Source organism: Scyliorhinus canicula, chromosome 15 (genome assembly GCF_902713615.1).
Source record: "Scyliorhinus canicula chromosome 15, sScyCan1.1, whole genome shotgun sequence".
Taxonomy (NCBI): Eukaryota; Metazoa; Chordata; class Chondrichthyes; order Carcharhiniformes; family Scyliorhinidae; genus Scyliorhinus; species Scyliorhinus canicula.
This window is the reverse complement of record NC_052160.1, coordinates 38,146,325-38,274,376: the sequence shown is the minus strand read 5'-3', so window position 1 is coordinate 38,274,376 and position 128,052 is coordinate 38,146,325. Positions and strand designations below refer to the sequence as shown.

At 46.0% G+C, this 128,052-nt stretch overlaps 2 protein-coding genes and 1 pseudogene across 7 annotated transcripts in view; 2 read left to right on the top strand and 1 right to left on the bottom strand.

Annotated features, from left to right (window-relative positions):
- Positions 1 to 7,776: 7,776 nt before the first annotated feature.
- On the top strand, positions 7,777 to 100,307 carry kctd5a (potassium channel tetramerization domain containing 5a). 5 transcript variants are annotated; one of them, XM_038820942.1, is made up of 8 exons: positions 7,777 to 8,086; positions 67,094 to 67,202; positions 69,858 to 69,949; positions 73,687 to 73,782; positions 77,172 to 77,288; positions 91,672 to 91,797; positions 93,953 to 94,010; positions 96,777 to 100,307. In XM_038820942.1, exons 1-7 carry the CDS (start codon positions 7,865 to 7,867, stop codon positions 93,995 to 93,997), a joined length of 807 nt encoding a protein of 268 aa, XP_038676870.1. In that variant the 5' UTR covers positions 7,777 to 7,864; the 3' UTR covers positions 93,998 to 94,010; positions 96,777 to 100,307. The 5 variants fall into 5 exon arrangements, with proteins under 5 accessions (XP_038676870.1, XP_038676869.1, XP_038676872.1 ...); XM_038820941.1 differs by having other exon boundaries at positions 93,953 to 94,016; XM_038820944.1 differs by lacking the exon at positions 77,172 to 77,288 and having other exon boundaries at positions 7,779 to 8,086; positions 93,953 to 94,016.
- LOC119979213 lies at positions 40,205 to 40,411 on the bottom strand (annotated as a pseudogene).
- A 15,689-nt stretch (positions 100,308 to 115,996) lies between the features above and the next one.
- LOC119978486 (SUMO-conjugating enzyme UBC9-B-like) overlaps positions 115,997 to 128,052 on the top strand; it is a 17,971-nt gene continuing 5,915 nt past the window's right edge. Inside the window, exons 1-5 of one of the 2 annotated variants that reach the window (XM_038820156.1) lie at positions 115,997 to 116,015; positions 124,334 to 124,410; positions 125,061 to 125,144; positions 125,229 to 125,301; positions 126,400 to 126,509. In XM_038820156.1, the coding sequence (XP_038676084.1) occupies positions 124,345 to 124,410; positions 125,061 to 125,144; positions 125,229 to 125,301; positions 126,400 to 126,509 (333 nt within the window). In that variant the 5' untranslated portion in view covers positions 115,997 to 116,015; positions 124,334 to 124,344. The other variant, XM_038820155.1, reaches the window with a different exon arrangement.

Sequence of the window (128,052 nt, the reverse complement as noted above, 5' to 3'; positions counted from 1 at the left end):
TATCCGAGGTCAACACCTCCACCCTATCCCCATAACCCAGTAACCCCACCCAACAATTTTGGACACAAAGGGCAATTTATCATGTCCAATCCACCTAACTTGCACATCTTTGGACTGTGGGAGGAAACTGGAGCACCCGGAGTAAACCTACGTACACACGGGGAGGATGTGCAGACTCCGCACAGACAGTGACCCAAGCTGGAATCGAACCTGGGACCCTAGAGCTGTGAAGTGATTGTGCTATCCACAATGCTACCGTGCTGCCCTATGTACCTACGCTGATCTACGCTCAGAATCTCATTCATCAGCCTTACTGTCACCACCCTCTCCCTACGCGCCCGAATTAAAATAATTTCTACCCCCCCCCCCCCCCCCCCCCCCCCACTACCATCTTCGATGCTTCCCCTGTGTCATTCAACTCCACATAGATGGCGACCCTCTCGCTCGCACACAGCCTCATCCGCCAACAGCCTCACATCTAACCTCCACTGCGGCCATTGGGCCTCCCCTGAATCACCCACAAATCCACCCAATACGGCGCATGGTCAGAAACCACAATCACTGAGTACTCCCGGGTCGGCCACCCCTGCCAGCAGTGCCTTGTCCATCACCATCTTGGTGCACATTGGAGAAGAAAGGTGGATCTTTGGTGGCGATATTTGGGGTTTCATAAGAAGCCAGAGCTCATGGTGAGGCTTCCCAAACCTCCACAGGTCCTCCAACACCTGCCCACTCCCTCCCCATGCATCCCAAGAACGCCTTCTGAACTGTCACCATTGTGACCCTCAACGACTTAGGACTCGACTGATCCAGACTCGGGTCCAGGCCTGCATTGAAATCTCCCCCCATAATCAGTTGACGTGTGTCTAGGTCCAGGATCTTCCCTGACCCCACCTCATAAAGTCTACGTCATCCCAATTCGAAGCATATGTATTCACCAGAACCACCGGCATCTCCTCCAACTTCCCACTGACCATCACATGCCTTTTTTAAAAAATGCGACGAAAAGCTCCTCAAAAAGACAAACACTCCCCACCTTTTCTCAAACCCCTCTGCAGAACCCCTTAACTCATTTTATCTTCTCCAACTGGAAGAAGACGTACAGGTCACCCAACCAAGTCGCTACCCCTGGTGGCGACGCCGACCGCCACTCCAGTAAAATTAGCCGCTGTGCAATCGGAGAGGTGAAGGCTACGACATCGGCCTTCCTCCTCTAGATGAGCTCCGGCTTCTCTGAAACCCCAAATATCACCACCAAAGTTCCACCTCCTCCTCCACTATCCTGGCTAACACTCGCGCCCAGAATTTCCCCAATTTTTCGCAATCCCAAAACGTGTGTGTGATTCGCTGGCCCCCACCCACACCTCTCACACTCATCTGCTATCCCCTGAAAGAACCCACTCATTCTCACCCAAGTCATATGCACCCTGTGCACCACCTTAAACTGTATCAGGCTCATCCTTGCACAGGAGGAGGTCCCGTTTACCCTATGCAGTGCCTCACTCCATACTCCCCAATTGATCTCCCCTTCCCATTTCTCCTTCATCTTCACCACCTGCTCATCGCCCTGCATCCTCTCCCCCCACAGCCACTAGTATATATCCCTAATTCTTCCTCCAGACCTTTTGCGCAAAGTCCCTAACCTGCAGATACCTGAATTCACTCCCCCTCGGCAGCTCTACCCTCTCCCTTAACTCCTCCAGACTGCCAAACCTTTCCTCCAAATACAAATCCCTCACTTTGGTCAGCCCTCCACCTCCTGTATTTACTATTCATCCTCCCCCCGACTCAGACCCATGATTCTCGCACAGCAGTGTTCACACCAACATCCCTTTCACCCTAAAATGCCTCCTCAACTGATTCCATATCTTCACCATGGACTGCACCATTCGGCTCCCTGAATACCTACTCGGAGCCATTGACAACGCTGTCGTCACCATAGCCCTCAAACCAGACCCCTTACAAGATTCCTCCTCTATCCAAACCCTCTCTACCCCTTCTGACCATCACATACCTACCCCGGATCGACCACAATGCTCCCCACCTCAAAAGCCATCCCCCTCGTCTTTTTGTCCACACCCGACCCATCCCTTCTGATTCCCCAGTTTCAGGTGCATCTAAAACATAACGTCTGTCTTCAGACTCTTCAGATGCACGAAAACACAAGACCATTTAACTGGCCCATTCAGCCCTCTCACATTCCATGTGCCCAGCTTAGTTGGGGGACTCCCCTCCCCTGCCGATCAGCATACCCCTTTTTATTTTATTTTTAAAAATAAATTTAGAGTACCCTATTCATTTTTTCCAATTAAGCGGCAATTTAGCGTGTTCAATCCACCTATCCTGCATATCTTTGGGTTGTGGGGGCGAAACCCACGCAAACACGGGGAGAATGTGCAAACTCCCGAAATCTCGGCCAAGTGTTGACGCCGGCGTCAACGAGCCTACTGGCCCAGTGATTCAGCGCCAATACGCGGCCTTACAATGCTGGCGCAGGTCTGTGCATGAGCGTGGTGGCCGTCTCCGCACCGGCGCTGCACAACATGGCGGGGCCCTACAGCGGGCCCACGCGGAAGGAGGTAGGCCCCATCCAGACCGCGGGCGCCCGCCGATCGGTAGCCCCCAATCGTGGACCTGGACACCATGGAAGCCCCCCCTAGAGGCTAATACCTCTCTCTCTCTCCCCCCCCCCCCCCCACCATGATGGCCACTGCGGCTGCGGGTCCGAGCTCCCACCAGGTGTTACCAGGTTGGAACCACGCCGGTCGGCCACAGAGAATCGCCGTGGCGGCCTCTTTCAGCGGCTCCCAACCGGCGCCGTGTCGACCACGTGGACGTGATTGGCACCGATTCTCCAGTCGCCAGAGAATCGCGTCCCGGCATTGGAGTGGCGTGGCGGGAATTTCCCACGTAACCGCCAATTCACCGACTCGGTGCGGGCTTGGAAAATCACAGCCGTGCTTGTTAGGTGTATTGGACATTTCTGAATTCTCCCTCTGTGTACCCGAACAGGCGTCTGAGTGTTGTGACTAGGGGATTTTCACAGTAACTTCATTGCAGTGTTAATGTGAGCCAACGTGTGACACTAAAAAAGATTATTATAACCCTAGGTCTGGATGGACTGACCGTGAAGTTCTTCAGGGCGTTCTGGGATGCGAAGATGCAGTGGTCCTGGGGGAAAGTATCGCGACCGGGGTGATGCCCCTCTCGTGGTGCCACTATTACCCTGCTGCCCAAGAGGGGAGATCTCCGCAACCTTAAAAACTAGCGACCGGTCTCCCACCTCATGTTCACTGATCCTGCTGACCTGCAGAGGATGCGTGAGTACCAGGCAGGCTGTGTACTCTTCCGCGTCCTCTGCCAGGATCAACTGGGCCAAGTGTTCAAGACTCCTGGTCAGTCCATAGCAGATGGACCTCCACCCGGAGGAGCTCAAGCCTTTCGGCTGAGGAAGGATCTACCTCCTCTACTTGGGAGTCCATCTTTGCCTGGCTGAGGAGTCCTAGCCGGCTTAACTGGCAGGAGCTGGAGACCAAGGTCACCGCTCACTTGAGACGCTAGACAGGCTGCTACGAGTGCTGTCTTACAGGGGTCGAGCATACAGGGGCTGGTTTAGGAAGTGGGCTAAACAGCTGGCTAGTAATGCAGAACAAGGCCAGCAGCGTGGGTTCAATTCCCGTACCGGCCTCCCCGAACAGGCGCCTGAATGTGGCAACAAGGGGCTTTTCACAGCAACTTCATTGAAGCCGACTTGTGACAATAAGCGATTATTATTATTATCGTCATAAACCAGCTGATAGCCTCCATGTTGTGATACTGGCTGGTCACTTTGACCCCTCCTCCTGACCAGAGAATGCTTGTAGAGTTCTTCTGGAACAAGAGACTGCACTGGGTTGCTGCTAAGGTTCTGAGTCTCCTGCTTAGGGAGGGTGGCCAGGCGCTGGTGTGCCTTTTCACGCAGGTGGCGGCCTTCCGCCTTCAGATCCTGCAGCAATACCTTTATGTTGTGACCCCTCCATGATAATGTGCCCTGAAGACACATTTCTTCCGCCAGGTGTGCGGCCTGAATTATGACGTGCAGCTCATGCCCATACATCTGCAGGGTCTTCGTTACCCTCTGCATGCGCTGCCCATCTCAAACTCTGGAGCATGGTTGCCTTGCGCTTCAGTGCTCCCCCGTCAGGACTGGTGGCTGTTGTCAGGGATCTGCTATTCCACCAATACCATTTTGAGTGGCTGGCGGAGGAGCGAGCTGTGGCTGCTGGGGTGACCAAGATCGGGGATGTGCTGGGTGGCGGAGGAGTGTGCTGGATGACACTCCACGAGTTGGTACAATGTGTGGCGGTGCACGTCCTGCTCGCTGCCAATGCCATCCGGGACCTCAAAACAGTCATGCTCGGGCCCAATGGCACTCTGGGTCTGGAGGATGCGCAGGTGTGCGGTGGTATCCCGTCTGAGAGAATCCCTGCCCGGACGGAATTCCACATTTGCGCCAAGCCGGGAAACCTCCCGCGGGAGCTGGTGCCCCACAATCCTAGCCATCTCATGGAAATGCCCTCCATGCCCTTTTGCAATGTGCAGAAGGGTTTCCTGTAAGGGCTACTGCTCATCTCCTTACCCTCGCCCATCATCTGGTCACGCCATGGCATGCCTTGCTGCTGTCCAGTGGCAGAGGTCCCTCAATGGCGGAATCCTCCCCCTCAACCTTGGGGACTTGGGGTGGTGTGTGTTGCATGTAGCAGGGCATAAATCACTGACTGCACCAGTTCACGGACTCCCAGGATTACTGCCATTTTTGCGGCGTTGTGGAGTCCGTGGACCATGTCTATGTTACGTGTAATAGGCTGCATTCCCTTTTTAGTTTTCTGACAAACCTTTTGCTGGAGTTTTGTTTGCACTTCAGCCCCACACTCCTGATCTATGGGCATCCGGTGTGGAGAGGGACAGGGAAGGCGGAGGACCTCCTTGTGAACCTGCTCCTGGGCCTGGCAAAGCGCACCAATTATAGGTCCAGGCAGCGGGAGACCGAGGGGTGGTCTGACTAGACTGTCTACCCCTCTTCCACGGCTACATTTGTGGCCAGGTATCCCTAGAAAGGGAGCATGCGGTGTCCACAGGCATCATCGAGGCTTTCCGTGCCCGGTGGGTACAGCAGTGGTTGGAGTGCTTTATTGACCTCTTTTAATTGCACTCTCATTTGATGTTTTTAAGTTTCTGTTGATCTTTGTTACATTTGGGCAGTACCCCTATCAGGAGCAGTCCTTTTTACTTTGTTGCTAAGTTTGTTTCCTTCTATTTCGTTGACCTCAAAAGAGTGGCCAATCTACCTATCCTGCACATTTTGGGGTTGTGGGGGTGAGACCCACATAGACAGGGGGAGAATGTGCAAACTCCATACAGACAGTGACGCATGGCCGGGATCAGACCCAGTTCCTTGGCACCATGAGGCAGCAGTGCTAAGCACTGAAACACACCCACTTCTGACCTTAGGCTGGAAGGAAGCTCATTGATGAAGCAGTTGAAGGTGGTTGGACCTGGGATACTACCTTGAAAAAATCTTGCAGTAATGTCCTGGAGCTGAGATGACTGACTCCAACCACCACAACCAAGGGCAGTCACACTCACCTCACCTTAAGTATAAGATGAGCAGGAGAGTGGAATTAGACAAAGTGGGACATTAAAGGGTGCAGGGAGAGAAAGGAAGAATGAGATTGGGTGGAATATTGAAGGATTTGAATGGGATGATGGGATTAGTTGGGGCGGGGTGATGGTGAAAAGAGTGGGACTAGCCTTGGATCTAGTATTGGATGGGGAGGGAGGAAGTTGGTTCAGAGTGGGATTACATGTTATTTTGCGATTATGTTTAAAACAAATGGGGGGAGGTGGGGTTCTTAGATCATAAGATATAGGAGCAGCATTGGACCATTCAGCCTATCGAGTCTGTTCCACCATTCAATCATGGCTGATATCTTCCTCATCTGCATTCTCTTGCCTTCTCGCCATATCCCCTAATCTTATTAATCAAGAACACAAGATTTGTGCTTGAGGTGCTGTTACCTACAGGGCCTCAGACCAAGAGCTGGAAGGTGGAATTAGATAGCAGATTTTTTTTCTTAGAACATAAGAGCTAGGAGCAGGAATAGGCAATTTACCCTCCCATGCTTGCTCCACTGTTCAATGCAATCATGATGTGGAGATGCCGGCGTTGGACTGGGGTGGGCACAGTAAGAAGTCTTACAACACCAGGTTTAAGTCCAACAGGTTTTTTGGAGTGTCTACGCTCCAAATGCTGGTGATTCCAAATAAACCTGTTGGACTTAAACCTGGTGTTGTAAGACTTCTTACAATGCAAACATGGCTGATCTCAACCATCAACTGTTCTGCCTGTCCTCCATAACCCTTCAGCCCATTATTCATTAAAAATCAGTCTAACTCCTCAAATTTCCTCACTGTCTCAGCATCCACTGCACTGTGTAGCTGCTCGTTGAGCTGTCTTTACGTGCAAAATCTAGACTCCAAAGACGTTTTCTCACTTGCATGACTTTTAATCCACAAACACAAAGGCCAAGAGATCTGATTCAACCAGATAGAGATTTGCGCGAAATATAAAACAACAAAATTCTGTCAATATATAGCGAGGCGGTGGATAACAATACTCGTTAGCGAGTGTTCACCGAAGAAGGTGGTGATGTTTCCAGGTGTGGGAAGTTTGCTATTTGTCCGGCCATCAGTAACATTTCAGTTTGATCCTTCCTCAGAATTACACCCTGCTGCCATTAGATGGCGCTTTCGACCAAGAACTTTACAGAAACACATAACAAGTTGCAGAACTTGGGAACAATGTGAACAGAATAATCGTCCCATTTCTAATATTTAGATAGGGTTGGGGCTGAGCAACTATAATGCTTTCTCTTTGCAAGAGTTAAGGTTTCCCCGAATGAAGCTGCAGCCCAACACCGTCCCCACCCCCATATTTGAAAAAAGTGTGGGAGCAAAACCTGTTAACAGCGGAGGAAAACTATTCCAACAGCTAAACTGACCAAATGGCAATGTAACATACTGAGCAACTGCACTTGTTCTAACTGTAATCTGAATTCAGCTCAATTGTGTTGAAGCTAAAATTCACAAGTTCCATCCAAGATTTTGAAAGAAGCCAAAGCTATCAAATAAACTTTTTAATAGATGTGTAATTAATTAATTACTCGGACATTCATTAAATCATACTGTTGTCACAAATAAGTTATTTGATTGTATTCGAACAATGCGATTCACATTGCACGATAATATTCAGAATTTACAGTGAATGGCGTGATTCATTTTACTTTATGATATATTAAGTGTGTGGGATGAAGAGAGGTCATATAATTAATACATTAATTATATAAGCATTTGCATGATAAACATTTCCTTTGAATGATGACATTACTGTAATTTGCTTTAAAAAGTACCCCTGGTATTTTATCTATGAAGGTTCTTTGTTTATATCCGGAAAGAATAAATATGGCGGGCGGCGCGGTGTTTGCCGGGAGGTGTGGCGAACAGGCTGGGTGTCGCGGTGTTTGCCGGGAGGTGTGGCGAGCGGGCTGGGTGTCCCGGTGTTTGCCGGGACGTCGGACTTGTGTGGTTTGCTCGGCGGGCGGCACGGGGCACGGTGTTTGCCGGGAGGTGGGCCGAATGGCGGGACATGCGGTGCCTGCCGAGAGGTGAGTCGAGTGGGCGGAACGTGCGGTGCCTGCTGGGAGGCGTGTCGAGTGGGCGGGCCGAGCGGTGCCTGCCGGGAGGCGTGTCGAGTGGGCGGGCCGAGCGGTGCCTGCCGGGAGGTGGGGTGGCGGGTGACTGAGCAGCGGGGTGGCGGTTGGTGAGGATGGCGGCGGTAAGCGGGTCGTTGTCGGAGCTCTCCGAAAACTTTAACAGTTCCCTGTGTCGGAAATGTTCCGGCCTGGAGCGTGCCGCTGCCGCCGCCAAGTGGGTCCGCCTGAATGTTGGCGGCACCCGGTTTCTCAGCACCCGCCAGACCCTGTGCCGCGACCCCAAATCATTCCTTTACCGCCTGTGCCAAGCCGACCCCGACTTGGATTCCGACAAGGTAACTGGAGAGGGAGGATGGATGAGAGGGTGTGGGAGAAGAGAAATCGGGAGGGAGAGGAGAAATAGGGGAGGGTATGAGGGAGAATGGGGGATGTGAGGTGTGAGGGAGTTGGGGGTGTGTGAGGGAGTTGGGGGTGTGTGAGGGAGTGGGGTGTGTGAGGAGAGAGGGAGTGGGGGGGGTGTGAGGAGAGAGGGAGTGGGGGGGGTGTGAGGAGAGAGAGAGAGGGGGGGGTGTGAGGAGAGAGAGAGAGGGGGGGGGGGTGTGAGGAGAGAGAGAGAGGGGGGGGTGTGAGGAGAGAGAGAGGGGGGGGGTGTGAGGAGAGAGGGAGTGGGGGGGTGTGAGGAGAGAGGGAGTGGGGGGGGGTGTGAGGAGTGGGGGGGGGGTGTGAGGAGTGGGGGGGGGTGTGAGGAGTGGGGGGGGGGAGTGAGGAGTGGGGGGGGAGTGAGGAGTGGGGGGGGGGGGTGTGAGGAGTGGGGGGGGGGGTGTGAGGAGTGGGGGGGGGTGTGAGGAGTGGGGGGGGGTGTGAGGAGTGGGGGGGGGGTGTGAGGAGTGGGGGGGGGGGGGGTGTGAGGAGTGGGGGGGGGTGTGAGGAGTGTGGGGGGGGGGTGTGAGGAGTGGGGGGGGGGGGTGTGAGGAGTGGGGGGGGGTGTGAGGAGTGGGGGGGGGTGTGAGGAGTGGGGGGGTGTGAGGAGTGGGGGGGGGTGAGGAGTGGGGGGGTGGGAAGAGAGAGGGTGTGGGGGGGTGGGAAGAGAGAGGGTGTGGGGGTGGTGAGGAGGGGGTTAATTCTTTGCAGTGTGCCCAGGCATGACAATTTCTCATCCCAAGAATACAGGAATGCTAAATTCAGTACGATTGATGCAACATTACTTGAGGAAAGGAATAATAGTCGCCTGTATGGTAGCTATTGTGTGCCAACATTAAGAACATTGTTTTCTAAGAAACACCATGTTCATAACAACTGTACAGAGTTTTCTGTGATGATAGTAGACCCGTATAAGGCATCAAAAATATGTACAGGTGAAAGAGGCGAGACTAAAAATGCTTGGAATTTATCTAGTTTATGTGAAGCATAATCCACTGCTTTGCTATCTAGATGCTGATGGTGTGTATTATCTACTATAAGCCTGTACCGGATATAAATGCCATCATTTATGGTGAATTATTTTGCCTGATGTTGTAATATGGAAATATCATGACCATCTAGTGATTTGTTTTGCAAATTGAGCAGACAGTATGCTGGAGAAAGTACACAGTCTGTTCAGATCCCTGTACTATCTAAGGTAATAGACTGAAAGGCTAATTTTGATATCTGTAACACGCATTTTTGTGCCAGCAGTTTGTTGCATAGTGAAGTTCCCAGGAGATTAGAAATCCATGCAGCTGGGAAGTATCCACTTTCAGCCTTGTGCTTACTTACTGATTTTCAGGTGAGGTCTTGTGGTTGTCTTTGACACAACAGAGAGTATTCTGCAGGGTGTGTCAATGAATGTATATGTTCAGGGAGGTGCAGGCTGAGCAAAGGGACTGGACTTGCTTCTGATGTTCCATGACAATAGTCAGTTGTCACACTCGGTCTATGTGCAAGCTAAGGAACTTAATGGTCCTGTACTGTCAATAGCCAGCCATCTTTTGTTTTGGGGATCTGATTTTCGTATCTAATGATATCACTCATCCTTCCCATTAAGCACTATACCTCCAACAACTGATCTTTGTAACTCTCCTTTGGTCGGCTGTTTCCCAAGTCTTTCAGCATGGTTGATGCATTGCGTGTGTTGACACACTTCCCCTGAGCAGCCTTTTTAACTTCTGAAGAGCGAGATTCCCACAGGAAAAAAGGGTGCTTTCATCAAACAAACAGTGTGCTGGTACATGGCACGGAAATAACATAGTGAGACCTCTTATGAAGCTATTACTAAGGTCTCATCACAGCTGTTATCTGTTGTCCTGGAGCTTGTGTTTTAAACACAATGCCATATCTACAAACATATCTTTTTTTAAATAAATTTAGATTACCCAATTATTTTTTCCAATTAAGGGGCAATTTAGTGTGACCAATCCACCTACTCTGCACATTTTTGGGTTGTGGGGGCGAAACCCACGCAGACACGGGGAGAATGTGCAAACTCCACACGGACAGTGAACCAGAGCCGGGATCGAACCTGGGATCTCAGCGCTGTGAGGCAGCTGTGCTAACCACTAGGCCACCGTGCTGCCCTTCTACAAACATATCTGATAGCACTTTGCTTGATCATTAGAAGGAAATGGGAAACCCAAAGGGAGAGGGTTGGACCAAAACTACTGTTGGAAAGGTGAAGTGCAACGGTGGAATGGTTTTGGACAGGAGCTCTGGAGCATTGGGGTGTAGTGACCAGAAATGGAAAAACAGAGTTTGCCTTCTTAGGATTTGCAGTCCCGCTGTCCTGCCACTCTGCGTGTGCTTAATATAAAAATCTGTTAATCTCTAGAGGAGTATAATATCCTTTACAAAGAGTCTGTTGTATCGTTTGGAACAGACTGTTGCTTCATTCCTCAAAATAAACCATTTGTGATAAATATTTTCTTTATTTGAAATCTTTAGATTTTGTCTGAACTCATTGGATCATGCTGTTAAACTTAGTGCGAAGTTTCAGGCCTTGTGTTTGATTTGTTGAGATGCTTGAGACCACGATATAAAGGTCAACTGCCTTGGTTCGTAGCCAGACTGCATCAACACAGGAGACTGTTTAATGGAAAGCATGTATAAACTGGTCAGAATTCAGTGGGTGGTGTCGCAATATTTAGTGAATGTCAGTTACCAGAGGTTGGAGGATAGGTATAATTGCAATGTTTCGGAAGGTGACAAATGGAGAAAGGGGATTTTAGCATTTATCTCTCTAACCCCTTCAGGTGAGCTGGTATTTTGGGAATGTAGGAGACCAACTGTATCAATGCTGAACGATCTCTTAAGCATTCTTGTCTGAAATTGCAGGTGGAACTTGTGGGATCACAACCCTCAAATGTTTCTTGAGCAACCTTCCGTATGAGAGGAAGAATCAAGTTGTATATAAATTAAAGTTTGTCACATTTTGCCTCCGAGGACAAGTGTAAACATTTAACTGTCTGAAATCACTCTTGTTTTTTGTATCCACTGAGATATGTTTTATACGATTAAAAATAATCTTTGGTCCTGAGAGTTAGTGGGGAAGAAATCCATATACATGTAGTAGAATCATAAACGGGTATCTTTATTTTTTGGTACATGTGAAAGGCAGCAATTCCTGCCTCTCTGTGAGCTGTGGAGTTTGCTCATTTCGTCCGCAATCCCTTTTCCCTCTTCGTTGAAAATGTTGGTTTCTATCACAGCGTCAGACACTTATTCAATCAGCGAAGTATCAGGAGGCATGGTGGCGCAGTGGTTAGCAGTGTTGCCTACAGCGCTGAGGACCCGGGTTTGATTCCGCCCTGTTTTCAGAAACAGTTAATGCTTCAGGTTGCCTTCCAGGATCTGCGTTGAGTTCAATAATTTCAGATCATAAACGCTGTTGTCTTGGCGGACAGCTGCTTCTAGTCCCAGTCACCAGGTTTGTGAATGTAAGCACAATTACTGTTTAATTATAACAAGAATTGATACCTACTTTATCTTCCCACCCCCCACATGCACAAGACAGAGAACCACGGGTCGAAAGGAGTAAAAATCATAAGTGTAGGGAGAAAGAGTGTTTGTTTCAGATGATAGTTCATCAGCACATCTTCACAGCAAGATTGCAGATTAAAGCTTTTGGTTTGCAGCCTGCAATAATCTTTGCAGATTAATTCCTTCAGGTACTCTGTAGCTTAGAAATGCATTGCTTACAGCTTTTCCTAGAGAGGCACCTTATTTCTCATCAAACTGCTTTCAGTTTGTGGTTGGTCTTCAGGCCTGTTGTAGTCTCAGGAGAGCAGCACCCAGAAGCTTTCTGGAGAGGGACCTTCTTGAGAGAGTTATCTGGATCTTCCTGGAGAATTCGTAGAGTCTTGTCTCTTTTTTGCTGCCGGAATCAAAACTGTAACCAAACTCACACCATGGAACTCTGAAAAGCATCCCAGTGGAATAGGATCCAATCACCACCTGTTACCAGGCGGAGCACAGCATTTTGGGCCAACTCATTTGCCACCAGCCAAATCAATCAAACAAACAGAGTCCTAATCTAACTCTCACTCACTGCCGGCCAGTCTACAGCATATGTTTAAAACAGCAGAGCCGTCTCGATTCTTCCTGCTTGAATTAAAGTGAGATGTCCAATCATCCAAGAATCAAAAATAAAAGAAAGGGGATAAACATGCAAGGAGTAAACAGGAAGGACCCTTACTCCCCACGTTTGCATGAATTTGCCTCCACAACCCAAAGACATGCAGGGTAGGTGGATTGGCCATGCTAAATTGCCCCTTAGTTGGAAAAAATGAATTGGGTACTCAGAATTTTTTTTAAAAAAAGGAAGGACCCTTACACTGTCCACAGATGCTGTATGACCTGTTGAGCATTTTCAACGTTTTCTCTTTTTGGGATAAGGAGGCCTTATCCAGTAGTGAGTACAATAAGCATGCCATCTGGGCACCATGCTGGCCTGAATTAGTACGCAACCCCAGTAATCTGTTACTGCATTAAATTCCACACTAAGGCACTATTGCAAATCCATGTGAGATAGAAACACATGTCTGCAATCGATTGTTACCTAGTTTTGGGGTCTTTCAGCACATATAAAAGAGTAAACCAGTAGACCCGTCGTCTATTATGAAAAAGCTGCTCCAAATGTTGAGTGCTACATCAACTTGAACACTGGAGTGTGTGTTGTAGCATAACTACACCTAGTCATTGCTCTATCAAAGGTTTTTCATCCTGTAGTCAAATTGTATGCCTCTCCCAGAATATAAATCATGACTGCCAACATTTTTGTGAATAGGAGAGGGAAACAATGTCTGTAATGCTTATGGAAAAGCACTTGACAGATTGTTATAGAACTGGTACTAGTTTGATGCATTTCCATTTGCAAGCATCTAATTAATAGTCCATCTTGATTTATAGGAAGTTTTATACTGAAATATTATTAAATGCTTTGAACTTCACTAATTTCAAAATGGTGCAAATATTTTTTTAATTCTTTCTTGGGATGTAGATGTCGCTGGCTGGGCCAGCACTTATTGCCCATGAAGCATTTTAAGAGTCAGCCACATTGCTGTGTGTCTGGAGTCACATGGAGGCCAAGCAAGAGCACAGATTTTCTTCCCTAAAAGACTGATCGTTTTTTACGGCCATTAACAATGTTTTGATGGTCGTCATTAGACTTTAATTCAAGATTTTGCTAGAATGAAGTAATAGAAGCCACTAAGAACCATTTGTACAATAACAGTGCCTTGCTCTCTATCAGGCAAAGTGCAATTTCTTTGTAAGCTGATGGGAGTTGGACCGTTTCACTTTTTGGCATGGTTGGTATGTCTGAGCACACACAGCATCAGCCTGTGCTGAGTTTGGAACGCATCCCCTCTCAATGCTATTGAAGCAGAGTATGGGTACGGGCATTGTGTATGTACCAGCAACCAGTTGGGAATATTCTCCCAGGAAGAATGTGCTAAATAACACAGGCCGTGAACAGGGATAGTTTTAGTATCAATCCTGTGAACTTCTTCATGTAGCATATCGGTAGCTTGAATCTTTACTGTTCTCATTATTGGAAACAACATAGAGAGCTGAACATAGGAACAGAAGTGTCAGAGTCCTGAAGACGCGATAACGTTTTGTAAGAGAAACAGTAAAACTGTGGTAACCACCCGACTTCTACAATTTATAAATGTACAATGCCATGAAATGACATATCAGCATATATATTGTGTTTTTTGTACATGGGCTGGGGTTCACCCATCAGGTTAAGTCCAGCACCTTTTGGGCTTTTTTAAAGCAGTGGGCCTTTCCGAGTGTAGACAGTTATGTCAAAAAATATCAGGTGACTGGGACTGCATGACAGTGTTCTGACACACTGCTGGGGAAGGGTATTTCCAATGGCAGTTATCACAGTTTCCATTACTGTGATATTTCCATTGTTGTGCATTGGGTTAGAACAGGTAAGTATTTTCCAACCTTTTGAAATGTTGTCGCTGAGCTCTGTAATGATGGCTGCAGGTGTACAAGTAATACACAGCTGTGTGTCTGTGAAATGTTTGCACTTAACAGCTGTGAAAGACACCCAACAGTGTTAGGTCATAAGATTTTTAAAAAAGAAACACAGCCGGGCAGTCAGCATCTGAAGAGAGCAGCCAGGTTAAGGTTCAAGGCTGTAGCCCTTCATTAGAACTGAAGACCCCAAAAGTGTGGAAACATTTTAAATAAAAACAAAACTGAGTGTACAGGAGAGAAGTGAGCAATATTGGCAGAAAGCCATGGTACTGTGCTTCAGGCAATGGAACGAATCGTTGGAAGTCATTCCATACCCAAAGATTGTGTCAATAGCTCCAGCACTGGCAGGCAGGAAGTGACGGAAGCTCAAAGCCATGAAAACCTGGAGTTTGATTATGCAAATAAAATGTGAAATGCTGCTAAATAGAATGGGGTCCACTGTGTGCCAGTAAGTGAAAGCAGAACTGATACGAATGGAATTACTCTTCCCCCCCCCCCCCCCCCCCCCCCAAAACCAGCTGTGTTATTTGATGGAATTTCCACCACAAGCCTTAACCAGTCTCCCCTGGACAGACCTATCTTATATCCTCATCCCCTTTCTACTGTAAAGAAAGTAGCCTGTGGCTAAGGTCCTAAATCGATAAATTCAGTGTTCAGACCAGAGGACTACACAGTGCCTTCGATAAAGTTAAAATACCATAGCTGGAGCTCATGTTGAGCTTCTTTTAATCCCTATATGACTGGAAATGGAGAGGCCAGAATGGGTAAGCAAGCAACAGGGACACAGAGAATGGAGATGTTTGCAGAACAGCCTCTCCAACATGGCTGCAATTACACTATGAACAGTGGACTTGGTGTGTTAAACTGGCGGGAAATACTTGTGTATCTCGCATGTAAGCTGTGTTTACGACACAGGGCAGTGGAATGATGAAATAAATGCATCACCTCTGCTTGCATGGGTAGTCTAACAGGGGAGATAAAACTATGCGTCATGGAAGTTATTTGGCAAATGTGAAGGATGGTGAATGGAAGGTGAGAATAAAAGAACCCTGCAGAGGGATTCAGGAGTGTGGCTGAATAGCGAAGAGATTGAATATTAAATAATATTGGTTGAAGTGCTATTTTTGGTTCAAGGAGGTCTATTGATGCTTGACGATTGTGAAGTGGTGCTCAGCTTAATTCTGCATCTAAACATGCAGTGTGTCCATTTAACTTAATTCTCTAGGACATCCCAGGTTACGGAGCACCAAAACATATCTTTAGGCTTGTTCTAACAGCTTTGTGAGCGCGATACTTCTGCTCCGGGCTGAGGGTTGACCAAAGCTTTTTAAAGTTACTACTTGCTTGGGGAGCAGTATGATGGGAACTTTTAGCTGTTGAGTGGAACCTTGCAGCTCGACTGCAGTTGTCCAGAGAGGTTTTGAATTTTATATATTATGGGAATTTCTCTTTAAGAAATGTGTTTATCAAATAGCTTCAGTGATGTCATTGTGTGGGTCGAGCTGGGCTGTCGTTCTGTCTTTTACTTTTGTTTTAGACGGTTGGGAGCTGCATTCAGACAAAGAAGGTTTATTTTGGTGTCTCTCCCCATATGTTAAAAGGTGTCCAGATCACTTGATAATTTAAAAGTGATACCTGTTTTCTGTAAAGAATTCAAACCTCCTGTTTTGTGGGAAAAGGGATTGTCTGATTTATGGATGTTACTTGAGTGAATCAGTAAAAGGGAAGTTATTCAGGGTTAAATATAGAGTACCGTAGCTGTGTCGGGGTTGTATGGAGTTGACAATGCTTATTGTGGGTGTTTATAAAATGTTAACTGAATTTGTCGAATAAACTTTATTTTTTGATTTAAAGTGCTTAAGGCCTCTATTGCATAACACCTGAAGAGTAGGCCCTTGTGCTCATAACCACAATTTATAAACAGTTATAGGTCAGGTGAACCCCATGATATACTTTGGTGTTCTCTAAACCCTGGCCCATAACAATATAAAATAGTTCACGTGTTTGGTGGGTATGGACAACCAAGGTCTGCTATCCTGTGACTCTTTAAAATGTTTAGTATTGATAATTCCCCTTTGTGATCTTTTGCTCAGTTGATTTTGCTGCTTTGCTCGTCACATATCTTTTGGAAGTTTTTTAGATCTCCGGCCTCTCTCCATCAGTTTGGCATTCTCCAGCAACAGTCTGATTTCACTACTGTGTGCTCTTATCTTTCCTCACTCTTTAGTGTGCCCACTTTAATCAGTGATTTCAGTTGCATGCATGTGCATTCTGGATGAGACTACACTTAGGTTTACATCTGATACCTTGCACAATCAAATAGTCTGCGGCTGTCTAGGTTCCTTTGAAGAATATCACTTGAAGCACTGGAACAGATAGGCTCTTATTGCTACAGTATTTATGTTACTGATCCAGTTAAGTTTCTGGTCAATGTTGAGCCCTAGTATGTTAATAGTAGGGAATTCAATGATACAGTTGAATGTTATGGGGAGATGGAGAGAACTTATCTTGGGTTAGTCATTGCTTGGCAATTGTAAGATTAAAAACTCAAGCTTGCATGGTATGTAGGTATTGCTGCATGTGGACATGAGCTATTTTATTATCTGAGTTATGAATGGAACTGAAAACTTCTAAGCTTATAATGGAGTGAAGGCTGTTGGTGGAGCAACTGAAGATGGTTGGCCCGGGGGGGGGGGGGGGGGGGGGGGGGGGCAGCATGGTGGCGCAGTAGTTGGCACTGCTGCCTCGCGGCACCGAGGTCGCAGGTTCGATCCCAATTCAGGGGCAATTTAGCATGGCCAATCCACCTACCCTGCACATTGTTTTGGGTGTTGTGGGGGGCGAAACCCACGCAAACACGGGAGAATGTGCAAACTCCACACGGACAGTAACCCAGAGCTGGAATCGAACCTGAGACCTCGGCGCCGTGAGGCATCAGGGCCACCGTGCTGCCCCCCTCCATCAGTCTACTCTTGACCATCAGCAAAGTGATGGAAGGAGTCATCAACAGTGATATCAAGTGGCAGTTCTAAACAATAACCTGCTCACTGATGCTCAGTTTGGGTTCCCCTCGCCTCCCCAGGCATTCCATAAAATTACCACCCTCTTGTGTAAAAAAAAAACTTCCCTCGCACATCTGTTCTAAACTTTTCCCCTACGCACTTTAGACCTATGTCCCCTAGTACTTGATTCTCCAACCCTAGGAAAGAGCATCTGACTATCCACTCTGTCCATGTCACTCAATCTTGTAGACCTCTATCAGGTTGCCTCTCATCCTCCATCGTTCCAGTGAGAACAGACTGAGTTTATCTAACCTCTCATAGCTAATCCCTCCATACCAGGCAACATTCTAGTAAACCGCTTCTGTACCCTCTCCAAAGCATCCACATCCTTCCAGTAGTGTGGCGACCAGATTGTGCACAATATTCCAAATAATATATAATCACTGCAGGCATTTCTCTAGGCCCAACCATCTTCAGGTGCTTCATCAATGACCTTCCTTCCATCAAAAGGTCAGAACTGGGCATATTCGTTGATGACTGCACAATGTTCAGAACCACTCATGGCTCCTCATACTGAAGCAGTCCATCTCCAAATGCAGCAAGACTTGGACAATATCCAGGCTTAGGCTGGCAAGTTACATTTGCGCTACACAAGTGCCAGACACTCCCAAGAAGTGAGGATCTAACAATCGCCCCTTGACATTCAGTGGCATTACCTTCACTGAATCCCCCGCTATCTAACTTCCTGACCATTGACCAGAAACTGAACTGGACCAGTCCTATAAATACTGTGGTTACCAGAGAAGGTCAAAGATTGGGAATCCTGCGGCGAGTAATTCATCTGACTCCCCAAAGCCTGTCCACCATCTACAAGGCACAAGCCAAGAGTATCATGGAATACTCTCCACTTGCCAACAACACTCGAGAAGCAGAACACCATCCAGGACAAAGCAGCCTGCTTGATTGGCACGCCTTCCACAAACATTCAATACCTTTACCACCGACTGACAGTGGCAGCAGTGTGCACTATCTACAAGATGCACTGCAGGAACTCCAGACCTCTGCGCCTAACCTGCCTGCTGTTGGGACAGGCTTTACTCCGGGATGGTAATGGAGTCTGGCATATTTGTTGACTGAAAGGTATGATCCTGTGAGTATGACAAAGCCAGGCTGTTGTTTGTCTAACTGTCAGTGTTCTGATTTTGCCACAAGCCCCCAGATATTAGGGAGGGGGACTTTGCCGGGCCATTTGCCTCCATATGTGTTAGTCATATTTAATGCTGGAGACTTCCGGTGGCGACCATGGAGGAGTAGGTCGCACATTCGATAGCTCCCGCCTGAGACGGACTTTCGGACCTTTTTTCCCGACTTTTCTCGGACTTTATGGGATAGATCGGTGAAGTGGACAATATTAAGAAGGATTCCCCCTCCGATGTATGGCTAATTGGACTAGAAGTGGCCGTGTTAAAAGACTCAGCCCTGATAGTGAAGCAGTCGGAGCTGGTACCGCGGCGCATCATGGCGGAGGGTCAGGACCAGGAGGCGGTGGCTCAGTGGTTTAAGGAGCAGCAGATGAAGTTCTTTAAGGACTGTTTCGCTGAGCTGAAAAAGGAAACGCTGGATCCGATCAAGGCTGCGATCGATCAAGTGGTTTTGAACCAGGCGGCCCAAGGAAAGCGATACAAGAAATTGAGCTGAAGTTGTCCAGCCAGGAGGACTATCTAACCGTGCTGGAACATAAGGTGGAGGTGTTGGATGAGCGACACAAGAGAATGCAGGAGAAGTTGGGGGGTCTGGAGAACAGGTCCAGGAGGCAGAACTTAAGGATCATTGGCCTCCCCGAAGGAATTGAGGGGTTGAATGCGGGAGCATATGTGGCGAGTATGCTGGAGACGCTGATGGGGCCCGGAGCGTTTTCTCGCCCCTGGAAGTGGACGGAGCGCATCGAGCCCGCGCAAGGAAGCCTAAGGCGAATGACCCGCCAAGGGCCATGGTGGTGCGTTTCCATCGTTTTATGGACAAAGAACTTGTCTTGCGGTGGGCCAAGAAGGAGCAGAGCAGCAGATGGGAGAACAGCGAGGTACGCATCTACCAGGACCTGGGAGCGAAGCTGGCCAAGAGACGTGCTGAGTATAACCGGTGAAGGTGATCCACATCAAGAAGAGGTTGAAATTCGGGATGCTGTATCCAGCGCGGTTGTGGGTTACGCACGAAGACCAGCACTTTTACTTTGAGACACCGGGCGATGTATGGTCTTTTATCAAGGAAAAGAAGTTGGAAGCGTCTTAAAGGACACTTAAGTCTTGAAGGAGTTATGTGGTGGCGGTTTGTAATTTTTTAAATTCTTGTATCGGTTCAAATAAGACTGTATGGGGTTCTGGATTAAGTATTGGGCTGGGGTGGTGTTTTGAGGGTGCTTTGTTTTTGCAGAGATTGGATGGGGGGGGGGGGGCCCGATTCTGTGGGAGATTGGGTCTGGTTTCAAGCGATTGTTTCTGCATTGGTTTATGTTAATTTATTTTACTTGAGGTTGTTTACTTACTGGGAACTGCCATTTTTTTAAATGCATGTCGGGAGAGGGGTTGGAACAATAGGGAGCCAGACTGTTTGGCACCAAGGGTGGGGGCTGTTGGGGTCAGCATGGGTCAGCTGACTCTCGGAAGCGATGTGGGGGGTGCACATGTGCTAAGATGGTGCTTGACCTGGGGGATTAGGTTTCGGCGACTGTTGTGGGGGAAGGGGGAGGCTGCTTCGCTGACAGGAGAGGAACTATTATCGGGGAACAAAAGAGGTTGGGGGGGTTGCTGCTTGTGGGGGAAGCGGGGATGTGTTGGCTCTGGGCTGGTCAAAAAAGTTATGGCTAGTCCGGGGGGGGGGTTGGCGCGTCCAGGCTGATTACGTGGAATGTGAGGGGTTTGAATGGTCCGGTCAAAGGGGCTCACGTTTTCGCGCATTTAAAAGAGCAGAGGGCAGACGTAGCAATATTTAATGCTGGGTGGCCGGTCCAATTTTATCAGAGTTCTGCGTACAGGCGCCACATCAAGGTCCTGAAGAGATACCATTAATGCTGTCTGAGATGGATTCTCCGCATCAGTAGGGAGGACAGGAGTACTAACATGAGCATCCTTGAAGGAGCCAAGAGCCCCAGTATCAAGGGCATAATAATCAAAATCAACTCTGCTGGGCTGCCACTTGCTTAGGATGCCAGTCTCGACTGCCAAATCAAACATTCATCACCCAGCTTCAGGAAGGCACCCGAAAAAGAGGATGACAAAGGATGCACTTCAAAGACATCCTGATGGCTTACCTCTAGAAATGCAGCATAAGATAACTACTTGGAGGAATCTCCTGATTGAAGGGACACAATTCTTTGAGAACACCCGGTGGAAAGAGGGAGTCCAGTAAAGGAGCCTGAGAAAGGAATACCAGTGATCTCTAGTCCAAGGACCAAACCCATATCCCGGAAACACCGTCCAAGTGTGTGGTCGGAGATGCAGCTCCAAGATCGGGCTCATCAGCCATGCAAGGACCCACAGAAGCTATGACCAATGACAGTCTCTTAGGTGCTCAATCATACTCGTTAGTGAGTGATCGCCGAAGATTATAATAGTTTATCATAACAGCTTTGCAGCAACGGAGTGGCTTGCGTTGCCGAATTCAGAGTACAGTTGAGAACAAGCCACAGTGCTGAGGGTCTGGATTTGCACATAATCTGGACTGGGTATGGATGGCAGATTTCCACTACTGAAGTAAATCAACTGGGTTTTTACAACTATCCAGTAGTTTCATCGTTGTCGTTACTGAAGATTTATTTAGTTAATCTTTATTAGTGTCACAAGTAGGTTTGCATTAACACTGCAATGAAGTAATTGTGAAAATCCCTTAGTCGCCACACTAGCGCCCGTTCGGGTAGACAGAGAATTAAATGTCCAAATTACCAAACAAGCAAGTCTTTCGGGACTTGTGGGAGGAAACTCGCGTAGACACTGGGAGAACGTGCAAACTCCGCACAGACAGTGACCCAAGCCGGGTCCCTGGCTCTATGAAACAACAGTGATAGCCACTGTACTACTGAAACTGATCGAATTTAAATTCCCTAGTTGCTGTGGTAGAATGTGAACTCCTGCTTCTGGATCGTGAATCCAGACCTGGGCTTACTAGCCCAGTAACTTAACTATAATAAGCAAAATACTGCGGATGCTGGAACCTGAAACAAGAACAGAGGATGTGGAAAAACTCAGCAGGTCTGGCAGCATTTGTAAGGAGAGAAAGCAGAGTTAACGTTTCAAGTCCTTTTGGCTTTTCGTCACAACTATACCGCTCTACCATTTTTGTACTGTCACTGTACATTTTCTTAAAAGATGCCCTGCAAAATCTTTTAATTCAAAATAATTTTTTGTGGCGCTGGTTAAAATATTGCGCAGTACTTTCCCAGCTCTACAAAGGTGATACTCCATTTCTTTTAATTATTTACTGTCAGGTCTTTTTACTTACACTTTATTCCTCCGAAGTGTACCATCTTGTGTTTCTCTACATTACCCTTCATCTGCCTTATTTACTTACCTGTCTATATATATTGATGTTACTTAATGTCCTCTTTGTGCCTTTATATACAGGCGTTAACTTACCATGCCACAACAATGTCCACCTCCAGCTATGACTTTTGCACGTAAAATATATTAGTTTATTCTGTCTTTAATTATTTTATCTTTTTTTCAATAGCTCACATTAATAGTTAACCTCAATTGCCATGGTGTGTCTGATGTTGTGTGAATAATTTAGTGGGGAAAATGCCACAGCTTGTTCGGATTCCTGAGTCAAGCTAGTGGTTGGAGAGGGGAATAACTAGCTTTGTAAAGAGCTGTTTTCTATTTGCTGCAGGTACTGCACAAATCACAGAGGATGCATGGCTCAGTGATTTAACTGAACAATGACATAATTGTTTTTCTTAATGAGTAAATGTGAGTGCCATGCAGCATTTGTGGTTTGGTTACCTTAAGCACCATGTTTACTGAGCGGGAAGAGAATTCCAAATCTGAATAGTTTAAATCATGTCTCAAATTTGGGGTGGGGAGGAATATTAGCAAAATTATCAAAACGTTGTCACTCAGCAATGAGATAATTAACCGAACCATCTGTTTTCTTTACTGGTCCTGGTTGAGACAGGTGATTATAAAAGGGAATCCAGATTTTGTTAAAAGAGCAATGCGGAGAAAGTTTTTTTTGTTTATATCGTTAGAACATGGAATGCTTTGCTGTGATCAGATCAGCGAGTGGCTCTGTCCTGCCAAATCATATAGTCACGGTTTAGGTCTCAATCCAGAGACCAAAAAGTACCAAAATCGCCCAATTTTGAAAAACTTGATTATAATTGCAGCAAGACTTACTGTCTCTTATACCATAAACCCATTACAATAAAGGATAAAACATGTTGCTTTTCTAATTGCTTTCTGTACCTCTCTGCTAATTTTGTGATTCATATATGTACAAGGACTTCCAAAAGCCTCTGTACACTGATACTTATTAGTGTCTCACGTTTTGAGACAATTTCACAATTACCCACATTATACGCCATCTGACACATTCCTGTGCACTCACTTAACTTGTCTATATCTCTGCATATCCTCACACCGGCTCTCCTAATATTGTATCAAAGCATTGATGCAGATTGTAAATACCCTTTTGTTTTCACTGCATCGCAGAATCCGAGAAAATGGAAATCCATTCCATATCTCCATCTCATTATGAAGAATTTGATGTCAGTTCTAAATTTTCCCTTATAATTTGAACCTGTGCCTCCTTGGCGTATTTGAGAGTTTATTGTTACGCAGTTGGCTGGATTGACTGTTCCTATGTAAGTTTTCTATTTGATATGACTCCCAACAATTCAAGTATACAAACCCCAGGTTTATTTGTTCCTTTCTCAAAATTCAGCATTCTACACTGAAGATCAGACTCTGAAGCTAATCATAGAATTTACAGTGCAGAAGGAGGCCATTTGGCCCATTGAGTCTGCACTGGCCCTTGGAGAGAGCACTCTACTTAAGCCCACACATCCAGCAAACATGGTGCTTAAGGCAACCAAACCACACAGGCTGCATGGCACTCAGGTTTACTTATTAAGGAAAAATAATTGTCAGTGTTCAGTCATAACAGCAACAGTAACCCCGCCTACCTTTTGGACACTAAGGGGCAATTTAGCATGGCCAATCCACATAACCACATCTTTGTACTGTGGGAGGAAACCAGAGCATCTGGAGGAAACCCACACAGATACGGGGAGAAAGTACAAACTCCACCCAGACAGTGACCCAAGGCCCCAATTGAACCTGGGACCCTGGAGCTGTGAGGCATCACTGTGCCGCCCGAGCTTTAATGCTCTGTAAAATGCTTCACACATCATCACTTAAAATTACACTCACCACTATTGATGCCAGCTATACATTAAGTGTTACATCGTTGATCATCCAGATGCAGCCTGGGTTTAGTTGGACTGGATTTGTCTACCTGCTATTATGCAATTCTGTGCTATGCCTATTATTATGTTTCATGGCGTCCTGCTGAAAATACCTCCCAAGGCATTCAAGGTTATGAACCAAGTTCTGGGAAATGGGATTTGAATACTTAGGCGGTTGTTTTTGACCGGTGCATACACGATGGGCCGAAGGACCTTTTCTGCACTGTCCACCTCTCTGGCTCTAACTATTGTGTGGAACTGGGATATATGTAGCCTCATTTGATGCTAACTAGTACTTTTACGAATCTATCTTTACTTGAAGGTTTTATTTGTTACGTATATTTTTTAAAAATTTAAAGCACCCAATTATTTCTTCCAATTGAGGGGCAATTTAGTGTGGTCAATCCACCTACTCTGCACATCTTTGGGTTGTGGGGGTGAGACCCACACAGGCATGGAGAGACTGCAAACTCCACGTGGACTGTGACCAGTAGCCAGGATCGAACCCGGGTTCTCGGTGCTGAGGCAGCAATGCAAACCACTGCGCCAGCCTGCCGCCCAATGGCAATGATTTAAGTGGATGTTCAGCAATAGTTCAGATTTTTTTGATATCCCAGTTGTTAGTGATCATATCTCAAATACGTCATGTGCAATTAACCAACATGTAACCACTGAAAGAAGCTGCACCTGTATAGTTAATGCACATATTTTTGTCTTACTAACAGTAATTCCTGCCTCGTGGTTGTGAGAGGGTCGGTGTTATTAGATTGATAGTTGTATCTTAGCGGAATACCTGGAATTTGCTCTTGGCCTAAACTGAAGTTCGTGGTGGTATCATCTTCATCTTATAAGTGGAATCTTGGGCACCAATTAGGAAATTGATCCTGAAACAGTAAATTAGAATCAAAGAACAAAGAAAAGTACAGCACAGGAACAGGCCCTCCAAGCCCTTGCCGACCATGCTGCCCGTCTAAACTAAAATCTTCTGCACTGCCTGGGTCTGTATCCCTTTATTCCCATCCTATTCATTTATTTGTCGAGATGCCCCTTAAACGTCACTATCGTCCCTGCTTCCACCACCTCCGGCAGCGAGTTCCAGGCACCCACTGCCCTCTGTGTAAAAAAAAAAAAAAAAACTTGTCTCGTATATCTCCTCTAAACCTTGCCTCTCGCAGCTTAAACCTGTGCCACCTAGTAATTGACCCCTCTACCCTGGGAAAAAGTCTCACCCTGTGCTTGCACCTCATAATTTTGTAGACCTCTATCAGGTCGTCCGTCAACCTCCGTCATTCCAGTGAGAACAAACCGAGTTTATTCAACCTCTCCTCATAGCTAATGCCCTCCGTACCAGGCAACCTCCCGGTAAATCTCTTCTGCACCCTCTCTAAAGCCTCCACATCCTTCTGGTACTGTGGCGACCAGAATTGAACACTATACTCCAAATGTGGCCTAACTAAGGTTCTATACGGCTGCAACACGACTTGCCAATTTTCATACTCAGTGCCCCAGCCAATGAAGGCAAGCATGCCGCATGCCTTCTTGACTACCTTCTCGACCTGTGCACCTGTCCACCTAGATCTCTCTGACTGTCAATACTCTTGAGGGTTCTACCATTCACTGTATATTCACTACCTGCATTAGACCTTCCAGATGCATTCACTCGCATTTGTCCGGATTAAACTCCATCTGCCATCTCTCCACAAGTCTCCAAACGATCTATCTCCTGCTGTATCCGCCACAATTCCACCAACCTTTGTGTCGTCCACAAACTTACTAATCAGACGAGTTACATTTTCCTCCAAATCATTTAAATATACTATGAACAGCAAAGGTCCCAGCACTGTTTCTTGCGGAACACCACTAGTCACAGCCCTCCAATCAGAAAAGCACCCTTCCATTGCTACTCTCTGCCTTCTATGACCTAGCCAGTTCTGTATCCATCTTGCCAGCTCGCCTCTGATCCCGTGTGACTTCACCTTTCTACCAGTCTGCCATGAGGGACCTTGTCAAAGGCCTTACTGAAGTCCATATAGACACCATCCACTGCCCTACCTGCATCATTTATCTTTGTGACCTCCTCAAAACTCTTATCAAGTTAGTGAGACACGACCTCCCCTTCACAAAACCATGCTGCCTCTCGCTAATACATCCATTTGCTTCCAAATGGGAGTGGATCCTGTAGAAGAATTCTCTCCAGTAATTTCCCTACCACTGACGTAAGGCTCACCGGCCTGTCGTTCCCTGGATTATCCTTGCTACCCTTCTTAAACAAGAACATAAGAACGAGGAGCAGGAGTAGGCCATCTGGCCCCTCGAGCCTGCTCCGCCATTCAATGAGATCATGGCTGATCTTTTGTAGACTCAGCTCCACTTTCCGGCCCGAACACCATAACCCTTAATCCCTTTATTCTTCAAAAAACTATCTATCTTTACCTTAAAAACATTTAATGAAGGAGCCTCAACTGCTTCACTGGGCAAGGAATTCCACAGATTCACAACCCTTTGGGTGAAGAAGTTCCTCCTAAACTCAGTCCTAAATCTACTTCCCCTTTGAGGCTATGTCCCCTAGTTCTGCTTTCACCCGCCAGTGGAAACAACCTGCCCGCATTTATCCTATCTATTCCCTTCATAATTTTAAATGTTTCTATAAGATCCCCCCCCTCATCCTTCTAAATTCCAACGAGTACAGTCCCAGTCTACTCAACCTCTCCTCATAATCCAACCCCTTCAGGTCTGGGATTAACCTAGTGAATCTCCTCTGCACACCCTCCAGTGCTGGTATGTCCTTTCTCAAGTAAGGAGACCAAAACTGAACACAATACTCCAGGTGTGGTCTCACTAACACCTTATACAATTGCAACATAACCTCCCTAGTCTTAAACTCCACCCCTCTAGCAATGAAGGACAAAATTCCATTTGCCTTCTTAATCACCTGTTGCACCTGTAAACCAACTTTCTGTGACTCATGCACTAGCACATCCAGGTCTCTCTGCACAGCGGCATGCTTTAATATTTTATCGTTTAAATAATAGTCCTGTTTGCTGTTATTCCTACCAAAATGGATAACCTCGCATTTGTCAACATTATATTCCATCTGCCAGACCCTAGCCCACTCACTTAACCTATCCAAATCCCTCTGCAGACTTCCAGTATCCTCTGCACTTTTCACTTTACCACTCATCTTAGTGTCATCTGCAAACTTGAACACATTGCCCATGGTCCCCAACTCCAAATCATCTATGTAAATTGTGAACAATTGTGGGCCCAACACGGGTCCCTGAGGGACACCACTCGCTACTGATTGCCAACCAGAGAAACACCCATTAATCCCCACTCTTGCTTTCTATTAATTAACCAATCCTCTATCCATGCTACTACTTTACCCTTAATGCCATGCATCTTTATCTTATGCAGCAACCTTTTGTGTGGCACCTTGTCAAAGGCTTTCTGGAAATCCAGATAGACCACATACATTGGCTCCCTGTTATCTACTGCACTGGTAATGTCCTCAAAAAATTCCACTAAATTAGTTAGGCACGACCTGCCCTTTATGAGCCCATGCTGCGTCTGCCCAATGGGACAATTTCTATCCATATGCTTCGCTATTTCTTCCTTGATGATAGATTCCAGCATCTTCCCTACTACCGAAGTTAGGCTCACTGGCCTATAATTTCCTGCCTTCTGCCTACCTCCTTTTTTAAACAGTGGTGTCACGTTTGCTAATTTCCAATCCACCGGGACCACCCCAGAGTCTAGTGAATTTTGGTAAATCATCATTAGTGCATCTGCAATTTCCCTAGCCATCTCTTTTAGCACTCTGGGATGCATTCCATCAGGGCCGGGGACTAGTCTACCTTTAGCCCCATTAGCTTGCCCATTACTACCTCTTTAGTGATAACAATCCTCTCAAGGTCCTCATCTGTCATAGCCTCATTTCTATCAGTCGCTGGCATGTTATTTGTGTTTTCCACTGTGAAGACCGAGCCAAAAAACCTGTTCAGTTCCTCAGCCATTTCCTCATCTCCCATTATTAAAACTCCCTTCTCATCCTCTAAAGGACCAATATTTACCTTAGCCACTCTTTTTTGTTTTATATATTTGTAAAAACGTTTACTGTCTGTTTTTATATTCTGCGCAAGTTTACTCTCATACTCCATCTTACTCTTTATAGCTTTTTTAGTAGCTTTCTGTTGCCCCCTAAAGATTTCCCAGTCCTCTAGTCTCCCACCAATCTTTGCCACTTTATATGCTTTTTCCTTCAATTTGATACACTCCCTTATTTCCTTAGGTATCCATGGTCGAGTTTCCCTCTTTCTACCGTCCTTCCTTTTTGTTGGTATAAACTTTTGCTGAGCACTGTGAAAAATCGCTTGGAAGGTTCTCCACTGTTCCTCAACTGTTCCACCATAAAGTCTTAGCTCCCAGTCTACCTTAGCTAGTTCTTCTCTCATCCCATTGTAATCTCCTTTGTTTAAACACTAGTATTTGATTTTACTTTCTCACCCTCCATCTGTATTTTAAATTCCACCATATTGTGATCGCTCCTTCCGAGAGGATCCCTATCTATGAGATCATGAATCAATCCTGTCTCGTTACACAGGACAAGATCTAGGACCGCTTGTTCCCTCGTAGGTTCCATTACAAACTGTTCTAGGAAACTATCGCGGATACATTCTATAAACTCCTCCTCAAGGTTGCCTTGATCGACTTAGTTAAACCAATCGACATGTAGATTAAAATCCCCCATGATAACTGCTGTACCATTTCTACATGCATCAGTTATTTCTTTGTTTATTGCCTGCCCCACCATAACGTTACTATTTGGTGGCCGATAGACTACTCCTATCAGTGACTTTTTCGCCTTACTATTCCTGATCTCCACCCAAATGGATTTAACCGTATCCTCCATAGCACCGATGTCATCCCTTACTATTGCCCGGATGTCATCCTTAAATAACAGAGTAACACCACCTCCCTTACCATCCACTCTGTCCTTCCGAATAGTTTGATACCCTCGGATGTTTAACTCCCAGTCGTGACCATCCTTTAACCATGTTTCAGTAATGGCCACTAAATCATAATCATTCATGATGATTTGTCCATTAAACCATTTACTTTATTCCGAATACTACGAGCATTCAGGTAAAGTACACTTATGTTGTTTTTTTTTTTACCTCTGTTTTGAATCCTAACATCTCCAGCTTTATTCCTTTTAGTATTACTGGGCCTATTCACTGAGCTCACCTCAGTCACTGTACCTTGTACTGTCGCCCTTTTTGATTTTTGACTATGTCTTCTCTGTCTTGCACTTTTCCCCTTACTTCCTTTTGCTTCTGTCCCTGTTTTACTACCTTCCAACTTCCTGCATCGGTTCCCATCCCCCTGCCACATTAGTTTAAACCCTCCCCAACAGCTCTAGCAAACACCCCGCCCCCCCCCCTCCCCTCCCTCCCCCCCCCCCCCCCCCCCAGGACATCGGTTCCAGTCCTGCCCAGGTGCAGACCGTCCGGTTTGTACTGGTCCCACCTCCCCCAGAACCGGTCCCAATGCCCCAGGAATTTGAATCCCTCCCTCTTGCACCATCTCTCGAGCCACGCATTCATCCTATCTATCCTGACATTCCTACTCTGACTAGCTCGTGGCACTGGTAGCAATCCTGAGATTACTACCTTTTGAGGTCCTACTTTTTAGTTTAACTCCTAACTCCCTGAATTCCGCTTGTAGGACCTCATCCCGTTTTTACCTATATCGTTGGTGCCTATGTGCACCACGACAGCTGGCTGTTATTCCCCCCCCCCCCACCCCCCCAAAGAATGCCCTGCAGCCGCTCCGAGACATCCTTGACCCTTGCACCAGGGAGGCAACATACCATCCTGGAGTCTCGATTGCGTCCACAGAACTGCCTGTCTATTCCCCTTACGATCGAGTCCCCTATCACTATAGCCCTGCCATTTTTCTTCCTGCCCTGCTGTGCAGCAGAGCCAGCCACGGTGCCATGAACCTTACTGCTGCCTTCCCCTGGTGAGCCATCTCCCCCAACAGTATCCAAAGCGGTATATCTGTTTTGCAGGGAGATGACCGCAGGGGACACCTGCACTGCCTTCCTACTCTTGCTCTGTCTTTTGGTCACCCATTTGCTATCTCCCTCAGTAACTTTCACCAGCGGAGTGACCAACTCGCTAAATGTGCTATCCACGACCTCCTCAGCATCGTGGATGCTCCAAAGTGAGTCCATCCGCAGCTCCAGAGCCCTCAAGCGGTCTAACAGGAGCTGCAACTGAACACACTTCTTGCACGTGAAAGAGCCAGGGACAGTGGACGTGTCCCTGAGCACCCACATCGCACACGAGGAGCATGACACGGGTCTGAGATCTCCTGCCATGTCTTAAACCGTAGGTAAACTTGTACAATTACTACAATTTCAAAATAAAAATAAATAAATTAGACAATGAAAAGAAAAACTACTTACCAGTCACTTACCAGGATTAAAAAGCACCTCCGAAAAAGCACTTTCTCCCACTCAGCACCGAATTACCTCACTGCACCAAATTACCAAGTTGCAATTCCCACTCTGGATTTGCCTCACTCCGTCTGTGTTTCCTTGACAAGTGCAAGCTTACTGAGTGCGCTTTCTGTCTGTCTTTTACGCAGACCTCAGCTAACTGATGACTCAAAAAAACCTAAACTTCAAAGAGAAGAATACAATGTGCCCTTTGTGCCCCTAAACAGGCCTCAGGTGACTGACAGATAACTGCCTCTCAGCAATTAGGGTGGGGGCAGCTTCAGCCAATTAGACACTAATCTACACACTGCACTTTTAACTGAAAAACAGCAGAATTAGATTTACCACTTACCTTTCCTGATTACCTCACTGCACCAAATTACCAAGTTGCAATTCCCACTCTGGATGTGCCTCACTCCGGCTGTGTTTCCTTGACAAGTGCAAGCTTACTGAGTGCGCTTTCTGTCTGTCTTTTATGCCAAAGGAACAACATTGGCTATTCTCCAGTCCTCTGGGACATCACCTGAAGACAGTGAGGATCCAAAGATTTCTGTCAAGGCCTCAGCAATTTCCTCTCTTGCCTCCTTCAGTATTCTGGGGTAGATCCCATCAGGCCTTGGGGACTTAATATTTTTCAAGATGCCCAACACCTCGTCTTTTTGGATCTCAATGTGACCCAGGCTATCTACACACTCTTCTCCAGACTCAACATCCACCAATTCCTTCTCTTTGGTGAATACTGATGCAAAGTATTCATTTAGTACCTCGCCCATTTCCTCTGGCTCCACACATAGATTTCCTCCCCTGTCCTTCAGTGGGCCAATCCTTTCCCTGGCTACCCTCTTGCTTTATATGTACGTGTAAAAGCCTTGGGATTTTCCTTAACCCTATTTGCCAATGACTTTTCGTGACCCCTTTTAGCTCTCCTGACTCCTTGCTCAAGTTCCTTCCTACTGTCCTTATATTCCACACGGCGGCTTTGTCTGTTCCCAGCCTTCTAGCCCTGACAAATGCCTCCTTTTTCTTTTTGGCGAGGCCTACAATATCTCTCGTTATCCAAGGTTCCTGAAATTTTCCGTTTTTATCCTTTTTCCTCACAGGAACGTGCCGGTCCTGAATTCCTTTCAACTGACATTTGAAAGCCCCTCATGTCAGATGTTGATTTACCCTCAAACATCAGCCCCCAATCTAGGTTCTTAAGTTCCTGCCTAATATTGTTATAATTAGCCTTCCTCCAATTTGGCACATTCTCCCTAGGACCACTCTTATCCTTGTCCACCAGCACTTTAACGCTTACTGAATTGTGGTCACAGTTACCGAAATGCTCCTCTACTAAAACTTCTACCACTTGGCCGGGTTCATTCCCCAATACCAGGTCCAGTACAGCGTCTTCCCTGGTTGGACTAACTACATATTGTTTTAAGAAGCCCTCCTGGATGTTCCTTACAAACTCTGCCCCGTCCAAGCCCCTAGCATTAAGTGAGTCCCAGTCAATATTGGGGAAGTTGAAGTCTCCCATCACAACAACACTGTTGCTTTTACTCCTTTCCAAAATCTGTCTCCCTATCTGCTCCTCTATCTCCCACTGGCTGTTGGTTGACCTGTAGTAAACCCCCAACAGTGTTACTGCACCCTTCTTATTCCTGATCTCTACCCATATAGCCTCACTGCCCTCTGAGGTGTCCTCCCGCAGTACAGCTGTGTTCTCCCTAATCAGCGCAACTCCTCCACCCCTTTTATATCCCCCTCTATCTCGACTGAAACATCTAAATCCTGGTACGTTTAGCTGCCAATCCTGTCCTTCCCTCAACCAGGTCTCTGTAATGGCAACAACATCATAGTTCCAAGTACTAATCCAAGCTCTTACGTTCATCTGCCTTACCTGTTATACTTCTTGCATTAAAACATATACACATCAGGCCACCAGTCCTGCTATTTTCAGCAACATCTCCCTGTCTGCTCTTCCTCCGAGCCATACTGGCCCTATTCCCTAGTTCTCCCTCAATTTTTTCACCTTCTGACCTATTGCTCCGGTACCCACCCCCCTGTCCATACTAGTTTAAACCCTCCTGTGTGACACTAACAAACCTCGCGGCCAGGCTATTTATGCGCCTCCAGTTTAGATTCAATCCGCCCTTCTTATACAGGTCACACCTGCCCCGGAAGAGCTCCCAGTGGTCCATATAACTGAAACCCTCCCTCCTACACCAGCTATTTAGCCTGGTGTTTAGCTGCTCTATCTTCCTATTTCTCGCCTCACTGGCACGTGGCACAGGGAGTAATGCCAAGATTACAACCCGAGAGGTCCTGTCTTTTAACTTTCTGCTGAGCTCCCTGAACTCCAGCAGCAGGACCTCATCCCCGTTCCTGCCAATGTCGTTAGTATTATATGTACCACAACCTCTGCCTGTTTGCCCTCCCCCTTCAGGATGCCCGCTACCCATTCGGAGACATCCTGGACCCTGGCACCAGGGAGGCAACATAGCATCCTGGAGTCTCTCTCTCATCTACAGAAGTGCCTATCTGTGCCCCTGACTATAGAGTCCCCTATGACTATTGCTCTTCTGAGCTTCTGAAAACCTTGAAAAACACCTTGAGCAAAAAGACCAGCAGCCATTGAAAAGAAACAAAAATCATAGTAAAATATTCACCTTCACTGATCACAGATAATGCATTAATTCTCGACTTCAACATAATGTCCTAGCCAAGAAGCGTGACACTAATTTTATTAAATAGTAGAATCTCGATGGGGAAATGTTGCACAGTTTTTTGGAAAGGTTACTTAAGTCTGAATAAACTCATTTTATGGTGTATGTAGGGAACACAATGTAGTGAAAGATGCGGCATCCATTGTAAACATTGGCAACCATTGGGCTCATTTTAAGTAATGTTTGCTGATTAGTGCAGCTTTTCATCTTCAGTTGATTAAGGAAAACATTACCTATTTAAAATGCTGAATGTTTTGTTTCAAATATTTCTGTTTAAGCTGAGTGCAGCTGCAATCAGGAGGAAACTGCTTAGGAAGGAGTTATAAAACCAGCCTGAGAGCTGCATTAACATCAGTAAGGATGATTAACTGTGCTTCAGCAATGTGCATTGATTCTGCTTTGAGACCCAGCCATTTCTCTGCACATCATCTCTTCTCTCCTCTCTTTCCCCCCCCCCCCCCCCAACCACCTTCCCCTGCGTGCTCATTGATTACACTGATGCCCCTGCAAAAATAAGTCATATATGGGTAAGAAAAAGTGAGCTGCATGATTAAGGTCCCAAGCTTTATCACTGGTCTGAGTTAGCGAATCTTAATTGATGCACCTTATGGGAGATGGGAAATTGGTCAGGGCTTTGTAAGTTCATTATCTAGAAATCCCCACTGTGTGTGTGATAGGTGAGGACAGAATTAGTATGAATTAATGGACATCTGAGGCATCTTTGTATGAACACTTTAAACTAGTTACACATTTCAATTTTACTGTTTATCTAACCAGGAAAGATCCTCCAGACCGACCCCGGGACATAAACCAAACAGATCTAAATTTATTCATAGTTTAACCATACACACTTATCTTTCCATCCTCCCACCACTAAGGTTGTTGATTCTGATGCTACTTACACATGTGATCCTATGGAGGATCCTATGGAGGGAGGGTTTGTGTCCCGTCGAGGTAATTCAGCCTCATTTACTTCTGTCTGGTTTGTGATGCTGCTTTACTTGTCGTTTTAATCATATTCATTTTTTCGCAGACTTTTAATTTGCAAAAAAATGGTCTGGAGTTAAAATCTGCTATCAGGATCAAAAACTTAGTATCTTAGTCATCTGTCAATTTGATGTGAACATTGCTATTTTTCTCCATGTGACTCATTCAATGAATAGCGCTGTTCCACATTGTGTCATCAATTTATTAACCAGATCTACTCTTGCCATCTCTAGATTCACCTCTCCCTCCTCTCCTGGTATCTCTTAACTCTTAACAATCTGCAAGGATTGATGCTCATTGCTGCCTTGTAAGATTTTCTGTGTGTCAGCCCCAGCCTCGCACACAAAGTCAGGGCATTCACCATCCACAGCACTTTACACCACAATCCCTCCTCCAGCGGCACCCCCAGCTCTTCCTCCCACTTAGCCTCAACACCATCCATGGACACCTTTATCCTCCTCCAAAATCCTCGCGTAAATCGCCGAGACGACCCTCCCCATGAAGCAAATCCTTCATCTCTCTACTCCCCGGAACCGTGCATCCATCGTCCCCAGCTCAAATTCATGATTTCCACCCACATCCCACTCCCAACTTAAAATGCTGCCGAAATTGCCTCCAAATCTTCAGCGTGGATACCACCACCAAACTCACCGAACACTTCCCTAGGGCCATCGGGAGCAGCCAGTGCCCGCAACCAAACCCCCTACATGAGCCTGCCTCCATTTTTACCCACGAAGCCCCGCCTCCCTATTTCATCCTTGAACCTTCCCTGCATTCACCACCTAATAATAATACATCAGATTCGGGACGCCCAACCCTCTTCTTCTCCCCCCCCCCCCCCCCCCAACTGCCGTCCCCTCTGCAACACCACCTTCTTTACCCTGGCCACCTCCGCACCATACAAACAAAGACATCAGTTAATAATCATCTTTATTGTCACAAGTAGGCTTACATTAGCACAGCAATGAAGTTATTGTGAAAAGCCCTAGTCGCCACATTCCGGCGCTTGTTCGGGTACACAGAGGGAGAATTCAATGTCCAATTCACCAAACAGCACGTCTTTCGGGACTTGTGGGAGGAAACCAGAGCACCCGGAGGAAACTCAAGCAGTTACAGGGAGAACGTGCAAACTTCGCAGACAGTGGCCCAAGCTGGGAATTGATCCTGAGACCCTGGTGCTGTGAAACAGTGCTAACCACTGTGCTACCATGCGCTCTAGCCACTCCTTGGAAAAACGTCTTTAGCAAAAAGACTGGCAGGCACTGAAAAGAAACAAAAGTCATGGTAAAATATTCGCCTTCACTGTCTGTATCCGGCCCACCAGCAACAGAGGTAGATTTTCCCACCTTGACAAATCAGCCTTCACTCTCCTTCACGAAGCTAGATAAATTCAACTTCTGAAGACCTGCCCAGTCCTGAGCCACCTGCACCACCAGATACCTGAAGTAAGAAGCTGCCTGACGGAATGGCAGCCCCCTCCCCCACCCCTGGAGAGGAAACCACAAAATACCCTTTCCCAAATTCAGCTTATGCCCTAAGAACGTCCCAAATCTTTGAAGCAAAGGCAGCACGGTGGCACAGTGGGTTAGCCCTGTTGCCTCACAGCGCCAAGGTCCCAGGTTCGATCCCAGCTCTGGGTCACTGTCCGTGTGGAGTTTGCACGTTCTCCCCGTGTTTGCGTGGGCTTTGCCCCCACAACCCAAAGATGTGCAGGCTAGGTGGATTGGCCACACTAAATTGCCCCTTAATTGGAAACAATTGATTGGGTACTCTAAAATTTTTTTTTAAATCTTTGAAACAAACCCATTATTTCCCCCACCAAGGAGTCTGGCTCTGAAATGTATAACAAGTCATCTGTGTACAAGGGCTCCTCTTTATCCCCTTTTGCAACTTTGAGCTCCTCAGCTGAGGGATTATTTTAAGCAGTTGCTGTTCTGATGTCCTGTATGTCCACTGTTAGAGTAGCTTGTCGCTTGGGTAGTGGTTTGTGGTCTTGTGACTGCAAGAGCCATTGTTATACAGTCCTCGCTCTGTCCTGAAAGATTGTGAAAGGATTAGTGTTTTTCAAACTTTTTTACCCGGGACCCACTTTTGAAAACTGACCGACCTTCGGGACCCACACCAAGTTTGTTTATCTTTAATACATTAGGTCCTAAGGAATCACTGGGTGCAAACCTTTTTTGAAAAATAAATAAATATGTAAGATTGATTTCCCGCAAGAAATAGTTTCAATCGTGAATTGAATTCTGCATTTAAAAAATTCTCCCTATGAAGAGACCACCCCTCCCCAACCACCAGTAAAATGTTGAAAATCATGAATCTCCAGCTCCCAATTTCATAGTCAAAAGTATTAAGAGCATATGTAGGTTTTATAAGAACATTAAATTGACAAGGCGCACACGCCCAGCTGGACATTGACTGACCAACAGCAGCTTACACTGTAAAATGAAACTTCACATAATAAAAAATTCCAATTTAAAAACTGATAAAATACATGTAAACACTATGATTGCTTTCAGGGTGCAGGATATTCAGATTCTGGTCCCTTACCACTGAGATGGTTGCAATAATCTTGCATGCAGTTCTTGTTCCAATATCTTGTGCAATAAAATGGTGGATCAGAACATACAACCACACAAGTCATACAAAATAACTATTTGAGTAAAATGTAGTTCTGGTATCATTATACTTTGTGCTCTGAAAATGGTTTTTCAAAGAATGCAGCTGGTGCATGTTTGCATGACTCTGTGTTGAATTTCTTTACGTCTTGGCTTTGGAATATTGCAAATGACCACCGAAGAGTATCAGCCACCTGGACATGAGACTGGAAGTGAGGTTAATTCACCTTCCCGTCACCTGGATTTATTCCACCCGCCACAAGTCTGGTCCAAGCAGGGGCATTGGCCGTCCCGATGTTACGGATAATTTTAACCCAAGCACTAGAATTTTAATGCAACCACTGGCTGGTAACAACTCTCCCACCTGTTCCTTTCCGACCAGCAACAGTCGCACCTTCTAATACATTACTACCATGCTCTCCTGTACCACTTCTGTAATTGGGATGATTTTGCTGAGGATTACCATAAGGTACTTTTGCTTCCCTCTGTAGCCCGCATTCCCCGCTTTCACCTGTACTGTACAATCAATTGCCGCATCTGCCTCATTCCTGATTTATTCTTTTAATTACATTCTGTTCTTTGTCTGCCCTCTTTCGTTCTGGTCCTTGCCATTCACATTTTTTGTGATCCTGAACTCCGCAACCCTGCCTGTGATCCGCTGCAATCCGCACGTTGAAAACCCTGGAATAGGGCATAGGATGGGAGGGTGGGAAGGCAAATTCTGAAATTGTTCATTTAAATGGCATGATATTGTGTAAAATGAGTGGCTAATTGAAGAACAGTATTCCAAGCTGTATAAATAACTGCTGTGGAAGATGATCTACTCTACAGTATTTCCAAAGTATCCCATCATCAGATGCCATTGAAAGAGATTGTTACCAAAGGAATTTTTAATGTATTTAAAGTGAGTAATGAGGAATGGAGCACTTTCCATTTTGGGGACCAAGAGTTAACATTAAGCAGTGAAAGTTGCCATGGTTCCAGAGAACTATAGGCTGCTCTCCCCGTTGAGAAAGCTGACTGGTGGTGATTTATCCTGAGTGTCATCCGGGCTCATGGAGTAAGCCATTTTCCAGGCCTGCTCCTTAGAATGGAAATAGTTTGGGTGTTTTATGAATGAATTTGCATTGAATAAACAGTGCTATTAACCTATCTGGAAGCTACTAGGTACCCCATTATGTAGAGCTTAGGGTATGTTCTGGTCCAGGTCACTTGCCTAAACAGATCAGGTTTTCAATAGGCAACAAATTTTGCAAAGTTGTGTACTTAAGGATCTACAAATGCACTATTTAGTTAGGCAATGCTGCTAAGATCAAGGCACTGATATTAATCTAAGATCACAACTAGTCATCTGAGGGATGCGACAACAGTCACAATCTTGAATATGGTACAACACTGTGTGCCTGTGAGTATTCACAATCCCTCATGTTGAGGATGATTCTTTATTGTGGACAACTGGGTGAAAATGGGATGTCAGTGTTGACTATTATTTTGCAGGTGCTTGAGTTCTATCTTAACCTCGCAGCCTTTCCCACAGTGAGGACATTGGTTGTTGACTGCGAGAAGTGGTGGCAGATAGTTGGCTTAAGTAGCTGCCCTCTCCCTTATTCTCTTTCAGGATACTCTTGTTGATTGATCTTGACACCATTTTAGATGATTTCATCATTCTGGTCAGATTGTGCATCTGCTTCCCATGTTTTGATGTTCATAGAGCAGATCTTCATAGGGGTATTAAGATGACTTTGAAACATTTTATTTGGTCTGTCAATGGGCACCTGTTTCGGCAGTCTTAAATGTGCATTCTGATGACATGCCCTGTCCATCACAGCTGAGTTTATCATGGCCTCTATACTTGACATATCAGTGCCTTGCAGGTGTCAATACTCACAATTGTGTACTCCCCATATCAACAGATACACCTGTAAATGCTGTGTAATGGCATCAGTATGTAATCCGTCTGAAACACCCAGTTTGTTAATGGTGAAATATCGTAAGATGCTATGGTTAGGACATAATATAGGTTACAGATGGTCTACTTGCAAAAATTTATTTCCTATGCTTCTGTAATAGTCTTTCAATATATGTGCATAGCAGTGTCTGATCTTTTTCTTTGCATGTATATTTTTGTGTATATAAATAAGGAATTATGTAGCACCGTCACAGCATAAGGACACCCCCAAAACGATTCGCATCCAATAAATTTAAAGCAAAATATTGGAGATGTTGGCGATCTGAAATAAAAACAAAATGCCGGAAAAACTAAGCAGGTCTGGCAGCATCTGTGGAAAGAGAAACAAGTTTTATGTTATGACTCTAAATGTGACCTCTTTGGAATGAATGCAACCAGACGTCCGTTTTTCCAGGACTTTGTTTTTATCACAGCCAATAAAATAATTTTGAGGTGTGGTCACTATTTCAATGTAAGTGAATGCAGGGACCATTTTTCAGTAAGGTTCCACAAACATTGATGAAATAATGTTCTTAGTGGTCGACACTTTATATTTGCTCAGCCACTGGGAGAACCTCCATGCTCTTCAAATAGTGCCATGGGGTATTTTACATCCACCTGAGAGTGCAGATGAGTCCTCAGTTTTAACATCTCATTCAGAAAGCATATTTTGCCTTGCTTTTATCAGTGTTGATTCCTCACTAAATTTGATTTCTTGAACTCCCCCTTAAAATGATGTTCTCATCACACTGCCAAAACACTTGATTTTCCAATGTTTCCCTCATGAGCTTTATGCGCTCCTTTATCAAAGATTCAAAAATCTACTGCTCGTCTCCCAACCGGTGCTTTGTCTTGCCTGTGTGTTGTACTTGACCTCGCTGACCTTCACATGTTCCATCTCCTTGAATGCAGCAGTTTTGAGATTCTCGGCCTACTTTACAAATCCCCCCAATGCCCGCTGCCACTAGCTCCGGGGAATTGTACGGGGAGCCCAGTGGTACAGTCGACAGTCAGGGTGTGGAATCAGCTGTGGAGACACTTTACATTGGAGCGGATGTTGGTATTGACACCACTGTGCGAGAAACATAGGTTTAAGCCAAGAGAGATGGATGGATGGGATGTATGGAAAGTGGAGGGAGGTGGAGCTGGTGAGGGTGAGGGACTTGTACTTGGAAGGTCTGGATGAGTTGCCAAGGGAGAGTGAATTTAGAAATATGCAGGTGAGGACTTTGCATGAAAGGAGTGGAGATTGCCAGTGTACACCATATTAGAGCAACTGCTGCCCCTGGATGAGTTTGGAGAGGCTAGGATTGGGGATATATATGGGTGGTTGGGGTGGGGTGGGCGCACAGGTGATGAGGGTCAATAATTCTTGGGGGGGGGGGGGGGGGGGGGAGTTGTGGGGGTGGAAGAATAGGCTGGGGTCGAGGTGCGAGGCGATGCATAGGGTAAATTCAACCTCCTGTGAGAGGGTGAGCTTGATTCATTTCAAGGTGGTGCACAGGGTACATATGACTCGAGCGAGGATGAGTGGGTTCTTCCAAGGGGTGGCTGAGTGTGAGAAGTGTAGGCAAAGGTAAGCAAATCATGCACACGCTCTGGGGTTGCAGAAAGCTGGAGAGATACTGGAAGCTGTGTTTTGGCCGCTATCTAAGATTGTGGGGGTGGAGGTCAGGCCAGGCCCAATGGGGGGGTATCAGAAGTGCTAAAGCTGCTGGAAGGGAAGGGGACGATGTAGCCTTCACATCTCTTTTTTTTAAATCTTTTTTTATTACTTTTTCTGAGTTACTAAGCCAGAGCTCAAAGTGTGGACAGGGTTGAACCCCTAATCCAGCTCCTTGCCTGCTCCAAAAACCAATTCAAATTCAAATTAAATCCAATTCATGGTCCCCACAAGAGAGACTTAACCAGATCTGAGCCAAAAGGCAGAGCAGATACTAGACTTGATCTTAGCCAAAAGGCTGAGAAGCAATCTTCGCGTCTCTTAATTACACGGTGAAGGATCTTGCTAAATTGGAGGTCGGATATGCTGCAGGGGGTGGTGGCCTGGCTGGGGGAGTTGTCCAATTTCGTCCGGTTGGAAAAGAGTAAATTTGAGTTGAGGGGGTCAGCGGAGGACTTCAATATACAGTGGAGGTTGTTCATAACAATGTTTGAGGAACTATTTTTTAATATTTATTAGTGTCACAAGTAGGCTCACATATTAACACTCCAATTAAGTTACTGTGAAAACCCCCTAGTCGCCACACTGAGGAGGGGGGGGGGGTGTTAAAAGGGGGGGAAATTGTGCACTGGGCTGTGTTTGACGAGTGTTTTTTTGTACATGTTGCTGTTTTTACACATTTGGAATAAATTAAATTTTAAAAAAAAACATCCCTCCAATGCCGCAACCCTGTATACTTCTCCAATTTCCTTCGGCCCTACATCCCGGTGTTTCTCCTCTGCTCAACTATGAGGCCTCCAGCATACCAACACTGTCACTGACCAAACCTTCAGCTTCTGTTTCTGTGCGCTTTGGAACTCTCTTCTCAAATTATTCCATTTGACATTTGGATCACCTGCCCAACCCCTAGCTTCCTAAACCATACTTGGCCAAATCTCACTTGTGAAGCTTTTTGAGATTTGTTTGCTGCATGTGTGAACTTTAGATGTCCGTGCATTTTCATGTTGGTTGACACCAATTATCAATGGACAAATAACTTTGGGTATAAGATATTGTCAATGCAAAATTGATCAATACTTTATATAAAAATGAATTCATAGACAATGTAATGAGCAAAGCAAAAGATCAGAGAAACAGAAGACAGCACCTACGTAATGTGTAAGGTTGGGCACTCGTCGATTAGTCCTACGTTCGGCAAGCACTAATCTCCAACATCTGTGTCTATATCAGAGGGGCAGTATCCATACCACTAGTGGATATTTGCAGGAAATACTATCAGGCAGGCCCTGTGTGCTATGTAGATCTGTTAGGCTCTTCTGTATTAAAGCTAACAGCAGCACGCTGATACAAACAGCTAAAGTGCATATTACAACTTGTATTTTAGTGAGAATAAATACTTGTGAAAATCCTATTTGCTACAGTCAGGAGCAGATGTAATGATTAGCTAATGTGCTATTTTAAATGAGTAGAAATTGATAGATGTTTTAAGTAAAGAATCAAAAAAATGTTTTTCTTTATTATCCCTGCTCACTCGCTGACATACAGCACACTATACATAAAGGCCACGTTGTATTTTGCAGTGTGGTTAATTCCATCAGTGGACAGTTTAAATGTTTCTCTGCATTATTCATGTTGGTCCATTACAGCTGCAGATGGAAGTCTGTTGCAATTTGTTGTGCTATGTAGGGGCTGGCATGAAACCAATGCCTGTGCAGTGTATTAAATTATCAGAGTAAACACTGCTGTTCAGATATTTCATGCAGTTCTCCCCCCCCCCCCCCCCCCCCCCCCCCCAGCTCATTTTCTCATTAAGCTCAAGTGCACATTACTCTAAAGTGTGGCAGTGTAGCCATCTGAGAAAATTAGCCTGTTGGACAATTGCTTGGGAATGTTTTTTTTTAAACTGGTAATATCTGGGTGCATTGATTAACTGAAGCAGCTGAGACTTGTGCTTAATAATTGATGTTGTAGTCAGCAATTCTCTTGTTGCATAATTAATCTGCCCAACTGAGGCTAAGCCATGTTTTTTTCCCCTGAGGATGCAACCCAATATGCTACAGTATTTTACAAGGACATGACAAAAGGCTGTTGCAGCACTTTGTTTTTCCCTAAATTTGCTTTCCCACCAAGGCTGTGCCTGTCTTGTTCTGCCCTACACTCATCACCTGTTTTCTTTACTGGATATGGTGAATATACGGTTAATTCTTTGAAGCATCCTCTATTCCTTCATAAAGTAGGAAGAGATTGAAATGATAATAGACTATTTGCAATAGAAAACCCTCCAGATCCAACTCCAGTTGCATCATTTTCTCTTTCCTACCCAATTTTTAACAGTTTTTGAAGACCCAAACTAAACTAAACTGCGGCAATTTGTCGGAAAATCATAGAATTTACAGTGCAGAAGGAGGCCATTCGGCCCATCGAGTCTGCACTGGCCTTTGGAGAGAGCACCCTATGCTTCCACCCTATCCCAGTAACCTCACCTATCCTTTTGGAAACTAAGGGGTAATTTATCATGGTCAATCTACCAACCTGCACATCTTTGGACTGTGGGAGGAAACTGGAGCACCTGGTGGAAACCCACGCACACACGAATGTGGGGCTCCAAAACTGAACAACACAACTTAGTGCTCTGGACATTTCATCCAATCCATTTCCTGTTCTATATAATGTGTTAACATTCAAATAATAAAGGTTATTTCTGGCTTTAATTTATTAATTGAGCAATTGATACACCCACTAAATGGAAAGCATGATGTAAATGAGCTGAGCTTGGTTTCAGTGTGACTGACCACAGATGCAGGATGTGAAATCTATGATGGTTTAATATCTACACCTGTTGTAGTTTATGTACAATTGCAGAAATACTCCAATGCCTAGTTCAGTGTTTAGTTTTTTTGCATTAGCATTATGACTTAATAAGTGTGCTTACATAACAGCAAAATAATTGGTTTGAAAAGCAGGACTGCTATGTGGAGGCGCATAATCAGTTGCTACCATTCCCTGGTATAAGAGAATCTTTATAATTTTGTAACTCTGCTTCTGATCGATGTTGATGAGGGATTGGTGAAAATCTACCGAGTCTACCCCCTCACCTCAAAAGGAGTTAGCTAGAAACATGCCTTTTGCTTTCCTGTTACTGCAATACTCAGCTAAAAAAAAAAGTAACCCTGTCTATAAACAGCCATGTTACAGACCCTCAGCATAACTAGTCTGTGTGTGCAATCTGTTCAAGTTGTTAACCACACTTAGCTGCTAAAACAAGTTGCAACAACCTTGAGCAGAACTAACAAAAACCACCTCCTCTGCTCCAGAGACTGGATAGGCCCAGGGGATAAAAATAATTTGGAACGGTTCTGGTCCCCGGGCGAGAGTTAACAATCATCTTGTCCCAGCTGAATTCAACCTGTCTCTAATGCACCTGAAATGTGCAAGACAAAAGGCACATTGGATATTCAATACTTTCTCACACGGGGCTACGTTTCTGCACACTTGTATCTAGAATGCTCTGTAAGCTGCTTAAACTTCACCTGTTGAACCCACTAACAACTCAGCGAGGGAAGTAGAGTTCAAATGGGTTGGCACATAAACTTTCTTACCTGTTCTCTCTGCAGGTGTTGACAGATCTGAGTGTTTCTATTATTGAATTTCTGTGATGCCGTGGGAATTTGTGTGTGTGTGTGTGTTTGGCGGGGGAGGGGGGGGAGAAAGGGGGGCTGCGAAGAGAGAAAGACCTAGGTGTTATTGCTACTTGTAGCTCAGTGGGCTAGACAACTTGTTTGTAATGCAGAACAAGGCCAGCAGAGCGGGTTCAATTCCTGTACCGGCTTACCCAAACAGGCTCCGGAATATGGCGACTAGGGGCTTTTCACAGCAGCTTCATACTTGTGACAATAAAATATTATTATTGTAGGGTTTTTAGCCTCAGTCCCTGGAATTATTTGCTCCATAAACTACTTATGATGGAAAACAGAGCAATAAACCACAGGGTGCATGCTGTTAACCTCAGCAGAAACAGGATCATTGCAGTTGACCTCCACTCCCTTGGGTGGAAACAAATCATTATCTGGCGATTTCGCCTTAAAGGGGCACTGGTAAATGTGAGAATGGGTGTAATAATGCCCTCCTGTCTCCGCTATGATCAGATAGACTGGCAGCATGTGCTGATGTGAATCCTGTGTTTGAAAATTTCCAGTGAGACACTGCATTTCTGCCAGTATTTGTGGAACCAGTCTGGTACAAGCCAACACTGTCAGAAGAGGAAGAGAGAAAAACTGCTAAACAAATATAATAGACGGTGTTATTGTTACTGACCATGTCAACACACGTGTATCTAATGAACCTTTGTTACACTGCCTCTAAGGCAGGTATATCTTTCCTTTGATAAGGAGACCAAATTGTACACAGTACTCCAGGTGTGGTCTCACCAGAGCCTTGCCTAATTGCAGCAAGACATCCTTACTCTCAAACTTTATTACAAAGATTGACGTATAACATACGATTATGCCTCCTAATTGCTTGTTGTACCTGAACATTGTGATTTGTGTATAAGGTGTAGCCATCTGAGATGGCTACCTGCAAAGGACCTGGGAATTATGGCCAACCCAGGACTCGGACAGATACAGAGCTTCTGTGTATTTGAAACGCAGGTAGCAAGACCTGAACGAAACCCCCGCTCGTTTGCATTCTAATGGCCCATTTCCCAAAACAATAGCACTCCAATCAAGAAACTGGTACAGCCACAGACTGATCGGCGCCACTCCCTTTACTCAGAGAGCCCAACTGCCAAGGTCAGTGACGGCTAAGGACCCGCCCAGCCACCGAGGCACCCGCCCCTTTATTGGCCGTGATCGGAGCCCTGTCAAACTATTGGGTCCAAAGAGCGTGAAATCCAGAGGGCTAAAAAGGGACACAGCAATGTGTTCTGTCTTTTTTGGATCCGGCCTGTGCCATCCTCCTTTGAATCCAGCCAACTGTAGCAGGAACAGCCAGCCAAGTTCAAGACCAACGATTGCTACATGACGGATGAGCCCAGCAGAGCCACTTCTTCAAACCAGCCACGTGAGATCAAGATAAAGGCCTTATCCACTTGCACAGTGCCGGTCGCCCTGAAGTTAAGTATAGGTTATTATAGCTGATAGGTGTAGTTTAACTTGTAGTAGATATTGTGTTTGCATGTCGAAGTAACCCTGGTGGATGTAAATAAACCATCTTTTGAACTAACTAACTGGTTGTGTGGTCAATTGACCGATATAAGGGAAGGCTTGTGGTTCACTAAGATAAATAGGAATACCCATAGTATTGGCAACGCTGTTGGGAAATAGAGCCTCATTATTAAAAAGGGCAACATTATTGGTGAATTCTGACGGGACTTGATTGGGAGTGACTTGTCACTCCGAGAGAACCCACAAACTTTAAATCCAATTGCGTGAAAGAGAGAACCACAAGTGCAAGCCCCATATCAACCAAATAACTGAATTTCGCAAGTGTGTACTAACCTGCATGCGTACCTAAAAGGGAAAGTAAGGTAAACTCGCTAGCATTGTGTAGAACTGTCGAGAGAATTGTGAACCGGAAAGTAGCTTAGGCCATACCCGCTGTTCGAATCGCCACCTTATTCTCTGTCCCAAATTAATGGTAGGGAAAGAGAAGTTAAAAGTAGAGCAAGAGATATTAGAGGTAGAGCAAAAGAGATATTAGAAGCAATGGCCACTAAAGCGATGGAACGTTTAATGAACCCACAGGAAGCAGAGGTCGCAGCGACCAACAGAGCAGAGCAATGCACCATATGGGAGGAAGAGTTAAGGAAATATTTAAAGGGGAAAGGATGGCCCCTTTGGTCCAATTTTTGTGCAAATGATGAGTCAGGTCCAGGAAACATAGGACAAACTTGGTGGGACAACCTAAGTGAGGTCCAGAAGAAAAATGTAACAACGGTCTGAAAGCCGATGGCAATAGTGTCCTGTTTGGAACAGTTGCGAGGCACAGAGGAGGTCGTGAAGACGCTCCGTAGGCAGTTAATTGAGAAGGAAGAAACAAACGAAGGAAACAGTAACGAAAGCGAGAAGATAATTGAGCAACTCCGGGAACAGTTAATAGCTAAAGATAAGGAGATGGCTGATGTGAAAAATGGACACCAATCTCGTTTAGTTCACCTTGGTAGCTTTCAGACCAAGTACGATAAAGGCTATCAAGATACACAGCGTGCAGTCCTGGTAAGAGGAGACAGAACAGCAGGTAGCACAGTTAATGAGTCAATGCGCGGATTTAAAAGCAACTTTGCGAGCGCTCCACAGCTCCATAAAAGAACAGAGACAGAGTACAGTAGACCACGCAAAATGCTGACAACAGATAGAGAAGTTATAGTCACTGCTGTCAGTGCAGAATGGGTTTAGATATACTTTTGGCCAGAATTTAGAGGAGGAAGATGCCCCCGATTGGCAGGAATTAAATGAAAGCGCCCAAAGATACGTAGAGGACACGGGAAATCAAAATCAGGTCCCCCCACACCCCAAAGAGAAAAGCACCCGCAGCACTGACTGCACAGGCAGCACCCACCACCACTCACAATTCGACCCCCATGAATCCGGTTACCACACAGCGCAGGTCATCGGATCAAGATCAATCTGATATCGTTTACACCACCCCACTATCCATAACCCAGTTGAGAGAGGCTTGCACGAAAAATAGTCCATTCGAGCCCACCGCAGACCCACACAGCTTCTTTGAGGAAGTGTTGTACAAAAAGTTATGTACGGCCTAGACGAGAGAGGGGAAGTCAAACTCATAGTTGTGAGCCTTAGCCAGTCCATCAGATCAGCTTTGCCAGAACCTCAAAATGTAGCAGGAGGAACCCTACAGGAAATGAAAACGGTCATTTTAGACGCAATCGGGTATAACAAAGGAGATGAAGTCGAGGGTTTAAACGACTGCAGGCAAAAGGGAGAGCATCCGACCGCATTTGCAGGTCGCCTTTGGATTCATTTTATGACAGTTTATGGACAATTGAACCGCGCACACCTAAGGGAGGACGACACCACTAAATGGTCCCACACCTTAGTCCGCCACTGAAGCAGGTCAAAAGGCTTGTGTGAATTATGACCCCACAGACCCCACACACAATGAAGTGTGGGTATTAAAACGACTTTCCAGGGCATGGGAACAATCCCTACACCGACAGACAGATCAGGAAGAGATAGAAGCAAATATGCACCCAGTTAGAACTAGCCAGGGACCCGCATGGATAAACGAGGGTAGAGGAGAAGTCCAATATCCCTGGGAACCATACCCAAGGGAGCAATACACCAGAGAGCCTGCTCCACCTTATGTGTCCGGGGGGGTCATGTTACAACTGTGGGCAGTCAGGACACTTCGCCCGAGAGGGCAGCAGACCCCCACCACCAGCTAGACTAGCCCCCAGATATGAAAGAGAACACCACCCACAGCAGCTACAAGGTCCCAGCTGCCCCATGCAAACTGAGCGTTTCCCTGCCACTTTTCATGGCAGTGACACCTCAGCAATGCCACTTCATTTTTGTTTCTCTCCTCCTTCCGCTCTTCGGTCACACGACAAAACTCCATATGCTAGTTACACCTGAGGCCAAATGTGATTGCGGCTAACAAATATATAAAACTGGCCGCCCTGAAATTCGGCTGGTTAAGATGAGCCTCAACCTCCCATGTTGTGATTTAGGAAAAGACTCGTCGAGGAAATTGTCATACCACTCCCCGCATCGACCACACGCTGCGAGAGTCTCTGTACTTTAAAAGTTTGCATTCCTTGTCTCTCAAAATGGTATTTCGATAAGAAAAATGAGGGAGTCACACATTGTGACAATTGGGTAATTGGAGTAAGGAGAGAAAGAAATAAAACAAAATATTAACCGAAGATAATAACAGATACTATACTTGCACCCCCAGGATTACACGGAAAACAGAAGACACAGGATGAAGCAAGGACTGTTGACATGCGTTTGAATCATCGCTGGACTTCTGCAACTGCGCACACAACAGACTCTTGTAACAAATGCTACATCAGCCCTGAACGCTACCATATAACAGGTCACCCCTAGCCCGGACACTGCACCACACATAGAGATAGATACCGAAACCCCCACTTGGTGTGAAAACATTGCCAACTGGAACCCTCTTTCATACACAGTCGAGGCCCTTCTAGTAATTGCAATAATCTGCAGTATCATTCAGACACTTTGTCTCCGTAAATGGCGAGCAAAAGCCTCCCGGTCCTTGATATATACAGTCCAAGCCCCCTTCTTTGGAATTCAACAAAACTGAACAAATGTATTAAGTGCTGCTAAGAATTAAAACCATGTACCTCTGTAAAAGTTACCAGAATTAAGTAGAAATGTAATGCTGCTGTTTTAAAATTTTTGTACTGTACTTAAGTTCTTTTTGATATTCGCCAGCAACATGAGAGTAGCTTAGATAGTGTTAGTTAGTAATCAACTGTACGGATAAGTTAAATGTTTAATAGTGAAATGTTTTATAGACCCATTAGAGATTAATTAATGTATGATGTGTTAATAAATATTCGGTAAATACCCCACAATATGGGATAGGATAGAGTAGAACCTGGCCTTGACCAGGGGTGCCCGGGCCACCAAGGATGGATAGGGATCAATAGTGTGATCCACCACGCTTCACGTTCAGGATCATGAGGGTGGGATGTCACCATCTGAGATGGCCACCTGCAAAGGACCATGGGAATTATGGCCAATCCAGGACTCAGACAGATACAGAGCTTCTGTGTATTTGAAACGCAGGTAGCTAGACCTGAACGAAAAACCCGCTCGTTTGCATTCTAATGACCCATTTCCCAGAACGATAGGACTCCAATCAAGAAACCGGTACAGCCACAGACTGATCGGCACCACTCGCTTTACTCAGAGAGCCCAACTGCCAAGGTCAATGACCGCTAAGGACCCGCCCAGCCACCAAGTCACCCGCTGCTTTATTGGCCGAAATTGAAGGCAGTGATCAGAGCCCTGTCGAACTATTGGGTCCAAGATCAAGGACCGCCCCAAAGAGCGCAAAATTAAGAGGGATAAAAGGGGACACAACCGTGTGTTCTGTCTTTTTTGGATCCGGCCTATGCCAGCCTCCTTAGAATCCGGCCCGTGCCAGCCACCTGTAGCAGGAACAGCCAGCCAAGTTCAAGACCAACGATCGCTTCATGATGGATGAGCCCAGCAGAGACAGAGCCGCCACTTCAAACCAGCCACGTGAGATCAAGGTAAAGGCCTTATCCACTTGCACAGTGCCAGTCACCCTGAAGTTAAGTATAGGTTATTGTAGCTGATAGGTGTAGTTTAACTCATAGTAGATATTGTGTTTGCATGTCAAAGTAACCCTGGCGTATGTAAAGATACCACCTTTTGAACTAACTAACTGGTTGTGTGGTCATTTGACCGATTATAAGGGAAGGCTTGTGGTTCACTAAGATAAATAGGAATACCCATAGTATTGGCGAAGCTGTTGGGACATAACATCATATTATAAATAGAGCCTCATTATTAAAAAGGGCAATAGAGTATTCAAATCCTGTGACTCTCCTCTGCTACCTCAAGCAGTTGAACATCTCCCTTGTTTCTAGGCCACCCAATAGTCTCGGCCAGTTAACGTTAAGTGATACTGGAAATGCAGTGACATGATTGGATGGTTTCTCTTGGGCACTGGGACCAGCCTTGTGACTTTTGTTTGGACCACTTCCAGTGCTTGTGTCTCTTATTTTGCGGTGACCAGAACTGGATACCATGCTTAAGAAGGTGTTTGTTGGAACTTTCATAAGATAATTGCAGATTGCTTTTGGAGAGATTAGGCTGAATAGTTTCTCCATGGTCAGATTCCCAAGTTATTGCACAGTATTTGTTTGCTTTTGTATTTTTTTCTTGTCCTTTTCTCTCTCACCCTTAATCTTGGTATTAAACTGCTTGCCCTTCTGTGTCTCCAGCATTTTCTACTTTTGATTCACCCCTATGCTCTTCTAGTTGGCATTAGAGCTGGTGACAGCAGATTGCTGAGCTGGCCTTCTGTTTTGTCTGCTTTATAAATATCTTGAAATTCCCTAAGGCAGCTTTCCCTGCTCATGAAAGAAGTGACCTTATTTCTTTGACATGATAGCAGGATGGAGGGAAGGAAGATAAAGATGAAAAGGATAGTTGGTGACCCAGGTGGTTCAGCTGCATGGGGGCGGGGGGAGCGTGGAGAGTGCTCTAGTGGTATGGTGATTGCATAGTTAGGGAGCAGATGAGCATTTCTGCAGCCTTAGGCGTGACTCCAAAATGGTATGTTGTCTCCCTGATGCCAGGGTCAAGATGTCACCGGGCGGCTGTAGGGCTTTCTTTTGGGGGAGGGTGAACAGCCAGAGGTCATAGTCCACACTGGTACCAATAACACAAGTAGGAAAAGGGATAAAGTTCTGAAAGCAGATTTTAGGGAGCAAGGAATAGAATTAAAAAGCTGGATCGCGAGCAGTAATTTCCGGATTACTCCTGGTGCTGTGTGCTTGTGAGCATAAGAAATATTAAGCAGTTCAATATGTAGCTGGAGGAATGGAGTAGGAGAGAGGGCTTTAGATTTCTGAGACATTGGAACTGATTCTGGGGCAAGTGAGACCCATACAAGGAGGATGGGTTGCACCTTAACAGGACTGTGACTAATGTCCACATGGGGAGGTTTGCTCATGCTGTTGGTGAACATTTAAACTCGATTGGTTGGGGTAAATTCAGAATGGTGAAGAGAAAAACTGGCAGTGGGAAGTAGAGAATTATTAACTGATAAGGGGGGGGTGGTCTATCGAGTAGTATCAAGGTAAATCGAATACTTGGGAAAGTTTGATGGAATTAGATTAGGCAATAATAAGTCATTAGATGGGGTCAGTAAAGGAAGAAGGGGGCATGATGGCATTACAGTACTGAAGAGAGGATGTTCTGAAGAAGTCAAGGACAGAATCTCTGGTTGGAGGTAAGGAATGAAAAATATGTTGTATAGTATAATAGGCTACCAACTGGTGGAAGGGATGTCAGGAAATTTGCAAAGAAATTACAGAGAGGTGCAAAAATTATAGAATAATTAAAACGAGGACTTTGATTATCCAAATATAGACTGGGGTCGGAATAGTGCAATGGGACAAGAGGGGCGAGAGTTCCTGGAATTTTATTTTTTTTAAAGAAAATTTTCTGCAGCAGTATGTTTCTAGCCTAACGAGAGGGCAGGCAATGTTGGACCTGGTTCTGGGAATGAGTTGGCCCAAGTTGATCAAATATCAGTGGGAGAGCATTTGGGGTCATTGACCGTTGTATCATATGGCTTGGGTTGGCAATGGAAAAGGACAAGGATCAATCCAGAGTAGGGATAATGATTTGGGGGAAAGCCAACCCTTCAATGGGATGAGAATGCATCTGAGTCGTGAGTTGGAATCAAATGTTGGCAGAAAAGACAGTGGCTGGACAATGGGTCACCTTCAAAGAAAACTTATTACAGGCAATGTCAAGGTATATTCCCTTGAAGGGGAAAGGTAGGGCAACAAAATCCAGTACACCCAAAACGAGATAGAGGTGAAGAAGTGTGTGTATGACAGATACCATATAGAAAAACAGCAGCGAATCAGGCTCAATATAGAAGGACCAGAGGGCCAGTGAAAAAACTAATCAGAAAGCAAGGCGGGAACATGAAAAGAGACTGGCAGGTAATGTAAAACGGAATACCAAAGTCTTCTGTATGCACTAAAGAAACGTGTTAAAATAAAGTAGGGCTAATTAAGGATAAAAAGGAGACTTGCATGTGGAGGCAAGAGAAGTAATGGAGGTATTAAACAAATACTTTGCATTTGTCTTTACAATGGAAGATGATGCTACCCAGATCAAGGTGAGAGAGGAAGTAACTGGTACACGTGAAGAATTTACAAGTTGAGAAGGAGGCGGTGTTAGACTATTTTTACTTGAAATAGATAGTGAGGTGCATCCAAGGATACTGAGGAAAGTGAGATTGGAATTTGCAGAAGCACTAGTGATAATCTTCCAGTTTTCCTTAGGCACTGGGGCTGGAGGATCGCAGATGTTACACCCTTGTTCAAAAAAAGGGGTGCCAGGATAAAGCCGACAGCTACAGACCAGTCAGCTTGACTTCAGTGGTAGGGAAACTTCTGGATACCACAGTTCAGGGCAAAATCAAGTGTAGGATAATTACAGAAAACTTAACATGGATTCATTAAGGGGAAATAATGTTTAACTGACTTGCTGGAGTTTTTGACGAGGACAGAGCATGGTGCAGAGCGAGGCCAACAGCTCAGGTTCAGTTCCCGTCCTGGCTGAGGTTATTCAACCATGCCCCTCGCCTGAGGTGTTGTGATCTTCCGGTTAAATCACCACCTCAAAGGGGAAAGCAGCTTATGGTCATTTGGGACTATTTACTTGCAGACTCAATGGACTGAATGGCCTCCTTCTGCACTAAATTTGGAGTTTCTGCCATTTTGATCAAAGAGGCTCTTCCACTTAATTCAATGAGGTTTGCCAGCTTAATTGTATTTCAAACAGGATAGTCACTTACTGCATGGTTCAATATTGTGATAAATGGAGTAAATTGTATGTGTGGATCTGTTCCACAGATTCGAGTGTTTGGACTTTGGATTGTTTCCCTGCAGTTACATTGAGCATCAAAACACAAGTAGCAATCTTGAATATATCTCTCGGGTACTTGATAGTTACGTTGCTGTCCACATGGAGAACACTGCCTTTGAGCGGAAAAGAGGAATCTTGCTGAAGCTCAGATGCCCAATTGGCTTATAAAATCATAGAATCCCTACATTGCAGAAGGAAGCATCATGTCTGCACCAACCCTTCAAATGAACACTCTACCCATGTCCACTCCACTGTCCATCTTGCCCTATCCCTGTAACTCCATAACCTAACCTCCACAAACCTGGACACTAAGGGACAATTTATCATGGCCAATCAGCCTAACCTGCACATCTTTAGATTGTGGTAAGAAACCAGAGCATACCGGGAGGTGAGCGGGTTGTGAAGATCAGGGAGAAATGGGAAGCGGAGTTGGGAGGGGAGATTAATTGGGGAGTATGGAGTGAGGCACTGCAAAGGGTAAACGGGATCCCTTGTGCAAGAATGAGCCTGATACAGTTCAAGGTGGTGCACAGGGTGCATATGACGCGGGCGAGAAGGTTCTTTCAAGGGTAGCAGATGTGTGTGAGGTGTGGGCAGGGCCAGCGAGTCACATGCACATGTTTTGGGGTTAAGAAAAATTGGGAAGATTCTGGGTGAGCGTGTTCGTGATTTTAGCCAGGATAGTGGACGATGAGATGGACCCTGACCCTTTGGTGGTGATATTTGGGGTTTCCGAGAAGCCGGAGTTCATGGAGAGGAGGAAGGCCGATATCGCAGCCTTTGCCTCTCTGATTGCACGGCGGCAAAATTTGCTGGAGTGGCATTCGGCATCGCCACCTGGGGTAGCAGCGTGGTTGGTTGACCTGTATGACGTCCTGTGGTTAGAGAAGATAAAGTATGAGTTAAGGGGCTCAGCAGGGGAGTTTGAGAAAAGGTGGGGGGTGTTTGTGACCCTGTTTGAGGAGCTGTTCGTCGCAGGGGGGTGGGTGGTGGAGGGAGGGTGAAAAGGGGGAAAAAATCTGTACAGACTGTACAGTTTATTGTTGGGAAGTATGTTTCCCAGGGTGTTTATTAGCTGTAACCTGTTTTGACACATGTTTGTAATAAAATACATTAAAAAAAAAAGAAACCGGAGCAGCCGGAGGAAACCCACGCAAACATAGGGAGAATGTGCGAACTCCACACAAACAATGAACAAGGCCGGAATTGTACCCTGGTCAGTGGTACTGTAATGCAGCAGCACTAACCACTGTGTCCCCATTTAAATATAATTCCTATTGCCTGCCGGCATCTCCTGAAGGTATTTGATTCTACGGTTGCTGGTCACTTCTGATATCTCACTCAAGTGGCCGAAGGAAGTGGTTAGGAATAGAGTATCTCCAGGAATCACAAAGACCAAAATATATTTTAAAGGGGACATGGGTGCAAATTTGAAAAAGTAACATAAAAAAGCTGTGGGGGAATGGCAAAGAGTTTAGGATTGAGTTCCTAATTTTCAGACAAATGGCACAGACGACATAAGCTGAAACTAAGTGGCCACCTCCTGGGCTGTAAAATTGTTTGGCTTGGGATTCATTAATATCAAGGATGTGGAGCTGTTGTGGTTTAGTTACTACTGCACAAACTCACTGATCCTTGTGAAAGGAAGAGAGAAACAGACTGTTTAGATTCAACTCTATCCATCGATCAAGTTGTAACTTTTAATCAAGAAATTTTGGCCACTTACTTCACAAAAGCATTGTAATTATACAGCTACCACTTAGACTTTCTGCTTTAAAAAGTTTATGATGTGGAGATGCCGGCATTGGACTGGCGTGATTTTAAACGTGCTTGAATTTTATGGATTGCATGCTTTGTTATTGCCACTAGCTCTGAGTGCACACTGCCTGCCTGCACAAAGGATAATTTAAGTTTAACTGGCTTCACCTAAAGCTGCAAGACCCATTTTTAAATTGAGAACCCTGGCCTTCCTGATGGTGATCTTCCGCGACTTGCAGGTTTATTCTGAGACTATTAAATTTTAAAACAAAACTCTTTTTGGTATTTGTATTTCCTCATGTAAGGTACCAGTGGAGTGCCGCAAGGATCAGTGTTTTGGCCTCAACTAATTACAACCTAGATTAATGACTTGGATGAAGGACCAAAGTCCTCAAATTTGATGACTATACAAAGCTAGTTGGGAAAGTAAATTGAGAGAAGGACACAGAATTTACAAAAAATATATAGACAGGCTAATTGAGTGGGCAAATAGAGTATGATGTGGGGTGGGGTGAGATTATTATCTTTGGTAGGAAGAAGAGAAAAACAATTAATTTCCAGGATCTGTAGCCATCTGGGATGGCCACTTACAAAGGATCCTGGGGAATATGGCCATCTGCAAAGGACCATGGGAAATATGGTCAACCCAGGACTCAGGCGCTCAGAGCTTATGTATATTGGCAACTCGGAAAGCAAGACACTATTGAAAGCCCCAGCCACTTTGCATTCTAATGGCCCATTTCCCCAGAACAAAAGACCTGTACCCAGGTAACAGATACAGAAACCGGCTCATCGGCGCCACTCCCTTGCTCAGAGAACCCAAAAAGCCGAGGTCAATGACCGCTCAGGACACGCCCTGCCATCAAGCCACACGCCCCTTTATTGGCAAAAATCGAAGGCAGTAATCGAAGCCTGCTTAATTATTGGGTCCAAAGCTAAGGACTGCCCAAAAGAGCATGAAATCCCAGAAGGATAAAGAGAGACACTGCCATGTGTTCAGTCTCTCTTGGCCCTGACCTATGCCAAAAACCAAGTGTAGCATCACGATCAGAAGAGAAGTTCAAGGGGCAGCACAGTGGCACGGTGGTTAGCATCGCTGCCTACGGCGCTGAGGACCCGGGTTCGAATCCCGGCCCTGGGTCACTGTCCGTGAGGAGTTTGCACATTCTCCCTGTGTCTGCGTGGGTTTCACCCCCACAACCCAAAGATGTGCAGGATAGGTGGATTGGCTACGCTAAATTGCCCCTTAATTGGAAAAAATAATTGGGTACTTTAAATTTATAAAAAAAAAGAAGAGAAGTTCAAGACCAACGATCGCTACCAGACAGATGAGCCCAGCAGAAACTAAGTCACTGCTCCAGACCCAGCCAAGCAAGATTCAAACAAAGACGTTGTTCCTCTGCATTACGCCGGGTGCCTGTAGTTAAGTACAGGTTGTTGTAGTGTTAGGTGTAATTTAGCTTGTGGTGTTTTATGTTGCATGTCGAAGTAATTCTTGTGCGTAAATAAACTATCATTGAACTTGAAATAACTAACTGGTTGTTTGGTCTTTGATCGATATCTGGTAAAACCTTGTGGTGATATCATTTGATACCTGGCGACTCTGAAAAGCAATATCATAATTAATAACTGTCATATCAGTATCCAGTTAAAAGAGCAACATTATTGGCGTCTCCGGTGCTGATTTGCAACAGATCTCCAGTGTTGCATTTAGGGGGTACCCTAATGATGTGCTGGGAAATCCCTCCAGGAAGTTCCGATGTAAGGGTTTACCCAGAAGTGCTAACTTCCTCTGGACAATTGCACAAGGTTGCGAATCATCTGTCAGAAGCGTTTGAATTGCTAAGTTCAGATGGTTCTGCCAGTTTAACCCTGATAGCTACTCTGGAAAGGTTAGAAGGAAAAATATTACCCAAGTCCAAAGGAACTATTTAAACACCCAGATTGAGCCACACACAGGGCACCCTGCACACACATGACCTCTCCGACAGGTTCCCCCACACTACCCCAAATGCAAGCACACACTCTGACACTGGACACCCCGCCACCCGGTCTGAGCCAACACAACTTGACCTCGAGGCTGCTAGCTGGAAAACTAGCTTTCAAATTTGATGGCTGGAAACGACTTGTCTGCTTTATGAGACTGCTAATAATACAAATCGCTTATTGTCGCAAGTAGGCTTCAATGAAGTTACTGTGAAAAGCCCCTAGTTACCACCTTCCAACGCCTGTTCGGGAAGGCCGGTATGGGAATTGAACACGCACTGCTGCCTTGTTCTGCACTACAAGCCAGCTGTTTAGCCCACTGTGCTAGATGTTAACTGCTTCCCTGGCTTCTCACGGTCTGGTCAATTATACCTTTGTTCCTCTTTGAATATGCCTTCTGTGCATTCGGCTGTCTGCCCCTATCAACTTCCTTGACTATGCATTAAGATATGTATCCCTTGTGGATTTTCCCAATTGTCTTCAAGCTGTAAAAGCTATTCAAACCTTTTTTTTTAATTTAGAGTACCCAATTCGTTTTGTCCAATTAAGGGGCAATTTAGCATGGCCAAGCCACCTACCTTGCACATTTATGGGGGCGAAACCCAGGCAAACACGGGGAGAATGTGCAAACTCCACACGGATAGTGACCCAGAGCCGGGATCGAACCTGGGACCTCAGCGTTGTGAGGCCGCAGTGCTAACCCACTGTGCCATCGTGCTGCCCTCAAAGCTATTCAAACCCAATTATTATCTAAGCAGTCTTCTAATCTCATTATTGGGCGTATCAGTGGGGCCTTTTGAATACTGCCTACTGTTGTCTCTTGACCAATTTCTACCTGTTGCTGGACATCTTGCATCCTATTATGTTTTGTTAAATTTGTTTACTGCTGTTGCTCAGCAGATTCATGACAGTCATTCATATAGTTAAGTGTATGTTTTTAATTGCCTTTCTTGTGTGTTTTACTGTTTAATAAAAATTTCTTTTGTTTAATTATTATAGCAAGACCAGAACATCCTTCCCTGGTCTCCACATCTTTCCTCACATTATACCAAATCACAAAAAATATAGTTAGGAACCAGCATTCCAAGTTTCTCTTCTGGGATTTGGAATACCCTAACATTTAACTTACCTGCAATCTTAACAATGAGTAATTGCCATTGTCCCACTCATGGCCTTCATCTCCTCAAAGAAACAGAAGCTAGATTGGAATGAGTTCATTTTTTTTGTCCAATTGCAGTGCAGCATACATGAGCACTTCTGAATTTTCCCAGTTAAATTCAATTCCTACATTACAACAGTAACCCAACTTCAATAGTACTTAAGTGGCTGTCAGATGCTTTGAGATGGTCGGTATTCATGAAAAGTGCTATATAAATAGAAGTCTTCTAAAATTCTGTGTTTTTAGTATCTAAGCATGTGGAGGTGCAGATGATCTATTTCCCTGGGCATGTCACCATTTGTTCAATCCTTTATATTTCTGCTATCAGCAAAATGTTCTTGTACTTGTTTTGCCATTGGCTTTTCGTCAACAAATTTTTTGATACAGCTGTTTCCTGTGGTTGTAGAATGGTTGCCGGCTTCTTTTTTAGGTCTAATCTGAATATTTAATGTAAAACTATGTAATTTTCCATCCCAAACAAATAAGCATATAGATTTTTGGGGTTTTGTCGTTGTGTGCTTTGAACTTACTGCCAGTCAGTCCAGCAGTGTGATCGATTCAACAGTAGTGGAACTTTGGAAAAGCAGCTCTGGCAAAGAGCCAGAAGAGATCAGTGTAAATGCTACTTGCTGGTATTTTAGTGTTGGGTTCATTGTTTGATGCTGGCATATACAGATCTCCCTCCCTGCACCAGGAACATTGCAGTCAGCCGTCCTTGTCTTTTTTTAAATTATTTTTATTAAAGCTTTTTTTCAACCAGAATTTTTACATAACAGAAAAATAAACGAAAAATATTTAACAAAACTAGGTGGCTGTTATCATTGTACAAAAAGAAAATATACATTATATAGACAATTCCCCCCCGCCCTAGTTGCTGCTGACACTTTGCTGCTCCCCTAGAAAGTCAAGGAAAGGTTGCCACTGCCTGGAGAACCCCAGCAAGGACCATCTCGAGGCAAACTTTATTCGCTCCAGGCTAAGAAACCCAGCCATATTACTAACCCCAGGTCTCCACGCTCGGGAGTTTCGAGTCCCTGCGCATTAACAAGATACGTCTCCGGGCTACCAGGGAGGCAAATGCCAACACCTTGGCCTCTTTTGCTTCCTGCACTCCCGGATCCTCCGACACCCCAAAGATCGCTATTGTTGCACTCTGCTTCACCCACGTGTCTGATATCCTGGACATAGCCCTAGCAAAGCCCTGCCAGAATTCTTTAAGCGCCGGGCATGCCCAAAACATATGGACATGGTTCGTCGGACTCCCTGCACATCTCGCACACCTGTCCTCCACCCCAAAGAACTTTCTCATTCTCGCCGTCGTCATGTGAGCCCGGTGCACCACCTTAAACTGAATTAAACTGAGCCTGGCACATGATGCGGACAAATTCATCCAACCCAGGGCATCAGCACCTTGTCTAGCTCCTCCTCCCACTTGCCCTTCAACTCCTCCGCTGAGGCTTCCTCCACCTCCTGCAGCTCCTGGCATATGTCCAACTCCTTCCCTTCTCCTACCCAGATGCCAGACACTACCCTGTCCTGTATCCTTCGACGGGATAGCCGCGGAAATGTCCCCACCTGTTTAAGAAAGTCCCGGACCTGGAGGTATCTGAAAGCATTTCCAGGGACAGGCTGAACTTCTCCAGCGCCTTCAAGCTAGGGAAAGTCCCATCTATAAACAGGTCTCCCATCCTTCTAATGCCTGCCCTATACCAGCCCTGGAACCACCCCGTCCATCTTGCCCGGAGCAAATCTATGGTTGTTCCGTATCGGGGTCTAAACTGAGGCCCCCTCCTTCCTGTGCCTTCTCCACTGACCCCACCCCTCAGTGCCGCCGCCACCACCGGGCTTGTGGTGTATTGTGCCGGGGAGAATGGCAGCGGTGCCGTTACCAATGCCCCTAGGCTGGTGGCTTTGCATGATGCCAACTCTAGCCGCCCCACGCCGATCCCTCCTCCATTACCCATTTCCTAATCATGGCCACATTAGCCGCAGAATAGTAGCTACAAAAGTTCAGCAATGCCAACCCCTCGCCCGGCTACGCTCCAAGAACAGTCTTTTGACTCGCGGGGTCCTGTTTGCCCACACAAATCCCGTGATAATCCTGTTCACCCGCTTGAAGAAGGATTTGAGGACGAAAATGGGGAGGCACTGAAAAACGGGACAGGAATCGGAGAAGAACTGTCATCTTCTCAGTCTGCACTCTTCCCGCCAGGGAAAGCGGGAGCATGTCCCACCTTTTAAAGTCTCCCTCTATCTGCTCTACAAGCCGAGATAAATTGAGCCTGTGTAGGGCATCCCAGTTCCTAGCCACCTGTATACCTAAGTAACGAAAGTTCCTCTCCACCATCTTGAGTGGGAGCTCTCCCAGTCTCTCTTCCTGACCCCTAGCGTGGATTACAAACAGCTCACTTTTCCCTACGTTCATTTATACACCGAGAAGCTCCCAAAGTCCCCCAGGATCTGCATAACCTCTCCCACCCCCTCTAGCAGGTCCGAAATATACAGTAGCAGGTCATCCGCGTAGAGGGAAACCCAGTGCTCCTCCTACCCCGGACCAGCCCCGTCCAGTTCCTTGAAGTCCTCCGCTATGGCCAACGGCTCAATTGCCTGGGCAAATAGTAGCCATCCATGTCTTTAATCTTAAAATTTACCATCATTAACATCCTATCTCTTTCCTCTTAATTAATTCATCATTATTTAATAATCTTTATTGTCACAAATAGCCTTACATAGAATTTACAGTGCAGAAGGAGGCCATTCGGCCCATCGAGTCTGCACCGGCTCCTGGAAAGAGCACCCTACCCAAGGTTAACAGCTCCACCCTATCCCCATAACCCAGTAACCCCACCCAACACTAAGGGCAATTTTGGACACTAAGTGCAATTTATCATGGCCAATCCACCTAACCTGCACATCTTTGGACTGTGGGAGGAAACCGGAGCACCCGGAGGAAACCCACGCACACACGGGGAGGATGTGCAGACTCCGCACAGACAGTGACCCAAGCCGGAATCGAACCTGGGACCCTGGAGCTGTGAAGCGATTGTGCTATCCACAATGCTACGGTGCTGCCCAGTGATTTGTGCCTTACAATGATGTTACAGTGAAAAACCCCTAGACGCCACATTCCGGCACCCGTTCGGGTACACAGAGGGAGAATTTATAATGTCCAAATTACCTAACAGCACGTCTTTCGGGAGGAAACCGGAGCACCCGGAGGAAACCAACGCAGACACTGGGAGAACGTGCAGATTCCATACAGACAGTGACCCAAGCCGGGAATCGAACCTGGGACCCTGGAGCTGTGAAGCAACATTGCGACCCACTTTCCCATCTTTTCTGTGCCGTGTTTAGAGGTCTTGTGAAGTAATCTGGGATTTTCTACCCAATTATAGAAGGAAGATACTTGCCTTTGTCTAGCAGCTTTTATTTGATGCCCCAAGCGCACTATGGTCCTTTAATAATTTCTGAAGTCTCGTCACTGTTGTGATGGTCTATTTGGACAGACAACAATGAGATAAATGACCAGCTAACACATTTGGTGGCATTGGATAAACATTGGCCAAGGCACCAAGGGGAGAACTCTATTTTTCTCCAAATATTGTCATGGGTTTTTTAAGGTGCACCGGAGGATAGATGGTGTCACAATTTAATATAATCTCTTGATAGCGCCACATTTCCTCAATACTGCACAGAAGTATCAGTCTAGACTAGAGCGCGAGTCTTTTGACTCAAAGGGTAAGTGTCACTAACAGTGCTAAACTGACAATTAGCAATGAAAGTAACTGTAGGTGATGGTTAGATTATTAGGAAGGGGAAATTAAATGCAAGTAGATCAGCGTAAAATGCAGGCTCCACGGAGGGAATATTTAGGCCCTAATGGGAACAAGCTGGAGTTTCAAACCGCCAGCTGGCATCTGCCATCCCTGGTTCTATCCTGCCCCTGGGCTATTTTCCCAGAGATGGGTTTGGAGTAGCAGGGCTGCCCATCCGCAGACAGCATATAGTCAAAGGCCAAGTTGGAAGCCGACAGGAAAATTCCAGTTGGCCATCAGATTCCTGGAGACACCAAGAAGCAGTACTGCCGCCTCCTGATTGCAGACCAGGGGTCTAACACTCCAAGATGGCTTAGAGGCCCACCCTACTGCCACCAGGCTTCAGTTGTAGTCACAGGCCTCTATATAGAGGGGCACGGCTTCTGCAAAGGTGGCCCAATGCAACGGACACGCTCTCTCTCACTTAACTCCAGGCATCCTGCTGCTGCTTCTGAGCTGAAGGGCCACCCCTTATACCTTCGCTTCAAGAACCTGTTACCCTTATTTGAATGGCGAGCCCACCCTTTTATGACCCTCATTTGAGCTTGATGGCTGCCTGGTCCTGAACCCCACAGTGCAAATCCTGCCCCATAAACTTGAATCTAATAGGCTGATGGGTTTATAACATTCTAATGGCATTTACTTGGATTGGATTTTATTTCTTGTCACATGTACCGAGGTACAGTGAAAAGTATTTCTCTGCGAGAAGCTCAACAGATCATTAAGTACATGAAAAGAAAAGGAAATAAAAGATACATAATAGGGGTACACAATATAACTATATAACACCGGCATCGGGTGTATGTGAATTAAGTCAGTCCATAAGAGGGTTGTTTAGAAGTCTGGTAACAGTGGGGAAGAAGCTGTTTTTTAGTCTGTACGTGTTCTCAGACTTTTGTATCTCCTGCCCGATGGAAGAAGTTGGAAGAGTGAGTAAGCCGGGTGGGAGGGGTCTTTGGTTATGCTGCCCGCTTTGCCAAGACAGCGGGAAGTGTAGACAGAGTCATGGATGAGAGGCTTGTGTGATGGACTGGGCTGTATTCACGACTCTGAAGTTTCTTACGGTCTTGGGCAGAGCAGTTGCCATACATGGCTGTGATGCAGCCAGATAGGATGCTTTCCACGGTGCATCTGTAAAAGTTGGTAAGTTTTAATATGGACATGCCGAATTTCCTTAGTTTCCTGAGGTAGTATAGGCGCTTTTATGCTTTCTTGGTAGTAGCGTCGATGTGGGTGAGCCAGGACATATTTTTGGAGATGTGTACCCCCTAGGAATTTGAAACTGCTAACCATCTCCACCTCGGCCCCGTTGATGCTGACATGGGTGTACTTCGCTTCCTGAAGTCCATGACCAGCTCTTTAGTTTTGCTGGCATTGAGGGATAGATTGTTTTCGGTGCACCTCTCTGCTAGGTTCTCTATCTCCCTTCTGTATTCTGACTCGTCGTTATTCGAGATCTGGCCCACTGTGGTCGTATCGTCAGCCAACTTGTAGATGGGGTTGGAACCAAATTTTGCCACGGAGTCGTGTGTGTACAGGGAGTATAGTAGGGGTCTAAGTATGCAGCCTTGCGGGGCCCTGGTATTGAGGAGGTGTTGTTGTTTAGTGAGTGTAATGGGTTATAGACAGCAACATGGTTGTGTTAAAGAAAGACCAAAAAGCAAGGTGAGAAGCATTCGAGTAATAGACCAATTTTCCGGTCGGCAGCTCATTGGAGAATGGACTCATGGCTGACGTGTATGTTGGGACCCTGTGGAACTCCCAGTGTGCGGAACTCTGTGGGAAATTCCCAGGAAGGTAGAATTTCCAAAAATAAATTCCGCTTCTCCTTGGGATGCTCCGTGAATGTCTCCAATACTGAGTTAGAGTTGGAGATTTTGGACACTACCAATGAGAAGACCCGCCTCCCACCTGGGGACTCCCACACCCGCCCAGGCCGCCCCCAACCACTTATCCATTCCTGGGTTCATTCACCAGCTTTCAGACTGAACATTTAAACTTGGCATATGGCAACTAGTGCAGTAAAAAGGAGGTCTGTCCTGTCTTCGCCTAACTGTACAATGATCCAATGGAGTTAGATAGAACATTACAGTGCAGTACAGACCCTTGATGTTGCGCCGACCTGTGAAACCAATCTAAAGCCCATCTACACTATTCCCTTATCATCCATATGTTCATCCAATGACCATTTAAATGCCCTTAATGTTGCAGGCAGGGCATTCCATGCACCTACTACTCTCTGAGTAAAGAACCTACCTCTGACATCTGTCCTATATCTATCTCCCCTCATTTTAAAGCTATGTCCCCTCGTGCTAGCCATCACCATCCAAGTAAAAAGGATCTTACTGTCCACCCTATCTAATCCTCTGATCATCTTGTATGCCTCTATTAAGTCACCTCTTAACCTTCTTCTCTAACGAAAACAGCCTCAAGACCCCCAGCCTTTCCTCATAAGATCGTCCCTCCATACTGGGCAACATCCTGGTAAATCTCCTCTGCACCCTTTCCAATGCTTCCACATCCTTCCTATAATGTGCCGACCAGAACTGCACGCAATACTCCAAATGCGGCCGCACCAGAGTTTTGTACAGCTGCAACATTACCCCATCGCTCCGAAACATAATCTCTCTACCAATAAAAGCTAACACACCGGGTTCGCCTTCTTAACAACCCTATCAACCTGGGTGGCAACTTTCAGGGATCTATGTACATGGATACCGAGATCTCTCTGCTCGTCCACACTACCAAGAATCTTACCATTAGCCCAGTACTCTGTATTCCTGTTACTCCTTCCAAAATGAATCACCTCACACTTTTCTGCATTAAACTCCATTTACAACCTCTCAGCCCAGCTCTGCAGCTTACCTATGTCCCTCTGTAACCTGCAACATCCTTCCGCACTGTCCACAACTCCACCAACTTTAGTGTCATCCACAAATTTACTCACCCATCCTTCTACGTCAGGTCATTTGTAAAATAACAAACAGCAGTGGCCCCAAAACAGATCCTTGTGGTACACCACTGGTAACTGAACTCGAGGCTGAACATTTCCCATCAATCACCACCCCCTGTCTTCTTACAGCTAGCCAATTTCTGATCCAAACTGCTAAATCACCCTGAATCCCATGCCTCCGTATTTTCTGCAATAGCCTACCGTGGGGAACCTTATCAAATGCTTTAATGAAATCCATATACATCACATCAACTGCTTTACCCTCGTCCACCTGTTTGGTCACCTTCTCAAAGAACTCAATAATGTTTGTAAGGCACAATCGACCCTTCACAAAACCGTGTTGACTATCCCTAATCAAATTTTTCCTTTCTAGATTATTATAAATCCTATCTCTTATCCTTTCCAAGACTTTTCCCACAACGGAAGTAAGGCTCACTGGTCTATAGTTACCGGGGTTGTCTCTACTCCCCTTCTTGAACAAGGGGACAACATTTGCTATCCTCCAGTCTTCTGGCACTATTCCTTGAGACAATGACGACATAAAGATCAAAGCCAAAGGCTCTGCAATCTCCTCCCTAGCTTCCCAGAGAATCCTAGGATAAATCCCATCTGGCCCAGGGGCTTATCTATTTTCACACTTTTCAGAATTGCTAACACACCTCCTTATGAACCCCAACCCTTCTATTCTAGTAGCCTGTATCTCAGTATTCTCCTCGACAACATTGTCTTTTTCCTGTGTGAATACTGATGAAAGGTATTTATTTAGCGCCTCTCCTATCTCCTCGGACTCCACGCACAACTTCCCACTACTGTCCTTGACTGGCCCTACTCTTACTCCAGTCATTCTTTTATTCCTGACATACCTATAGAAAGCTTTAGGGTTTTCCTTGATCCTGCCTGCCAAGGACCTCTCATGTCCCCTCCTGGCTGCTCTTAGTTCTCTCTTTAGGTCCTTCCTGGCTAACTTGTAACTCGCAAGCGTCCTAACTGAACTTTCACGTCTCATCTTTACATAAGCCTCCTTCTTCCTCTTGACAAGTGATTCAACTGCTTTAGTAAACCACGGTTGCCTCGCTCAACCACTTCCTCCCTGCCTGACAGGTACATACTTATCAAGGACACGCAGTAGCTGTTCCTTGAACAAGCTCCACATTTCAATTGTGCCCATCCTCTGCAGTTTCCTTCCCCATCCTATGCATCCTAAATATTGCCTAATCGCATCCTAATTGCCTTTCCCCCACAGCTATATCTCTTTGCCCTGCGATATATACCTAACCCTTTCCATCACTAAAGTAAATGTAACCGAATTATGACTATCACCAAAGTACTCATCTACCTCCAAATCTAACACCTGGCCTGGTTCATTACCCAGTACCAAATCCAATGTGACCTCGCCTCTTGTTGGCCTATCTACATACTGTGTCAGAAAACCCTCCTGCACACATTGGACAAAAACTGACCCATCTAAAGTACTCGAACTATAGCGTTTCCAGTCAATATTTAGAAAGTTAAAGTCCCCCATAACAACTACCCTGTTACTTTTGCTCCAATCCAGAATCATCTTTGCAATCCTTTCCTCTACATCTCTGGAACTTTTCGGAGGCCTATAGAAAACTCCCAACAGGGTGACCTCTCCTTTCCTGTTTCTAACCTCAGCCCATGCTACCTCAGTAGACGGGTCCTCTTCAGACGTCCTTTCTGCCACTGTAATTCTGTCCTGGACTAACAATGCCACACCTCCCCTCTTTTACCACCTTCCCTGAGCTTACTGAAACATCTAAACCCCAGAACCTGCAACAACCATCGTGCAGGTTAGGTGGATTGGCGATGATAAATTGCCCTTAGTGACCAAAAAGCATAGGTGGGGTTTTTGAGTTACGGGAATAGGGTGGCAGTGAGGGCTTAAGTGGGTCGGTACAGACGCGATGGGCCGAATGGCCTCCTTCTGCACTGCATGTTCTATGTCCCTGCTCTATCCATGTCTCCAAAATGGCCACAACATCGAAGTCCCAGGTACCAACCCATGCTGCAAGTTCACCCACCTTATTCCGGATGCTCCTGGCGTTGAAGTAGACACACTTCAAACCACCTTCCTGCCTGCCGGTACACCCCTGCGTTCTTGAAACCATACTCATGACCTCACTACTATCAACCTCCTGCATACTGGAGCTAGAATTCAGGTTCCCATCCCACTGCTGAATTAGTTTAAACCCTCCCGAAGAGCATTAGCAAATTTTCCTCCCAGGATATTGGTACCCCTCTGGTTCAAGTGTAGACCATCCCGTTTGTAGAGGTCCCACCTACCCCAGAATGAGCCCCAATTATCCCGGTATCTGAATCCCTCCCTTCTGCACCATCCCTGTAGCCACGTGTTCAACTGCTCTCTCTCCCTATTCCTCGTCTCGCTGGCACGTGGCACGGGTAACAACCCAGAGATAATAACTCTGTTCTAGCTCCTTCGAGTTCCCTGAACAATGCTAAAAGTCTGCATTTCTGGGGCAACCAGGTTCAGAAGTCTCTAGTAAAAATGCTGGTGGGGAAATTTCCAGACACACTGGCAATCTGACGATTGCCACACCTCAAGTTTTGAGCTGATGATTTGATTAAACTAACAGAATTAGTAAATACTTGCAAATGTGTTTTTTTTCCCTCTAACCAGACTATTCTGTGTTTGACATTTCAGGATGAAACTGGTGCCTATTTAATAGACCGAGATCCTACTTACTTTGGGCCAGTGCTTAATTACCTGCGACATGGGAAGCTGGTTATTAATAAAGATTTAGCAGAGGAAGGCAAGACCTGGTTTTTACATCTTCAGTTTTGTTTATCTTTGTATTCTTTGATTGTAAGCAAAGGATTCGGGGAAATGTGTAGCTTACCAAAGCCTCTTGTATTCAATTCCTCGCCACCTCACGTCCTACTTGTTTTGAGTGTTACTCAGTTCTGTTTTGATGCTGCACTGCCTGTCACAGTATTCAAGATAGCTGTCACACTTTGGGTGAAGAGGTTTTTTTCTATATCTGTTCAGGACTTATTTTCCACTAGTTTATATTTGAGGACTTGTCTAAGCTAGTAAGCTTTTATACTTTATTGAGACCCTTGAAAATTTATGGCTGTGGGTTTCCATGATAGCTTTCATCCTGAAAGGTATTTTCTTAAATAAGATGAGACCAGTAAAAGACAATATTTAATACTATGGCATTACACCCAAGAGACGTCCCTAAAAATTAGGTGGCAATCTAGTGGAGCTGCAACATAGGACTGCATTGAAACAAAAGTGGAAGGAGCAGACTGAGCGATCAACTAATCAGCCTAAAAACTGCAGTCCTGTCACATTCCAATGAATAGTGAGCAATGAAGCAGCTAAATGAGAGGAGGATACTCCACAAACAACTCGTCCTCAATAAAGACAGACCAGGAGCAAGACAAAAGCTTTTGAAGCATTCGCAACCATCTTCAGTCAGAAGATCCATCTTGACCATCGCCTCAGATCACTAACACCACAGATGATAGTCTTCAGATTTACTCCATGTGATATCAAGAAATAACAAGGCTCTGGATACAGCTATCATGCTGAAGACGTGTGCTCTAGAACTGGGTGCACTGCTAGCCAAGCTGTTCCAGTGCAGCTTCAACACTGGCATCATCCTGACAAAGTGAAAACTTGCCCAGGTGTGTCCTGTCCACAAAAATCAGGACAGGTGCAATCAAGAGTTGAACTTCAGAGGTGAGGTGAGACTGACAGACCTTGATATCAAGGCAAACATGAGACTCGGTGTGGAATCAGGAAGCCCGAGCAAAATTAAGTCAGTGAGAATCTGAGAAAATTCCCCATCGGTTGGAATCATACCTCGCACAAAGTAAGATGCTTGTGGTTGTTGGGGGCCAAGTATTTCAACCCCAAAACAGTACCCTGAGAAACTCTTGTAGTAGTGTCCTAGACCCAACCATCTTAGCTGCGTCATCAAATGACCTTTCATCAATCATAAGTCAGAAGAGGTAATGTTCACTGGTGATTACATATTGTTCAGTACCATTTGTGACTTCTCCGATACTGAAACAGTCCGTGCCTGCAAGCAGTAAGACATGGGTAGCACAAGTGGATAGCACTGTGGCTTCACAGTGTCATGGTCCCAGGTTCGAGGTTCAATTCCCCACTGGGTCACTGTGCAGAGTCTGCACGTTCTCCCCATGTCTGCGTGGGTTTCCTCCGGGTGCTCAGGTTTCCTCCCACAGACAAAGACGTGCCGGTTAGGTGGATTGGCCATGGTAAATTGCCCTTAGTGTCCAAAAAGGTTAGGAGGGGCTATTGGGTTACGAGGATAGGGTGGAATTGAGGGCTTAAGTGGGTCGGTGCATACTCGATGGGCCGAATTACTTCCTTCTGCACTATATGTTCTATGTAATATTTGGGCTTGAGCTTATAAGTGGCTAGTAACATTCATGCCAGACAAATGCCAGGCAATGGGCATCTCTAGCAAGAGAGAATCTCACCATCTCCCCATGACATTCAGTGGTACCATTGCTGATTCGCCAATCATCAATATTCTTGGGGGGGGGGGGCAGCAGTGACCACAAACTTGACTACAAGAGCAGGTTGCAACTTCAATGGCAAGAAACTTCTTGACTCCCCAGAACTTTTCAACCATCTGCAAGGCACAAGTCAGGGGTGTCTTGGAATACTGTCCACTTGCTGGAGGAGTACCGCTCCCAAGAACACTCGAGCTCAACACCATCCAAGACAAAGAGCCTGCTTGATCTCCTCCACCACTGGTACAATGGCAGCAGTGTGTACCAATTACAAGATGGACTACAGAACCTTGCCACAGCACTATAACTACTCCTTCCAAAACCATGATTACCACTACCTAGAAGGGCAAAGTGAGCAGACATATGGGAATACCATCATCGGCAAATTCCCCTCTACTCTGCGTACCATTCTGACTTGGAAATATGTTGTCCTTCTTTCAGTGCTGCTGTGTCAATATCCTGGAATTCCCTTTGTAACAAAACTGTGGGTTTACCTCCACCAAGAAGACTGCTCATCACTATTTTCGATTATTTTTTTGAATAAATTTAGAGTACCCAATTCTTTTTTTCCAATTAAGGGGCAATTTAGCATGGCCAATCCACCTACCATGCATATCTTTTTTTGGATTGTGAGGGTGAGGCCAACGCAGACTTGGGGAGAATGTGCAAACTCCATTCGGACAGTGACCCGGGGCCAGGATCGAACCCGGGTCCTCGGCACTATGAGGCAGCAGTGCTGCTGTATCACTATCTTCAATTAGGATGGACATCAAATACTGGGCTTGTCAGACGTTTCACATCCCAGGAACAGAAAACAATTGCAGATTATTAAATTACACTTGAAAAGAACGCTGTTTAATCACTCTGCTGTAGTATTATGGATTGAGACTAGTTGATGCTAATTATATCCCTTGCAGGTGTGCTGGAGGAAGCAGAGTTTTACAACATAACATCACTAATAAAGTTAGTGAAAGACAGGATAAGAGAGAGAGACACCAAAACGTCACAGGTGAGTGGAAAGAGACAGAGTGCAAGTATGTGAAATGTTCTTGGATTGGATGGAAGCTGGGAGCAAGGAATCTTTTGAGTATTGGAGAGAGCGCTGCACTATTTCCAGAATTAAGGGAGTTTGGTTACTTTCAGAATGGATCTTTGGAGCTCACTCAGTGGCATTCTCTCTTGAGAACAGTCACATTTTCCCTTTTACTATTAATCATGCAACCTCCATCACTTCCTCGTTAGTGTGGTTAATATCCCCGCCTGTCACGCGGGAGATCGGGTTCAATTCCCCAACGGGCAGTTTATAATAATCATGCAACCTCCTGCAGGGGCTGGTTTAGCACAGTGGGCTAAATGGCTGGCTTGTAATGCAGAATAATGCCAGCAGCGCGGGTTCAATTCCCATACCGGCCTCCACGAACAGGCGCCGGAATGTGGTGACTAGGGGTTTTTCACAGTAACTTAGCCTACTTGTGACTAAGCAATTATTATTATTAGCTGCTTTGGAAAGCAACAAGTGCATGCAGGCCATGAATAAAAGAGTAGGCCATTCAATCCCTTGAACCTGTTCCACTATATCCTATTATCACACTCAGGATGGCGAGGAGGCAGAACCCAAGCTTAACTAGGCTGGAAAGAGAATCAAACCCATGTTGTCGTTACTCTTAAACCACATGTGAACCATCTAACCAACTGAGGTAGCTGGCCCCCATATACCTTGTTCTTACCTACCAAGTGTCTATTCATCTCAGTCTTGAGAAGTTCTGTTGTTTCAACCTCTCCTACTGTATCGATTCTTTTGAAGTTGGGGTAGGGGGTCCAGATTTCCACTATATATGGTTTTGCATCTAAATGGCCTAGCTCTAATAAGATTGTCCCAAACTTCTGGAGTGTCCACCAGAGGAAATAATTTCTCTTATCTTTTCTATAGAATCCTTCAATCATTTTAAACATCTCTATTAAATAACCCCTCCACCTCTGACACTCGAGAGTGCAAGCCAGTTTTAATCAACCAATCCTTATGATTTAACCCTTCATGCCCTGCTGTCATTCTAGCGAATTTGTGCAGTATCCCCTCCAAGGCCAATGTATCCTTCTGAGTTGCAGTGTGTTAAAAAAAAATGTTAAAAAGAGCACCCAATTCATTTTTTCCAATTAAGGGGCAATTTGGCCTGGCCAATCCACCTACCCTGCACATCTTTTGGTTGTGGGGGCGAAACCCATGCAAACACGGGGAGAATGGGAAAACTCCACACTGACAGTGACCCAGAGCCGGGATCGAACCTGGGACCTTGGCACCATGAGCATGTGCAAAAATGACCACAGCGCTCCAAATTGGGAGTCTGACAAAGTTCTGTACAACTGAAACATCACATTCTCCCCTTTGTATCCCAGTCCCCTTGACATAAAGACAATCATTCTATTAGTATTTTGATTGCTCTTTGTACCTGTGCATTAGCGATTTGTGTCCACGGATACTGGTCTATGGACTTCCTGCTCCTCCACAGCTCCTAGTTCCTCGGCATTATTGAATGATCTCAGCATCATTGCATGTCCCTAGCTGTTTATAAATAGATCACTGGATTGATAAGTGGAAAGTAACATTCTCACCACAAAAGTCACAAGTAATGGTCATCTCCAACAAGAGAGAATCCAGCCATTCCCCATGATGTTCAGCTGCAGTACCATTGCAGAATCCTCCAGCATCAGCATCCTGAAAGGACACGATTGACCAAAAACTTAACTGGACCTGCCATAAAGATCCAGTGGCCGTAAAGATCCAGAAAGGTCTTGTAACTCTTATACAAAAGCTATTGACTTCTCCAAAGTCTTCACACTACCTAAAAGGCACAAGTCAGGGATGTGATAGAATACTCAACACCATCTAGAATACAGCAGCCTGCTTTATTGGTATCCCTCCACCACCAGCGCAGCAGTGTACCATTATACCATCTACAAGGTGCACTGCAACAGCTCATCAAGGCTGCTTTAATAGTGACCCTTACTACTTAGAAGAACAAGGGACGGTGACTCTAAATCACACCACCACCTGAATTGGAACAATGTCACTGCTCGCTTTGTGTTGCTGAGTCACAATCCTGGAAGCTCCCACCCTATCACCGCTGTGGTTGTACCTATGCCAGATGAACTGCACCACCATCTTCAAAGGCAATTAGAGGTGGGCAACAAATCCTTGCCTTGCCAGTGATGCTCCTGTCCCACAAATTAATGTTTTTAAAAAGTAGTTTTGTATGGATCTCTTGTATAGATATCAGCAAGTAGCTGCCCAAGTTTCAGTGTATAAAGGTAAAGTATAAATTGACCACATAGAAAGACCAACATGGTCCATTGTTGAGTTAACTGCTTAGAGTTTGAATGACAGTCAATTTCTATGCCCATGGATTTAGAAGAGAAAAGTCAGCCTTGAGTTTGTTCTTGCCATCCAGTGCTGGAAAGGTGCACTTGCCAGTGGGTGCAGGACATGTTCAGACTGTGCTGTGGTGTGCTTGTCCCTGGAGCAGCAAATTGCCTGCTGATACTTATTACTTTGCCTCAAGGCTAAAGAATGGCCATTTCGACAGGGTGTCAGAAGATGACCAATTCAGTAGAATCATACCATATGTGAGGGCACTCGGAGCATGGGAAAGTGAAAGAGAAATCAGGAAAGTGAAAATGTGGTGGTAGAGAATTACAAGGAGATCTGACACCCAACACTTTTTTCAAAAAAATTATATTCAAGATTACATCCAGAAAAAAAGTACACATTTTAGATTTTAAATGAGGTGCAGATCCTTATAGATTTCCAGAATAGTTAGAGCACATTTATAGCATATTAGAGATAATAACTACTGCCAAGCAAATGCAAAAGATTGCAGCAGCAGTTTAGCATATTTGAAAAGTGCTGCAGTAAACGTTTTCAGAAATCCAAGCTGTTGTCAGGGATCTGAAAGAAACTAGTGCAGTTCCAGATGGTATGAGTGTTGACAACAGTATGCTGCTTAAGTTATCAAAAGGAAAAGCAACAGTGAGGAGCTAGCAAGCCAGGTCTGCAGGTCAGTAATAGCTGTAGCTTCAACTCTGATTGCCTGCGAAAAAACACCAGAAGTGTTATGCAGCTCCCTGCATAGATTAGTTTATACAGTCAGACCAAAGCCCTGAGTTCGATCTCTGTCAGTGCTGAGTTTGCTGATCTCAGTTGCAGCTGTGTAAGAATTAATGGAATTGGCTTATGTTCCTATATTAAAGAGGAAAATGAGCCAGGATTCCTGGCTGAAGAAAACCGGGGTAGAAATGAGTTGGGGCAGGATCAGGTTAAGCTGTGAATAACATACCAAAACTCATTATTTAGCATCATGTGAGTACTGACCATCTGGGAAGCTACCAAAGCGAGGAGTTTGACATTATCTCTAGGGTAAAATATGATGGATTATTTGATAGCATAGAATAGGACCAGTTTGCATTGACAAACACGGTATAGCCAATGGGGTAGTTTTACTTTCATTTATACCTATGCGTGGGATGCATGCTTTCAGTGAAGATATTTTATCAAATTATGATCCCAGTTTAATCATTTACAAATTTTGAAGTGTTAACATGTACCAAAGAACTGTTTCTTCATTTCAGCTGCACTTTAAGATTCTAGCCCTAATTTTAATGATTTTACTAGCGCTATTTTCATAATTGAAATAATCCTTAAATTCTTTGAACTAGTAATTGATTTGATTTCTCTTGCCCTGTAACCCTCAGATTCCAATGAAACATGTCTATAGAGTATTGCAATGCCAGGAAGAGGAGCTCACCCAGATGGTGTCTACAATGTCTGATGGTTGGAAGTTTGAACAGGTAAACATGTTAAATCAGCCAGTTAGACTGAGATCTGCCCAGCATTAGATTATAGTTGGGAATAATGCAAGAACTTCTCTTTCACTTTGCACCATACCATGTCATTAGAAATCAACAAATGCGCCTTTTCCATGTGAAGGCAACCTCAATATGATAGTTGGCTGAACCAAATATAGATTCAAAGACCTGTGACGTTCCTGACCAAATTTTTGTTTCAATCTTTATGGCTGCTCAATTAAAGGATATCTTTGGAGCTGTGTAACAAAAAAAAATTAACTGTAACTAACCAAAAGGTGTATGAGCATTTAGTGATGTAAGCAAAGTCCAAATTCTCAAAGAATATACTATATAATTCCTTCCAAACATTCGCCGTGTGGACCTGGGGATATGGATAGCTTTCCATTCCAAGGACATATTATTTTCTAAAAAACATTCTGCATGCTACAATCCCCATGCAGTAATCAGAAGCATAACTGGGCAATGTATTTAGAATTGTGGCATTGGCTTTTTGTAATTCCATTTTTTCATTATTCCTTGACTAAAATAATCAGGTCTGCTATTTTGTACTGATGGTGAATGTCCACACTGACCCCTGAAACACTGCCATTCCTTACTAAGGATCACGTTTATGTTGCTACATTACTTCAACATATCTTTCTGGGCATGAGGTGATCTATTAGATTTATAAATGCACATTTATGGATTAGAGCAGAGCATGCAACCATAAGTCAGTATACTTTATCAAAAGGTTCCATTATAAATTTGCTTACCTATATGATCAGTTTATGTGGAAAATGTCCATTATAAATGTCAATGTACGGTATTTATGGTAAAGAAAATAAGGTTAGAATACTTAACTATAAAACAGGGATAATATATCTGGGGCTACTTATTACCTTGGTCAGCATCCTAACTGGACTAGAGTTTAGCTTCACTTGATAAGTACAAATGAAGCCTTTCAGAAGCAGTCACTGGATCTTGCTCAATAGCAGGAACAGTGGATGAGCCCTGACTTATTGTCCGCCTTCCCTCTAACCCACCTTACCTGAAGACTACACTTTGATTTTGGCTCCCATGTGTAACACCACAGGCGTTTGACCAATATATGTAATATAGCTCTGCAGTCGGCATCTGTCAGAGGTCCTGGAGACAGTATATTTATCTTTTTGTTTTATATTTGTGAAAAGGTAGAGCTTGCATTTACATAGTGTCTGATTACATTTTCCAAACACCACAGTGTTTGATATGAAATGGTCACACGTTACTTTGAAGTGGCTGTTTTGTAGGTATTAATTGGACTGACGAGAGATCTGCCTGTTTTTTGAGCAGACTGAACATTCCCTATCAGTTATATGTTTGGCTCTGTTTACATCACGTTTCTCTGACCAGTACACCAAAGCCAACTGTTTGGTCCTCCTGATGTCCCAAGTCCAATAATTCTTTCCTCGTGACTGCTGTTTCCTGATTCTCAGCATTCGTTTCCAACCTTTTTGACTTTTTGTATTCCCAACATGTGTTGCTTTGGAAACTAGAATTGGCTTGAAAACTTTTTTTAAAAATTGATTGGGCTAAAATGGCTATTAAAGATTGAAATCGATATTTTTGTGCCAGAGAAGAGATCTTAAATGGCTTGGTTGGAACACAGTAATTTTCAATGATGAATTTAGTAACATCTTAATCCCCTTTTGAGAGTGGTTTATATTGCAAAATGATCATACTGCATATTCCAGAAAGTGGCCACGCTTGAACTGTGCCATTAATTTTTTCATGATGTGGAGATGCCGGCGTTGGACTGGGGTGAGCACAGTAAGAAATGAAAATCGCTTATTGTCACGAGTAGGCTTCAAATGAAGTTACTGTGAAAAGCCCCTAGTCGCCACATTCTGGCACCTGTTCGGGGAGGCTGGTACGGGAATCGAACCGTGCTGCTGGCCTGCTTGGTCTGCTTTCAAAGCCAGCGATTTAGCCCTGTGCTAAACAGCCCCAGTAATAGTAATAATAGTAAGAAATCTTACAACACCAGGTTAAAATCCAACAGGTTTGTTTCAAACACTAGCTTTCGGAGCACTACTCCTTTCTCAGATGAATTCACCTGAGGAAGGAGCAGTGCTCTGAAAGCTAGTGTTTGAAACAAACCTGTTGGACTTTAACCTGGTGTTGTAAGACTTCTTACTATTATTTTTTTCCTCCACCAATTTTAAATCTAAGCCTTTGTACTAAAATGAGTTAGGTACTCAACTATTATTTCTGCAGATTTGCCCTCCTGCAGGGGATGCCTATTAGGCTACGTTTCACAGCTGCTGGGCGCACATAGGTACCTGCTCTAGGTGACAATTCTTCACATAAGAGTCGAGGCAATGATGTTCACAGGCTATTCAGTTCTGTGGTGCATTACAGTCTCCATCCTGTCCTTGCCAAACATACCCTTTCTAACAGGGTGTCAGTGAATAACTAATGTAAATCTTGCTGAATTTGTTTCTTCCCTCCCCTAAGCCAGAGATGCCAAAACTAATTGTAACACTGCAGCTACAGCTCTGATTGATGTGCTAACGTCATGCAAACCAGGAATTGAATCTGGAATATTCGTACTCTGGTCATGGAATCATAGAATCCCTACAGTGCATAAGGAGGCAGCTTGGCCCATCGCGTTTACACCGACATTCTGACTAAGCCTACTCCCCCACCGTAACCCCATAACCCGGCTAACCTTTGGGAACAAATGGACAATTTAGCATGGCCAATCCACCTAATCTGTACATCTGGACTGTGGGAGGCAACGGGAACACTTTGAGAAAACCTACGCAGACATTGGGAGAATGTGCAAACTCGACACAGTCACCCAAAGTTGTAAGTGAATCCGGGTTCCTGGAGCCATGAGGCAGCAGAGCTCACCACTGCGCCACCGCGCCGCCCTAGATTTCATTCCCCTATTCCCCAACCTGAGTTTGCATTCTCGCTGTTGAAGTAAATATTGATGGTATAACTTGCAGATTTATTGAATGCTTCTCTATAACCAGCGACTTTGTATAGGAGCGTGCCCTTGGGTGGGCCTTCTCAATCCCCCAGTTCAAACAAAAAGCCTGGTCTTAATTAGCCGCCTCCATTCCATATAATGACTGGTGTCACTGAGCGGTTGTTTACAGGTCACCTTCACTATTCTGTGGCACACAAGATTCTATGGAAAGCAAGAATTGTTCGCTGATCCAATATTTCTGGTGCATATTTTGAACAATTGCCACTCTACCTGTTTTGAAAAAGTCAGTCATCGGTGTATTTGAAATGTAATTAATAATTTTGGAATGTGTTTAATTTACACTTTTTGAAACTTGAAATGAAAGAACACCTTTAGCATATCTAGTGTTGCAAACTTTCTGCTCTGGTTGTTACAGCTGGTCAGTATAGGTTCCCCGTATGGCTATGGGCGCGATCATCAGTCAGAGTTTCTGCTGATTGTGTCGCGGGAAGTGAAGGGGGAGGAGACCAGTTTCCACAACAGCAGCAGTGAGGTCTGTCCCAGTAATACCCTCCACTCTCACTCTAACAACGCACGGCCAATTTCCCTGCTTGTAACCATTGCTTGCTTTATGTTACATCTTCCCATTCTTTGAAAGATCATTTTCATCCGTGTCTCAATTCTGTGGTGTGCTGATATTGTGTGATTATATGTGTGTATGTGAGTGTATATAATATATTTAGTGTACACACAACACATTTTTTGCAATTTTGTGCACCAGCTGTTGTTTGTACTGCTTAAAACAGTTTTTGCTTCTCTAATGTATTTTTAATAGATTTCCAATAAAACACAGACCTAAATACAAGTTTATGAAATCAGATTCAAAAATATTTCATTTGACCCGTTTTTTTTGTACAGAAATTCCTGGTTTTGCACAGTATTTTGATGAAACCTGCAGCAAGCTTGGTTCAACATTTAACTCTGAAGTAAATTCTCAGCTGTATCTTAGCAATGATTGCTTTTTAATTGGACTGTGTCTGGAAGGTTTGAGAACAGCCCTTTAAAAAAAAGTTTAAAACTATTTTGAGAAGCTTGTGGAGTTGCCCTTGAGCAGCAACATTGAAGCTCTGACATAAAAGCAGAAAATGGCAAAACACTCGGGTTGGTCTGCATCTCTGAACAGTTGTGTGAAGTTGTTTCTGGTGGATGGCCTTTCCCCTCCTCACAGATGTTTTCCGACCAGCTGAGTTTCCAGCATTTTCTGTTCTGTTTGAGTGTCAGCTTCTCCAATATTTTGTTCTTTTGTTTTAATAAAGTACTGGTGCCTGGAGTGCAAAGTGGATCTAATGGGGCAAAGAACCTCTGAGTGTGCAAACTTGCTCTGCGTTTTCAATACAATCAGCAAATCTGTTGATAACTTTAATTGTAACTCCGATTAATTTAGGTCTAATTTCAAAGTGAAATTTTGGACCCAACAGCACAAACAATCTCCAGTGTGGGTGAGGACAGATCAGTCACTTGTTACGCTTTATGGTGAAACAATCTTGCTGGTCATTTGTCCATTCACCTTGTGTGAGCCTACTTGATCTAGGTATTGGAATGTTGTAGGTATAGGTATCTTCAAGAGAAGAGAGATAAAATTAGACAACTGTAACTAGCTTGCACTTACTTCAGATACGCCTGCCATTCTAATGTCTAATGATGTTCTCGGTTTCTCTTAAAACCTAAATTTGAGAACTTTTATAGGTTAGCAGTTTGCTGATGAAAAGGCGTAAAACTCAACATTTCTTCTCAGCTGGATCATTGCACAAAGAACCAAGTTGAGCGCACAAAAGGAGCATTCTGAATGCAACTAGTGGCGCAGTACAGAGAGAGAGATGGTCAGGATATTGTTACATCTGTTTTGCACCCGTCTTGTCCATATACTTGCTATCAAATTTTGCTGTGTGAAATGTTGCTCCACAGAGCTAAATAATAAGTTTATCCTTTGAATGCTGGCTTAATTAATCAGGGTCAAAGGGAAAGGTAGTACTTCCCTTTTTGAAAGGTTCTCTCATTGTCACCTTTCTCGGGAAATTATCTCCGTTCTTGGGAGAAACATGCCTGCAATTATCATGGATCTTTTATTTCTATGTAATGGTTAATAAGATGAAATTTGAGATCAGTAGGGAAGGAAAGATGCATGGGTGTGCTTGGTTTCTCGCATTGGCACCACATCAACTTGTTTATGTATGTAATTTGCGTATGCCAAGCCAGAAATAGTGTTTCCCAATTTATTCACAGCATTGAAAAACATTTACTCGCTAAATATATCACTGCATTGAGCTTGAAATCGAGCACGACCAAGCTTTTAAAATGTTGGATGCTTGAAAGGCCTACAATCATCAAAATACACAAAGACTGAACAAATATGTTTGAACAAGATTGAGGCCACCACACAGGAAATAAGGGCCTAAATTTGGGTTTACCCCAAGAAGATTGGGTTTTATAATTCCATTCAGTGGAGTCTGTGACAGATGGCTTGCAAAGTTTGTAAAGTATAAATTAGCAGTGTCTCTAAGTCTCAACTAATGAGAATACACCATGGATGAGATAAGATTTCCAAATCCACAGAGATCATGATGTGACTTTGAGTGATTTAACAGTGTTGCAACTGTTAATTAAAAGTTCACTGGATACCCAGCTTTGGCTGGGCAACCTACCACGCCAAAAAATATTTTAACCAGAGTTCTGTTGTTCTAGTCACTCCCCAAAATTCCCAGCATTTCTATTTGGAAATCCAGTTTCAAAGTGGATACGGCTCAATTATAATGACAAACCATACACCCTTCAGACACTTCAGCTGATATAGTGGTATAGTAACGTCATTGGACTAAAAATCCAGGCTAATGCACTGAGGACATGAGTTCCACCATGGCAGCTGCTGGAATTTAAATTCAGTGCATAAAAAATAGGAATTTGAAAGCTAGACTCGGTAATGGTGACCATGAAACTTGTCATCAAGTGGTGTAAAAATCCATCTGATTCATTAATGTCCTTTAGGGAAGGAAATCTGCTGCCCTTACCTGGTCTGTCCTATATAGATAGATAGAACAGCACAGAACAGGCCCTTCGGCCCTCGATGTTGTGCCGAGCAATGATCACCCTACTTAAACCCACGTAACCCGTATACCCGTAATCCAACAATCCCCCCCATTAACCTTACACTACGGACAATTTAACATGGCCAATCCACCTAACCCGCACATATGTGACATCAGATCCATAGTAATGTGCCGGACTCCTCTCTGCCACTCAATTTAAGGATAATTTGTGATGGGCATCAAATGCTGGTCTTGCTAGCGAGGCCCATGTTCCATCAAAGAATACTTTTTTTTTTACTTTTAAATTCAATTTCAGAGTGGTGATTGGGTCAGTGTCCAAACAATGCTGATATAGAATGATTGGGTCAGAGACCTGAGATTACTGATACAGAGCGGGGATTGGGTCAGAGACCTGAGATTACTGATACAAAGCGGGAATTGGGTCAGGGACCTGGGATTACTGGTACAGAGCAGGGATTGGGTCAGAGACCTGGGATTGCTGGTACAGAGCGGGGATTGGGTCAGGGACCTGGGATTACTGGTACAGAGCAGGGATTGGGTCAGAGACCTGAGATTACTGATACAGAGCGGGGATTGGGTCAGGGACCTGGGATTACTGATACAGAGCGGGGATTGGGTCAGGGACCTGGGATTACTGATACAGAGCGGGGATTGGGTCAGGGACCTGGGATTACTGATACAGAGCGGGGATTGGGTCAGGGACCTGGGATTACTGGTACAGAGCGGGGATTGGGTCAGAGACCTGAGATTACTGATACAAAGCGGGAATTGGGTCAGAGACCTGAGATTACTGGTACAGAGCGGGGATTGGGTCAGGGACCTGAGATTACTGGTACAGAGTGGGGATTGGGTCAGAGACCTGGGATTACTGGTACAGAGCAGGGATTGGGTCAGAGACCTGGGATTACTGGTACAGAGTGGGGATTGGGTCAGAGACCTGAGATTACTGATACAGAGCGGGGATTGGGTCAGAGACCTGAGATTACTGATACAGAGCGGGGATTGGATCAGAGACCTGGGATTACTGGTACAGAGCAGGGATTGGGTCAGGGACCTGGGATTACTGATACAGAGCGGGGATTGGGTCAGAGACCTGGGATTACTGGTACAGAGCAGGGATTGGGTCAGGGACCTGGGATTACTGGTACAGAGCGGGGATTGGGTCAGGGACCTGGGATTACTGGTACAGAACGGGGATTGGATCAGGGACCTGGGATTACTGGTACAGAGCAGGGATTGGGTCAGAGACCTGGGATTACTGGTACAGAGCAGGGATTGGGTCAGAGACCTGGGATTACTGGTACAGAGTGGGGATTGGGTCAGAGACCTGGGATTACTGGTACAGAGTGGGGATTGGGTCAGAGACCTGGGATTACTGGTACAGAGCGGGGATTGGGTCAGGAATCTGGGATTACTGGTACAGAGTGGGGATTGGGTCAGGGACCTGGGATTACTGGTACAGAGCGGGGATTGGGTCAGGGACCTGGGATTACTGGTACAGAGCAGGGATTGGGTCAGAGACCTGGGATTACTGGTACAGAGCAGGGATTGGGTCAGGGACCTGGGATTACTGGTACAGAGCAGGGATTGGGTCAGGGACCTGGGATTACTGGTACAGAGTGGGGATTGGATCAGGGACCTGGGATTACTGGTACAGAGCAGGGATTGGGTCAGAGACCTGGGATTACTGGTACAGAGCGGGTATTGGGTCAGAGACCTGGGATTACTGGTACAGAGCGAGGATTGGATCAGGGACCTGGGATTACTGGTACAGAGCGGGGATTGGGTCAGGGACCTGGGATTACTGGTACAGAGCGAGGATTGGATCAGGGATTACTGGTACAGAGCGGGGATTGGGTCAGGGACCTGGGATTATTGGTACAAAGCGGGAATTGGGTCAGAGACCTGGGATTACTGGTACAGAGCGAGGATTGGATCAGGGACCTGGGATTACTGGTACAGAGCGGGGATTGGGTCAGGGACCTGGGATTACTGGTACAAAGCGGGGATTGGGTCAGAGACCTGGGATTACTGGTACAGAGCAGGGATTTGGGATTACTGGTACAGAGCGGGGATTGGATCAGGGACCTGGGATTACTGGTACAGAGCGGGGATTGGATCAGGGACCTGGGATTACTGGTACAGAGCGGGGATTGGATCAGGGACCTGGGATTACTGGTACAGAGCGGGGATTGGGTCAGGGACCTGGGATTATTGGTACAAAGCGGGAATTGGGTCAGAGACCTGGGATTACTGGTACAGAGCAGGGATTGGATCAGGGACCTGGGATTACTGGTACAGAGCGGGGATTGGATCAGGGACCTGGGATTACTGGTACAGAGTGGGGATTGGGTCAGAGACCTGGGATTACTGGTACAGAGTGGGGATTGGATCAGGGACCTGGGATTACTGGTACAGAGCAGGGATTGGATCAGGGACCTGGGATTACTGGTACAGAGCGGGGATTGGATCAGGGACCTGGGATTACTGGTACAGAGCGGGGATTGGGTCAGAGACCTGGGATTGCTGGTACAGAGCGGGGATTGGATCAGGGACCTGGGATTACTGGTACAGAGCGGGGATTGGGTCAGAGACCTGGGATTGCTGGTACAGAGCGGGGATTGGATCAGGGACCTGGAATTACTGGTACAGAGTGGGGATTGGGTCACAGACCTGGGATTACTGGTACAGAGCGGGGATTGGGTCACAGACCTGGGATTACTGGTACAGAGCGGGGATTGGATCAGGGACCTGGGATTACTGGTACAGAGCGGGGATTGGGTCAGAGACCTGGGATTACTGGTACAGAGCGGGGATTGGGTCAGAGACCTGGGATTACTGGTACAGAGCAGGGATTGGATCAGGGACCTGGAATTACTGGTTAGGCTAGGGACCTATGGTTACCAGTAGAGAGTGTAGGTGATTGGATCAGGGATTTGGGATTCCGGTACAGAATGGTGATTGGTCCAGGATCCAAGATAATTGACACCTCTGAAACTACACCACAGTAAAAGTAATGCTGTGGGGAGGGAGAGAATTGGTGATGGTGCAGTTGGTGAAAACATTTTTTGTGCATGAAAAAATGTGCACATTTCCTTTTATACTTAAAACTGGCTGTATCTAAACCAATTGACGGGGCTCTGAATTTGTAGGAACATTTGTACCTGGAGGGAGACTATGGCAACAAAAAGACTTGTCATTTCTATAACTCCTCAGAATGATAGAGACTCATCAACCTGAAAGATTAACTCTCTTTCTCTTTCCGCAGATGCTACCTGATCTGAGTAATTCCAGAATTTTCTTCTTTTCTCCATATTTCTGGTATCTGCAATAATTTTGAATTTCACATTTATGAAGATGTAGAGAAAATGTTACTTGCAGCATTTATGCCGTGGTGGTGTTTGTAGTTGTTGAAGGGGTTCACAGTCTGAGCTGGCAGCCATGTTATTATCTTCCTATCTTCCTGAAAATTACAGAATCAAACATGGGCAGCTTAAGTTATTAAACTTAATGTGTTCAGTCAGCCTGGCTTCCATTATTGCTAAACCATTCAAACTATTTAATAAGAACACAACAGAGGAGGGAATCTTTTGAACAACGAATGGGAAATCATAGAATTTTTTTCTTTAATTCATCAGTTAAATGCTTTGTCTTATGTTTGTCGTGTCTGTTCCTGTGAATCACAAGTCCCACTACATTCTCAGCCACGACTGATCATTGAGACTTCAGCTTTATCCTAGCCTTTTTTGACCAACACTTACCCAGCGGTAGCTACTTTTTCTTTAATTTAAACATCTTTATTGTCACAAGTAGGCTTACATTAACACTGCAATGAAGTTACTGTGAAAATCCCCTAGTCCCCACATTCCGGCACCTGTTCGGGTACACTGAGGGAGAATCCAGAATGTCCAATTCACCTAACAGCAGATTGGTGTGATGGTTTTAACACATTTTTCATGCAGTCCTCCCCAAATTGTAGTTGATCCTTCTCCAGGTTTATTCATACTTGTTCCAGAAATCTGTCCTGACAAGAGTGTTATGCTGATAGGTTTAGGTTTAGTTGAAGGGCGAAAGGTTAAAGGAGCATAAATCCTGGCATGGACTGGTTGGATAGAATGACCCTTTTCTGGGTTGTATATCCTATCTAATTCTGTGTAAACTCTGGTTTTGAAATTTGCATGTAGTAACTCAACCTTGGTGCCCTGAAGAAGTATCTCCCTCTTGCAGTGCTGCCACTAACAGTTCTTCTGAGATCAAATATCGGGTATAAAATTCCTTGGGGTGTTTTTCTATGTTGAAGATGCTATATAAATACAGATTGTCTTACATATTTCTAACAGCAACAAACCAAAGCCACTAATCCATGTCACAGCACATTTGCATACCTTTCCCTGCTGTTTGCCCAATGTTAATTGGAGTTTAAATGGTCCACAAGGCAAACTGAAGCTTATATATGCAGCCTGGGTAAGAGAGGGTGCAATTTGGGGCAGCACGGTAGCATAGTGGTTAGCACTGTTGCTTCACAGGTCCAGGGTCCCACGGTTCAATTCCCTGCTTGGGCCACTGTCTGTGCGGAGTCTGCACGTTCTTCCCATGTGTGCTTGGGTTTCCTCCGGATGCTCCGGTTTCCTCCCACAGTCCAAAGATGTGCGGGTTAGGTGGATTGGCTATGCTAAATTGCCCTTAGTGTCCTAAAAGGTTAAGTGGGGTTATGGGGATAGGGCGGAGGTGTGGGCTTGGGTAGGGTGCTCTTTCCAAGGGCCATTGCAGACTCGATGGACCAAATGGCCTCCTTCAGCACTGTAAATTCCATGATTCTATGAATTTGTGTGTCAGTTGCATTTGGATTTTGATACACCCCAGGAAAGTCAGCAGCTGAGAAATACAAGAAACTGAATCCATGTCTGAAGAGAAGACAGTTTTAAATTGTGTGGAGAGCTTTCATCAGCTCAGTTTCCCATCTGAAACACCAAACTACACAAAGGGGAGGCTGGATAAAGCTATAAGGAAGAAAGAATAGCAGGTTGTGCTGAGAGATGAGCAAAGATGGGAGGAGGCTCTAGTGGAGCATAAACACCAGTATGGACTAGCTGAGCTGGCTAGCTGTTTCTATCCTATATTTCCTATGTAATCTTCTTTCTCCAAATACTTACAATCTGCTGCGTATTTCCAGTACATGTACTCTTCTCTCTTCTATCGCAGTAATGTTGGTGGGTCCTTGTGTCTCTGTGTTTAATAACTCCTAAATCTGTTTTTAAAGTTCGACTTCACCTTGCATCTTAATAGGCTGCATCAGAGCTGAATTTTGGTTTTACTAAGAAGGTTAATTCATGAACCTGTCTTGAATTCACATGTTCAGGAGAAAGTAACTGGGCAATTATCTATGTATTTTTGTTAGAACCTGCTTAGCCGTCAGTATGCATCTGGCATGGCCTTGGCTGTATACAGTTTTGCTGTTTTTATTCTCAATCATGAGGAGAGGGAAGGATTGTCTTTTAGTTCAGTGTATAATGTGGCAAACCATGTGCAATAGGAGGAAAACTGGTAATCTAAGAAAGTACGAACATCTCCAGTGCTTTAATCACTTCTGGACGTTCTGTTAACTTCCAGTGATCAATCATGTAAACTGACACTTTCCAATTCTCCTTTGTGACCCATGTTTTTTTTAAATTTAGAGTACCCAATTATTTTTTTCCAATTAAGGGGCAATGTAGCATGGCCAATCCACCTAACTTGTACATCTTTGGGTTGTGGGGGTGAACCCACGCAGACACGAGGAGAATGTGCAAACTCCACAAGGACAGTGACCCAGGGCCGGGATTCGAACCTGGGTCCTCAGCGCTGTAGGCAGCAGTGCTAACCATTGTGCCATGTGCCGCCCTTGTGATCCATGGTTAAGGTCATATGATCCAGGTGAACTACCTAAAGCTACTTAAAATATTTCCAGATAGGTGGATAAACACAGGTAAGATTTGAGTGGAGTAGTATGATGTGACCTAAATTATCGGTTTGTGAGGGCCGGCACGGTAGTGCAGTCGTTGACACTGCTGCCTCATGGCCCTGCTGACCTGGGTTCGATCCCGGCCCCTGGTCACTGTCCGTATGGAGTTTGCACATTCTCCCCGTGTTTACATGGGTCTCACCCCTACAACCCAAAAGTTGTGCAGGCCAGGTGGATTGGCCATGCAAAATTGCCCCTTAATTGAAAAAGAAATAATTGGATACTCTATATTTTTTTTTCAATATCTGTTTGTGCAGGTTTGCAGTTTAATGAAAAGTGCTTTGTTTTTGTTGTTTGTTTTCACGCTCTTCAGTTACTGATCTTTGGCAGAGAATTGCAACAGCTGGATATACACAATGGGCAGACCAGGCATGTCTAGGCATGTGCTGCCTGAAAATAAGATACACGTATCATTTTTTTTCTTTATAGTTCTGGAACTGTGTGGGCCGCACAGCTAGCTGAGTCTTGACTGCATTTCAGTTTGGATATTGTGTACCACACTTGCCCCAGTTGAGCCCCATCCTCTTCCAAGAATAAAACATTAGAACAAGAAGCAGTAGCAGGCCATCTGACCACCCGAGCCTGCTCTGCCATTCAATTAGATTGGCCTCAACACCCTGTCCTACATGATTCCCATAAATCTAGATTCCCTTTAGTTCAAAAATCTATCAATCTCAGCATTGAATATATTAAATCACCCCAGCTTCCCCAGCTGTCTGGGGTAGAGAATCCCAAAGATTTACCACAAAATTGAAATATCTCTTTGTCTCCATTTTAAATGGACGATCCCTTGTTCTGAAACTATTCATAGAATCATGGAATCATAGAATTTATAATACAGAAGGAGGCCATTCGGTTCATCGAGTCTACACCGACCCTTACAAAGGAAGCCCACGTATCTACCATATCCCAGTAACCCCCACTTAACATTTTTTGGACACTAATGGCAATTTATCATGGCCAATCCACCTAACCCGCACATCTTTGGATTGTGGGAGGAAACCAGAGCACCCGGAGGAAACCCACACAGACATGGGGAGAAAGTGCAGACTCAACACAGACAGGAATCGAACTTGGGACCCTGGAGCTGTGAAGCAACTGTGCTAACCACTATGCTACTGTGCTGCCCCGAGTTCTGGATTTCCCCATAAGAGGCAACATCGTCTCAGCACTGACCCTGTCAAGATCTTTCAGAATATTTTCTATTTCACTAAAATAACACCTCATTCTTAACTACAATGAGTATAGACACAACCTGCTCAACCTTTCCTCCGACCAACCTATTCATCCCAGCTACTTTTATACTTAATCCCCTTACTTCTGGTCCCCGCCGAAGTCAATGTATTTTTGAATGGCTCACCTTTTCCACTGCAGAAGATCCCGGCTTATGTCTCTGTAATGACTACCAGATCATCGCATTCATTTCTATTTTAGCTATAAATGCATTCATCTTGTTACAGATAAAGACCCTGTAATTTTGCCTTTTTACTATTTTTCCATATCTCACCCTATTTGCTGGTGCGCTCCCCTTCATGTTACACTTCGGTTATCATTATCCATATCGATACTTTTCACTATTGCCTTGTTCCTTCTCTTTAATGTTCTAAATTACAACTCTTCCCCTCCCCTCAACTTTTTGGTTTGAAGCCTTATCTATAGCCCAGGTTATGTGATGCATCTGAATGCTAGTCCCAGTGTGGTTCAAGTGAAGTCACTCCCAATGGAACAGCTCCCTATTTCCCAGCATTGGTGCTATATGATTTAAAAGCCATTTCTCCAACACTAATTTTTGAGCCATGTATTCAACTCTCTGAACTTATTTACTCTGTGCTGCTTTACTTGTGATTCCAGCTGTTATCCAGAGATTATTATCTTTGTGGTTCTGCTCTTAAGTTTAAGCCTCTAGCTGCTCATACTCCCTCTTTCTGAGTCCCACCTATGTCGTTGAAACGCTAACCTGAGACAAACCGATTCCAAGCTCATCATTTCTACCGTTGTATGATTGGAATTTTATGCCTCGGTGGTCCCCGTGATAAAGGTGGCATCTGCATACAGACCAAGTTGAGTCCCCAACAATGCTGTTAACTGATCTCAACTGCAGAGATGTGCTGCCATTGTTCTCCGTATCCTCAACAGGGGAGAAAACTAGCCAACGGTGATCCCCGATTGTAGTCCAGTGACCATGTGTGCATGTATGTTAGTCGAAACAGTGTTGGGCCTGGCTATGAATCCTCATGTGAATGTATAGCCTGGCAAAACTGACTGATTCACAGAGGGTTGGATGCTGTAGGGCCATAAATTAAGATGAGTCTGCTCCATTGAAAATCCATTGATGTTAGATATTAATATGTGTCCTAACCAAGTGGTTAGTACTGCTGCCTCACAGCACAAAGGCCCCAGGTTCAATCCCAGCCCCAGGTCACTGATTTTGCACATTCCATGTGGATTTTTCCATCTCCCCATGTCTGCGTGGGTCTTACCCCACAACCCAACGATGTCCAGGGTAGATGAATTGGCCAAGCTAAATTGTCCCTTAATTGGTTAAAAAAAAAGAATTGGATACTCTAAATTTAAAAAAGTGTCCTGACCAGGCTACAACCAATTTTTTTCCTACTCTAACCTGGTCACTCTGTACAGGGGTCAAATAATGACCGTCTGATCAGGTTAGTATTCTCAATATTTTACACTGGGCCTAAATCCTCTTAGATCGCGAGCAGTTGACACAGTTGCATTTCTCATTGACCACTTAACCAAACACTGCCAATTTTTGCATGACAGTAATGTTTGTATAAAAACACATTCTTTAACAGAAAAGGAACTCTAGAATGAGCTCCATATTGTGAGTACTGTCTTTGTGAATGTCTCCTTGCTGTAGGCTTGCTTGTTTTATATTTTTGAAGCTGACTAGGTGGGACCTGAGCCAAGTGTTGGTGTTGTAGGTGTAAAATCAAGTGGGAGCTGCTTGTTATTCATGGGATGAACCTGTTTACAGTGGCCTTCCTTTCTGGTCCCAGATGTATCTTCCCTGGGGACCTTGTTACAAAAACACTTCATGTACCGGTACTTTGTTTTCCGATTTCTTCTTCAAGGAATATAATAATTGAAGAACTAGTTTAAAACAAAAGCCAAAAAGAAATTGTTGGAAAATCTCAGCAGGTCTGGCAGCATCTGAAGGGAGAGAAAAGAGCTACCGTTTCGAGTCCAGATGACCCTTTGTCAAAGCTCACCTGAGGAAGGAGCTGTGCTCCGAAAGCTAATTATTCAAAACAAATCTGTTGGACTTTAACCTGGTGATGTAAGACTTCTTGCTGTACTTTTTGAAGGGCAGAGTTTCTGTTGGGAGAGTTCAGCATAGGCAGATAGTGTCAGTGTTTTTCTGAGTGGGTCAGTATGATTGACGTTGTTGGATATGACTGAGAGACAGGTTTGCTACATAACTTTGGGCAGAGAAATAAAGTAAAATAATAGACCGGAAAATACCAACTGATCTATCCAGTCAGTCTCTCGCATTGTAATGCCTCATGCAACATAATGCAGATGAGTCTGACCGACCTAGAGCCATCGGAGAGGCAAAAAATGAACAAAAGCCGAGGCAGTTTAGGGGTGGGGGAATTTGGAAAATTCCTATGACCCCAGCAAGCAGGCTCCGATGTTATGCAGTACCACCTTCAGACACAGGTCCAACTCTTGAAGTAATTCACCGAATCATGCTCCTGATCAAACAAAAGGAATATGTTCAAGCCTTGTGCCTTTTTTTAATTATCCGGGTACTTGAAATCTGTGGTACCCTGTTGCTTTTTGTCTTGACCAATCAGAGTTGACTGGCCGATTAGCCAAAACCCTTTTCTCTTGAGGTATAAGGTGTTTTGATTGTTTGAAACTTGGCATTTTTTTGTTTGTCCTGATGGCTGTAAGATTAAAAATTTCAACATGCCTGCCTTTTCAGTAATATGCAAGAAAGGCAGAATCATCACCATTAGTTGCTTTCAAAAACAATGTACAAAAGAAACTCAGGGCGAGGAGGGGGGATTGGGGGCAGAGGTAATTATCTAAAATTGTTGAACTCATTGTTGAGTCTTGAAGATTATAAAGTGCCTAATTTAAAGATGAGATGCTGATCCTCCTCACTGGTCAGCTGCTGTGGATAGGAGATGGACCAGGGTACCCAAACTGACCACTGGTCAGCTCTTTTGTATAGGAGGGGAGGTGGGCTGGCATACTCACTCTTGATCACTGGTTACCAGTTCTACTGGAAAGTGCATGTATGTAGAAATTGGATGAATCTGGTACTTGAACTTGGCTCTAATACTCTAGTGAAGTACTAGAAAGCTGGGTAAAGTATTACAAGAACCATGCAACCGTAACATACCTTGTGTGGAGTGAAGGGAAGGTTGGATTAAATATTCATTAGCTGGGTCCTGTCAGAATTTGATGAAAAATGACCCATCGTTAAATTATCTACTTTGTATTTCCCCAAATCTCAAGAACTCTTGGAAGTAAATGCTGTGCAATTATGGATCAGACGTGTGAATGAAACTTGGAACAAGACTTAACTACCTGGTAAACAAGTGCTGAAACGACCTTTGCCAAACAAGATGTTGGTGTGCCATATGGGTGGGACCTTTGCTCATCCTCTGAATCTCCTGGCAGCTGCACCAGCTACCATCAATCACTGCAGTATAGTCCCTGCATCCTTAAAGCTGTTGAAGATGTTCACAGGATCACCAAAGCTGTGGTTCTGATTTAATCTCAAAGACAAAGTCACATCTGAGCCTGGCTTTGTTTCTTCTTGTCCTCTCAGTTGATGTGGTAATAACAAAACCCACAAATCACTGCCTCCTTTGTGTAATCTTATCCACCCTCTGACCACACCACATATCTTGGCATTTTTTAAAAAAGTAGTGAATGTATTTAATGTTTCAGGACAGAGCTTGTTTTATGTGCAGGTATATTTAATGTATTTAGCACTTTCTTTCCTACCTTTGGTGTCCTGTGACAACTATCAATGACTTGAAGCCATTCAACTAAGAAGGATCTGAATTCCAGTACCTCACAATGTACAATATCCCCTCAGACACTATAATTTGAGAGATTGACTGGAGACTCAAGGGAGACAATAAAAAGACCAAATGAAAGGTGAGGGAGGGATCAAGATATTACGGAGTAGATAGATGGAGTGAGAGAGGGAAATGGGAGATTGAAGGACAAAGAGAAATGAAGATGTAAGCAAAGGAGGAGGAGGGAATTTTCTCAGCATTATCAGTACCTTGAGAGGATGCAAGTTTTTTTAAACCAAGATCTACTTTGATAGTTGCTTGTCTGATCAGTCGTGTGGGTGTACCACGTGAACAAAGGTCAGTTTCCAAATGTAAATGAACTGTCACTTTGCTCCAGAGCTTCAGATTTTATCCAACAAAATTGCATCCACCCTGGTTTGTTTCAACCAGGGTTGATAATTCACTCGCACCTGCATTCAGTATACATTTTAACAGTGATTTGGTGACCGTAATCTTTGTGCCTATTGAAACTTTCAGCACTGGCAACTTGAGAAGCATGACTGTAAACCACCACATCTTTCTTTCCTCTGCCTTTATGTTGCTTGTGCTGTGTGCCACTCTTATAAACACATCCAACTGTGCATTTCAAGTGTTGAAAGTTAAATGCAATTATTAATTCTTTTGTGGGGGTTGATTCTGGTGTGGGGTGGTTGTCAGGTGACATCCCATCCGTGTTTGTTACCCAATTTTCCTGATTGCATGAGTACCTTGGGAATAGTTTATTGATATGTTGACGCCTCTGTGTACTAAAATTGTCTAATTTCCCCCCTCCAGTTGGTTAGTATTGGCTCTTCCTATAACTATGGAAATGAAGACCAGGCTGAATTTCTTTGTGTTGTCTCCAGGGAGTTGCATAATGCTCCATATGGCACAAATACAGAACCCAGCGAAAAAGCCAAGGTGAGTGAAATTGTAAAAGAAATTAAATCTGGCTCATGGGATGGAGATACTTATTTCTGTGGTTTTTACCTCTGGCATCGATCCAACCCAGAGAGTTGTGATAAAAGTATTTTTTCTCCGAGGATAGAGTCCTAAGTAAAATAAGTTTAGAGACGTGTCAAATAACAGTCCTTCATTGTACGCCACATTCTCACTCGCACTTGAGTCCCAGGAGTGACTGGTGTTTCTGTAACGTTGAATTATAGCACATGGAGATGGCATTACAGCTTTGGCTGCATCTGGGATAATTAATTCAAACATCGAATGAGGGATGTGATGTTCGCCATCTCTCATTTTGAAGAACAGAAGTTATTAGATATGTTTCAAGCTCACCACATATATAGCTGACTGGGTATCGCTGAACATTTTGCCAGTTCCAGTGTCAATGCAATGCTCAAAGCTGGTTTGTCTCATGTGGCAAAGACCATACATGGTCACTGCATTGCTGAATATTCTGCTGGTATTTATCATAGTAACTGTGTAGCTCTGCATATTCCAATGTTATATTTAGCAATGAATGTGAAGGTATTTTATATATCTTGGATTTTAAATGTGCTGTTGTTTTTTTGTCAAAAGCAACTACTGATGGAAGGAATACTCCTACCCTTGTTTCCTGCCTTTAAGCTATGCTTAAATACAGTCCAGTTTAAAGCTAGCATTTACCATTGAATGCATCAGGCCATAATAACCGAGCACTCACTGGACTGTACCTTACCAGGTGTTCAAGAGATGCAGGTCCTAATTCCAGTTCCTTGTTAGTAAGTGAACAAAAATGTGGCATTATCTGAACATTGCATTTGATATTTGCACATGTTGATCATTCAAATACTGACTATCCAATCTCAGCTCACTTTGCTTCCTAATCTCTCCAAAAACATAGCCAAATGCACAATGAACAGCAATATAAGAGCAAAATATTGAAAATAGCAAGATGGGTGACATCTGGGGAGAGAAAAGCCATTAATGTTTCAGGTCTCTGACCTTTTTGAAGCGGGAAAAGCTAGAAATATAGGTTTTGAGAAGTGTACGGTGAGGAGGGTGGGAAGAAGAACAAAAGGGGGAAGGTCTGTAATAATGTGAAGGGCAGGAGAAGTCAAATGACAAAAAATTTTATGGTGCAAGACCAAAGAGACAAGTAAATAAACAAAAGATGTGTCTAGAGAAGGTGTGAATGGCAATACAGCTGCCATCTGAATACAATGTAAGAATTTTTGTAGAAAAGAAACAAGACAAAATGGGGGCAGGAGTTACAATCTAAAATTGTTGAACTCAAATGTTGAGTTCAGAAACAAAAACAGAAAATACTAGGCAAGTCTGGCAGCATCTGTGGAGAGAAAAGGGAGCTAACGTTTCGAGTCTCAACTCTTTGTCAAAGCTCTTCATTGATGCTGCCAGACTTACAGATTGTCCAGTATTTTCGGTTTCAGATTCCAGCATCCGTAGTAATTTGCTTTTATCGTTGAGTTCAGAAAGCTGTAAAGTGCAGAGTCGAAAGATGAGGTGCTGTTCTCGAGTTGGCGTTGAGAAAATCAAGAATGGAAAGGTCAGAGCAAGGTGGAGAATTAAAATAACATGCGACTGGAAGCTTGCAAGCAAGCTTGCAGACTGAATGGAGATGTTTTGGGCACCCAGTCTATGTTTAGTTTAGTTTCCCTACATAGAGAAGGTCACATTGTGAGCAACAAACACAGATGCTAAATTGAAAAAAGTGCAAGAAAATCACTGTTTCACCTGCAAGGAATATTTGGGCCTTGGACACTTGAGAACAGAGGAGGTAAAAGAGCAGGTGTTACATCTCCTGTGCTTGCATGGAAAGCTCTCTACCAACTTGGGCACGATTCTGAAAGGCTGCCCCAACACCACCACCATGGAGCCATATCTTCAGGGAACAAAGAAGACTAAAAAATAGATTTTTGGATTTCAATTTCATGAAAATAGTGGAGCAGATTGTATAACCTTTTACAAATAAACTTTCTCCACCTATTTCGGTTGAACACAATATATAAATTTTTGTTATTAATGATACGACATTTGATTATAGTTTGAAAGTTTAAATTGCCTACCATATTCTTTTTCCTTCCTGTTTATATTTTTGCATGCTGCATGTTGAATCCAGAGTGAAGATGAAGAAACGGATTGCGATATGAATGACTCAGATTAATTTGAAATAAAATGTACTGGTGAGCACTGGCTACCTGTAGAAACCCCCACAAACCTCTAATTTTCCCCCAGTTTGCCTTCACCCTTGTAGAGCTGCCACCTGTGACCCTGCACTGGACCAACCTGGATGCTCGTGTGCCTGGTAGTATGGTATTGTGCAATGTGTTGCCCTAGTGTTGCATGCTCTGCTGTGCTGCAGGCAGAGATGCTTGGTATTCAGCCATGGGGAGCAGACTTCAATTTAGAGGACACTTGTAAAATGTTGTCATCAAAAACATTCTCCTGTCCAACTACCACAGACCCTGCGCACCAGCTCGTTCAAGAATGTGACTCAAATCTGTTCAGCTTGTGAATAACATGGTGCTTTGAGTTGTGGTACTACCTCTGGTTCTATTTCAGGGTGAAATGTGGGAGGGAGAGATGAGTTATTGCAATTATATTTCTGGCTTGAGCAAATTGAGAATACTGCCCTCGGTAACTAGATACCTGGTTTCACATTAACCCAGCTTTTAGTTTAAACAAGGATGAATACTTTAAGAAGGGTGTACATTCATTCCTTACCTTGCTGGTCCATAATTGGTACTTTAAACATTTTTATCCTCTAATGTTTCAGGAATGATTGTACTTTATGGCTAGCCCTATTGATACAAAATGTATCCTCACAGATTGACTCAGATTTTTCTGTACAAAAAGATGACAGATTGGATTGTCCCTTTCTTGACTGTTGAGAGCTAACCTGACTCCACTCCGTTTATTCTGTATACAAATGTAAACTGTGGGGAAACCTCATCTGATTGAGGAATCCTCGCATTGTAGGGTGTGATGAAGCAGAGTTCCATGCCATTGCTGTCATGGCATAATGTGGAACTTCCATTTTCCAGATGAGCACACCATTTTTATCTGTTGGATATGTAGACGGTGGAGTTTACTGCATCACAAAACCCAGACTCTAGCTTCATCCCTGGTGCTGCCTAGACAAGAACGGGCCGCAGTGGTGCTGCAATTAGCCTCAGTGCCCCATGGTTCTTAATTTTGATCAGCCTCTATTGTTAACCTTCTGGAAATGAGTTTACGTCTGTGTGTGAGCAGTCCGAGTGCAGAACCGGGCTCAGCTAATGCTCTTGCAGTTGGATAGCCTGACAATAATTATAACATTTTGTGTGAAAAAATAACTCCTTGACTGAGGCACTTGAAAAGCCATGCCAGAGTGAAGAATTAACATCTTCAGGAGGGATAGGATGGATTTGCCTGTCTCTTTGGGATGCGTTTGTACAATAAGCCAAATGGCCTCCTTCTGCATTGTAGGAATTCTATGATATTCTGTAGATTTCTGTGTTACTCAAGGTTTTACACAATAGATAGAAGCTTCCCTTCAGTGCCAGTCAACAGCAACATTTAGCTGCCATTAAATAGAAGTGCAAAGACCTTTATCTCTATTGCATTGTTTTCTGGATAATGTGCAGCTCAGAATTGCCTGTCAGTTGAGTGAATAATATAGCAGAACTTTGACAATCTAGATGTGTTATTGGGAGTAGTATTCAGGTCAGCTAGATCTGTCCTTCCAGTATGTTACCTGCATCCTCATGTGACAATTGACATGGACACCTGGCACTTGAACACTTAGTTCTGCACTGCTACGGATGAGAGCATTTAAATATTTTTAATGATGGAGAGATGCAAGAAAGCTGGGCTTTGGGATGAACTGCTGTCCTGTCATCCCACTGTGTTCTTTGCTCCTAATACCTGGAAATACTTGATCTGATCTTTCCATATTTGCTTTCCCCTTTCCTCTGGTGGTGCTCATAGAATACCTACAGTGCAGAAGATGGCCATTTGGCCCATGTGACTGCACCAACCCTCTGAAAGAGAACCCTACCAGGCTCATTCCACCCTGTAACCCCACCTCACCTTTGGACACTAAGGGGCAATTTAACATGACCAATCCACCTAACCTGCACACCTTTGGACTGTGGGAGGAAAGCAGAGCACCCGGAGAAATTCCATGCAGACAGGGCGAATGTGTAGACATCTCACAGATACTTACCGATGGTCAGAATCGAACCTGGGTCCCTGGTGCTGTGAGGCAGCAGCACTAGCCACCATGCTGTCCACCATGCTGATTCTTGAGTCAGAGCTCCTCAGAAGTAGTTCCCCGTAATCATTTGTCATCTTAATGTCAGTTGAGCATTGAAGCACAGCTGGCATTGGGTTTTAACCCAATCCCCCTGTCAAATCATGTCCACACATCCAGCAGGAACCCGATCACATTCAGAAGCAGAAACCCTGGTTAATTGTTTTCCTCTCCCCAAGGAAGAGTTAAAGAACATGAGTTGTGTGACTTACCTGCCCTCAAGGCAGGAGGCTGTACAAAGATGCTGTTTACCCAGCCTGTTCGGTTAATCTAATGGATGGACAAATGGACTAGATATCTGAACAGTTATAATGTTGACTGGTGTATAATGGGCTGTGTTGCCAAGGTCATGTATGAACATTGATACTGTAATTACTGGTTACCAGTTTAACTGGTTGGATAGATGGTTTGTGATGCATTCCGAGGCCAACAGCGAGTGGGTTCAATTCCCGTACCAGCTGAGGTCATGAAGGCCGTGCCTTCTCAACCTTTCCCCTCGCCCGAGGTGTGGTGATCCTCCGATTAAATCACCACCGGTCAGCTCTCTCCCTCAAAGGGAAAAGGAGCCTATGGTCATCTGGGACTAGGCAACTTTACTTTTACTTACTTTACTGGTTGCGGTAATTTATATTTTTACTTTCTCTTATAGATTCTGCAAGAGCGAGGATCACGAATGTGAAGTCAGTACTGTATTGGCCTAAGAAGCAATTTTAAGTTATTTTACTTTCCGGGGAATTGCAAGATGGAGCAGCCGTGGTGTTATTTAAAACCTGGCCTCAGACATGAACATTTCTTGCAAAACCTTTAAACTTGGATCTCCCTCTCTTTGGCCTCCGCTCTACTAAGACTGAGTTTTCTTACTGATGGGTAAATATTTCAAGAGTTTAGAAGCGTTAGTGCATTATAAAGACAGCTGTATATCAAAGCATGTCTGTACTAGCTAGGAGCAGCAGTAACACCTCAGTAATGGGATACATCTGGCCAGGGGCGTACTCTGTGCCGTGTCCGACCTCCTTGAATTAGATCAATGAATTAAAATGATTACTATTCTGCAAAAAAGCTGAGTGTATAACTGAGGTAACAGTTTCTTGATTATGGAGTAACGGCTGTGCCATATTCAATAGACACTTCTACTTAGAGACTCTTTGATTAAACTAATTTCTTTAGAAATGGTTAGGTAGACAGCAGGGGGAAACAAATTTAGTGGCTGGGTTGTCACTCACCGTACTTGTAAATCGGCTGCTTCATTTTGCTGGATATTCTGTGGATGCTTGAGATGGGTCCAAGCAGTTCCAACTGGCGTTTGGTGTATTATTAAGGAAGTTAGTCATTGCTGTCTACTGAAAGCAGTTTATATTAAAGATCATTAGGGAAACAAATCCTGATGGGATATTTTTAAACTCGTTGCATGGTGTATTGCTTTTTCTTTTAATAATTGCTGTTTTAAACACCTAAGAAGTGGTTTGTATGCTTTTGGATTCCCATATATATATATATCTATATATATATTTTTAGGGTGCTTGTGTATTGTTAAAGACCAATAGGTTGAGCTGTTAAATCTTTCCAGTATGTTTTGAACCTTTATATAAAAAAGCCGAGCCGAAGCCAACACTTGGACTTGTTGAAATTTCAGCTGCTTTCAGAACAATATTTTAACAATGTTTGTGCTCAGTTCTCATTGTCGTAAACTAGTGAGACCTGTCTCATTTTTATTACATTTTAATTTGACTTTCTTCAAGAACATTGTCCATGTTCATTGGCCATTTAAACAAAAATCACTTCAACAAAACAATGAAGCAGAAAGGCTATTAAATCAAGCTGTTTGTGCTGAATAGGGAACTCCTTTTCCCGAATCTGTAGCAGAGGTTAAGGGCTTCTACTCCCTCTCACACTCCCTTAAGGTCTAGTTTTCTCTTTCATTTTTGTTTTAATCAGACATGGAAACTATCTGTGGGGCACTTAATACCTATGTCCTCTTGTATACTCCGTTAAGGTGACACTGTGAACCTTACAGAACAAGGGATGGGGAATTGGTCAGAATTCCTGTTTCTGTGCGCACAAAATGAGAACAGGATCTAATTTGGTGAAATAGTCTCCTTAACAATCCCTTTTGAGAAAATTTGCAACCGGGGTGAGTGTGACCCGTACCTACCCCCAGCAAGAGGGGGAGAAGCAAAATAATAGTCAAGCTCCCCTGCTTTGCACCAGCTGGGCTGAGCTAACAGCATTACACCATCAGCCCCACATATAATTTTCATTGTGTTTACACAGTCCCACACACCATTTCCACTTGTGTTTACATAGCCCCACATACTATTTCCATTGCGTTTATGCAGTCCATGCACTACTTCCCCTTGCATTCACACAGCCCCGCACCCTGTTTTCCCCTTCTGTTCACGCAATCCTGTGCACCATCTTCCTTTGTGTTTACGTAGTTTCACCCCGTTTCCCCTTGTGTTTACATAATCCTGTGCTCCATCTCCCCTAATGTTTACACAATCCCACACATCATTTCTAGTCAAGTTTACATGGCCCCTGGGCAGCACGGTGGCCTAGTGGTTAGCACAACCGCCTCACAGCGCTGAGGTCCCAGGTTCGATCCCGGCTCTGGGTCACTGTCCGTGTGGAGTTTGCACATTCTCCCTGTGTCTGCGTGGGTTTCGCCCCCACAACCCAAAAATGTGCAGAGTAGGTGGATTGGCCACGCTAAATTGCCCCTTAATTGGAAAAAATAATTGGGTAATCTAAATTTATAGAAAAAAAAAAAAAAAAGTTTACATGGCCCCACATTCTGTTTCGCTGCCCTGTCACCCCCATGTGTCTGCAATCTCTGGCATAGTTTCCCCTTAAATTTATGCAGTATTTTGTTAGAACAGTGAAAATTGAGGCAGGGGATGGGTTAGAAATATATTTAAAATGATGTAGAATGGGACATGATTGGTGAAAACTGACTATTCACTAATAAGAAGCCATAGATACAAGGTTAAATGTAACAATTTTAGAACAGAGAGCAGGAAAAACTTCAGTTAAGGCTGTGGGGAATTCACTTCCAGGATTAATGGCTGAGGCATAAGCTGTCAATTCAAAATAATTTGGATCGACAGATATAGGGAAAACGGGAGGTGGGTATAGAAAACAAGATGGGTAAATGTGATTAAAATCCTTTGTTCATGTGGAGGGTAAACACTGACATGTATTTGTTGGACTGAATGGCCTATTTCTGTGTTATAACTTTAATGTATTTCTGTATCTGTTTGTAGTTGGTGCATAAAATGGTTAAATTCATTGTTCTCATTGTTTTTGGTGGGAGGGAGGAATATCATTTTGTGGCTCTATCTGATTGATATGCACCAGCTGGCCCTATGTTTGTCACCTGAACTGCGTTGACTTTGAGTCTGATCCAGTAAGGCAGTAGAGGCTATAATTTGCAACAACATCTGGAATAAGATGCGGGAAATATTAGCCAGAGTTCCTGCTTCTGATCATTGTCCAGATCAATAGTGTCTCTTAGTCAAACAGCCTGCCAACACTTAATCTGTCGATGAAGGTTAGCCACTGAGATGAGAAGTTATTGGAGACTAACTGACACCGTTGCAAACTGTGCACTAGTACAAAGCTAACACCATCAGTCCAAAGATGTGCAGGTTAGGTGGCTTGGCCATGCTAAATTGTCCCTTAGTCTCCAAAGGTTAGGTAGAGTTATGGAGTTACAGAGATAGGGATTAGGCCTAGCTAGGGTGCACTTTCAGAGGTTCTTTTCCGACTCGATGGGCCAAACGGCCTCATTCTACACTAGAGATTCTATGATTAGAAGAGAAAATGCTGTATTGATCCATTTCCAGTCAAGGCTGTGGACATCACAATTTGTGATCTCTGTAAATAGTCCAGGAATGGAAACAATGAGAAAGAATCTTTTAAGGGCTGTGCTTATATTCAAGGGGAGTATGTTCCTTATGGTTGATTTTGGGAATTGAATCCACAAACTGTTAACAAAAGATGCTGGTTTGATCCTTGAGAGAAGATGCTTTGGGGAGTGTCATCAACTGTATTCCTGTTCATTCTTCAAGGAACTTATTCTTCAATTTTTGTTATAAATCTGCAGAAGCTGAAAATTATTCTGTAAATTGTTGGGTTTGGTGAACACAATAAAAGCCAGTCCCTTGCTCTGAGTGCAATGGTATCCAAGACTCATGTTTTTTTTTAAAAATAATTTTTATTGAAAAATTTTGTATTTATATAACAGCAACGAACCGCAGTAAAATACCAACATTAACAATAATGATAACAGTCATAAACATTCGCCCATCCTCAATGAACAACAAAACATATTAACAACAACTTAAATTAACACAATATTAAGTTAAATAACCATAGAAAAAAAATATAAACAGTAGAAACAATAAAGAACACCCTCCTTCTCTTCCCCCCCCCCCCTCCCCCCCGGTTGCTGCTGCCATTGACCAAGATACCTATCTTTGAGCCAGGAAGTCCAGAAAAGGCTGCCACCGTTTATTGAACCCTTATATTGATCCTCTCAGGACACATTTGACCCTCTCCAATTTTATAAATCCCGCCATGTCACTGATCCAGGTCTCCACACTTGGGGGCCTCGCATCTTTCCACTGCATCAAGATCCTCCGCCGGGCTACTAGGGACGCAAAGGCCAGAACACCGGCCTCTTTCGCCTCCTGCACTCCCGGCTCCACCGCAACTCCAAAAATCGCGAGTCCCCAACCTGGTTTGACCCTGGATCCAACCGCCCTCGCCACCCCCTTCCAGAATTCCTCCAGTGCCGGGCATGTCCAGAACATATGGGCATGATTCGCTGGACTCCCCGAACACCTGGTGCACCTGTCCTCACCCCCAAAGAACCTACTCATCCGAGTCACAGACATATGGGCCCGATGCAGCACCTTAAATTGGATGAGACTAAGCCTCGCACAGGAAGAGGAAGAGTTGACTCTCTCCAAGGCATCCGCCCAAGTCCCATCCTCTATCTGCTCCCCTAGTTCCCCCTCCCATTTAGCCTTCAGGTCCTCCACTGACGACTCCTCCACCTCCTGCATTACCTTATAAATGTCAGACACCTTCCCTTCTCCGACCCACACCCCCGAAAGCACTCTGTCCATCGCCCCCCGCGGGGGCAGCAAAGGAAATTCCTCCACCTACCACCTAGCAAACGCCTTTACCTGCAAGTATCTGAACATGTTCCCTTGGGGGAGCCCAAATTTATCTTCCAGTTCCCCCAGGTCCGCAAACCTCCCGCCAATAAACAGGTCCCTCAATTTACTGATGCCCACCCTATACCACCCCCTAAATCCCCCCTCGGTGTTCCCCGGGATGACGGTAGCATGGTGGTTAGCATCAATGCTTCACAGCTCCAGGGTCCCAGGTTCGATTCCCGGCTGGGTCACTGTCTGTGTGGAGTCTGCACATCCTCCCCGTGTGTGCGTGGGTTTCCTCCGGGTGCTCCGGTTTCCTCCCACAGTCCAAAGATGTGCGGGTTAGGTGGATTGGCTATGCTAAATTGCCCGTAGTGTAAGGTTAATGGGGGGATTGTTGGGTTACGGGTATACGGGTTACGTGAGTTTGAGTGGGGTGATCATTGCTCGGCACAACATCGGGGGCCGAGGGGCCTGTTCTGTGCTGTACTGTTCTATGAACCGATGGTTTCCACCTAATGGAGCCTCCATCGAACCCCCTGTGCCGTCTCCACTGTCCCCAGATTCTTAGGGTCGCCGCCACCACCGGGCTCATGGTATACCTCTTAGGAGAGAGCAGCAGCGGCGCCGTTACCAAGGCACCCAGGCTCGTACCTATACAAGACGACATCTCCATTCTTTTACACCCCCCCCCCCCCCCCCCCCCTCCTCCATCACCCATTTACGCACCATTGACACATTGGCCGCCCAGTAGTACCCCAAAAGGTTGGGCAGCGCCAGCCCGCCTCTATCCCTCCCTCGCTCCAGGAAAACCCTCTTCACTCTCGGAGTCCCATGTGCCCACACAAAGCTCAAAATACTGCTAGTCACCCTCCTAAAGAAGGCCCTGGGGATGAAGATGGTCAGGCACTGAAAGAGGAACAAGAACCTCGGAAGCACCGTCATTTTGATGGACTGCACCCTCCCCACCAACGACAATGGCAGCATGTCCTACCTCTTGAACTCCTCATCCATCTGATCCACAAGTCTGGTGAAATTATGCTTGTGAAGAGTCCCCCAGTCCCTGGCCACCTGCACCCCCAGGTACCTAAAACTCTCCCCTGCCCGCCTAAGCGGGAGCCTACCAATTCCTTCCTCCTGGTCTCCAGGGTGCACCACAAACACCTCACTCTTGCCTAAATTTAGTTTATAGCCTGAAAAGGTCCCAAACTCAGCTAGCAGCTCCATCACCCCCGGCATCCCTCCCACCAGGTCCGCCACATACAACAGCAGGTCATCGGCATACAGCGACACCCTATGCTCCTCCCCACCCCGCACCAAACCCCTCCACCTTCCCGAATCCCTCAACGCCATCGCCAACGGTTCGATTGCCAATGCAAATAACAAGGGGGACGGGGGAACCCTGCCTGGTCCCTCGGTAAAGCCGGAAGTACTCCGACCTCCTCCTATTCATGGCCACACACGCCATCGGGGCCTCATATAGCAGCCTCACCCATCTAATAAACCCTTCACCAAATCCAAACCTCCCCAACACCTCCCATAAGTACCCCCACTCCACTCTATCGAAGGCCTTCTCCGCATCCAGCGCCACCACTATCTCAGCCTCCCCCTCAATCGGCGGCATCATGATGACATTCAACAACCTCGGCAAGTTTGCCGATGATACAAAGATAGGTGGAGGGGCTGATAGTATTGAGGAGGTGGGGAGGCTGCAGAAAGATTTAGACAGTTTAGGAGAATGGTCCAAGAAGTGGCTGATGAAATTTAACGTGGGCAAGTGCGAGGTCTTGCACTTTGGAAAAAAGAATAGAGGCATGGACTATTTTCTAAACGGTGACAAAATTCATAATGCTAAAGTGCAAAGGGACTTGGGAGTCCTAGTCCAGGATTCTCTAAAGGTAAACTTGCAGGTTATGTCCGTAATTAAGAAAGCAAATGTAATGTCATTTATCTCAAGAGGCTTGGAATATAAAAGCTGGGATGTACTTCTGAGGCTTTATAAAGCACTAGTTAGGCCCCATTTAGAATACTGTGAGCAATTTTGGGCCCCACACCTCAGGAAGGACATACTGGCACTGGAGCGGGTCCAGCGGAGATTCACACGGATGATCCCAGGAATGGTAGGCCTAACATACGATGAACGTCTGAGGATCGTGGGATTATATTCATTGGAGTTTAGGAGGTTGAGGGGAGATCTAATAGAAACTTACAAGATAATGAATGGCTTGGATAGGATGGACGTAGGGAAGTTGTTTCCATTAGTCAGGGGAGACTAGGACGCGGGGGCACAGCCTTAGAATAAAAGGGAGTCACTTTAGAACAGAGATGAGGAGAAATTTCTTCAGCCAGAAAGTGGTAGGTCTGTGGAATTCATTGCCACAGAGGGCGGTGGAGGCCGGGACGTTGAGTGTCTTTAAGACAGAAATTGATAAATTCTTGATTTCTCGAGGAATTAAGGGCTATGGGGAGAGAGCGGGTAAATGGAGTTGAAATCAACCATGATTGAATGGTGGAGTGGACTCGATGGGCCGAATGGCCTTACTTCCGCTCCTATGTCTAATGGTCTAACCTCCGCACATTCGTATTCAGCTGCCTTCCCTTAACAAAACCTGTCTGGTCCTCGTGCACAACCCCTGGCACACAGTCCTCAATCCTGGTGGCCAGGATCTTTGCCAGCACCTTGGCATCCACATTAAGAGATATGGGCCTGTATGAACCACACTGCTGGGAGTCCTTGTCCCTCTTTAAGATTAAAGAAATCAGCGCCCGCGACATTGTCGGGGGCAAAGTCCCCCCTTCCCATGCCTCATTAAGTGTCCGCACCAGCAGGGGGCCCAATAGGTCCACAAACTTTTTATAAAACTCCACCGGGAACACATCCGGCCCCGGCGCCTTCCCTGACTGCATCTGCCCGATCCCCTTCCCTGACTGCATCTGCCCGATCCCCTTAACCAGCTCCTCCAGCTCAATCGGCGCCCCCAACCCCTCCACCTGCTCCTCCTGTACCTTCGGGAAAGATAGCCTGTCGAGAAAACTCTCCATTCCCCTCCTCTCCAACGTTGGCTCCGACCGGTACAGTTCCCCGTAAAAGTCCTTGAAGACCTCATTCACCTCTACCCCCTTCCGCACCATATTCCCACTCTTATCTCTCACTCCAGCAATTTCCCTAGCCGCATCCCGCTTGCGGAGCTGATGAGCCAGCATCCTACTCGCCTTTTCACCATGTTCATACACTGCCCCTTGTGCCTTCCTCCACTGTGCCTCCGCCTTTCTAGTGGTCAACAAATCAAATTTAGCCTGTAGGCTGTGCCTCTCCCCCAACAATCCCTCCTCTGGTGCCTCCCCGTACCTCCTATCTACCTCCAGGATCTTCCCCACCAGTTTATCCCTCTCACTCCTCTCCCTGTGTGCCCGGATGGATATCAGCTCCCCACGAATCACTGCCTTCAGGGCTTCCCAAACCATCCCCACCTGGACCTCCCCCATATCATTCACCTCGAGGTACCCCTCAATACTTGCCCGGACCCTCCTGCACACCTCTTCCTCTGCCAACAACCCCACATCCAACCGCCACAACGGGCGCTGGTCCCGCACCTCCCCCATCTCCAACTCCATCCAATGCGAAGCATGGTCGGAGATTGCAATGGCCGAATATTCGGCCTCCTCCACTCGGAATCAGTCACCTACTCACCACGAAGAAGTCTATCCGAGAATAAACCCTATGTTTATTGCAGGGTAGCATGGTGGTTAGCATAAATGCTTCACAGCTCCAGGGTCCTAGATTCAATTCCCGGCTGGGTCACTGTCTGTGTGGAGTCTGCACGTCCTCCCCGTGTGTGCGTGGGTTTCCTCCGGGTGCTCCGGTTTCCTCCCACAGTCCAAAGATGTGCGGGTTAGGTGGATTGGCCATGCTAAATTGCCCGTAGTGTCCTAATAAAAGTAAGGTTAAGGGGGGGGGTTGTTGGGTTACGGGTATAGGGTGGATACATGGGTTTGAGTAGGGTGATCATGGCTCGGCACAACATTGAGGGCCGAAGGGCCTGTTCTGTGCTGTACTGTTCTGTGTTCTATGTACATGGGAGAAGAAAGAATACTCCCGTGCCCTCGGCCTCAAAAACCTCCATGGGTCCACCCCTCCCATCTGGTCCATAAACCCCCTCAGCACCTTGGCCGCCGCCGGCCTCCTACCCGTCCTTGAACTGGACCGATCCAGTGAAGGATCCAACACCGTATTAAAGTCCCCCCCCCCCCCATAATCAGACCTCCCGCCTCTAGATCTGGGATACGTCCCAGCATACGCCTCATAAAGCCTGCATCATCCCAATTTGGGGCATACATACTAACAAGTACCACCTTCTCTCCCTGTAGCCTGCTCCTTACCATAACAAACCTACCCCCCTTATCCGCCACCACCTCAGATGCCTCAAACGACACATTTTTCCCCACCAGGATCGCCACTCCCCGGTTCTTCACATCCAACCCGGAGTGGAAAACCTGCCCCACCCACCCCTTCCTCAGACGGACCTGGTCCGCCACCTTCAGGTGGGTCTCCTGAAGCATTGCCACATCTGCCTTTAGCCCCCTCAGATGAGCAAGTACCCTAGACCACTTCACCGGCCCAAGACTCATGTTTATATTGTTTGATCATACCAAAATGCCCAAACCCATTCACACAATCACTTCAAATACAGTGACATTTGAGCAGGCCTTTCTGTGCCTACTTCCCATAACCAGCAACAAGACAGCGAGCCAGCAAACTGCAAACACTGGCAGTTCCATGTAATGTGACAAGACAGAGCCTTGGTTTGTGTCATCTGAAGCATAGCAGTACCCTTGCGCCCTGAATTGAGAGCCCAAACAGACAATGTTTTGGCCCAATGATGGGAGATTTGCCAAACATCAAGTCAGCAATGCCTGTAACTGCCAAAGAGTGAAAATTGGCCTTAAATGAACTGCTGAGTTTGATGGCCAGCTTGCTGAATTGACTGGCTGGTAGGTGCAATTTTGTAACTGGCCTTGGCTTCTAAGCCGGTGTGGAAGATTCCAGCCCCAGTCTGTCACGAAGAAGTGTTTTTAAGTCAAGAAAGACCTCTGTTTGATGTGCCTCCCAATGCTCTTTGTCTAGTCACTCAACTGAAGACTACCCGCTGGAGGACATGAGAGATCAAGAGACTGTGCCTGCAAAAAAGGAGGGGAGAAAGTTGGAATGGATGATTTGGGTGTTAAATTCCAGAGACAGTCCCAGATTTCTGCCTGGGTTCAGAATTTTTCAACCATCCTACACATTCTGGGAAAACAGCATATTGAAACAGTCACCCTTTTAATTCCAAGCTTTTCTGTCTCATCCCCATCCAAAACTTATCAACAAGTGACAGTTAATTAACTGTGGAATACTGTGTGGATTTCTGCCCCATAGCTCTTCCTATAACTGATTTATTGTGATCCAGTCTATCAAATGAACATAGTGACTGTCTCTGAAAATTTTGTTGTATTTAACTTGAACTTAAACTACTTGCTCATCCATTTGTGCCTGTGCGTATGTAAGACAATGAAGAAGGAAATGAGGATTGCAGAAGCTCGCATCTTGGTTCAGTCGACTTGTATAGCATTCAGACACTAGCTTGGGCTGAATTCAAAAATACTATCACCAACAGAGGAGTCAGAAATTACCCAGACTCTAGAAAGTGCAAAGCTGCAGCCGCCTTTTAATTGAGAGGAGTTATTTTTCATGAACTTTCCACCTGAATCAACATTTATCAGCCTAATTTTCTAATTTTGATTTCTTCTTTCCTCCTTTCTTTCTAATTTGGGTTCCAAGATCCAGTTTGTTAGTGAGCAACTCAATCGTTGCAGTAATGATCAAGGAATCTGTTGATCACCCCATGTGTTTATGGTAGGTCCATGACAAGCTGCCGTTTGATTTAGCCAGAATTTCAAAAACCTCGGGCAGCATTCTCCCCTACCCGGTGGGTCGGGGGGTCCCGGCGTAGGGGAGTGGCGGCAACCACTCCGGCGTCGGGCCTGTTGGCACCACGACGACTGGCGCCAAAACCGGCACCAGCGGCCTTTCAGGCCCGGGGCTGGCCAAAGGCCTTCGCCGGTTCGTGCATATGCGCGCTGGGGGATTCTCTTCCGCTTCCGCCGTGGTGGCGGCGGAGGAGAAAGAGTGCCCCCACGACACTGGCCCGCCCGTGGATCCGGGGGCCCTGATCGCGGGCCTGGCTGCCCTGGGGTCACCCCCCGGGGTCCGATCGCCCCGTGCCCCCCCGGGGGGCCCACTCGCACCGCTGATCCCGCCGCCACCAGAGGTGGTTCAAACCTCGGCGACGGGAGTGGCCTCCCAGCGGCGGGACTTCGGCCCATCACGGGCCGGGGAATCGACGATGGAGCTTCGCCGATGGGGGCGGACGTCACGCCGATCGGAGTGGCGTGATTCCCGCCCCCGCCAATTCCCGGGTGGCGGAGAATCTCTGCCACGGCGGGGGAGGGATTTTCGGCGGCCCCGGGCGATTCTCCGACCCCTCTGAGGGTCGGAGAATTTCGCCCCTCATCTTTTCACACCTTGGACCATTTCCTATCTGATACTTTATGAACTTTTTTGCCATATACACCTACCTGGAATCATGTCCATCTGATCTGTTATTTCCCCCTCAGAACTTAATGATTTATCTCTCCATACATCCTCTCTCTTAATTGTATATTTCTTTTTTTTTTTTAAATATTTTATGGCATTTATAATTTTAACCACCATCTATCAAAGAGACCAAAACAAGATAAACAACTAAGAACTAACCCCAGTCAACGTGGTTTACACAAACAGAACCTCCTTCCCCAGCCCCCCTTTCCACTGGTCTTCCTTACCTTACTCAAACCCTCCCTGCTGACAGCTTAATTTTTCTCAAAGAAATCAATGCATGGCTGCCAACTCCAGGCAAACCCTGCAGCGATCCCCTTAAGGCGAACTTGATTTTCTCGAGTCTGAGAAATTCCGCCATGTCGCTAATCCATACTCTGACTTTGGGGGCTCTGAATCCTTCCTACCTAGTAGGGTCCGTCTCCAGGCCATCAGGGAGGCAAAGGCCAGAACATCGGCCCCTCTCGCTCTCTGGGCTCCTGGATCTTCCGACACACCTAAGATCGCCACCTCTGGACTTGGAACCACCCTCACTTTTAAGATCTCTGACATGACGTCAGCAAACCCCTGCCAAAAAACCCTCAGCCTCAAAGATGCCCAAAACATTTGGACGTGGTTCGCAGACCCCCCGTACAGTGCCCACATCTATCCTCCATCCCCTCAAAGAACCTGCTCATCCAGGCACAGTCATGTGCGCCCTGTGGACCACCTTGAATTGTGTCAGGCTGAGCCTGGCACACGACGACGATGCATTGACTCGCTTCCCATAATTCAGCCTCCAACTCCCCATCCAGCTCTTCCTATTTTCGCTTCACCTCCCCTATCGGGGCTCCCTCCCACTTCATCAGTTCCTTGTAGATCTCTGAAACCTTCTCCCCCCCCCCCCCCCCCCCCCCCTGTTCCCCTGTTCTCGACACCACCTTATCCTGTAGCCCCTGGGGTGGCAGGTGCGGGAAAGTCGAAATCTGCCTCCGCACAAAGTCCCTCAGCTGCAGATACCGGAACCCATTCCCACCTGGCAGCTCAACTCACCAACTCCAAGCTCGGGAAGCCCTCATCGATAAAAAGATCTCCAAATCTCTCCCTGCCCGCTGCCACCTCCAGAACCCCCATCCACCCCCCCTGGAGCGAACCGGAGGTTATCACATCGGTGCCCGCACCGACGCCACCTCCAGCCCCATGTGCTACCGCCACTGTCCCCACACCCTCAGGGTTGCCACTACTACAGGGTTTGTGGAGTACCTGGCCGGCGAGAATGGCAGAGGTGTCCCGAACTTTGTGCCCCTACATAAGGCCGCCTCCAAACCGACCCCTCTCCCACTATCCACTTCCTGACCATTGCTTTGTTTGCCACCCAATAATAATATAAATGTTCGGAAGGGCCAGCCCCCCCCCCCCCCCCGACCTTGCTCCAGCAGCATCTTCTTCACCCGTGGGGTTTTACCTGCCCACACAAACACCAAGATCACCACATTCACTTTTTTAAAGAACGCCTTGGGGATAAAAATTGGTAGGCTCCGAAAGACGAACAGGAACCTCGGAAGGACCGTCATCTTCACTCTCTGCACCGTCCCCAGCGGGAGTGGATCCCACCTCCAGTTGCCCCTCATCTGTTCCACAAACCAACCCAGATTCAGCTTGTGCAGCTGCTCTAAATCCCGTGCCACCTGGATTCCCAAATACCGAAAGCTCCCCCATACCACCTTGAACGATATCTCCTCCAATCTCTTCTGCCCCCTCGCCTGGATCGCAAAGACCTCGCTCGTGCTCATATTCAATTTATACCCGAAAACCGACTGGATTCCTCTAGTATCCCCATAATCCCTCCAAGCCCACCCCTCCCCTCCCCCCCCCAGCGAGTCTGAAATATACAAAAGTAGATAATCCGTGTATAATGAGACCCTGTGCTCCACCCCTCTTCCCCCGTACTATCCACTGCCAAACCCCTGATGCTCTGAGTGCCATCGCCAACGGTTCTAGAGCTAGGGAAAACACCGGTGGGGAGAGTGGGAACCCTTGCCTCATCCCCCGGTGCAGCCTGAACTAATTTGAACTCACCCGGTTCGTCCGCACACACGCCACCAGTGCATGGTATAACAACCAGACCCAGTCCACAAAGCCCTGTCCAACCGCCCCAGGACCTCCCACAAATAGTCACTCCACTCAATTAAAGAACTTCTCTGCGTCCATGGCGACCACCACCTCTATCTCCCGTCCCATGGAGGCATCATGATGTTGGTCGCCTGATGCCTCCCCTTCAAATCCCATCTGGACCTCCCCTATCAATCCTGGGACACAATCCTCTATTCTCGAAGCCAAGATCTTCGCCAATAGTTTGGCATCTACATTTAGCAGGTAGATTGGTCTGTCTGACCCACATTGTTCCGGGTCCTTTTCCCATTTCAAAATGAGGGAGATCGAAGCCTGCAACAGCATCGGGGGAGCATTCCCAGCTCCCTAGCCTCATTAAAGACCCTTAACAGCAGTAGGCCCAATAACCCCCCCCCCCCCGAGAGCTTCTTGTAAAATTCCACCGGGGTACCCATCCGACCCTGGGGCCTTGCCCGATTGCATCGCCTCCAACCCCACCACACCACCTCTACCAGCCCAATTGGGGCCCTCCACCAGCTCCTCATCCACCTTCGGGAACTCCAACCCCTCTAAAAATCGCCTCCTCCCTGGCTGGGGGTTCCGACTCATACAGCTTGCTATAAAAGTCCCCAAACACCCCATTCACCCTTGCTGGATCCAAGACCATATTCCCTCCTGCGTCCTTCACTTTACCGATCTTCCTCGCAGCCTTCTGCTTCCTTAACCGGTGCGCTAACATCCTGTTCATCTTCTCCCCATACTCATACATCGCCCCTCTCACCCTTTTCAACTGCTCCACCGCCTTTCCCATAGATAAAACCCCAAACTCTATCTGCAGCCTCTGCTGCTCCTTTAGCAACCCTGCGTCCAGGGCATCTGCAAACCTCCTATCTGCAGGATTTCCTCCACTAGCCTTTCTATCTCCGCCCGCTCTGTCTTCTCCCTATGTGCCCAAATCAAAATAAACTCCCCCCGACCACTGCCTTTAGTGCCTCCCATACGGTATTTACCGAGACCTCCCACGTATCATTAATCTCCTCATATCCCTAGATGGCCTTGCTCACCAGCTCCCACACAACCTCCTCCGCCAACAACTCCACGTCCAGCCTCCATTGCGGGGCGCTAGCCTCCCCTCCACTTTGATCACCCGCAGCTCCACCAAATGCAGGGCATGGTACAATACCACTATTGCCGAGTACTCAACATCCACCAGCCCTGTCAGCAACATCCTATCAAAAACAAAAAAATCTATTCAGGAGTGCACCTTGTGTGTATGGGAGAAGAATGAAAATTTCTTCCCCCTCGGTCTCCTAAATATCCACGGATCCACCCCACCCCAATGTGCTCCATGAACCCCCTTAGCTCCTTCGCTGCCGCCAACACTCTCCCTGACCTCAGACTCAGCCGATCCAGTCTCTTATTAAAATCTCCCCCATAATTAGTCGATGCGAGTCCAGGTCGGGGATCCTCCCAGCACCTGCCTTATAAATTCAACGCCGCCCCAGTTCGGGGCGTAGATGTTCACTAATACCACCGGCATCCCCTCCAATTTCCCACTCGCCATAACATACCTCCTCCCAGTCAGCCACTATACTTCCCACATCAAACGCCACCCCCCCCCCCCCCTTATCATTAGCGCCCTGTGCGCTCAATACACTTCCAGAGGTCGTGCAAATGCTCCCTCTCCTATCAGCATCTCCAACATCTTCCCCACATGCGCACCGGCGTCTGCTCCCTCGCTTCTCTCCGGCGGCCCATGATTCTTAGATTCTGCCTGCGCAACCGGTTCTCCAGGTCCTCAACTTTGTCTTGCAGCCAAGGTGCAGTGGTTAGCACTGGGACTGTGGCGCTGAGGACCCGGGTTCAAATCCCGGCCCTGGGTCACTTTGTGTGGAGTTTGCACATTCTCCCCGTGTCTGCATGGGTTTCACTCCCACAACCCAAAGATGTGCAGGTTAGGTGGATTGGCCATGCTAAATTGCCCCTTGATTGATTCAAAAAAAATAATTAGGTACTCTAATTTTTTTTTAAAAGCCGCCTCTGCTGATCCCCCTCAATTCTACAAGAGGTTCTTTACTCTCTCCTAGAGGTTGGTCTGTAGTTTCTGGGATCTATCTACAGATGTGTATTGACATACCCCAGTCCTTCTCTACCCATGTGTCCAAGGTCACTTCACTTTGAAGTTTCAATCATTCTAGACCAGAGGTCTGGGCTTTCCAACTGGCCATTATCACCTTTTTTGGCTTGGAATTGCTCAAGTGCAAACATTTCTTTATTCAGACCAGGATATTTACCTGGTGCTTTGGGACAGAATTCCTGAATCTTGTGCGTGAACACATGTGGAAGAAGACCCTTGGCGTGCATCTTCAGGATAAAGTGCCTGAGTACGCTTGAGTTTATTCCAAAACCCTTGTTTTCTGTTCCTGCCAGGCAACATGGGATTAAATTCTGCCCCTAGCCCTTTGGTACCTTGCACTTCCTACTATAATGAGACAGTGAATCTTGTCACTGTTCAAACACAAGGAATAGCAAATCCTGGTTTAAATATTAAAACTCATTTCTAAGAGACTGCCCTCATGTGGTCCACAGCCATGACGTGTCAATTGTATCCCTCAGCCAAGAGCTCATGACGTAATCCGATCAACTATAATTTGACTCAGATTCTCACCTACAGCTCCTGTCAATTTGGATAAACTTCGGAGATGGTCCCTCTCTTTGAATCTCTGTTGAGCTAAGGTTAAGAGCAAATGAGGAGGTCGGTGTTTGTTTGTTGTTTAATTTAAAGTACCCAATTCATTTTTTCCAATTAAGGGGCAATTTTAGCGTGGCCAATCCACCTAGCCTGCACATCTTTGGGTTGTGGGGGCGAAAGCAACACAAACACTGGGTGAATGTGCAAACTCCACATGGACAGTGACCCAGAGCTGGGATCAAACCTGGGACCTCGGCGCCGTGAGGCAACAGTGCTCACCACTCAGCACCGTGCTGCCCTTCGGTGATCTGTATTTCAAAGCACTTTGCCCAATCTCAAGATGTCCCAAAGTGCTTCACAGCCTGTGAAATAGTTTTGGAGTGGAGGTTCTGTTACGATCCCAGACCAGACTCCCAGATTGATTTACGACCTGGTTAGGGACCAGAAACATTTTTAAACCACGGTTTTAAACAAGCAAAGCAGTTATGTAAATGGATTGAGGCAATACACATATGGGATATATTTTTTAAGAGATTTAACATGGAGGAGAAATGACAAAATCTAAAGTTCCCTAACTCAAAGCCGAGTCCTGAGGGCTATAATGAGCCCAACCGAAGATAAGATGCTGCTCCTCCAGCTTGTGCCAGGCTTCACTGGAGCATTGCAGCAGGCCATGTGGGCATGAAAGCATGGTGCGGAGTTAAAATGGCAAGTAACAAGCAAGTTCCCTTCATAATTTTATGTTTCTATAAGATCGCCCTGCATCCTTCTAAATTCCAACGAGTACAGTCTCAGTCTACTCAACCTCTCCTCGTAACATGAATTGAACATGGATAACAGGCAAACTGTAGTCAAACACCAAAAATTGCATGCTAAATGACATACAACCAGGACAGATCCCACATATTTCTTAACCTACCCAAGATATTAGTGAGTCACAAATTCTTTAAAACTCTCTCCCCCCTCCCTGTCTTTCAAAGATCTGCAGCGGGATTCTCCGACCCCCACCTCCCCCCCCCCCCCCCCCCCCCCCCCCCCCGCCCTCCCCCCAGCCAGGTCAGAGAATCCCCGGGGGGCGGCGCGAATCCTGCCCCGACTGCCGTATTCTCCTGCGCCGGTTTTTGGGCAGGGGCCGTTGGCAGCGACCCCGTCCCCCGTAATTCTCCGGGCCCTGATGGGCCGAGCAGCCATCCATTTCTGGCCAGTCCCGCCGGCATGATTAGACATGGTCCCACACGGCGGGACCTGGCTGGTAAGGTGGCCGCTGCAGTCCTGGGGGTAGGGGGATCGAGCCTGGGAGGAGGCTCCCACGGTGGCCTGGCCCACGATCGGGGCCCACCCCTCCATGCCAGCCATGGCGGAGCCCTGCAGGGGCCGGCGCGGAAGGAGTGAGCCCCGATGCACGGAACCGCCAGCGTGGTTCTGCGCATGCACAGACCGGCCGGCGTATTCTGCCGCATGCGCAGGGGGTTGTCTTCTCCGCGCCGGCCATGGCGGAGACCTACAGGGGACGTCGCAGAGAAGAAAACCCCCTGCACAAAATACGCCGGCCAGTCTGCGCATGCACGGAACCACGTGGGTGGTTCTGCGCATGCGCTAACTCGCGCAGTCCCTTCGGTGCCGGCTGGCGTGGCGCCAATGACTGCAGCGTCCACCTAGCCCCCGGAAGTGCGGAGAATTCAATAGTGTATCCAATTCAATTTTCCAATTAAGGGGCAATTTAGTGTGACCAATCCACCTAGCCTGCACATCTTTGGGTTATGGGGGCGAAACCCACACAGACACAGGGAGAATGTACGAACTCCACACAGACAGTGACCCAGAGCCAGGATCAAACCTGGGACCTCAGCGCCGTGAGGCTGCAAGGCTAACCTACTGCACCACCGTGCTACTTACTCCATCCCTTTTGAGATTGTCCCTCTAGATCAGTGTTCTTCAAAGTCGGGGGCGCGACCTGCGGGAGGGACGTGGAGCCGTTGTCCGTGGCGCTGCTGATCGTGCAAATCCCCATGCAGCAGCCGGCTTTTCATAACGCCGGCTGCAAGCGGCCGTGAACATGTTAAAAAAAAATTTGGCCGCATTGCACATGCATGCACGATGATCGGGCACGCATGCGCAGTGTGGCTGCTATTTTTTTATAAGGTTGCAGCTTTTTGTTTTACAAGTTCTGTCGTGGTTTTATTCATGTATTTTATTCATTAAATTTTTTTTTTTTTCATTTATTTTATTCATTTTTGTTTACACCAGTTCCGAGGGGGGGTTATTCATTTTTTTCATTTATTTTATTTACAAGTTCGGGGGGGGTTTATTTGATTAAATTTTACAGGAAAAAAATTCAGAACTTTGGACAGATGGAAACTCTATACTTTCCGACACCGGAAGGCTTCACATTCATCCAACAGGTTCCATTGGAGGAGCGTGTACGAGGACCAAAGGGACCCAAAACCATTTCCTCCATTTTTGTCAGCAGCAAACAAGGTAAGAGAAAATGGTGGGTCGCGCAGGTCAGCTGGCGTGGGTCGCGAAGGACAGCCGGGTTGGGTCCCGAAGGTTGGCCGATTGGTCAAAATGGGTCCCCGGAGAAAAAGTTTGAAGAACACTGATGGACATCAATTCAGTCGAGACGCTGAGTAGTAGTGAACCGATGCTTTAATAGACTAAAAGTGGGCCAACCTGTAACTCCTCCCGCACTGCAAGACTGCCCCAGATCGATGGGCCTTATACCTCCTCAGAGGGGCCGAGCCAACAGCAGCACCAATAATCAGTACAACAGCAACAACCAATAACAGAACAGCAATAACAGTATTTACAACAGTGGAGATAATGATAGTAATAGAACAGTAGAACAATAGTGAACATATATACAACAGCCTTACGTAGCCATATGTGGCTCACCACAAACACTGCTCTAGATTGACAAGGTTTCTCTCCAGCATCTGATCACCACAATCCCAGTCATTCTGAGCGGATCCCCAGTACCCACAGGCCTTTTGCTTTAACAACCCAGTCTCTGCAGCTCTAGTAAAGAATTCCATAGATTCACCGCCTCTGAGAGAAAAAAGATCTTCCTCATCTCTGTGCTAAATGGGTGACCCCTTACTCTAAAAAATAAGTCCTCTGGTCCCAGACTCTCTTACAGGGAGTGGGCCTGAGTGCTCAGTCGGGAGAGTCAGTGCAGACTGGATGGGCCGAAGCACTGCAAGGATTCGATGGGGCGGGTCAGCAACTGGAGGTCACAGGTTATGGGGCGGAGTAACGCAAGAGCGGGTCAGAGGTTATAGGGCGGGGTCGGAGACTGAGGGCAGGAAGGTGAGGAGAGGTTCAGGCGACCAGCGCGGTGCCCGCACTGGAATATTTGGCGAGGTTTTCTGGTGTATTTTCCCTGTGCGGCTGAACATCCAGGGAGGTTAGGCCGCGAGCGGGAAGCCTCGAACTGCAGTTACTCCGAGCAGCGACGGATATCCCCGCCGCTCCCAGCAGGCGCTGCACTGGCCACCCCACAGCTGGAGGCCATCGGCTTCGGTTTGAAGAGCGGCTGGAGGCGGAAAGAGCGGGACCGCGGATAGAGAGAGTGAGTAAAGCTCAAAATAGAGAGTGAGTGAGTAAAGCTCAAAATAGAGAGAGTGAGTAAAGCTCAAAATAGAGAGAGTGAGTAAAGCTCAAAATACAGAGCGAGTAAAACTCAAAACAGAGTGAGTAAAGCTCAAAACAGAGTGAGTAAAGCTCAAAACAGAGTGAGTAAAGCTCAAAGCACAGAGAGTGAGTAAAGCTCAAAACAGAGAGAGTGAGTAAAGCTCAAAACAGAGAGAGTGAGTAAAGCTCAAAACAGAGAGTGAGTAAAGCTCAAAACAGAGAGAGAGTGAGTAAAGCTCAAAACAGAGAGAGAGTGAGTAAAGCTCAAAACAGAGAGAGAGTGAGTAAAGCTCAAAACAGAGAGTAAAGCTCAAAATAGAGAGTGAGTAAAGCTCAAAATAGAGTGAGTAAAGCTCAAAATAGAGTGAGTAAAGCTCAAAATAGAGTGAGTAAAGCTCAAAATAGAGTGAGTAAAGCTCAAAATAGAGTGAGTAAAGCTCAAAATAGAGTGAGTAAAGCTCAAAAGAGAGAGTGAGTAAAGCTCAAAAGAGAGAGTGAGTAAAGCTCAAAAGAGAGAGTGAGTAAAGCTCAAAAGAGAGAGTGAGTAAAGCTCAAAAGAGAGAGTGAGTAAAGCTCAAAAGAGAGAGTGAGTAAAGCTCAAAAGAGAGAGTGAGTAAAGCTCAAAAGAGAGAGTGAGTAAAGCTCAAAAGAGAGAGAGTGAGTAAAGCTCAAAAGAGAGAGTGAGTAAAGCTCAAAAGAGAGAGTGAGTAAAGCTCAAAAGAGAGAGTGAGTAAAGCTCAAAAGAGAGAGTGAGTAAAGCTCAAAAGAGAGAGTGAGTAAAGCTCAAAAGAGAGAGTGAGTAAAGCTCAAAAGAGAGAGTGAGTAAAGCTCAAAAGAGAGAGTGAGTAAAGCTCAAAAGAGAGAGTGAGTAAAGCTCAAAAGAGAGAGTGAGTAAAGCTCAAAAGAGAGAGTGAGTAAAGCTCAAAAGAGAGAGTGAGTAAAGCTCAAAAGAGAGAGTGAGTAAAGCTCAAAAGAGAGAGTGAGTAAAGCTGAAAAGAGAGAGAGAGTAAAGCTCAAAAGAGAGAGAGTGGGAGTAAAGCTCAAAAGAGAGAGGGAGTAAAGCTCAAAAGAGAGAGAGAGGGAGTAAAGCTCAAAAGAGAGAGAGAGGGAGTAAAGCTCAAGAGAGAGGGAGTAAAGCGAGAGAGAGAGGGAGTAAAGCTCAAAAGAGAGAGAGAGAGGGAGTAAAGCTCAAAAGAGAGAGGGAGTAAAGCTCAAAAGAGAGAGAGAGGGAGTAAAGCTCAAAAGAGAGAGAGGGAGTAAAGCTCAAAAGAGAGAGAGAGGGAGTAAAGCTCAAAAGAGAGAGAGAGGGAGTAAAGCTCAAAAGAGAGAGAGAGGGAGTAAAGCTCAAAAGAGAGAGAGGGGGAGTAAAGCTCAAAAGAGAGAGAGAGGGAGTAAAGCTCAAAAGAGAGAGGGAGTAAAGCTCAAAAGAGAGAGGGAGTAAAGCTCAAAAGAGAGAGGGAGTAAAGCTCAAAAGAGAGAGGGAGTAAAGCTCAAAAGAGAGAGGGAGTAAAGCTCAAAAGAGAGAGAGAGGGAGTAAAGCTCAAAAGAGAGAGAGAGGGAGTAAAGCTCAAAAGAGAGAGAGAGGGAGTAAAGCTCAAAAGAGAGAGAGAGGGAGTAAAGCTCAAAAGAGAGAGTGAGTAAAGCTCAAAAGAGAGAGTGAGTAAAGCTCAAAAGAGAGAGTGAGTAAAGCTCAAAAGAGAGAGTGAGTAAAGCTCAAAAGAGAGAGTGAGTAAAGCTCAAAAGAGAGAGTGAGTAAAGCTCAAAAGAGAGAGTGAGTAAAGCTCAAAAGAGAGAGTGAGTAAAGCTCAAAAAAGAGAGTGAGTAAAGCTCAAAAGAGAGAGTGAGTAAAGCTCAAAAGAGAGAGTGAGTAAAGCTCAAAAGAGAGAGTGAGTAAAGCTCAAAAGAGAGAGTGAGTAAAGCTCAAAAGAGAGAGTGAGTAAAGCTCAAAAGAGAGAGTGAGTAAAGCTGAAAAGAGAGAGAGAGTAAAGCTCAAAAGAGAGAGAGTGGGAGTAAAGCTCAAAAGAGAGGGAGTAAAGCTCAAAAGAGAGAGAGAGGGAGTAAAGCTCAAAAGAGAGAGAGAGGGAGTAAAGCTCAAGAGAGAGGGAGTAAAGCTCGAGAGAGAGGGAGTAAAGCTCAAAAGAGAGAGAGAGGGAGTAAAGCTCAAAAGAGAGAGAGAGAGGGAGTAAAGCTCAAAAGAGAGAGAGAGGGAGTAAAGCTCAAAAGAGAGAGAGGGAGTAAAGCTCAAAAGAGAGAGAGGGAGTAAAGCTCAAAAGAGAGAGAGAGGGAGTAAGGCTCGCGAGAGAGCGAGTAAGGCTCGCGAGAGAGCGAGTAAGGCTCGCGAGAGAGCGAGTAAGGCTCGCGAGAGAGCGAGTAAGGCTCGCGAGAGAGCGAGTAAGGCTCGCGAGAGAGCGAGTAAGGCTCGCGAGAGAGCGAGTAAGGCTCGCGAGAGAGCGAGTAAGGCTCGCGAGAGAGCGAGTAAGGCTCGCGAGAGAGCGAGTAAGGCTCGCGAGAGAGTAGAGATCAATCCCAGAGAGAGGGAGAGTAGAGATCAATCCCAGAGAGAGAAGATCAAACCCAGAGAGTTAGACAGTAATGTTCCATCCCAGAGAGAGTCAAGATTAATCCCAGAACGAGAGAGTAATGATCAATCCCAGAGAGAGTATTTATCAATTCCGGGCTAGGCAGGAGAGAGAGAGTCTAGATCAAATCCCAGGCCGGGGACAGAGCGAGTATTGATCAATCCCGACCAGGGAGCGAGACCATGGGCGGGATTCTCCCTTACCCGGCGGGATGGAGTGGCGTGAACCACACTGGCGTCGGGCCGCCTCATGAAGTCTCCGCACCTTTAGGGGCCAAGCCCTAACATTGAGGGGCTAGACCCGTGCCGGAGTGGTTGGCGCCCCGCCGGCTGGTGGGAACGGCCTTTGGCGCCACGCCAACCGGGGCCGAAGGGACTTCGCCGGCCGGTGGAAGTCCGCGCATGCGCCGGAGCATCATCCACGCGCAGGGGAGGGGGTCGCCTCCGCCATCGTGAGGACCATGGCGAAGGCGGAAGGAAAAGATTGTCCCCCACGGCACAGGCCCGCCCGCCGATGGGTGGGCCCTGATCGCGGGCCAGACCACCGTGGGGGCACCCCCCAAGGCCAGATCGCCCCGCTCCCCCTCCCCCCCCCCCCCCCCCCCCCCCAAGACCCCAGAGCCCGCCCGCGCCGCCTGGTCCCGCTGGTAAGTTAGGTGGTTTGATTCACGCCAGCGGGACTGGCATGACAGCGGCGGGACTTCGGCCCATCGCGGGCCGGAGAATTGCCGGGGGGGGGGGGGCGCCGACCGGCGCAGCGCGATTCCCGTCCCCGACGAATCTCTGGTGCCGGAGACTTCGGGACACGGCGGGGGCGGGATTGACGCCGGCCCCCGGCGATTCTCCGACCCGGCACGGGGGTCGGAGAATCCCGCCCCTTATATATCATTTCGTCCGGGAGAGAGAAGAGTGTATTTATCAATCGTAGGTTGGCGAGAAAGTATTGATCTGTCCTGTTCTGGGGAGAGAGGAGAAGTATAGGTCAATCCCAGACCAGGAGAGAGTATTGATCAATCGGCCAGGGAGAGAGAGAGAGAAAGTATAGATCAAACCCAGGCCAGGAGGGACAAGACTATTGATCAATCACAGGCCAGGAGAGAGAGAGCGAGCATTAATCAGTCCCAGACCGGGAAGAGAGAGTGTAGATCAATCCTGGGTCAGGAAAGAGAGTTTGATCAATCCTAGGCCTGGAGAGAGAGATGGGGAGGAGGGCAGGGTTGGTGGAATTTAGATCAGTTCCGGGCTCTGGGAGAGTTAGAAAATATAGATCAGTTCCATGCCAGGAGAGAGGGAGCATAGGTCAATCCCGGGCTGGGAAGAGAGACTTGGAGAGCGAATAGAACAGTCCAAGCTTGAGGGGAGACAGAGTATAGATCAACCCAGGACCAGGGAGTGAGAGAGAGAGTGAGTCTTGTTCAATCTCAGCCCAGGGTTAGCGGCACAGTGAGAGTGAGAATTTATCAATCCCTGACCTGGAGAGAGAGAATATGTAAATCCCAGCCCAGCCACGGTGGGGAAAAGGAATAAACTCCAATCTGGGGTTCACTCCGTCTTGCCTCCAATCTGAGCTGTAGCCTTGGCAGGTGATTTTCTCTCGTCTCTGGGGTTTGTTCGCCGAGCCTGCGCTTCGCCCCCACAGTGAGTGCGTCCTGCCGCCCAACAAAGTTTCCCCACCTCCCCAGGGATCCGCCTGCAGCCACAAAACTTGCATTGGGTTTCATTTCTAAGCTTTGATTTGCTCCTGGGTATTCGGCAATGGGGGCATCACAATCTGGCTTTGATCTATATTGCTTAGGGCAGTGATCCCAGGCAATTCTTCTGGCCCCACAGTTAGCCAGGCTGTGATCAATAGGGACCAGACCTGACTTCCGGTGGCGGCCATGGTGTGAATGGTGACACATTTGGTGGCTCCCACTTATGGCTGTGTTTGTGGACCTTTTCCCCGGCTAATGGGCGGACTTGTTGAGGAAAAAGGTGCAGGAATTGTGGAAGGAGAGGGTGTCCCACTGTTGGATGGATTTGTGGAGTGGGAGTGGTTTTAAAAGGAAGGAGCAGTTGCCAGAAGTTGTACCTGCGACACAGAGGACGATGGTGGAGGCCCTAATGTCTCAGTGGTGGATGGAGCAGCTGGTCTTGAACAAGAAGTTCACGCAGCAGAGGAAGGAGACTTTGGAAGACCTGGCAAGATCCCTGCCAAGTAAGGCAAGGATCGACAGCCTGGAAATGAGGCTGGAAGCTCAGAGCCAGCCGATCCAGAGGGTTGAGGAGAGGGTGGGGGAACACGAGGACCAGCTCACCTCGATGGCGGCCGAGTTGGGGGTGATGCGTGATACTCTGAGGCGGCTACAGGAGAATGCAGAGGATTTGGAGAACCGGTCCCGGAGGCAGAACCTTTAGGATCATGAGGCTGCCGGAGGGCAGCGAGGGAGCGGACGCTGGCTCGTATGTGGCTCAGATGCCCCTGAAGCTGCTGGGAGAAGAGACCTTTGAACGGCCCTTGGAGGTGGACCGGGCGCACAGGGCGCTGATGAGGAAGCCGCAGGATAACGAGCCACCGAGAGCGATGGTGATGTGGCTGCATCGGTTTTTGGATAAAGAACGGATCCTGAGGTGGAAAAGGCAGACGAGGCGATATCTGGGAGGGCAGTGAACTCTGGGTGTACCAGGCAAAGAGGGGAGCGGGCTTCAACAAGGTGAAGGCTGCCTTCTTTAAGAAAGGAGTGAAATTTGGAACGTTGAACCCGGCTCGGCTCACAAACTTTATTTTGGGTCGCCGGAGGAAGCGATGGAGTTTGTGAAGAACAATGGACTGGCAGGAGAATGCGGACATTGATCTTTGGATGAGGTGTTTGTTTTTGTTCTTGATGGATTTTTTTCTTTGGTGGCCATTGTCCTGTGTTCTTCAGTGGGGCATGGGTAGTTGCTCTTTTCTTTGTTTTGGGTTTTGAATGTTGATGTTGTTGTTTGCACCGGGATAGTGTTTGAGTGGGAGGAGGGAAATCAGTGGGGGCCAGGATGCTAGATGCCATGAGCGGCTAATTCACGGAAGTGCAGTGTGGGGTGAGCAGTGATTGGAGCATTGATGGGGGTTGGGTTATTATGTTGTGGGGTGGGAGGCGGGGAACTGCTGACAGGGGAGCAGCTTTTGAAATGTGGCATGGGGAGGGTCGATGACGGTAAACAGCCAAGGGCAGGCCTGAGGGGGTGCGAGACGTGAGCTGGAGGCTGGCCCAGTGGGGGATATGGTTGATCGACCGGGGGGAGGCTGATCACATGGAATGTGCGAGGGTTGAATGGGCCGGTCAAGAGGGCTCACCTGATCGCACATCTGAGGAGTCTAAAGGCGGACGTGGCGTTTCTGCAAGAAATGCTTTTGAAGATTGGGCATCAAACTAGGCTTGGGAAAGGGTGGGTAGGGCAGGTATTTCATTCTGGATTGGACTTGAAGATGAGGGGGTTAGCAGTACAGATAATTAAACAGGTAGCTTTTGAAGTGGGGAGCATTGTGGCAGATTCTGGTGGGAGGTATGTCATGGTGAGTTGGAAACTGGAAGGAATGCCGGTGGTATTGGTGAATGTTTATGTCCCGAACTGGGATGATGTAGAGTTCAAGAGGCGGGTGCTGGGGAAGATCCCGTACCTGGACTCGCACCAGTTGATAATGGGGTGGGGGGGGGGAATTTTATACAGTTTTGGAACCAAAGTTGGATCGGTCGAGTCCGAGGGTGGGGAGAGTATCGGCGGTGGCGAAGGTACTGAAGGGGCTTATGTGGGCCTAGATCCGTAGAGGTTTGACAGGCCACGGTCGTTTTTCTCCTACGTGCATAGGGTGTACTCCCGAATTGGCTATTTTGTGTTGGATGCAATGTTTTTGGCGGGGGTGGTTGGTTCAGAGTATTCGGCAATTCTAGTATCGGAATATGCACCACATTGGGTGGACTTGCAGGTAAAAGTGGAAGGGGGCAGAGACCACCACGGAGGTTAGATGTGGGACTGTTGGCAGATGAGGTCTGAGCGGGTGAGGGCTGACATTCGGGGATGTGTGGAGCTGAACAACACGGGTGAGGTTTCGGACATCATGCTGTGGGCAGCATTGAAGGCAGTCGAAAGGGGGGAGGTTATTTTTATCTGGGCACACAAGGAGAGCACGGAGCGGGCGGAGATGGCGAGTTTAGTGGAGGAGATCTTGCGGGTGACAGGAGATATTCGGAAGCCCAGCGGCGGGACTGTTGAGGGAGTGGCAGAAACTGCAGATGGAGTTTGGGTTATTATCTAAGGGGAAGGTGGTGGGGCAGTTGAGGAGGGCTCTTATGAATATGGGTAAAAGGCGAGTAAGATGTTGACACATCAACTGAGGAAGCAGGAGGCAGCAAGGGTGATCGGAAATGGTGGGAGTGAATGGGGTGTTTGGGAATTTTTATAGGAGGCTGTTGGGGCCCCCAGCCGGGTGGAGGGAATGGGGGGCTTTATGGAGGGTTCGAGTTCCCGAGGACAGGCCGGGGGCCCCCACCAGGCTGGTAGAGGGTCTTGGGGTGATGGAGGCCCTGGGCCCAGACAGGTTTCAGTGGAATTTTTTTTAATGTTTTCAGGGGACAAAATGTTGGGGGGGGGGGGGGGGAGCGTAGGATCGATCTATATGCGGATGAGTTGTTGCTGTATATTCCAGACCCGTTGGAAGGTATTGGGGGGGATTATGAGGATTTTGGAGGAATTCAGGAATTCGAGGTATAAATTGAATGTGGGGAAGAGCGAGGTCTTTCCGATCCAGATGAGGGGCAGGAGAAGAAGCTGGGGGAGTTGCTGTTTAGGATGGTGGGAGGGGGGAATTTTTGGTACTTGGGCATTCGGGTAGCGCGAAGGTGGGAGCAACTGCACAGGCTGAATTTCACTCTGTTGGTGGAACAGATGAAAGGGGATTTTAGGAGGTGGGATGTGCTCCCGCTGTCATTGGCGGGACGGGTGCAATCGGAGAAATTGACGGTCCTCCCGAGGTTCTTGTTTGTGTTTCAGAATCTCCCGTTATTTTATTCCAACGGCTTTTTTTTTAAAGGTGAACGCAATGATTTCAGGGTTTGCTTGTGTCCAGCAGCCACCTGAGTTGCAGGTTGTTCAACAGGAGGCACCATCACAGCCAAGCCTTGTCCAGGGCTCTGAAATCCACACATGGTGGAGAGAGGGATTGCACTGTGCATGGGTGTGGGGCTGGTTCATGTCCAAGCATGAAGTACTACAATATTGATGCTGGTACAATGGTCCTTTCCTTCTGAACCTTGTGACCAGGTGCCTGACTCTTGTTGATTTTCTGCATAGCTTTTAACAGTGCTTTATAAAGGGTCCAATGCGGGGTACACATTTTCATCTGCAATAGAAATAGTCAGATTAAGTCTTCTGCTTACTGTCTTCTCCCCATTCCTAGGGACTCAGAAGATGTCGGGGATCGCCCTGAATCGCCTCTCGCAAGAAAGAAAAGCATGGAGGAAAGAACATCCATTTGTACGTATGTTTACAGAGGATGCATTCTAAAAACACACCCCCATGTCTGTCCCTATGACACTTGATCTAGGTTGATTTTTACAGCCATAAACCTTTTGAGTGAGAAGAAGGAAGAATTTAGATTCATACAGAGGGTAGTAGTATAGTGGCAATGTGACTGGACTAGAAATACTGAACCCAGACAAATGCTCTGGAAACAAGAGTTCAAGTCCCACCATTTGCAACTGGGGGAATTTAATTTAATTAATTAAAAAGCTGGCGATTCAAGAAGGTGGCTCAATGCCACCACCCCAAGGAATTAGGGATGGGCAACAAAATGCTGCTCTTGCCAGCGACACATGTGCCTCAAGAACAAAAAAAAATCATCCTTCGTGCATTCCTGAGCAGTTCACAGTCAAACTGCCTCTTGGAGAGCAGTTAACAGAGAGATGAAATGAGTTGAGGTGTCAAGTCTCTTTAGTGTGGGTATTTTGAGGGGTCAGTGTCCTTAATCTGAGGATCTGGATGGCATTTGGCAGGTCAGTGTCCTTGCATAGGACTGGATGGTATTTCAGTGTCTCTAGTGCAGGTAACTGAATGGTATTTGAGGGGGTTGTGTTCATAGCATTGCTGTAATTTGTATGTTGTAAGCTCTTGTGACGGTTCTGCAGGGTTTTGTGGCTGTGCCTGTGAAGAATCCAGATGGCACGATGAACCTGATGAATTGGGAGTGTGCTATTCCAGGCAAAAAAGGGGTGAGTAAATTGACCAAGGACACATTGCACAGAATTAATCCAGTAAACTTTGATGTAAAATAATGTTGCGTTTCACATCAACAGACAACTTGGGAAGGAGGCTTGTTTAAACTACGGGTGCTTTTTAAGGATGACTATCCATCTTCACCACCAAAGTGTAAGTATCTACAATAGAGGGGCATCCTTGTGTAGAAGCAAAAAGTATGAGACGTTATCTTCTGGTCATCTTGTGTATTGCAAGACCACTAGTTCCAAGGCAGTCTGCAGAACAGTCACAGTACATTACTGTCACACCGTTGTCTGGAGAAATTCCATCTGAACTGTTCATTCATTGTATTTTGCTTTCATATGATGGTGAGAATAAATCAATTTGTTCATGGGAAGTGAGTGTCACTGGCAAGGCCAAAATTTATCAGCACTTAGTGCTCATCCCTAATTGCCTTGAGAAAGTGGTGGTGAGTCTCCTCCTTGAGCCAATGGAGTCCATGTGGTGTAGGTACATCCAAAGAGCTATTAGGGAGAGTGTTCCAAGACCCAGCAACAGTGAAGGTACAGTGATACAGTTCCAAGTCAGGATGGTGTGTGACTTTGATGTAAACGTGCGGTTGGTGTTGTTCTTCTGCATCTGCTGCCCTTGTTTCTCTCAGTGGGTTTGGAAAGAGGCTTGGTGTGTTGCTACAGTGCATCTTGTAGATGGTACACACTCCTTGCTGCTGGCTGTTCAGCAGGCACAGACTCACTCAGTATCTGAGGAGTTGTGAATGGTGCTGAAGATTGTGCAACCATAAGCAAATATCCTTTCTTCTGGCCTTATGAAAGAGCAGAATATGATTGTGCCAAGGACACTACCCTGAGGAACTCTGACACATTGAGGTCCAGGAACTGAGCTGATTGGCCTCCAAACACCACAACCATCGTTCTTTGATTTAGATATGAGACTAGTCAATTTAAATTAAGGATCGCTTTTAGATTATTTCAATTTGTAATTTACAGCCTTGTTGTACAGTCTACTCTGTTTCATTGAGTGTGGTTTAATGCTGATAATTGCGGACCTCATGTTCATGAATTAAGTACATTGTATCTGGGTGAACTCTTTTTGAGCTAAGTGACAACACAGCTGCATTGTGTGTCAATCTCAATCTCAGCGAGTGTGATTTACACTTGCTGTGCGTGCGCATGGAATGACATCTGTTTTTCATTTGTTTAGTTACCTCCATTGCTCCAATTCCTTTCAAATTTTTGCTCTTTGTTTAAGGCAAATTTGAGCCTCCAATATTCCATCCAAATGTGTATCCATCGGGAACTGTGTGTCTGTCAATTCTAGAAGAGGAGAAGGACTGGAGGCCAGCAATCACTATCAAACAGGTCAGTGTGATATGAAATAGGATGTGAAATGGGATTTAATCACAACTCTGCAGACAGCAATTTCACTAATTGTCATTGGATAATTTAGAAGTTTGATCCTTTCCTACTGGTGGGATAATCCAGGGCATTGGAGGAATTAATCTGTCTAAATTTAGAGAAAGGAGATGGTATCTGTGGTTACAATATCCTACAGTGACATAGCAGATTATTTCTCATTCCCCTTGGTATATTCGAATACTGCTGTCTTCCCACTGCACCCCTCGATTCTCTTTGGCCCATTTCAGGACCCTCTTCTTTGTCCGATAGCTGTGAAAACACACGTGTCACCGCTTGTGGTGACTTATTTGCCCGTAGCCTCACCTGGAGCAACCGGTGGGCCCTGTCCAGCTCGGGGGGGGGGGGGGGGGGGGGGGGACACGATCCTCCTCCCCTAACAACTTTGCGACCATCGCAGCAAAGTACTCAGTTGGCCTCAGGCCCTCCACCCCCTCTGGCAATCCCACGATTCTGAGGTTCTGCCTTGTCAACCTATTCTCCAGGTCCTTGACCGTAGCCCTCAGGCCCTTGTACCAGTCCTCCACCATCAGCAGCTCAGCTTTCAATGAGGCTATCTGGTCGCTGTGTCGCAACAGGGTCTCCCCCAATCCTTTTAGCATCTCACCATTTTCCCGCACTGTCTCCGAGGTCCTTGCCAAAGCCTCCTTTATCGGGCCCAGTGCATCCTCCACCGACGTTTTGAGGGTCTCCATCATCCATCCCCCTTGCCTCTCAAAATGTTTGCCAAATTCACTTTCAAATTCACCCGCCAATAACTCCATCAGCTTATCCACCATAATAGGTGCAGCCCCGCCCATCGAGCTTGTCTCCGCCATCTTTGTTCCCAATGGACTCCGCACCTTTCCAAACTCCTCTGAAGGGCTACCACTCATACCCTTCTTTATAGTATTCTTTCCTGCGGTCTTGCAAACAGCTATCAAATGGGACAGGTATGCCCACAAATTACCCCTAGGAACCAGGTTAAAAGGGCCAAAAACCGAGCACTCTGGCGGGATCTACCTTGCTTGCGACCTCTTTCTACAGTCCGCCACCTCATTCCCCAGTCAGTTGATCCCAGTGCAGACCTCTCTTTGTTAAGTGACTGATATCAGAATTCAGCAGTTCATTTCCCTCGGCGTGCTCCCCTTCCTTCCCTGGAACAAACTCTCACTGGGGGCCCCACTGATATTCTCCCACATTCTCCATGTCACTGGAATATCTGCTTTTTGAAGATAATTGCAACAGGACCTACCTACTTGTGTAAAAATCTAATTTTTCAGACCAAAAGTCAGGAAGTTGACTTTTCCACAAGTAATGTTTTCGAGGGATTGATTTGAACCCAAAAATTGCTGTTGCAATGGAATGAAGTAAAAACCAACAATGCTAAAGAATTCATATTAATTCTCTAATAAACTAATTTTGTTTATATTATGAACTTTATATACATTTCATATAACACAAAATATAAGTACATAACAAATTCAGTCCAACGCTTCCCACATTGAAA

Bases quoted from the DNA above. Each gene is read 5' to 3' on its own strand.
- kctd5a (XM_038820942.1), top strand. From the start codon at position 7,865: ATGGCGGCGGTAAGCGGGTCGTTGTCGGAGCTCTCCGAAAACTTTAAC. The intron at 73,783-77,171 runs GTAAACATGTTA...TGGTTGTTACAG, and splicing joins ATGGTTGGAAGTTTGAACAG to CTGGTCAGTATAGGTTCCCC. The intron at 91,798-93,952 runs GTGAGTGAAATT...TGTTGAATCCAG, and splicing joins AACCCAGCGAAAAAGCCAAG to AGTGAAGATGAAGAAACGGA.